Genomic DNA, 116,908 nt, shown 5'->3' with positions numbered 1-116,908 from the left:
CCCTCAGCCTGTACTGGTGTAAGAGAGACCCCCTCAGCCTGTACTGGTGGAAGACAGTCCCCCTCAGCCTCTACTGGTGTAAGAGAGACCCCCTCAGCCTGTACTGGTGGAAGACAGTCCCCCTCAGCCTGTACTGGTGTAAGATAGGCCCCCTCGGCCTGTACTGGTGTAAGAGAGACTTCTCTGCCTGTACTGGTGTAAGAGAGGCTCCCTCAGCCTGTACTGCTGTGAGAGAGGCTCCCTCAGCCTTTACTGCTGTGAGAGAGGCTCCCTCAGCCTGTACTGGTGTAAGAGAGGCCCCCTCAGCCTGCACTGGTGTAAGAGAGAGCCTTTACTGGTGTAAGAGAGGCCCCCTCGGCCTGTACTGGTGTAAGAGAGGCCCCCTCGGCCTGTACTGGTGTAAGAGAGACTTCTCTGCCTGTACTGGTGTAAGAGAGGCTCCCTCAGCCTGTACTGCTGTGAGAGAGGCTCCCTCAGCCTGTACTGCTGTGAGAGAGGCTCTCTCAGCCTGTACTGGTGTAAGAGAGGCCCCCTCAGCCTGCACTGGTGTAAGAGAGAGCCTTTACTGGTGGAAGAGAGGGCCCCTCGGCCTGTACTGGTGTAAGAGAGACTTCTCTGCCTGTATTGGTGTAAGAGAGGCTCCCTCAGCCTGTACTGGTGTAAGAGAGGCTCCCTCAGCCTGTACTGCTGTGAGAGAGGCCCACTCAGCCTGTACTGGTGTAAGAGAGAGCCTTTACTGGTGGAAGAGAGGCCCCCTCGGCCTGTACTGGTGTAAGAGAGACTTCTCTGCCTGTATTGGTGTAAGAGAGGCTCCCTCAGCCTGTACTGGTGTAAGAGAGGCTCCCTCAGCCTGCATTGGTGTAAGAGAGGCTCCCTCAGCCTGCATTGGTGTAAGAGAGGCTCCCTCAGCCTGTACTGGTGTGAGAGAGGCTCCCTCAGCCTGTACTGGTGTAAGAGAGGCCCCCTCGGCCTGTACTGGTGTAAGAGAGACTCCCTCAGCCCGTACTGTTGTAAGAGAGACTTCTCTGCCAGTACTGGTGTAAGACAGGCCCCCTCAGCCGGTATGGGTGTAAGAGAGACCTCCCTCAGTCTGTATTGATGTAAGACAGGCTCCCTCAGCCTGTACTGGTGTAAGACAGGCTTCCTCAGCCTGTACTGGTGTGAGAAAGACTCCCTCAGCCTGTACTGGTGTAAGAGAGGCTCCCTCAGCCTGTACTTGTGTAAGAGAGACTTCTCTGCCTGTACTGGTGTAAGACAGGCCCCTCAGCCTGTACTGGTGTAGGACCGGCTCCCTCAGCCTGTACGGGTGTAGGACTGGCCCCCTCAGCCTGTACTGGAGTAAGAGAGGCTTCTTCATTCTTTTCTGGGGGTCGGGGCTCATTCAGTCGGTAATGATTTCTTGTCCCGCATGCTCTGGTGAGCTGTGCTGTTGTAATTGGCTTTCTCTCTTTGTCTGCAGGGATATTGGGGTGTGTATTGGATTGTACTGATATAGGGTCTCCCTCTGTATGTTCTGGTGAGCTGTGCTGGTATGGGGGGGTTCGCACGGTCTATTCTGGTGTGCTGTGCTGGTATGGGGGCTCCCTCAGTCTGTTCTGGTGTAGTGTGCTGGTATGGGGGCTTCCTCAGTCTGTTCTGCTGTACTGTGCTGGAATGGGGGGCTTCCTCAGTCTGTTCTGCTGTACTGTGCTGGAATGGGGGGCTTCCTCAGTCTGTTCTACTGTACTGTCCTGGTTTGGGGGGCTACCTCAGTCTGTTCTGGTGTGCTGTGCTGGTATGGGGACTCCCTCAGTCTGTTCTACTGTACTAACAACTAATGTTGATGCACACGCAATAATTAAAACACAAAATGAAAAAATTCAAGAAAAGACAATATTCATTCGGGCTTCCGTTCTTCTTTCATCTTCAATAGAATCTTCCACTCCCAACGCGTTTCGTCGCAATAGGGATTAACCCAAATGACTTCCTCAGGGCTTAAGTTCTTTTGGTCCAATGTTTCCTCCTTATATTTCCAATCAGAGTCAAATTCCCTCACTCGGAGGGAATTTACGACGAAACGCGTTGGGAGTGGAAGATTCTATTGAAGATTAAAGAAGAACGGAAGCCCGAATGAATATTGTCTTTTCTTGAATTTTTTCATTTTGTGTTTTAATTATTGCGTGTGCATCAACATTAGTTATTAGTTTAATCAATCAATGATTGAACCTTTTAGGGAATGGGGTGGTATTCCCTAGTGTGATAGCACCGCAGGTACTCTTATAGAATTAGTTATTTACATTGTGGATTCTTGTTGGAGCGCTAGGTCTTTTCCCCTTACACCCAAACCTTATAATTGTTCTACTGTACTATCCTGGTTTGGGGGGGGCTCCATCAGTCTGTTCTGGTGTACTCTGCTGGAACGGGGGGGGGGACTCCCTCAGTCTGTTCTACTGCACTGTCCTGGTTTTGGGGGGCTCTCTGTCTGTTCTGGTGTGCTGGTATTGGGGGCTCCCTCAGTCTGTTCTGGTGTGCTGGTATGGGGGCTCCCTCAGTCTGTTCTGGTGTGCTGGTATGGGGGCCTCCCTCAGTCTGTTCTACTGTACTCTCCTGGTTTGGGGGGCTCCCTCAGTCTGTTCTGGTGTGCTGTGCTGGTATGGGGGATCCCTCAGTCTGTTCTACTATACTCTCCTGGTTTGGGGGTGCTGGCTCAGTCTGTTCTGGTGTGCTGTGCTGGTATGGGGGCTCCCTCAGTCTGTTCTGGTGTGCGGTGCTGGTATGGGGGCTCCCTTAGTCTGTTCTGGTATACTGTGCTGGAATTGGGGGGGCTCCCTTAGTCTGTTCTGTTGTATTGCTCTGGGTTGGGGGGCTCCCTCAGTCTGTTCTGGTGTGCTGTGCTGGTATGGGGGGGCTCCCACGGTCTATTCTGGTGTGCTGTGCTGGTATGGGGGCTCCCTCAGTCTGTTCTGGTGTGCTGTGCTGGTATGGGGGGCTCCCACGGTCTATTCTGGTGTGCTGTGCTGGTATGGGGGGCTCCCACGGTCTATTCTGGTGTGCTGTGCTGGTATGGGGGCTCCCTCAGTCTGTTCTGGTGTGCTGTGCTGGTATGGGGGGCTCCCACGGTCTATTCTGGTGTGCTGTGCTGGTATGGGGGCTCCCTCAGTCTGTTCTGGTGTGCTGTGCTGGTATGGGGGGCTCCCACGGTCTATTCTGGTGTGCTGTGCTGGTATGGGGGCTCCCTCAGTCTGTTCTGGTGTGCTGTGCTGGTATGGGGGGCTCCCACGGTCTATTCTGGTGTGCTGTGCTGGTATGGGGGCTCCCTCAGTCTGTTCTGGTGTGCTGTGCTGGTATGGGGGGCTCCCTCAGTCTGTTCTGGTGTGCTGTGCTGGTATGGGGGGCTCCCTCAGTCTGTTCTGGTGTGCTGGTATGGGGGCTCCATCAGTCTGTTCTGGTGTGCTGTGATGGGGGCTCCCTCAGTCTGTTCTACTGTACTCTCCTGGTTTGGGGGGCTTCCTCAGTCTGTTCTGGTGTGCTGTGCTGGTATGGGGGGCTCCCTCAGTCTGTTCTGGTGTGCTGGTATGGGGGGCTCACTCAGTCTGTTCTGGTGTGCTGTACTGGTATGGGGGCTCACTCAGTCTGTTCTGGTGTACTGTGCTGGAATTGGGGGGCTCCCTTAGTCTGTTCTGTTGTGCTGTGCTGGTATGGGGGGGCTCCCACTGTCTATTCTGGTGTGCTGTGCTGGTATGGGGGCTCCCTTAGTCTGTTCTGGTGTGCCTTGCTGGTATGGGGGGCTCCCTCAGTCTGTTCTGGTGTGCTGGTATGGGGGCTCACTCAGTCTGTTCTGGTGTGCTGTGGTGGTATGGGGGCTCCCTCAGTCTGTTCTGGTGTGCTGTCCTGGTTTGGGGGCTCCATCAGTCTGTTGCAGTTTGCTGTCCGGTGTAATAAGAACTCATTTGACCTGCACTAGTGTAAGGAGCGCTCATTATTCTCTACTGGTGTAATAAGAACTCATTCTGCCTCCACTGGTGTAAGGCATGCTTCTCGTTCTGTACTGGTGTAATAAGAACTAATTTAGCCTGCCCTGGTGTAAGGAGCGCTAATTGTTCTGTACTGGTGCAATAAGAACTCATTCTGCCTACACTGGTGTAAGGCGTGCTCTTCGTTCTGTACTGGTGTAATAGGAAATAATTTGGCCTGCACTGGTGTGAGAAGTGCTCCTCCGTCTGCACAGGTGTAATAAGACCTCATATTGTCTGCAGTGGTGGCAGGAATGCTCCTCTTTCTGTACTAGTGTAAAAAGACCTAATTTGGTCTGCACTGGTGTGAGCAGTGCTCCTGTTTCTGTACTGGTCTAATAAGACCTCATCTGGTTTGCACTGGTGTGAGGAGTGCTCCTCTGTCTGTACTGGTGTAATAAGACCTCATTTGGTCTGCACTGGTGAGAGGAATACTCCTCGGTCTGTACTGGTCTAATAAGACCTCATCTGGTTTGCACTGGTGTGAGGAGTGCTCCTGTTTCTGTACTGGTGTAATAAGACCTCATTTGGTCTGCACTGGTGTGAGGAGTGCTCCTCGGTCTGTACTGGTATGATAAGACCTCATCTGGTTTGCTCTGGTGTGAGGAATGCTCCTCGGTTGTACTGGTGTCATAAGTACTTATCTGGTTTGCAGTGGCGCGAAGAGTGCTCCTCAGTCTGTACTGGTGTGATAAGACCTCATCTGGTGTGCTCTGGTGTGAGGAGTGCTCCTCGGTCTGTACTGGTGTGATAAGACCTCATCTGGTATGCACTGGTGTGAGGAGTACTCTTCGGTCTGTACTGGTATGATAAGACCTCATCTTGTTTGCTCTGGTGTGAGGAATGCTCCTCGTTTGTACTGGTGTAATAAGTACTCATCTGGCTTGCACTGGTGTAAGGAGTGCGCCTCTGTTGTACTGGGGTAATAAGACCTCATTCGGTCTGCACTTGTTTGAGGAGTGCTCCTGTTTCTGTACTGGTGTAATAAGACCTCATCTGGTTTGCACTGGCTTGAGGAGTGATTCTCCGTCTATACTCGTGTAATAAGTACTCATCTGGTTTGAACTGGTGTAAGGAGTGCTCCTCTTTCTGTACTGGTGTAATAAGTACTCATCTGGTTGGCATTGGTGTGAGGAGTGCTCTTCGGTCTGTAATGGTGTAATAAGACCTCATTTGGTCTGCACAGGTGTGAGGATTGTTGCTCTTTCTATACTGGTGTAATTGGTGTAACAAGACCTCATTCGGTCTACATTGGTGTGACGAGTGCTCCTCCTTCTGTACTGGTGTAATAAGACCTCATCTGGTTTGCATTGGTGTGAGGAGTGCTCCTCGGTCTGTACTGGTGTGATAAGACCTCATCTGGTTTGCACTGGTGTGAGGAGTGCTCCTTGGTCTGTACAGGTGTGATAAGACCTTATCTGGTTTGCTCTGTTGTGAGGAGTGCTCCTCGGTTTGTTCTGATGTAATTAGACCTAATCTGGTTTGCACTGGTGTGAAGAGGGCTCTTCGGTCTGTTCTGGTATAATAAGTACTCATCTGGTTTGCACTGGTGTGAGGTGTGCACCTCGGGCTGTACTGGTGTAATAAGTACTCATCTGGTTTGCACTAGTGTGAGGAGTGCTCCTCTGTTGTACTGTTGTAATAAGACCTCATTCGGTCTGCACTTGTTTGAGGAGTGCTCCTGTTTCTGTACTGGTGTAATAAGTACTCATCTAGTTTGCACTGGTGTGAGGACTGTTCCTGTTGTACTGGTGTAATAAGACCTCATTTGGTCTGCACTGGTGTGAAGAGTGCTCCTCTTTCTGTACTGGTGTAGTAAGACTTCATTCGGTCTGCACTGGTGTGAGGAGTGCTCCTTGGTCGGTACTGGTGTAATAAGACCTCATCTGGTTTGCACTTTTGTGAGGAGTGCTCCTTGGTCTGTACTAATGTAATACGACCTCATCTGGTTTGCACTGGTGTGACAAGTGCTCCTCTGTCTGTACTGGTGTAATACGACCTCATCTGGTTTGCACTGGTGTGAGGAGTGTTCCCCTTCCTATACTGGTGTAATAAGACCTCATTCGGTCTGCAATGGTGTGAGGCGTGCTACTTGGTCTGTACTGGTGTAATAAGACCTCATCTGGTTTGCACTGGTGTGAGGAGTGCTCCTGTTGTTCTTGTGTAATATACCTTATTCGGTCTGCCCTGGTGTAAGGAGTGCTCCTCTTTCTGTACCGGTGTAATAAGACTTCATTCGGCTGCACTAGTGTGAGGAGCGCTCCTCTTTCTATACTAGTGTAACAAGTAATCATCTGGTTTGCACTGGTGTGAGGTGTGCTCCTAGGTTTTTACTGTTGTAATAAGACCTCATCTGGTTTGCACTGGTGCGAGGAGTTCTCCTCGGTCTGTACTGGTGTAGTAAGTACTCATCTGGTTTGCAGTGGCTCGAGGAGTGATTCTCCGTCTATACTCGTGTAATAAGTACTCATCTGGTTTGAACTGGTGTAAGGAGTGCTCCTCTTTCTGTACTGGTGTAATAAGTACTCATCTGGTTTGCACTGGTGTGAGGAGTGTTCCCCTTCCTATACTGGTGTAATAAGACCTCATTCGGTCTGCAATGGTGTGAGGAGTGCTACTTGGTCTGTACTGGTGTAATAAGACCTCATCTGGTTTGCACTGGTGTGAGGAGTGCTCCTGTTGTTCTTGTGTAATATACCTTATTCGGTCTGCCCTGGTGTAAGGAGTGCTCCTCTTTCTGTACCGGTGTAATAAGACTTCATTCGGCTGCACTAGTGTGAGGAGCGCTCCTCTTTCTATACTAGTGTAACAAGTAATCATCTGGTTTGCACTGGTGTGAGGTGTGCTCCTAGGTTTTTACTGTTGTAATAAGACCTCATCTGGTTTGCACTGGTGCGAGGAGTTCTCCTCGGTCTGTACTGGTGTAGTAAGTACTCATCTGGTTTGCAGTGGCTCGAGGAGTGCTCCTTGTTCTGTACTGGTGTAATAAGACCTCATTCGCCTGCCCTAGTGTGAGGAGTGCTCCTCAGTTTGTACTGGTGTTATAAGACCTCATCTGGTTTGCACTGGCTTGAGGAGTGAATCTGAAAGAAACACGTTAGTTAGATTCCTCACCTTAGAATATCCCCAGGCGTCAGACTGGATCCGGAAGATTTTTCGTCAGCAATACCCCTTGCGCGTCGCTAGGCGTCGTCTGCGGCTCCGCGTCCGTCGTCGGCGTCGTGCGCCGGGATGACGTCGTCGGAGTACTTAGACGCCGCCCTCGCGCGCTGACGTCAGTTCTTCTTTTTTCCGCGCCAGTAAGCGCAGATCCGGGAGAGCTACCCCTTTTAGTCTTTTTTGACAAAATCTTTTTTGATCATTTTTGATCCTTGTCTGTCGACATCTGGTGCCGGTAGGATGCCTGGGTTCAAGGCTTGCGAGGATTGTCATCGACTGATGTCGGTGACCGATCACCACCGCCGGTGCCTCTACTGCTTAGGCCCCGACCACGACGCGGAGTCGTGCAACGACTGTCAGGCCCTGACTTCGAAGGCTAGGCGGGAGCGGTCCCGCAAGCTTCTCGAGCTTCGCCACTCGGCTCCGCGTCGTGCGCGATCCCGGTCCAGGAGGAGGTCCAAGGATCGCTCGCGGAGCCCTAGCCGACGCCATCGATCGTCCGGCTCCAAGTCGTCGGGTAAGTCCAAACGCTCAAAGAAGTCCAAGAGGCGACATCGCTCTTCGGACTCCCCTCGCCGGTCGCGCGACTCGGCCGAGGGTCAGGGTGGTTCCACCCCCGCGGCTCCGGCGGAGCCGCAGGTGCCGCGTCCGCCCCCATACCTTCCGGTCCCTGGGGCTGACGCGGCGCCGGCGGAGATCAGTGCCTTCCTCTCGGCCATGAGGAGCCTGGCCCCGCCGTCGACGCCCGCTGGCGCGCCTTCGGGCCCCGCGGACTCGACTGGGCGACCTCGCGTGCCGGCGGCTCCGGCCCCGGCGCCGTCGACGACTCCGGTCTCGACGCCGCAGGTCCCCGCGGGGCCCATGCCTGGGCCCCAGTCGACGCCGGTTGACCTAGTCACTCCTCCACCGGCGCCGACGCCTGAACCACCGACGCCGTCACCGGCGCCGCCGACGCCTTTGACGCCGACACCCCAGTTTAGCCCTCATCCGGACCCGGCGCCGGCACGGCGTCGACCGACGCCGCATCCGACGCCGCTTGAGTCCTACCATCTCTACAGTCCGGTTCCGATCATTCCTCCTGTTTATCAGGAATCGGAAGAAGGGGGCTACTGGGAGGGGTTCGAGGACCCTCTGGCTGTTCAGTCACAGCTTTCTCAGGACTGGGCAGATGAACTGGGGGAGGCCAGTGGGCTGGACACCTCGCCAGACACTGGATTCACTTCTCCTCCGACCGTGGCTTCGGAGGAGGGTGCAGCATTTTCTGTGGTGCTGCGCAAGGCGGCCGAGGCCCTTGGGCTCGAGTTGCCTGCCGTGGCTGTGAGGACTAACATCCTCACTGAGGTGCTTCAAACCTCAGCAAGCTCCACTGAGCCTCTGCTGCCGTTCAACGAGGCCCTCACTGACGTTCTGCAGGGCACCTGGTCCAAGCCCTCCACAGTTCCTCCTGTGGATAGGAACGTTGCCAGGCGCCACCGCCCTGCTCCGGGCGACCCCAGTTTCCTGTCCCAACACCCCACCCCCGAGAGTCTGGTTATCCAGGCCTCTACCTCCCAATCCTCCTTCCCGACCGCTCCGCCGGACCGGGATTCCAAGAGACTCGAGCAGTTTGGCAAGAAACTGTTTTCGTCCCTTAGTTTGGGCCTGCGGTCCTTAAATACCGCCTGTCTCTTGGACCGTTATTCCCATTCCCTGTGGGATACGGTGGAGGACGTGCTGCCCCTGTGTCCGGAGGAGGTCCGGACGCGTCTTACCCAGGCTTTGGCCGATGGGAGGGATGCAGCACGGCACGCCATACGATGTGGGCTTGACACCACGGACTCGCTGGGTCGGGCGATTTCAACCACGGTGGCGCTCCGCCGCCACGCCTGGATGCGGTCCACGTAATTTTCCGGGGATGTCCAGACCACCCTCATGGACATGCCCTTTGATGGCACTCGCCTGTTTGGTGAGAAGGCGGACAGTGCGCTGAACCGCTTTAAGGACTCCCAGGCTACGGCCAAGTCCTTGGGCCTCTCGGCTCCGCGGGCGCACACCTCCGCTTTTCGCCCCTTTCGTGGCCAAGGAAGGGGCGCCTCCTCACGTCCGCAAAGCCACCAGCCGCAGAACCAACCTGCGCGCGGTCGCGGACGTGGCTTCCGCCGTGGCGGAAATGGAGGCCGACGTGGTCAGCCCACTTCCACCCCTGCAGCATCCGCCTCAAAGCCCTCCTAGTCCGAGCTTTCAGGCCCATACCACGCCAGTGGGCGGCAGAGTTCGCCATCACCTGCTCCACTGGCGGTCCATAACATCGGACAGGTGGGTGCTGCAAATCGTCCGAAGGGGCTACTCCCTCCCCTTCGAGACGACCCCTCCAGCCATGCCACCGCAGCACCACCGTATCTCGGGGGATCATTTGAATCTTCTCCGCGAGGAAGTTTCGGCTCTCTTGGCCAAGGGGGCCGTCGAGCGCGTTCCGAGTCCAGAAGTAGGTCGTGGTTGTTATTCCCACTACTTTCTGGTTCCCAAGAAGGGCAAGGGGGGCCTACGCCCTATCTTGGACCTCCGGAACGTCAATGCCTTCCTCCGAAAGGAAAGGTTCAAGATGCTAACGTTGGCTCAGGTTTTAGCTGCCCTAGACCCTGGAGACTGGATGGTAGCGTTGGACTTGCAGGACGCATATTTCCATATCCCCGTCCTGCCGGCCCACCGGCGTTACCTGCGGTTCACGGTGGGTCAAGAGCACTTTCAGTTTACCGTGCTCCCCTTCGGCCTCACCAGTGCCCCTCGGGTGTTCACGAAAGTGATGGCGGTGGTCGCAGCTCATCTGCGCAGATCAGGGGTTCCAGTCTTCCCCTATCTCGACGACTGGTTGTTGAAGGCGGGCTCGCCCCAGGCAGTCGTCTCCCACCTCCAGACTACGGCGGATCTCCTGCATTTGCTGGGGTTTTCCATCAACGTGCCGAAGTCACACCTGAGTCCCTCTCAGAAGCTCCTCTTCATCGGAGCGGTTCTCGATTCGGCGCAGTTCCGGGTCCATCCACCGGAACAGCGGGTCCGGGATATACGGGCCCTGATTCCCATCTTTCGGCCTCTATCCCGGGTTTCGGTCAGGCTAGTGTTGCGGCTTCTGGGGCTGATGGCCTCCTGCATCCTACTAGTGCATCACGCCAGGCGGCGCATGCGGGCTCTGCAGTGGGACCTGAAGTTTCAGTGGGCCCAGCATCACGGCAACCTGTCCGACCAGGTCTTGATCTCGGAGGGCACTGCACAACAGTTGCAGTGGTGGCTCACGGACCGCGAGTGGGTCAAGGGCAAGAGCCTCTCCCTTCCCCAACCAGAGCATGTCGTAGTGACGGATGCGTCCCTCCTGGGATGGGGTGGCCATATGGGGGAGGCGGAGATCAGAGGCCTCTGGTCTCCGGCGGAGTCTCGTCTCCACATCAACCTGTTGGAGTTGAGAGCGATCCGGCTTGCACTGAAAGCCTTCCTTCCCTCTGTCAGGGGAAGTGTCGTGCAGGTGTTCACGGACAACACCACCGCCATGTGGTATTGCAACAAACAGGGCGGGGTGGGGTCGTGGATCCTTTGTCAGGAGGCTCTGCGCCTCTGGACATGGCTGGAACACCAGGGCGTCACCCTGGTGGTTCAACATCTGGCGGGCTCTCTGAACGCCAGAGCAGACGAACTCAGCCGCCGGTGCATGATGGATCACGAATGGCGTCTGAACACCGAAGTGGCGCAAGGCCTCTTTCAGCAGTGGGGAGAGCCTTGGTTAGATCTATTCGCCACCGAAGAGAACGCGCAATGTCAGCAGTTCTGCGCGTTGGAATTTCCAAGGCGGCACTCGCTCGGCGACGCTTTTCGTCACGAGTGGAGTTGCGGTCTGTTGTACGCCTTTCCGCCTATACCACTTCTGCCCAGAGTGCTGAAGAAGATCAGGCACGACCGGGCCCAATTCATCTTGGTGGCTCCGGATTGGGCACGAAGATACTGGTATCCCGAGCTACTCAGTCTGTTGACCGATCCCCCGATACGTCTGCCCCTTCGGGAGGATCTTCTGTCGCAGCAGCAGGGGACGGTCCTCCACCCGAACCTGTCCAGCCTCCACCTCCATGCGTGGAGATTGAGCGGCGGCAGTTGATGCCATTTGACTTGCCTCCTGAAGTCTGTGATATCATTCTGGCAGCCAGGCGTCCCTCCACAAAGTCGGTATACGCCTGCCGGTGGAACAAATTTGTGGCATGGTGCACAGCAAAGGCTGTGGATCCCCTTTCCGCCCCTCTTTCTGAGGTTCTCCTCTTCCTTCTTTCTCTGGCCCGGCAGGGCTCTGCCCTGGGCACCCTGAAAGGTTATCTTGCTGCCATCTCCGCCTTCTTGCGGCTTCCTGATCAGCCTTCTCTTTTCAAGTCCCCTGTGGTTACACGCTTTCTGAAAGGCATTACTCACACGTTCCCTCCTGTCCCTTTTGTAATGCCTCAGTGGGACTTGAATCTGGTATTGACATTCCTGATGTGCGCTCCCTTCGAGCCTCTTCACAATTGCCCTCTTCGTCTTCTAACTCTAAAGACTGCTTTTCTGGTAGCCATCACCTCGGCTAGACGGGTGAGTGAGCTCCAGGCTTTATCTTCAAAGCCTCCTTTTCTATCTGTTCATCCGGACAAGGTTGTCCTTCGGCCTCGTCCCTCCTTTCTTCCTAAAGTGGTGACTCCATTTCACCTTGGGCAGTCTGTCACCTTGCCCACCTTCTTTCCGCCTCCGCATCCTTCCAAAGAGGAAGAGAGGCTCCACCGTCTGGACCCAAAACGTGCGCTCTCCTTTTATCTGGACCGCACAAAACAGTTCCGGGTGGACGACCAGCTTTTTGTTGGGTACGTGGGCGCTAAGAAGGGGAAAGCTGTGCACAAACGGACCATCTCTCGGTGGGTCGTTTTGTGTATAAAAATTTGCTATTCCTTGGCTAAAAAGGACCCTCCTGTTGGGCTGCGCGCCCATTCTACTCGGGCCACGGCGGCTACTACTGCCTTGGGACGGGGAGTCCCTTTGCAGGACATCTGTCAGGCGGCGACGTGGGCTTCGCTACACACGTTTGCCAGGCATTATTGCCTTGACAGCCAAGTCCGGAGGGATGGCTTCTTTGGCCGTTCTGTCCTCCAGGACTTTCTGGTGTGATCTTGGTTCGCAGACCCACCACCGGGGATGGTATTGCTTGGGTATCTATTCTAAGGTGAGGAATCTAACTAACGTGTTTCTTTCAGATGAACAAGTTACTTACCTTCGGTAACGATGTATCTGTAAGAAACATTAGTTAGTTAGATTCCTCACCGACCCTCCCATCCTCCCCGTTCTGCGAACTGACATCTAGGGTTAAGGTTGTCCTTTCAGGCCCCTAGATTTTATTTTTGGCACCAGTGTCGGTCTTTGCATGGCTCTGCGTTCCTGGCGCGGAAGGCTATGTACAAGAACTGACGTCAGCGCGCGAGGGCGGCGTCTAAGTACTCCGACGACGTCATCCCGGCGCACGACGCCGACAACGGACGCGGAGCCGCAGACGACGCCTAGCGACGCGCAAGGGGTATTGCTGACGAAAAATCTTCCGGATCCAGTCTGACGCCTGGGGATATTCTAAGGTGAGGAATCTAACTAACTAATGTTTCTTACAGATACATCGTTACCGAAGGTAAGTAACTTGTTCTTCTCCGTCTGTACTGGTGTAATAAGTACTCATCTGGTTTGAACTGGTGTAAGGCGTGCTCCTCTTTCTGTACTGGTGTAATAAGTACTCATCTGGTTGGCATTGGTGTGAGGAGTGCTCTTCGGTCTGTAATGGTGTAATAAGACCTCATTTGTTCTGCACAGGTGTGAGGAGTGTTGCTCTTTCTATACTGGTGTAATTGGTGTAGAAGACCTCATTCGGTCTACATTGGTGTGAAGAGTGCTCCTCCTTCTGTACTGGTGTAATAAGACCTCATCTGGTTTGCACTGGTGTGAAGAGTGCTCCTCCTTCTGTACTGGTGTAATAAGACCTCATCTGGTTTGCACTGGTGTGAGGAGTGCTCCTCCTTCTGTACTGGTGTAATAAGACCTCATCTGGTTTGCACTGGTGTGAGGAGTGCTCCTCTTTCTGTAGTGGTGTAATAAGACCTCATCTGGTTTGCACTGGTGTGAGGTGTGCTCCTAGGTTTTTACTGTTGTAATTAGACCTAATCTGGTTTGCACTGGTGTGAAGAGGGCTCTTCGGTCTGTTCTGGTGTAATAAGACCTCATATGGTCTGCACTGGTGTGAGGAGTGATCCTGTTTCTGTACTGGTGTAATAAGACCTCATCTGGTTTTCACTGGTGTGAGGGGGGCTCCTGTTTCTGTACTGGTTTAATAAGACCTCATCTGGTTTGCACTGTGTGAGGAGTGCTCCTCGGTTGTACTGGTGTAATAATTACTCATCTGGTTTTCACTGGTGTGAGGAGTGCTCCTAGGTTTGTTCTGATGCAATTAGACCTCATTTGGTCTGCACTGGTGTGAGGAGCGCTCCTGTTTCTATACTGGTGTAATAAGACCTCATCTGGTCTGCACTGGTATGAGGACTGCTCCTGTTTCTGTTCTGGTGTAATAAGACCTCATTTGGTCTGCACTGGTGTGAGCAGTGCTCCTGTTTCTGTACTGGTGTAATAAGACCTCATCTGGTTTGCACTGGTGTGAGCAGTGCTCCACTTTCTGTACTGGTGTAACAAGACCTAATTTGGTTTGCACTGGTGTGAGGACTGCTCCTCTTGCTGTACTGGTGTAATAAGACCTCATTCGGTCTGCACTGGTGCGAGTACTGCTCCTCTTTCTGTTCTGGTGTAATAAGACCTCATTTGGTCTGCAATGGTGTGAGGAGTGCTCCTGTTGTACTGGTGTAATAAGACCTCATCTGGTTTGCACTGGTGTGAGGAGTGCTCCTCGGTCTGCACTGGTGTAATACGACCTCATTCGGTCTGTACTGGTGTAAAGGGGACTCCTTCGGTCTGTAGTAGTGAAGTGGGAACCTCTATACATTGGTGTAATGAGGGTTCCTTGGCCCTGCACTGGTGTAAGAGGGTCCCTCGAGCTCCACTGAGTGGGGTCTTCCTTATTTTGTAATAGTGTAAGGGGGGGCTCCATCGGTCTGTAGTTTAAGGAGAGGGGCTCTCCACGTCGCAAGCGACCCCTCCCCAGTCACTGGAAGTGGCTCGCGACCCCTGAGGAACCCCCAGAGGGCACTGATGCAGTGCAGAGACCCCCACCTGTGAGCCCCCCCCCCCTTCTCCCAGACCTAAAAGTAATTTCCAGGGGGTACGTTTAGATCTCAGTGGCCGATAGGAGGTGGACCATTTCAGTACGTTTCGAGGCTGCCTCATTCTGCATTCTAGGACTTCTCAAAGTCTGCCTGAGTTGACCTTATTGAGCGCCGAGTAAAGGTCGAGGAGCAAGATAGGCGGGAGTTGTTCTAGTCCATAATGTATGATGTGTCTGGTGCTTGTCTCTATGCCGTGTCCTGTCTGAAACCAGTTTGGAAGTCATCTATCAAGCGGAAGTCTCTAATGTGCTGGCAACGTTGGCTGTGTGTACATTTCTCCAGTATGTTAGGGCTGGCACTAGGAAGAGAGTAATGGAAGTAAAGAATGGCCGGCAGTGGCTGGTAATGGTATATTCGACCTGAATTACACTATTTTAGAAGTTTAGCTGAATGGTGCCCATTGTTCATAGAGGGCTTCTTACTGCTCCTAATCTTGTCCACATGTTGACCCTTAAAACAATTCAGGATTGAGATGCCTTTGGCATAAAGGGCAATAGGTAATCTTTGTTTAAACTAGGCTTGTTGGTAGTACTTCATTCATTTTTGCATTCACTTTATGAACATTGCATTGCTTCTTACACCTATTTTATGTTCCCAATTGTAAATAAATGAAGTGAGGAGACAATGGTAGGTTTTATGAACAGAGGAATGGGATTTATGGTGGTTTTATGTGGCTTTGCTTACAATGCAATCTGAATTTCCACTCTTTCAACCTTAATTTCCCTCTATTGCCCAATAGAGGAAAGGAGCATTGGTCCATGACCAGTCCCAAGGAGGACCTGTTACTCCAGAGAGATATTCTATTTATTCCATAGCCCTTTAGAGTACATGGGTCTCTGTCTGTTCTTCAAGGGGTTAGCTTGTTGGCTAACTGTCACATTTAGACACTCCTAAGGTATGGTCCTAACTAGGAGTTACTCTCACCTGAAAGTAAGAAGGAGTGGGCTTGAGTGGATGGCCCTGGCCCACCACACATTCCCCCCCCCCCCCCCCCCAAGTAATCCCCTTGCCTTAAAGAAGCAGGAGGCTTCACTGGAAGGTCTCGGTGCTCTGGACATCTCCTCCTACCCCTCCCAGTAGCAGAAGGCTTCACTGGAAGGCACTGGTATCTAGGACATCTAGATATTTCCCCCTCCCCCCCAAGAGTGTCTGGCAGGGAGTTTTATGATATATAAGGCATTAATCTACTCCGAATATCCCTGGTCAGGGGGAGGCCTGCTTCCCATTTAGGGTAAGTAAACTAGTGGACCTGACTTCCATATGGGGTTGGCTTCCAATAAGCAAAGAGCCGTATTCTGTCTGTCGCGGTCCGTATGGGCTTTCTCATCGAGAATATCCGGGATCATGAGAGTGGAGCCATCGCCCCTTTTTGCCAACAGAGCTGGAATCCCCCAGATGTGGGCTTAGGTGACGGTCAGTTGTGAGGAGGGCAGTAAGGGTTGGCAGCTGCATCCCTAACCAAGAAAGATAGATGAATGAGCTCTTGTACAATGGGCATGGGTCACTCCACTGTCCTAGAAGGCCACCCTACTATGCACATTGCAAAGTGGAAGAGGTGACCCGTCAGGAGTCAACAGACTCCCAATGGAAGAAGCTGGGATGGGAAAGGGCGATGCTGGCTCACATGTGCATACAGTGGATGTTATGTATGTTGTTAATCTGTTAGTCTTCAAGCACCTGTGTTTGCGCAAAAATCCCCCAACAATGGATGCAACAAAAAAAAAACCAACAATGGATGCAAAAAAAAAAAACCAACAATGGATGCAAATACGTCAATTGATTCATTTATATTTTCACCTGGCATTGTCTTTTGTGAATGATTATGATATTTACTGTTTTGTTACAAGAGATGCAGATTGTTATTTTAAAAAAACAGTAATTCTGGCTGACAGCACTACCAGCCAAAGAGGAGGATACATCTGAGCCTCTAACAGCACTAACAAGAACAAAAATGGTGTGGGTTTTAGCAGAATGGCACACTAGGGCAAGAAGTGAAGAACATGTTGCTCCATAATACAACCCTCCGGTACTTTAACCTGCAACAAGCTGAGTGCACTGGTGGTCGATGCCAGTCTGTGTAGGGGGCCCCAATGGCGGGTCATGTTGGAGGAAAGTAGAAAGATAGCCGTCTACCCATTGGCCACTCACTGGCATGGAGGTACACTGCTCGCCAATCGAGCGGGAAGCGATGGGGATCAAATCTGGGTATAAGATACAAGGGTTTCCAGTGGGGAAGATCCCTTTACATTGTATATTGTTTGTTGTGCTTATACTGATGAGTGTTCATTCATATATCCCTCATGTTGAAACAATGCTTTGCTATTTAAATGCAGTCTTCATTTTCACATTCACACAAACAGATACATGCATCAAGTACTTCATATCAATAAATCCCATATCTGTACAAAACGTCATGTTGTTGCTCTCCCTTCACATCCGTTAGAGTGTCCGTTTCAAATACCTTCACTGCTTGTAGTTACATATGCAAGACACCGGAAGTCCAGTCTTGTCCATTCATGTCAGATGCCTCTTTTCAAAGATGCACGAGTTTCAACAGCCCTTGTAAAAGAGTCAGACATCAATCAATCAGAACATTTGTAAAGCGCACTAATTACCCGTGAGGGTCTCAAGGCGCTGCGCTGAGTACTGACGCTCTTGGTTTTCTTTTTAGTTGAAGTCTATCACACATACGTTGACATGTTTCTGCCCTTTCAAACACATGGCAGGCCTCTTCAGGACAGCAACTCAAGGGCCTGCAGCTTAAAAAGTGCAACATTTTAACTTGCGCTTTTTCAAATAACAATATCGCACACCTTATTACTTAATCTGTATCCTTGGATACTTTATACAAACATTGATAACTTATTGATTATTTATTGCTGGTCACTGATTATTAGAGGATTGTATCTGCCTATACATTTAGGGCATTTAACAGCACCTTCTTTATTGCACTCCTGGGGTTGCATGAATAGGCATCCGAAGTCATGGTACTTGAAACGGTGGCTGCCTTCGAGTGGCCACTGCTGGAATGGCCACACTCTGACGTCACTGCTAAACACTTTTGGACAAATATAACATTTGTTGTTTTTTAATTGTGATGAAATAAATGTATTGTCTAATAATTGTGAAATAGGCTATATGAAAATTGATATTGCAAAAGATGGAGTACGCATTATCAAACTAAGGCTGGGCCTTTATGTATTGGTGTAGGTCTTTGCTTGAGCGATTCAGTAGGGCTGGAGTCTTTAGTTTGACCCACTGTAAGCAATTAGGAATAGAACTGCCTTCTTATGTGCATTTGGGTTTCTGATACTGTGTATTGATTTTATGTATTAAACTGTGTACAGAAAACATTTTAACAATAATACAACTTAAAAACGTGTGAATAAAATAATTTTAAACAGAAAAAAAATGGGTTATGATATTTAGTATAGGTGATATCCTTTGGTTCAGTGTAAACTATTTGGTACTGTGAATCAATATAGACACAAAAGATAATTTTTTATTTGAATAGTTTCGACACCTAGTCCCTTTTTGGTCCTATGTGGGTAACTCTCTGATTTTTGGTTGTGTTTTTGCATGGAAGCCAACTTTCTGTGTACTTCACAGCTCAGTATCCAGTTGTGCGGTGTCTCCAAGTTGATCTGTGCTCAAGTTGTATGAAGTACACAGAGAAGGGGCAGCCCTCCCACTGCCACCACAATGACCAGTACACAACCAGGGTTTAAAAACAAACATTTTTATTTAAAAATATACCACACAACTAAGCAAAGAAATGCAAACTTTCTACAAATGAAACTAACTTTGCCTCCGCAGACTGAAGTGAACGGTGCGATTCCAGCTGGGAAGACCCTACGAAGGCAGTCACCAGAGACACCCACGCCAGTGTTCAGCCTGGTCTCAGAGAACAGCGCCTCCCTGTCCATGGTGCAAGGAAATAATACCTCCCCATCTACAGCGCACAAGAAAAGACCCCTCACCTGAAAACAACGAAAAGAACGGTTTGTGGGTTTTTCCTTCAAATTTTACTCCACTGCAGAGGCAAGTGCTTTAGGAATGCCCTAGAAGAAGGGGCAAGAGCCCAGTGTTGCTTGGAGCTGGCATGAACTGTGCACCAGGACTTCATATTGACGCTGGGGACAAGACAGCCGGATCAAGGGGCATGAACCCTTGCCGTGGCCTGGCTCCTCCATCCCATGGCTTTGGTGGTGGTGCACGGCCTTCCCATCCAACATGGGTAGAGCCTCACTCACACTCTGGCACCATCTCTAGATGAGCTTCGCTCTATCCCCACTCACCAGTGATATCACCACTCTCTCACACCAACCTGTAGCATAATGTAAAAGACCATCCATCGCCAGAGAGGGGAAACCCCTCTTGTCGCACCACAGCCATCGTCAGAGAAACAGCAACCTGACCCATCACAGTAGGCATGACCCATTGTTCCAGGCACGATCCTATGAGGTGAAGGGCATTGTCCCAGCACCATGGGAAAAACTTCCCTCCTGACGAATCTTGTGTTTTGCTGCACTGTGCCCTGCCAGCTTCTCGCTGGCTCATCTCAGCGTTTGTGTTTTCACTGGAGTCTCATGGCATCAACACAGTGATCCTTTAATATCAGTCGAATGATCATGTATCCTCTGCGGGCGGCACCGCAGCAGAAGAGGTCCCCACTAAACGTGCAAGTAGGGCATCCTCCCACACACTTTATCGTCACTGACCTTCCTAGGACTTGTAGATGAAGCATCTCCCCAACCCAACTCATTGCCTTGCAAGTGGGAAACAAAAAACAAATTGGACCTCCTCCATCATGGTCATGGAAGAAGCCCCATTCTCCAAAGGAATGGGGGCCACTATCAGACCATAGATGGGAAAGAATTCTCTGGGTAGAGAGGATGCCCACCACGTCCTCTCTTAGACGATGCTTCGAGTTCCATAGGTACATTGATTAGTCAGCAATGAACAGAAGAAGCTGGTTCCAGAGTAGCAAGGGTGTATCGTACCACTGGGAAGTCCTTTGGAATAAGTGGTTCGAGTCATACAGGGGATGTCGTACCCCCGGGCACAGCCCAGAAGAAGTCGGCTCTAGAGTTCCAAGGTTGGTACTGGTTAAAGAATGTGTTTATTTGGAGAAGTTTGGACTTGCTGCAGGCCTTTGTCATCATTCAGTTGGAGCAGCCAATCAAAATTCAGCGAGCAACTCTCCACAGTGATATCGTTGTGATATTTCAGTGCGAACATCATCCTGAAAGAGGACAAAAGTAAGACTTGGTTATCAAATAGAGCACAACACAGTAGGAAATTAGCACGCAGAACAAAGTCATTAAAAAATAAGAAAGAAAGAACAATACAAAGTCCTCATGTACAGATAGCTTGCTTAACAGGCTAAAGATTATGGTGATGTCCACTGTTAAGCGCTGCTGGTGGGCACCACTATTTGCTGCTGATGGGCACTTTTAATCATTGTTGTGAGCGCCGTTACTGCTGGAGAGTGTGGTCTTGTGCCATCTGGGCATAGTCACCGACTGAAGATGGGCACCATTCTATCCTTCTGGTAGCACCATTGGTGGGCTCCATAACGCGCTGCGTAGGACTGCACGCCTGGGAGCGCCAAGCTAAGGGTCTTTCCTCTCTCCTGACTACTCCCTTTGAAAAGGAAGCATTTATGAGCAGCAAATCTTGCAAACAGGAAGTTAAGTGATCATTTGTTTGAATTCCATGGCCTCGCGTGAACTTCACAACTGGGCTTGCGTTTTTGCTGTTTCTCAAGAATGTGTTTGAGTTACCACTAGTGTGGAAACTAAAAGCATTGGGGAGTTACCTCAAACATTCTCTGAAGTCGTAAAGCTGTGACTAAGCAAATATTATGCAAACAGATGGTCTAAAAAGATTAACTTTTCTGCGAAACTTAACAAGTGCCTGGTACCAAGGATTTGGTTTAAGCGCTCAAATTAATTGTGCATATGCCCTTTACTATTATCATAGGGTAAATTAACCAAAACACACAAAGTTGGATCAAGGTTGATCACCTTGGAACCACGTGGAATCTTATAGCCTGCACGTCCAAAAATGATTGTGACACTATACAGATGCCAAACACTTAGGGGCCGATTACGATGTCAGTCAGAAACTCTTCCGATCAAATCGGTTTTGTAATCGTTACTGACGGAATCGGGTTCTGCGAGTCTGACGGACCGATAACGATGCTTCCGAACATCTTTCGGTCGTACTCACATTGACTTTAATGGGAGCCTGTGTTCCGAACGAGAACACAGGCTCTCATTGAAAAAAGGGAGTGGTTGGGGAAAACCTTGCACCCTGGGGCGGGCACCTCATGGTGCCTGCCACACTGTGCATGGTTGGAAAGAGGGGTCCCTTGGGTACCCCCACGGGCCATAACGAGAGACCTACAGGTGAAGGAGGGCCTGCTACAGGCCCCCAAAGCCAGATTACGATAACAGTTTGTGTCGGGCAGACTGATTCGGAACGGCTGTCAGAATTGGACATCATAATAGCTAGGTCAGAAACCGTGTCCGTAGAGCTGTACGATTCGGCTCCGAACAACTCAGGCTATCGAATGCCGATCGGAACCAAATTGGACAGCTCAAACAGTTTCCTTCCATTGTAATCGGTCGGTCAGAAATGTATCCGATTCGGTCGGAAACATAGGTCTGAATCGGATTCAGAGAATGGCCCAGAGGGTATGTGCACAGGTGGAGCCTGGTGGAATAATACAGCTGACGCTGAAGCATATCAGGAAACAAAACATAGCTAAGTACACACCTGAGGCGTTGAAGGGTGCATGCATGTGTCAAGGCTGCCATTTGTGACAAATAGCCAGCCGGACATGTGCTGCAAAGTAACTTTTCCACATGCAACATGTAGACAGACTTCAGCATTAGATAAAGGATTTGAAAAGAAGTCAGATAGAAGTGAGAAAGTACAAATATTGGATAGAAAAGGGAAACTTGATGTTGGAGGACTATCTTGTAAACTGGTACACTGTCTGAACTCCAAGAGCTCCTAAGCCTGTGGAAATATTTCAATATCAAGATCCCTGACAGAACAGGGTCTACGCATTAAGGAAAATGGGGCAGATCATCAAAATCCCGGCCAACAACAGAATTCTGAAAGGAAAGCATGGCTGGTTTAAGTTACTAGAAAAAGGAAACCTATTTTTAACATTTATATTGTGCACCATACGGACGCGTCCTCTCCAGCGCATTGTTTGATCACATACAGATTGCTCCTGAAGTCCCAGATATACAGTGTGAGATAGCTTCATCCAAAGGTCATGGACTGGGAAGCACCCATCATCTTTTCCCACATATTTGAAGTGGGGAGCACGGGTGGCAGTTGGCATGTTGATTTAGCAGTCAAGTTCCTTGCAGAGCTAGTGTGCTCTCCAGGCATCCGTAAGATCAGCATCTTGAAGTTCATACTTCTTTTAAATGGAAGCTGGTTGGGAGTTTAGGACCGGCACAAGGTCGGTTCTTAAGACACAGAATGAACGCTGCTTGTGCTCGCCAGACTTTCTGGAGACCATCGACTTGGTGCCTATGCACACTGACTCTGCTCAAAGCACCAACAGCTGTAGTGTATATATCTGGGACAACGTATTGCTAGGTCTTCTTGAGAGGTGATATTGTAGAAATACACTTGTGTAAGTGCCACATACTCCAGTGTGTATGCTGAGGGCTCTTTGTAAATAAACCTATAGATTCCTAGTGGATGTGGTGGTGCATTGAGGCAGCGAGGCCAGAGTGTTTCGAGGATGTGGACAGATGTCACAGGTGGTGAATCTTGGTCGGAGTTTCAAGTTGTAGTTTTACATCCAGTAATTTATGTTTCTCCGTCTTCCGCCTGTGCATTAAAGAGTTCATAGGGACCCTCTGCTCAAATTCAAACATATGAGTGACTTAAGAGCAATATGGGAACATGAGGCCAAATGACAGGTGAGTAGTTGTTGGAGAGGGGCGCATGTGTTGGTCGGAGAGGACAGCAGGAGGCAGAAAGTTTCGGTGGAGAGGTGTGGATTTTGGCCTGCCTGAACTGGCTAATGGTGGTCTCTTCCTGGAGGTGCGAATTGGGTCCAACAAGCGTGTTTGATGGGCAACTGCTCAAAAGCTGAGGATGCATGATAAGGGCAGGTTATGTTGGGGTAGTCAGTTAAGAAGTTTTGAATACTGAGCATAACTAAGTTAAAGCTTTTTTTTATTTTTAGGATGAAGGTGGGGTGAATAAAAGTGTTTATCTGGAGGAAGAGCTGGATGGTGGCAAAAGTGTTGTTGAACATGTTTATGAATTGTGGGTGCTGGTGTCGTTTCTGGCCAGAGCTGGAGAATTAGCATTGAATACCACGTAGGATGGCGATAGGATGAGAAGGCGTGTGCCCATCTGCAGGGAGATGGTAGGGGTAAGATTGAAAGGAGAATGGCATTTGTTAGCGCAGAGAGGGGACGGGTGAGGAGAGCAGTTAGACAAGGATGCCCTGTTAGGTTCCTGCCACTGTGGTCAAATGTTAAGCAGAAGGCTTGAGATAGTGGGACAGGCAGCAGGTGTGGGACTTCAGAACATGGAGGCTCCAGAGATGCTGGAGTGGTCTTGACAGTTTCTTGGATCTCTTGAGACCAAATAGATTTGGTAAGAGATAGGAGGCTTGGGTAAGGCAGGCAGGGTATACATTACTCAGACAGGAACCCTAGTCAGGCCACATGCGAGTAACGATAACCGCTGGTGTAATGATCACAATGACTGGTTTATTCATTGCTTTAATGCCAACAACAAAACCTAAGCTCCTATGCTGGAGCCCAGTGGATGTTTTTCTAGCCCCTTAAGAAAATGCAACATTTCCTGAGAAAGAAGAGGACAATAGGTTAACAACTCCGGAGATGCAAGCCAATCTCTGATCAAAGCCAACAATGTGGAAATGAGCACTTCCCCTTGGCCTGAAAGTCCTACTAGAGGGGTAACGAGAATGGAGGACCCTTCGATAGAGGAAAGAGTTGTAAAAACAAGAACTGACTAGGCCAATGACTTTCACAATTTGTGTGTCTGTTTTGGGATCCGAGTTAAAGGGATTAACTTGTGCAGAAATAGAACTCTAACTTAGTAGGGGTGTGTTATAAACAGAGTGTGGCTCTTTCCATCTTGGTAGCAAAGGAATCCGTTTGCATAAATAATATCAGTCAGTCATAAGCTTTTATTCGATATGCAAGATATCTTGTAAGCACATAAAAAAATACAATTATTACAGTAGGCACATAAAAACCACAGCTACAAGAAGCCAGTATGAATTTCATAAGAAGATAAAAAGGACATAAATTGCCCATAATAAATTATCTAAAAAAAGTATTAAACAGCTACTGACAATCTCTTGCAACGAATAAGCCAGGACCACTTTAAAAATTTTGCAATTCCACACACTAAAAGGGGGGAAGTATCCGTAGTTAGGATACGCAGGGCTTCGAGGTGACTACGTGTGCCCAAATTGCGACAAAGGGGTTTCAACCAGACACTCCTAGGCCTTGCATAGTCCGGGCAAACAAATAAGACATGTACAATGGTCTCGGCCTTGCTTGGGCAACACGCACAGTTGGGAGAAATACGGGGCACAGGTGACCAACTCGATACCACTGCACCCAGGGGGAGGCATCCAACTCTAAATTTGAAATAAAGGGCTCGATCAAAAGGGAGAGTTATCAAGTCCAGGTAGGGTTCAAAAGCCACAGTGTCTTTAATTTGCAAAAAGGCGACAGTCGACTTGCAGTGATTAGAGTTTGTAGTTAACCGCTCCGCACACCAGTTCCAATAAAGCGCCTTGACGACTTCTTTTGGAGGGGCTGAACGTGATGACCAACAGCCTCCTAGACCGACATTCTCCAAAAGCTTTTTAGTATCTCTTAGCCACTTTATCTTAGCCCAACCCCCCAAGCTCATTATTTCCCCCAGGGCATCAGCATAAGATTTTAGTTCTTCACCCCTCCAGATTCTTGTCCATAACAAAAGCGGGCGAAGCTGGGCCTGGTCTTTAATATTTTTACAGCCCATGTCCAACCGGACAGGTACGGATGGAGTGCTCAGGGGCACGGAGATAAGGGATTTCAATAGCTTGCTCTCCGCTGTCTCTAGGTCGTTCAAACAACAGTGGCCCCACAATTCTGCCCCATACAAGGCTGATGACACTACTTTAGCCTTGTAAATCTCAACTACTGGGGTGAGTGAACTCCTTGGAGAGGCCCTGAACTCCCTCATAAGGGCACCTCCCACTCTCCTATGGCTGAGGACCATTTTGTCAATATGACTAGCCCAGGACATCCTATCCGTAATCCGAATACCGAGGTAATCGAATTCGGCTACTTTCTCTAGGGGGATCGAGTTTAGAGTCGGTGGGCGGCCCAGTTTCTTAGGAGGATTTAGGACTAGATATTTTGTTTTATCCACATTTATTGTTAATCCTCTTACACCACAAAACTCCTGAAATCGTGTTAATAATTTCTGGAGACCTTGAGGGGTCTTCGAAATCAGGAGCGTGTCGTCCGCAAAAAGCAGGGTGGGGATACGGACTCCTCCGAGACAGGGGGCGTCGGCTGGTTCTTGTTGGAGATGTTTTACCACCCCATTCACATAAAGTGAAAAAAGGGTGGGTGCCAATACACAGCCCTGCCTTACGCCCCTAGAGACTGAAATCTTCTCGGTAAGTTCACCGTTTTTACCCCAACGCATAAATAATGAAAATGAAGACGAAGAAAAAGAGAAAGGACAGAGTTCCCATCTGTGAGGGATGTGACAAGCTGGTCTGTCTGCTTTCAAGCCCTGTATTGTAGTGAAATGTGCGCCAGATAGATGGGTGTTCGGACTAGTGTCCACATACATAATTCCACCCGTTAACAAATGTTGAGATGGGTGAGCTCACCGTAATTGTAAAATACTGCAGCTATGAGGCTGGTGAATAAGAGCTCGAAGATCGTAGGAGGTAATTAGAATTTTAAAGATGACTTTTTGGGAACTGCTGTGAAGGGATCTGTCCTCTGCTCCACAAACCTTGAGTATTGAGGGGATCCATAGCTATAATCTATAGAACAAGTCCTTGTGAGAACTGCCAGTGTGGCACCAAGGGAAGAAGTTCCTATAAGCAGGTCTTTTTTCTGATAAAAGAATGTCACCGGCCTTTCTGGTTGAGGTAAGCAGCATGCAGCAAAAGCAGTGTTGCACAGGTGGTCTTCAGGGTTGCCACAGTCATCCTAGGATCATGGAGGAAGGGAGTCTGACCTCAGAAACAGTGGCGAAGCATTTCTGTAGGGGCATCTGATGAGCCTCTGGAAATGTGGGCTAGAGCGTATACTGTGGCGTAAAGCTAGCTGATATAGGGATCCCATGAGCATAGGAGAAGTAGACCTAGAACACGTTCTAAGGATGTTCAAGATTCTGCTGCTGAGAGAGAAGTGGGGGCTGCTGCTGAGGTTTGAGGTAGGTTAGAGGTTGTGACGCCATGAGCCAGGTTAATCCTGAAGGAGTGTACAGAAGAATACCGACCACAAAGCCATTATGTAAACAAAGTAATATTAGTCATTCTTACCACTTGTGTCATCTTCTCGAGGACCGGAATCAGCTGGAGGAGCTCCTCATCTTCAGGGTCCCCCAGCCAGCTCTTCACTGGGATTCGGTTAAAATTCTGCAATGAGAGGGAAAGAGATTGATGAAGAGGATGAGGGCAAGGGTCTAAGGTAATAGAACAAATGGTTCATTAAGAAAAGTGGAGAGAATCCACAAATAGATAGGGCTAGGGCTATGAACTAAGAGTGAAAAGGTCCATAAAGACATCCAGAGAGGACCTGTGAGCAGAGGTAAGAGTATGTGAAGTGATGCGGAGAGTGTAGGAGGCTGGATTGGTATATGGTGCACACTTAATTGAGTGTAGCACCCTGCAAGAACCCAGACAATCCTAGGTGTTTTTAGTGGTTTGGACAACCTTAGAAAGCTCTCTAAGTAGTAGCTGTGGAGAGCAGCCTTCAAGCTAGTCTTGGAGGAGTGTAAAGCAGCTTGTTTCACAAGTATCTAATCGTATAGTGCTCATCGTGCACAAAGACATCAGTCTCTTCAGTAAAGCACCTTATGTTTCTTAATTTGTTGTCAGACAAACAATATAGACGTTTCTCTCTTCTCCCATGACAAAGTAAGCTCTCGACACGAACAAAAAGAGAAATTAAACCCTTCAGCCAAATTCCTGTAGACATCATTTGATACGGGGAGGATGCTAAATTCACTTAGCAGCTGCTGCCCAGATGAAACTATCATAAAGGAGCTGCAACCCGCGCCAATGCAAAACCAGAAGTTGAAATATGGCCATCTTGTCTATCAGAGCATACAAACAACCACATAACCTATTAAACCTGCTTGCAACACTGTATCAGAAATCAAACTATGGACAAATGAAAATACAAATACAAAAATGCAGAACTTGCAGACGTGTCCAAAGACCCGTCAAAGTGACTGATAACCTCTCCAGATAACTTATCTTTCTCTTGGAAACCCGTGAACATTGTCTTTCATCGCTTCAGTGACCCTTTCCCATCTATTCAGAGACACTCTCATGGTCTCTTCAGACCCTTCCCCCTCTATTCATAGACACTCTCATTGTCTCTTCAGACCCTTCCCCGTCTAGTCATTGACCCTCCCAATGTCTCTTCAGAGCCTTCCCTGTCTATTCATAGACGCTCTCACGGTCTCTTCAGACCCTTCCCCCTCTATTCATAGACACTCTCATGGTCTCTTCAGACCCTTCCCTGTCTATTCATAGACTCTCTCATTGTCTCTTCAGACCCTTCCCCGTCTATTCCTAGACACTCTCAATGTCTCTTCAGACCCTTCCCCATCTATTTATAGACCCTCCCAATGTCTCTTCAGACCCTTCCCCATCAATTTATAGAACCTCCCAATGTCTCTTCAGACCCTTCCCAGTCTAGTCATAGACCCTCTCAATGTCTCTTCAGAACCTTCTCCATCTATTTATAGACCCTCTCACTGTCTCTTCAGACCCTTCCCCGTCTATTTATAGACCCTCTCAATGTCTCTTCAGAACCTTCCCCATCTATTTATAGACCCTCCCAATGTCTCTTCAGACCCTTCCCCATCAATTTATAGACCCTCCCAATGTCTCTTCAGACCCTTTCCCGTCTATTCATAGACGCTCTCACTGTCCCTTCAGACCCTTCCCCATCTATTCATAGACCCTCCCATTGCCTTTTCAGACCCTTCCCTGGTCTATTCATAGACCCTCTAAACGTGTCCACCTTTCAATATTATATCATAATAAATGTTTGGTCATACAGGTGTATACAAAATCTCAATAGGACAGCTTGAAAATACCCAATCCATTCCATGGTCTTCTTGTGAAAGGGAGTTCTAAGAATTTACTGGTTTCCAGAAGTTGACTGTATCAGTAAAATGTTTGGTGTTGAGTTTGTGGAGGTTAACATTTGCATGCAATTGCACTGGTGAGACTAATGCCATTTCAGATGCTGAATGCATCATCAACATGACCTAGATACACCTATGATTTCTGTTTGGTTCAGCAAAGTTACCCACGAAGAAGGTTTACATATTGTGGTGCCATGAATGGTCCCATGACCGTGATTCCTGCCCAGGAAGGATGCACTTCATCCAATTCACAAGGAAATGAAATGTTTGTGCACACAGATAAAGTCAGTGTTTTTTGTGGTTGCATTTCCATGCTTGCAGAGGCGGCTTTGGATAGAAGTATCCACTTTTAGTATGACACTTTTACTGTCTGAAACCAATATTTTCAGATTCGTTTCAGTGAGAACAGAGATGTTCTGAGAGGATTTTGATTCCTGAAATGATTGGTTAACAGAAAAATGTGAGCCCTCCAGTGTTTTCTGTGGTGAATGTTTATGTATAGAGGTGAACCAGAAGTAGATCAAAGCTGTTGCCATGTGATGTTTGGTTGTTGTGCAACTCCCTCATCCCGCCCCCCCTGTGCCCCCAACAAGTGGTGAGTCGTGAGGTTTGCTGCTGCATACCTATGGATATTGTTTTAAACCCATATTGATGGTTTACTGTAAGTAAGCAGATTTTCTGTTTCCTTGTCAAAGAAAGTGTTTCTTCATTTTTCAGATGTTCTGTTGCATTCAGTCAGCATTGCATTAGTAGCAGTTGTCAGTGGACTTCAGATCTGTGGTCATTTTTGGAGGAGATCCTCTCTCATCCATGAATTAACTTGCTCTCCAATCTTGCTTCACTTCTTCATGGCTACCAAGTAAGTAGTCTAACAATGCTCTAAAAAAACCAAATATTTATACTTTACTACTAAATGTGCTCTCTTAGATGTTTACCATGGTTTTGCATTTGCATAGCAGAGCATATTGGAAGAACATCACACACAAAATGTTAATTCTCATCTCACTGGATTTCCAGATGAAAGGTTTGGCTAGGAGTGTTCGTGACTCTGGTAGAATTATTTTCCACCTGTCAAGAGGCTATTATTACGGGCCTTGGACTCAAAGATTTTCCACCCTGCATGTTTAGTGAACATCCACTGGAGGTAGGAAACCAGAACAGAGCAGACGTTTTATCCTTTACTGGTGGAGTTAAATTCTGCATCTGATAGACATCTAGCCACAGATTTCCTTACCTTTGAATTTCCCAGGTGTTTGACTGGATCCAGAAGATCTTTCTTTGAGCAATACCCCTGCGTACCGCTAGGTGGCATTGGTCACCTCTACGCGATGTCGTTACCGCTGCTGTGACGTCTGCATCGCCCATATTGATAGAGCTCCTGCAGCCAGGTGTTGCCTCTTTGGAACCCTTGCTACCCTCCAACAAGACCTTAACTGATGTCCTACTGTGAACCGGGTCCAAGCCCAGCACAGGACCTCCTGTGACTAAGATAAATTGCCCGCTGCCATCACCCTGCACTGGCGACCCAAATTTCCTCACCAACCACCCTACCCCCGAGAGCTTGGTGGTCCAAGCCTCTACCAGCCATGGCACGTTCCCTTACACAACCCCGGACATGGAATCCAAGAGGTTGGACAGGTGAGGTAAGAAAATGTTATTCGTAGCATGTGTTGGCTGCAGATAGACATGCTATGCATACTCCTGCCATATAGTGTTGAGCCACAACTTTGCAAGTTGTTGTTCTCAAGGAAGCTTTACGATTGGCATTGTGTGTCGAGTCTCCTCCCCCTCAAGGCATGGTGCATGTCTAAATCTTTCAGCCGCACCAGCCACAAGACTGTGCAAGTTCAGCAACCTCTGAGTGGCCGTGGGCACAGCTTGTTCCGACCCAGTGGGTCAGACCACCAGAGGTCAGGTCAGACTCTCACCTTGCCTGCAGCCTCAGCCTCCAAACTTTCCTAGTATGACCCTTCCAGATCATGGGCGCCAAGTTGGTGGCAGGATCAGCCATCACCATAGGCAGAACATCACTTCGAACAGGTGGGTTCTCCAGAGAGTCCGAAGGGGCTACTCCCTCCCATTCAAGAGTGCCCCTCCCTCCATGCCCCCAACTTACGACCGGAGGATGGAGGATCAGCTGACTTTACTTCAGGAGGAAGTCATGACTCTCTTGGTCTAGGGAGCCATAGAGAGGGTAGGCTGTGGTTGTTATTTTTGCTACTTTCTGGACCCGAAAAAGGACAAGAGTCTTTGCCCTATCCTAGATCTGCGACCCCTCAACTACTTCCTCAAAAAGGAAAGGTTCAAGATGCTCACTGTAGCTCAGATCTTGTCAGCCCTGGAGACTGGATGGTAGTGTTGCACTTGCAGGACGCTGATTTTCACATTCCCTTCCTGCCTGCTCATCGGTGCTACCTGCAGTTTACAGAGGCCATGAGCACTTTTAGTTACCCATGCTCCCGTTTTGCCTTACCAGCACCCCTCAGGTGTTCACCAAGGTGATGGCCATGGCCGCAGCTCATCTGCACAGCTCAAGGGTGCCAGTCTTCCCCTATTTCGATGACAGGCTGTTGAAGGCGGGCTCGCCCCTTAACGTCGTCTCCCACCTCCAGACTATGGCTGACCTTCTGCATTTGCTGGGTTTCACTATCAACATGCCAAAGTTTTACCCGACTCCCTCTCAGACTCCCCCTTTCATCTGAGCTTTTCTGGTCACAGTGCAGTTTCGGGTCTATCCTCCCGAGCGGCCAGTCTAGGATATTCAGACTATGATACCGATGTTTCAGCCTCTATCCTGGATTTCGGTGAGAATGATAGAATGATGGAGGCTGCTGGGCATCATGGCCTCCTGCATCCTGGTAGGGACACATGCCAGATGACATATGCGGACTCTGCAGTGGGGTTTGAAGTTCCAGTGGGCACAGCATCAGGGGAATCTCTCCAACATGATCTAGAACTCAGAGGGAAATGCACAGGACCTGCCGATGAGCTGAACAACTGCGATTGGGTCAGAGGCAGACCCCACTCCCTTCCCCAACCAGACCACACAGTAGTGACAGATGTGTCAGTCCTGAGATGGGGGCGGCCGTCTGGGAAATGTCGAGATCAGAGGAATCTGGTCTCCGGTGGAATCCGGACTCCACATTAACTTGCTGGAGTTCTGAGCGATTTGTTTGGCATTGAAAGCCTTTCCTTTCTTCAGTCAAGGGAAAGCTGGTTCAAGTGTACACGGACAACACCACCGCCATGTGGTACTGCAACAAACATGGCAATGGGGTATTGGACCCTTTGTCAAGAGGCTCTGCGTCTCTGGACACAGCTGGAACATCAGGGCATATCCTTGATGGCTTAACATCCGACCAGTTCTCTGAAAGCCAGGGTGAACAAACTTAGCGTCGATGCCTAGTGGATCGCGAATTGGCATCTCCATGCGGAGGTGGTGCAAGGTCTTTTTCGATAGTGGGGAAAGCCTTATGAATATCTGTTTGCCTTCGCCAAGAACACACAATGTAAGCAGTTTGGCACTCTGGAGTTTCCAAGACGGCTCAGGCCTCTTGTACGCCTTTCCGCCCATACCACTGCTGTCCAGACTGCTCAAGAAGAGCAGGAGCGACCAGGCTCAAGTCATTCTTGTGGCCTCAGACGGGGCACGGAGAGACTGGTACCCCAAGCTTCTCCAATTGAGCATCAATCCTCCAATCAGGCTGCCCCCTTCGGGAGGATCTTCTGTTGCAGCAGCACGGGAGGGTCCTCCACCCGCATCTGTCAACTCTACGCCTCCTCCCGAAGTCTGTAGTGTTATTTTGGCAGCCAGGCGGCCCTCCACCAAGAATGTGTACGCCTTCCAGTGGAAGAAATTTGCAAACTATTGTACAGAAATGCCTATTGATCCTCTTCCTGCTTCCTTCTCTCAAGTTTTGCTGTTTTGATCCTTGCACAGCTGGACTCTACACTGGCCACTCTTCATGGGTACCTTTTGGCCCGGTCTGCCTTCCTGAGGCTGCCAGACCAACCCTCATTATTTAAATATCCCATTGTAAACAGATTTCTCAAAGGCCTTGTGCATATGTTCCCACCTTCCCCTTTCATTATGCCTCAATGGGACTTTACTTTTGTTCTCACCTTCCTGATATGTGCTTCATTCGAATCTATGCACAACTGCCCCCTCCGGCTGCTCACCATCAAAACAGCCTTTTTGGTGGCAATCACATCTGGCAGAAGGGTGAGCGCATAGCAGGTTTTGTCATCCAAGCCTCCTTACCTGACAATATTCCCTGATAAATTAGCGCTTTGATCTAGGGCCTCTTTCCTCCCAAAAGTGGTAACACTAGTCCATGTGGAGCAGTACGGCACGTTGCCCACTTTCTACACTCTCCGCACCCCTGTAAAGAAGAGGAGCGACTCTACCATCTGGATCCAAAAAAAGCTCTTGCGTTCGATCTTGACCGCACTAAAGAGTTTCGGGTAGACGACCAACTCTTATTGGAGTACGTTGGAATGAAGAAAGGTTATGCAGTGCAGAAGACTATCTTGCAATGGGTCATCCTCTGCTTCAGAATTTGCTATGCTCTGGCCAAAAAGCAGCCTCCTGAAGGCTTAGGAGCTCATTTCCCCAGAGCTAAGGCTGCTACCATGGCGCTGCAACGTGGAGTTCCAGTCCTTGACATCTGTCAGGCAGCAACATGGGCATCCATGCACGCGTTTACCATTCACTACTGCCTGGACATTCAAGTCTGCAGGGATGGCCATTTTGGCCTCTCTCTCCTGCAAGACTTCCTGGTCGAAACTTGTCCGCAGTACCTCCTCTGGGGATTATATTGCTTGGGTATCTACTCAAAGGTGAGAAATCTGCGGCTATAGATCTCCATCAGATGGACAAGTTACTTATCTTCGGTAACGCCTTGTCTGGTAGAGACATGTTCTAGCCGCAGAGTCCTTACTGATCCACCCATCCTCCCCGCAATGCGGACAGGTTTCTAGGGTCAGGACTGATCCCCTCCAGGGCCCTAGTTGTTTAGAAACACGCCAATGTCAGTGCACTTCATAGCTCAGTGCTTCTGGCATGGAAAGTCATGAAAAGTAACGGACGTCAGCATGCCGAGGTAATGCCTATATATGTTTCGCGGATGTCACAACAGCGCAGACGATGCCAACATCATGTGAAGACAACCGATGCCACCAACCACCACGTAGGGGTCCTACTCTAAGATAAATCTTCCGGATCCAGTCTGATGCCTGGGAAATTGAAAGTTAAGGAATCTGCTGTAACTTGTCCTTTTCTACCCAACACTTCTAAAGTTAGAAAGCAATTAAAGATATTGCCCATAGAGGGGAATCTAACATAGCTATGCATATTAAAAGAATATTCTGCTTGTTGTGATGCCCCAAACCCACCCGTTGCTGTGTTTGTGATGGCCCACCATAATGTTCTCCTCTGGCTAATTGGATGTGCCAACTCGGGTTTCAGGGCAGACTTGACCCTCTGAGAAAGTGAATAACTGCAAACTGGTGCATTGCCAGAAACCTTGCCTAAATTGGAGTGGGCCCAAGGGTATGCCCAGGGTTCACATTCGGCCAGGCTTCTCTTTGAAAGGAGTTCTAACTAATCCCTGCAGAGGGGCTGTATTGAGCGTTGAGCTGCATATTCACGGTTCCGTGGAGAATCCATAGCTCCTTGGCGATTTGCTCGCTGCTCAGAGGGGCTCCATTTCAGGCCTAGTTTTAAAACCTGGATTGCATCGAAGTTTGTACTCCCAACGATAATCTGGCTAATGGATTATGAAATGTCACCTTCTGTCATCCTTTATGTGGCCGAGTCTGCTCACAGGGTCTGCAAAGAGTGGCCAAAGTGTTGGTTGAGTGTCGGCCTTCTGCCTGTGAAGCAACCAAAAGAAGGAACAAAACGACTGTAAAACAATGAGGGTTTGTTGACGGCCATCTTTTCAGCACCGATATCAGCTCAGGAGTGTGCCTGGACTATGATGAAGTGCAGTCATTGGGTCATGGGTGGACCCTTGGTATTCCCTGTGGAATGAGTTGTGACAGGTCTTGCCATTCCCATTTCAAAGGTTTGAAGGCCTCTCAAAGGTTTGTCCCCAAGGACCTGCAATGAACCAAGGTTTCGACTGCATCCTTGGTGAAAGGAGTAATAAGCGATAACCGGCCGGAGACAATCTAGCTGGTGCTGCTCATGCGGGTGGCGCAAGATGCAGTACATCAGGCAGTTGCCGGTGCCTGGAGCTCTTGCGCACTTACCTGATATGGGCAGGTGTGTGGAGCATCATCCAAAATCACGGTTTTTGCCAAATCCCTCTGCAGCACCTTTAAGTTCTTGATATAGTGGCCCAAGAAGCAGACACAATCCTCCTGGAAGAGTCGGTGTCTGAAGAAAGGAAGAGAGAGTGACACAGATGAGATGGAGACAGAGAAAGAACGTTAGAAGACGCCAGCGCTAGGGTGGTGGTAGGATCACGGCATGTCGGCATTAGAGCGCAGGGTTCTTTTTTGCCAATGTTAAATATGTAGGTAATGTGGCTAGTAGGGGACGCAGCCACTGACATGGGACCATATGCATCACCTGGAGTTTACGCATGAAAAGAATCACCCCTACACTTGCAGTTTCTTTAAAGTAGCATATGGTGTTGATCCAGTCTGAGGTAGGTCTCCCCCCTATACACATTTAGACTTCTTTTTCAAGGTAAAGAGTGAGTATGCCGTTTTAATCCCTTCATGTTACCAAGTAATTGTTCACATCCCTCATTTTAAGCACTTTTACTCAACTCAGTTCATGAGACAGTTGATGGCTTCATCATTTCCAGAACTTTCCCAGTTACTTTCTGGGCCAAACAGTTCTTGGGGTGATCACATGCCTCAGTGGCCTTGTGGGGATTTCTACACAGTTTGTTGAAATGAGGACACTAGTAACCATGACCATCATCCCTTCACAAGTGGTAGGCACGAAGGGCACGCTTCGAATGACAATAGGAACTGGACTCCCAGGTGCTGACCTCTGATAAGCACATGGTCTTGTCCACTAGAGGTATCAGCATCTCTTTAGAGTCTGTTATTTTACAATGGGTAGCTCTTAATGGCTTCGTATACAACACAGCTATGAGCACTTCTCGGGTGCTAGGCTCCCATACACACAACAGGCTCGTACATTTAATAAATAAATGTCTCTTGGCTCATGTGATACTCTCGTCCTTGTGAGCCTACCTTCTGGGAGTGCTCAGCAGGGAAGTTGGTGTACTCCATTTCTTTTCTTTCAGGACCTTAAAGAGTAGTCTCATGACCACACAAATCCGTACTTCTCTTAGCTGCCTTGGTGATCATGATAGGAGATATCCAGTGACATAGGTCGGCTTCTTTACGGTGTCCTGTTTCAGCTTTCACATTTCCTTTCCTTTCCTTCTGCAGGTCTCGTATATTAGAGAGATAGCCATATCTTTCCTTGCCAGGTGCTACATCTGTTGTCCTACTGCACATCTTTGTAAACATTGCTCTTATTGAATTCACGTTGTAAATTTCTTCTTCTACCTTAACATGAAATTGTTTATTTGTAAATATTTTCAAACTTAATATGTAATTTATAACAAACTGAATCCTGTATTAAAACTCATTTAAATGTTTTTTTTCCCCTGTTTTCTTCACAAAGCAGTCCTGGCTTGCATTAAATACAAAGTGCATGAAAGATGTCATCTAACACCAATGCCCAGACACTGAACACACAGTGAATGCTTTGCAGAGCTGCGGTGTTTTTAGAGGTTAATCCTTAGGACAATAATTCGTCTGCTACATGTTGAATGTTGACCTTGAACATGTTGACTAAGTTTGTGCTATAGATATTCCACATACATTGACACATACCTATGTGAGGAACAGGTTGAATATCCCGGTAAGTAAGGATCTTAGACAGGGTTTACGTTACATGAGGCTGGGGAACAAGGAAGTGGAGCTTCTCTTAGAGAATTACTTGAAAGAGTCATATTTATGCATGGTTATTTGAAGCCCTTTGTGCCTTTACCTTGCGTTTGAGATAAGCCTGCCTTTTCTTAGTTCCCTTAGATCATTGATATGGTGGTGTCTGCCTAGAGTTCAGGTCTCCCAACTCCGCTGTGTTGTTTTCGCCTTTGTGCATGTTATGGGTGCTCTGCACACCACTGCTTATTGTTCCACACACTGGAGCTTTTTACTATCCTTTACCACGCCCTATCCTCATGCGGTAAAACTCCACTGCAGGGTCTGCAATTTATGGTATTGCCCAAGGAGTCACTTGGCCATTGAAGTTTCTGAGACAGTCATACATCTGGGAGGTATAGGAGTAGTGAGGAATGAGTGAGCCCACCAGTTGGAAAGAGAGCATAAGGACTGAGTGGTGGGTCAGCCTGACCAAGAGGAAGGGAAGGAAGGAGTAAGCCCATCTAAGGGGATGAGGGAGTGAGTAACGAGTCAGCTTGACCAAGCAGAGGACGGAGGGAGCCTGCAGGTGAAAAGGAGGGAGGAATGAGTGATCCCACTTTCTCCCAGAAGCGTTTTGTATTCAGCAGCACCTCATTGAGTTCCTTCCATTTCTTTTTGAAGAATTCCATCGGTTTTTTTTTGGGTCACAACATTCTCTTTTTTGATTGAGAGCAGAAGGGAGATTGGTGGAGAGGGGCATGTGAGCATTGCTGTGAGGCCAGAGAACCTCTTCCCACTGCTACTCAACCAGACAGAGCATTGTCACCAGTTCGGGAGCTCTCCTAACATCTGACAGTTCACATGAGCACTTGCTCTCTGGGACAGACCTCAGCAGCCATTCTTTGTGGATGCCCCTTAGCCACCCACCCTGTAGACACATGTATGCCATGGTCAAGTCATTGTAACATAAAACACCATCTGCTCACCATGTGTCCAGCAAAGATAATGCCTTTTTCAGAAAGCCCGAGGAACCTGCTCCTTTCATTAGAGAAGCAAAGCAGCTACAACACTCCTCAGTGCCCCATACTTAACATAACCTTCAACCCCCTACCCCACCACCCCAAGTTCTACATCCTTCTATAAAAGCTCAATCCAGTGTCCTAATAAGGCTGAATTCCTCACCTTATCAGCTTCCGCTGGGGGTCGAGGACATCCAGAACCTTTTCCGCATACTCCTTCTTTGCTGTGGTAAATACAAACATCTGCAATGGGAGTAGGAGAAGTAAAGCATGGAGGCCCAGCGGATCTGCTGCGTATCCCTAAGGTGCGCCTGGGGCGCTGGCCGGGGGTGGTTGAGGCAAAGCCTGTGCACATCTTGTAAGTAGGGTAGCCCTCTCCTGCTGTGGAGACCAAGGGATGCTGGACTGGTCAACCTACTACCGGCCAAGGAGCTGAGAAGCCCCCACCCCGCAATACAAATGTGTGGCAATTGGAGAAGGCTAATATTCTGTCAAAACTTGAGGGCCCCCCCCAATCACAACATGAAGGTGCAGCTTTGTTGAGCATGACAGTCAGTGTACCATCAAAACATCTGGAACCGCCAGCCCACCAGGACTGTGCCAGACCTGTGACCCTCAGATAGACCCCGGCATGAGGCGACCGGGAGGTCATTCCTGTATGGATACTGCTCTACCCAGTTTGATTGCTACTTGTAAAATTACCAAGATATTATATTTGTATTTCTCCAGAGGATTTGGTCATGCGTGTGTCAAGTCATTGCATGCAGCTGTAGGGGCTGGATGGGACCAGTGGTGGGGGAGCGTGGTCGTTGGTGCGGAGCCCAGCCTTCACAACAATTGTATAAAAACTCATGGTAGAAACGGTCCTGGTTAGATAAACGTTTGCTGGATCGCCAGGGAGCTGTGTACAGCGCGGTAAAAAGACCTACAGGAGGAGGAAAGGGGGTGGGAGGGTTTACATTATTCACCCTTTGATGCCCATACCCTACTTAGTAGAAGGGGAGGAGGAATCGACCAGTGAACCGTCTTGCGGAGAGGAGGGAGGAACACGTTACTAAGAACAAGTAGTGAGGAATGAGTGAGCCCACCAGTTGGAAAGAGAGCATAAGGACTGAGTGGTGGGTCAGCCTGACCAAGAGGAAGGGAAGGAAGGAGTAAGCCCATCTAAGGGGATGAGGGAGTGAGTAACGAGTCAGCTTGACCAAGCAGAGGACGGAGGGAGCCTGCAGGTGAAAAGGAGGGAGGAATGAGTGATCCCACATGTGGCAAGGAGGGTGGAATGATTAGGCCCACCTATGGGGAAGGAGGGGGGAAGTAGATCACTCATACAAACTCTGGTAAAATAAATGAGCGAGTTTTTCTAGAATGCAGGGGGCTTGCAGCATCTTCAAAAATAATATGAAGACTATCCCTTCCCACAAAACCTGGTGCGGCGACAAACGCCATACTCTTCTCTCCCACATCAATGAAGGTACATCTTGTGTGCCCATGCAACGCTGTGTCCACACATGCCATTGACCGTCCTCCAAAGCTGTCCACACGTATCTGGCCCTCCCCTTAGGATGTGCATCAGAGTTGCCCACGTCGTATTTGACCCAGGCTGCTGAATATCTGTCTTATCGCCCATGCATAACCGTATTCGGCTACTGAATGTTTGTCTAGTTGCCCATGCAATACGTACTCCACATGCGCATACGAATGTATGTCTAAAGCTGCTCAAACCTGTAAGGTGTGATACAACTTGGCTTCCATACTTGCACGCACACACACACACACACACACACACACACACACACACACACACTTACCTCATACATCTTGGAAAGCGTTTCCAGGAATTCTCTGACATGAGGCCTCAACTTCATGTAAACCTTCAGAAAGGAATGCAGGGGAAGCATCAGGGAAGAGGTTGAAGCAGGTGTGAAAGAAACATGACTTCAGTAGACTTGGCGGGGCATCATATACAAGATTCAGTTTTAACAAAATGTGGTTTGTCAAGTCTTTGTAAATTAGATCAACGTTTTGAAAAATAAACCCACTCCAAATGATGTAAAAATGGAGCTACTACTAACCTGCAATCAGAAGACCAACCTGCTTCTCCTGTGACAAACCGCCCACGCGGCAGGAGCATGGGGGCAGGAATCGTCGGTGTCCGCTTGAATGAGCATTGTCGACTCCTACTTAATGAGTTTATGGGGGAACAAACTAGAAAGAATATACTGGATCTTTCAGGGTTCAAATCAATGACCCAAATTACGTTATACGTCGACATGTGGTCATTTAGACCGCTGCCAGCAGAAAGGTTTGAGTGGCACTGGGCAAGAAAGAATGAACGGGACTGGATGGAGCCCCGCGCTCGGGAGCCCCGGATGTGGAGAAGCGGAAGGAGCAGCACATGGACCATACTGCGAAGAGGGACCCTCCACCTTGACATACAGGAGTGTTTCTTATGGTTCAGATCTTTCCATCTGTGGCCAAGCATGGTTCTGCTTTTTCATATTAAGGCCACTTTATCTGACTTTTCATTGTGGTTCAGCGCCTGGTGGATTGAGCGCAGGTCCCGGCTTTGCAGTGAGCGTTCAGTTGAGAGAGCTGGGCGAAGGTCAGTAAGGAACTGGTGGAGGAAGAGGGGGGGGAACAGACTTTTGCCAAATGTTTACTCCGGCCTTGGTGTTGCATGCATTCTTGAGAGGACTTCCTAGTGGCTTTTTCTGTGGCTGTCGACCGTTTTGATCTGTGCATTTTGTTTATTTTTTTACCCTCCGGAAGATCCTTTTAAAGGTGGTGTTCATCTTCGTTTTTGTTGTTGTTTCTATTTAGTTTTCCAAGGAAGGCTTCAACTTTCTGAGGAATTCTGGGTAGTGCTGTCCCCTGAAAACTGATCGAATCGCGTGGTGGGCTCCAGGCTGTGTTAGTCTTAATATTTTCTCCAGAAGGAACTTTCTGCTTCTAGAATACCATCCCCATTGTAGGAGGGCGTGCGCGTCCACATCCGAGGAGGGCGTGCGCGGTCACATCCGAGGAGGGCGTGCGCGGTCACATCCGAGGAGGGCGTGCGCGGTCACATCCGAGGAGGGCGTGCGCGGTCACATCTGAGGAGGACATGTGAGATGCTTTCAATTGATTTCCCATTGGAAAGGCATTCTGGCTGGGAGGTCTCGTCCAGTTCCTAGCTTCCACGATGCGAGTCCAACAAGTCTAATCTTGCCACATTGAAGTTTCTGCGATCATTTTGATTTCCTCCTGAGCCTCTCTTTTTGGAAAGTCTAGGCTTCAGTAATCGTATCAGTGTTCCTTTTGCTCAAAGGTTTAGACGCAGGTTTGTTTTGAAGACATCCTCAAAATACTGAACCCACGAGGCTTATGAGATTTTTGAACTCAGACCAGTGGCTCTTTTCTGAGGACCACCAAGCCACTTTCTCCCAGAAGCGTTTTGTATTCAGCAGCTCGTTGAGTTCCTTCCATTTCTTTTTGAAGAATTCCATCGTTCTTTTTTTGGGTCACAACATTCTTTCCCCAAGTCTTTGTATTTTTTTAATCGTTTAGAGTGTCTTTTGAACCTACCAGTTGCTGCAGCAGCTCCTTTTTCTTTAGAGCACTCTCTTCGTCATGCCAAGTATTTAACAGCTAGACGGACGTTCAACGTGTCTCTCTGGAGGTTCCTCCTTGGTGCTTTTGATGTACATTGGGCAAGCGTTTCTGTTATCTCCTCGAAGAAGAATACAACGTTCTTATCAATGATTGCTGCTGGTGGTGAGGAAAGATTATTTTTATATGGTTTAAGCATCTTTGAGCCAAGACACTGCCACATCTCCCAGCACCTGCGCACACTCCACTGGCTCGCCATCAAAGCTAGAGTCACCTTCAAGATGCTCACCCACAGGGCCCTCCACGACACCGGACCAGCATGCCTGAACAGCCGACTCAAATTCCCCACACCCAAGAGGACCCTACGATCAGCCCAGCTCTCCTACACCGTGGTCCCCCGCACCAGAAAGACCAGATCGGGAGGCCACGCCTTCTCCTTCTGCGCGGCCCGAGCCTGGAACACCCTTCCGCTCCACCTCAGACAACATCGCTCCCCATCTTCACAAGAAACCTCAAAACCTGGCTCCTCGACAGAACCAACCCCCCCCCGATTGGTTGATTGAGCAGTATGGTTTCTGGAAGGTTAATCCCCTCTAACCACAGGATAGAGAGAGAAGAAGTCAGCCACTGAGCTACATGTGTGTAGCCTGTTGACTCTTGTAAAACGGAGCTGGCGTACAGGCCATGTAGATACTGTGGTTCACCTGTAGCTGTGTCTGACAGCTAGTTACAGGGATCTCACAGAAGGAAAAAACCCAGAAATATAGTGGGTGGAATGCTTAAATTAATATCACCCATTGAGGATTACTCAACGTTGCATTCCTGTCCATCACTGCTTTGGCTGACTGTGCCATGTCAGATGGGGATAATCGATATGTAGATCAGCCTTGGTCCTGCTCCAGTAGGTACAGTCCGGCCTGTAATGCCAGGCCTAGACCCCTCTAAACAGAAGGACAAGCAACCCCAGGCATGCCTCTGCCTCATTCAGCGTCATCACTAAGGCACAGCTGGAGTCCTATGGGTCAGCAAACATAATGGACGGCACGTGGCCCAGAGTGATCACCGGTGGCCGAGATGAATTAACATTCCAGCCATGACGTGATGTTTCTCACCCTCATCCCGCAGGCAGGCCAGGTGACTAATTAACATTCCAGCCATGACGTCATGTTTCTCACCCTCATCCCGTAGGCAGGCCAGGTGACAGCCTGGGGGAGAGGGTGCAGGAGAAGCAAGTGTTGAGTCATCGCTAGGTCTGTATATCTGGCAAGAGGAACAAAGGGCGCGAAGTGTATGTTAAGACACATGTATGACGCAAACCCACCCTCCACTCTGATGAATGCAGGTCTGTGTGCACGGAGGTCACAGCACAGGTACTCCAGAGTGAGAAGCAGGCCCCTCGAGCAATGAACAGGAGATGTGCAATGAGTAGCTGCTTGCTAAGCTTCAGTTACATAAATAAAACTTCGACCCCACGTGGTTTCACTTCCCATGATGCTCTGAAGGTGACACTGTGGGTGTGACATCGCCCCCCCACCATGCCTCCTAACAACAGTCTGAGACTAGAACCCCACAATCATCTGCTTGGAAAGAGGTCAGCACAGAGAGACAGATGCTACAGGACCAGACCCCCCCTAAACAGAGGCCCTCCGGACCAATGTCACAGACACACACAGGCAAGTAAACAGCCCCCTTGGACATTGTTATGGACACCAGAGAGAGGTGCAGAGTTACAGATACCCAGAGACAGACCCCCTTAGGCAAAGTCCCAGAGGCTGTCACACCCAGAGGGACAGTGTTACAGACATGCTAAGACAGTGGCCAACAGACACCCTGAGTTAGACACCCAGAGGTATGTACCCTCAGACAGTGTTACAGACACCCAGAGGTATGGGCCATCAGTCAGTGTTACAGACACCCAGAGGTATGCACCCTCAGTCAGTGTTACAGACACCCAGAGGTATGGGCCATCAGACACAGTGTAACGGACACTCACCTTGTAATAAATATCCTGGAATAGGATGGGAAAGGTGAACTCTGTGTCTTCTGAAGGGGACAAGGAGCAGCGGACAAGGGTGTCATCCTGTAAATAAAGCACAGGTTATTATCGGATGTAGACCCAGGTCATGCACTCACATAGGCCTGCACATGTCACGCACAGGCAAACATGTTGTGTACATGTTCACACACATACAGGTACATGCAAGCACATGCTTACGCCGGAACACGTACACTGGCCTTCATACAGAAATGCAGCCAGATACTCACAGACACAAGTGCACACTTGAAGACTGGCTCATACTTCCGCAGAGGCATGCGTGTACCACTCAGACATGTACAGATATACAGCTTTGCGTACAGGTACACTCTGTGGTGTGTGTGTACACAGACGCAGAGAGCCCACTAAGATACACACACATGCATGCACACACATCCTCCCTCAAACGAGTACACAAAAAAAGGTGTGTACATTGGACTACAGTAGACATGGGGTGGTATGTTCACAGTAGTCCCTCCTCCATCAGAACCCCTTTTTCTATCATACGGTATTTCCATTTATAGTCATAAACACTGAATAGCCCCGCCCACGTGCGGGGACTCCAGAGCACTTCTTAAACATATATCTTATTTATTCATTTTATTTATTAATCAAGTCTTCTTAAGTATAGATTTTCGCCTTTCTTCGGGAACGCCTACAGAGAAACTTAAGACTATAGACATAGGCCATAATGGCCCACTTCTTCATAATGAGCTCAAAAAAGAGCCACAAGGAAGCATATGTATATCTTTATGATGCCATAGCAAATCTCTCTCAAAAACCCTTTTTAGGTCTCGCCTACGCAGCGCTCATGCGCTGCATAGGAGACCTTTAGCCGTCATACAGCTCTTTTTCCAAGCACATACTCGTGCTTGTGGCGGCATACAGCTTGCGGGAGTGTGCAGCAGCACACCACAAGCACGAGTGTGTGCTTTGAAAAAGAGCAAAGAGCTGCTGCATAGCACGTGCGAGCGTGCACCCTCCCCCCCACCCCCCTTCCCACTTGTTTATTATTACAGCCGCATGTAGTGTCTCCGTGGACTACTGCTTTCACGCCACGGTACTTTTGCCCTCCTGGCCATAGGTTCAATTCCAGGCGGGTTTGCTCAGCCTTTCATCATTAAGAGATCCATAAAATTAAATAAGTACACTTGAGTTGGGATACAATAAACACCTATCAGCGCCTAGATGATGCCCCAAGGGCCGAACGTGCGCTTTACAGATAGACATATTATGTTATTATCATAACGTATTTTAAACTTTTTGTGTGAACTGTTTTAAATTACTAGAATGCATTAACTACTTGCAACCTCATCATTTCCCTATAAACTCATAATTTATTCTCCTAATGCAACGGAAACGTTTTTTAACATATAGTAACAAAAATTGTGTAATTGTAATTGTGTAATGGAGGGATTAAGAAAACACGAGTTTTCTTGTAAGCGAATTAGAAATAAAAAGTCCATTACAACCCAGCAGTTTTGAGGGTGATATGTCCTTTTGAGACTTGGTGAACGCAGGGTACTTTTCACATTTGTAATGAACTGGTCCGTGTTTTTATATCACAGTAATGTGTGCTTCTGCTGGGTGTGTTCCGTATGTGTACTGTGTGCGTTCGTTTAGTGTGTGTTTTATGCATGTGTGTTTGCTTCTGGCACTAGCCATGTGCATTTGTATGTGTGCTTCAACGTAATCTAGTTTGACTAAGTTTGTATGTTTGTGTTTGTGTGCTTCTTTGTATACATAAGTGGAAATTGTGTGTTATTGATTGTGCTTCCCTGTAACTATGTGTGTGTGCCTAACTGTACCGGTGTGTGTTTTTGTCCTTCCTTTTATCAGTGTGTATTTGTTTGTGTGTGCACTTGTCTGTAAATTGTGCATGGGTACGCTTAACTGTATCACTGTGTGTGCGCGCGTGCTTCCGTGTACCATTGTGTGTCTGTGTATGTATGCTTCCTGTACCCGTGTGTGTGCATGGACTCGTCTCTATCAGTTTGCCAGTGTGTTGGTCTGTGTGTTTATGCTTCTCTACATCAGTGTGTGTCTGTGTGTGGGTGTGCGTGCTTCCCTATATAATTGTGCCAGTGTCTCTTCCGTGTGTGTGTCTGACCCTTGTGTGCTCGAGTGCATTTCAAAGCGCCCACCGCTGCTGGTCTCGCAGTGCTCTCAAGCCGCAGACACCAGCTACGTGCACGCATCTCGGCCTCTGGGAGCTGTCACAGGACGAAAGCTCACTTCCACCCCAGGCCAGCACATGACATGTCACGCTAATGCGTTTTATTTCACGGATTACTAACCATGGGCCCCACACACAGTCATATGACCTCACAGGAAATGTGTAATTTCACAGCGCTCCCCACCCCACAGAGAACACCACAAATGCAGAACCGTGAGGACAGCAAACATTTCAGGGACCTTAAAAGGGAAGCAATCTCTTCTCCAGTCCATCCATTCCAATAAAATAAGGGTTTGTTTATTTACCGAGCACCAACAGGACAAAACTATTCTTCTACTCCCTAGGCAATGCCAATAGGTCAAGCTTTTGGGACCTTATAAGTATTTAGTTATGGACCACAATATCCTTGGTGCAACAACATCAACCGTTGCATGGCTAAACACTCAAAAGGTCCCAAAGGCGAGACCTATTGGCTATGCCAATGCTTGTTATTATAGAGAAGAAGGAGACGAGGAGAGTGTAGCCTCAAAGGCTGTTATTATATGGTTAAAATTAAAGACTGTGCCTTTAAGAACCCAGAGACCACCAGTATCCCATCATGCTCAGCAGGTGGCAGTTGCTTCAGTTCTGTTTTCCGGCTCCTGCTGACAGGACCCTGCAGCATTGAGCTTGGCCTTTTTTAGGCTTTTTCTTTAAAGTTTCTCTTCAGAAATTGGTAACACCACCTTTATTCTACATCTTTCATCTCTCCCTTCCCTTTTCTGATATTTTCTGACAGAAAAGTGAGTTGTTTTGTCAAATAAAATGCCTTCTTTATGTGAAAAGTACCCAAAATGTGGAAGGCGGCGGCCAAAATAGACCTTTAACGAGGTCTTTATCCTCTGTCTACCTTCTTTTCATGTTCCTGATGCCTGTCATCACTGCAGGAACTTTTTACTACGCACCTTAAGAGACAGGGAGAAGATTCTCCTTCATGGGACTGAAGAGACGCAGCACCAACAAACACAGCCTGAGGTGGGACCTCAGACCGATTAGAAAGTCAGTCATCTACCGGGGCTCTGAGGACGTGGGAGGTCTGAACAGAGGTATTCTGGCCAAAAACGACATTGGCCCTGGTCAACATCGAAAAGATCGACATTGATGCAAGGTACTGCTCCGACTCGCTGCCGGTCAACAGCTGGATCGACATTGAATATACATTGGCCTACCGGAAAAGCTCACCAATAAATTGCAGGGCACTATGAACGATGCAGCCAGGCTGATCTTCAGGCTTCCCAGAAGGACTCACGCGACCCATCTGCTGTGCAAGCTTCACTGGCTCCCCATTAAGCATAGGGCAAAGTTCAACGGCCTCTGCATTGCCCACAAAGCCATCTACGGCCAGGCCCCGGTCTACATTAAGGAGCGCCTTGGAAATTATGTGCCGGGTCGTAAACTCCGGTCATCCGAGAGCTGCCTCCTGGCGGTCCCACAGTTTAAAACTCTATCCAAGGGAGGCAGAGCCCTCTCTGTCCTACTCCAGCAACTCTGGAATCAACTGCCGGATGGCCTATGCAAGGAATGCGCACTCCTCTCTTTCAGGAAACTTCTTAAAACGCTCCTGTTCATGGACGCTTTGGACCCAATCTAACCTTTTGCTACACGTGTTTCTGGGGACTGCAGATGGTTTGGGCCACTCTCCCCAAGCGCTAAGAGACCTGCTAGTAATTATGCGCTATAGAAATAGCAGTTAACATAACATAACATTGAGGAAACAACGTTTCTTGTCGAGGCAACCCTAGTCAACATCCTAATGCCATACATTGTCCACTCACAGGCTGCAGTTGACGTCTAGGAGTGCGTCGACGAGAAGTGGTTAAGCATCGATGGAGGTCAGCATCGAGGAGTAGAACATCGAAATGGCATAGTGAAATGCCGACGTCAAAGGGTTTCGACATCGAGGAGACAACAGGAGACCAGAAAGAAGAGGAGAAAAATATACTCTTCTCCATACTCTCAAAATTCGAGACTGTGTACACCTTCTCCCATTCTGGTGCCATCATCATCGTCTCCTCATCTCTATGTCACCTACTTCCAATTCTCCGTCTTCTTCTCCTCCTCCTCCACCACCACCGGCGCTACCTCAACCAGCCATGTCTCCTCCACCAATAGTGCCTCCTCCAGCAATGTCAGTTCCTTCTAGGGATCCTCTACCCATAAATAGGTCACGGTATTGGAGTGCGCCACTGCTCTCGCTATCATTCTCGTCACACTCCAAGGCGTTCACCATCATCTCTGCGCCATTCATCATGGCGACAGACACCACACAAGGTCAAAATATAGGTCTCATCGCAGACATACCATTACTCCTTCCTCATCTAGAAGAGGACACTCTCCAACGATATCATACTCTCCACCGCCCGTATCTCCTCTGTGGATGATATCACAACCTTCCAAGAGGTTCTAATACGTGGAGCACTAAAGCTAAATATACAGATTTCAGTACAAACACCTTCCACATCTGTAATTGAACCTCTACACCAGCGAGCAGCTTCAAGACCACTATTTCCACTGGTCCCTGGCCTTCCAGAACCTGCCATGGATCGGTTTTTAACATCGCCCACCCTTATAACTGCTCTTTGAGGTTGCAGAAGAAATACCGGCCTCAGATTCTGTAGTGATATTGGTGGCTAGGAAACACCACTCTCTCACTATCATCATCAGCTCCTCCGGATAAAGAGAGCAGGAAACTAGACTCGGCAGGCAGCAAAGTATGCAACATCCATGAAAGCAGCCTGTGCAACAGCTCTTTTGGGCGGAGATAATAGAGCCTTCTGGGAGTCCATACAGCATTTTGCTGAGTATCTCCCAAGAGATAAGAGGGAAGACTTTCTGGATATAGTAAATGAGGGGTTATGGTATATAATCAGTTCAATAGCGCTGCAGCGGATTCAACCATATTGGCCGCTCATGGTTATTGTCACAGAGTAACTTTAAGGAGACATGCTTGGGTCTGGTTGACATCCCTCAAGCCTGAAAGTCCGCATTGCATACAAAATCTTCCATTCTCCAGCGCCGCCTCTTTGAAAGCCACGCCGACGATAAAATGGAAAGAATGAAGAGCGAAATGGATACCCTAAAAGCAGTAGGTCTAGAGAGAACAAAGACGCAAAGATAATCTTCCAACCTACCAGTGTCCTTTTTATTCACAGAGGGCTCAAATCCCTCTTTGGTACACAGGCAGATCTCAGCAGCAACACCAGAGATATGTCCAGCAACAACAGAAAAAGACAAGAGGACACTCTACCCATCAGCCTGCCCAAGGAGGTAAACATGCAACAGCATCCAGACCATGAGTTCTTATTTCCCCCTCTGCCGCTACCTACTCCGGTAGGGCAAAGCATTACATTATCTGGCAGAGTGGCAAAACATCACAAAAAAAAAACAAGATTCTGAATATTGTGCAGAATGGATATTGTCTGAGGTTCACCAGTCTACCACCGTCCATCATTCCAAACCGTCTAATTTCCATCTCGCATTGCTACGGTCGGAGGTCAACATCCTATTACAGAAGAAAGCGGTGGAATCTGTATCCAACAGTCACCGGGGGGGGGGGGGGGGGGGGCGCAGGCGTCTATTCCAGGTACTTCCTGGTAAGAAGAAGGATAAAAAGTTATTCAGACCCATTCTTGATCTCAAAATAGCCAACAAGTGGATTTGGCGAGAAAAGTTCTGGATTTTGGCATTACGTCAAATCTATCCCCAATTACATCAGGAAGATTGGCTTTGCTCCATCGCGCTTCAGAATGCCTACTTCCATGTTCCAATCTCTAGAAAACATCGGACGTTTTTAAGATTAATTGTGTGGCACGACCATTATCAGTACACAGTACTTATATTTGGCCTAAAATCCGCACCCATAACACTCTCAAAGTGAATGGCAGTGGTGGCTGCCCACCTCAGGAGGCACCAAATCTTCCTCTAACCATACATAGACGACTGGCTGATAACGGCGGCAACTTTTCAGGAAGCCTTACTTCATTTCAGATGGATCTGTGATCTCCTTCAACGGCTGGGCCTTCATATCAACCACAACAAGTCCACACGAGCTCTGGTTGAGACGTTGCATTGCTTGGGAGCGTTCATCAACACCAACCAGGCAAAACTATGTCCTTCGGAAGAGAGACACATATCGATCCTTCAGAAATGTCACTGTCTCTTGAAGGTACCTCATTAAACAGTGCGGGCAGTATCTTACCTTCTTGGCTCAATGGCTTCCTGTATCTTCCTCACTTCCAATGCTCGCCTCCGCATGAGACCTCTCCAAAAATGTGTCGAGGATCAGTGGGACCAACTAAGGGGCAACTGGGACGACCAGATCACTCGGTTCCTTCATGCAAAACTGTTCTGAAATGGTTGCGCTCACCAACCAATCTGCTGCAGGGCATGCCTGTTCACCAACAGTTCCCCTCTCAGATCATAGTGACGGAGGCATCACTGCTAGGATGGGGAGTGCACATGGATCACCTACAGATTCATGGCACATGGTCTCGGAGAGAAATGACTTACCACATCAACCTCTTAGAGCTCCTTGCAGTTCACCTAGCGCTCAAAGCTTTTCACCCATCTTGTTCAGACGGACAATACCACCACAATGTCCTACCTAAACAAGCAGGAGGGCAAAAGGTCGAGAGCCCTGTCACTTGAGACCCTGGCGATCGAGAAGTGGCGCTTGGCCAGGAACCTATAGGCCACGGCAAATCACCTCCCAGGTGTTTAAAATGTGCAAGCAGACGCACTAAGCAGAGTGCTTGAAGAAAACGAGGTCTTGCACGAGAATATTGTACAAAGCATCTCCCAAATGTTTGAGCACTCCTACCATCAAATTATCCGCCACCACTGGAAACAAAAAATGCCACGGCTTCACCTAGAGTTACTACCAGCCAGAGACTCTGCGGATTGCCCTATGGATCGACTGATTTCTTTACGCCTTTCCACCGAATCCCTTGATCCCAGCCGTCCTAATCAAGCTATCCCACTCGAAAGCCAAGATGATCCTCATATCTCCAGAGTATATCTCCAGAGTGATCACGTCAGTGGTGGTTTAAGGACCTGCTTCACCGATCATTGGATCCACATCTGAAACTACCATTCAGGCCAGACCTCCTGACGAAATTCAGAGGCCAGATTCACCCCAATCTCTCCTCCTTGAATTTGGCTGCATGGCTACTCAGCTAGTGCAGTACGGACATTTGAAACTGCCACAAGACTATGGAGATCCTCAAAGAGGCAAAGCGGCCTTCCATTTGCTCCGCTTATGCATTCAAGCGGCAGAGATTTTGCATATGGTGTTTCTCCAAGAACTTGACCCCTATTACTTGCCAAGATGGTGTTATTCTTCCATACCTATTACACCTAGCTAAATTGGGCTCTCAATTCTATTCTGTAAAGGTTCCCCTAGCAGCTCTTCCTGCCTACAGGAAATGTCCTTCACAAAACTCTTTTTTCAAAATCCTTGTGATAAAGGATTTTTTAGAGGAAGGGTTGAAGAAGGCTTTCATTTTCCATTAGTTGCCCCTCTCCTCCTTGAGAACTTAATGTGGTACTTTCACATCTTATGCAGGATCCCTTTGAAACTATCCACAAAGCCTCCCTGTAGCGCCTTTCTTAGAATACTGCTTTCCTTGTAGCTATTATATTTGCTCGCAGGGTTAACGAGATCCAAGCACTATGTTCTCATGAACTATCCAAAGTATTCCACTCTAACAAAGTGGTCATGAGAACTCATCTGAAATTCCTCCCTAAGGTTATTTCAGACTTCCATGTCAACCAGACCATCTCTTTGCCTACATTCTTTCAGAATCCCACAACTCCAGCTGAAAGATCTCTTCACTCCCTTGATGCGAGGAGAGTTCTAAAGTGTTATCTCGATATTCCCAAATCGCACCGATTGTTCTTCAACTATGATCCGGTCCACCCTAGGTTATCCACTTCCAACAAATCTCGGTCCGCTAAACCCAAAGCACACTCCACTAGAGGTAAAGCGGCTACTGCTGCTTTATTAAGAAATATTCCTATTCCAGATATTTGCAAAGCAGCCCCGTGGAGATCTGTTCATTCATTCACCAAGCACTATTGCCTAGACTCCGACGCTAGACCAGATGCTGAAGTGGGATAGACTTCCTCAGAAATTCAATCACTTAGACTAACAGAGTGGATTCTCTGTCCTCTCGACTGCTCTTACTGGGGATGGACTTGCTACTCAATTCAGAGCTTACGATTATAAATTGAAATCCCCTACGAGAGGAGGGATAGTTTCTTACTTGTAACTCCAGTTCTCTCGTAGGGGAATTTCCATTTGTCTTACGCAACCCTCCCTCCTCCCTGGTGGAGTTGACAGAGGTAACCATAGGATCTACATATCATCATGCATCGCCTTCAAAAAGAACTGAAGGAACTACCACCTGCTGAGCATGATGGGATACTGGTGGTGTAGGAGGCTGGCTTAGTGGGGCACCTTCCACTAAATCCAGGCAAACCTTATGGTCATTTTAGTGGTCCTAGACAACCTTAGAAAGCTCTCTAAGTGGTAGCTGTGGAGATCAGCCTTTAGGCGTATCTTGAAAGGGTGATAAGCAGCTTGTTTTACCAAATCTAATCATGTAGTGTAGGATAAAAGAAAAAGAACCACACAGTGTATATTTAAAAATAGTTCTATTTATTACACAACATTCACTAACATATTAGTATGTCTCCTACCCGGAGATATAAACACAATTCACCATAATACTTCAATTGCAATAGGTAAGTAAGCACAAAATACAGTGGTCTCAAGGGGGAGACCAAACCATATACAAAAGAAGTGGAATGCGAACTGTGACCGAAGTCGGGACTTGGGCCAGGAGGGTCAGAGGAGCTGGGGGACACAACAAACCACCCAAGAAAGTATTCTGGAACCCTACTGAGGCTCTGTGCAGAGTTGACACACAGCTGCATACTCAATAGAAGGCAACAGTAAAGTCATGGTTGCATTTTTGAAGAAGGACCCTTCCCAGTGGACCCTGACGGAACCCAGTGCAATACAGAAGGTTGGAGAGTCACCCCACCCGTGGATACCCCCAAAACCAGGATACCTACATCAGGGAAGCCGGGTGCAACGTAAAGTCAGAAACCACCACAATAGAGGACTTCAGAAAAAGATGCCGCTGGCAATGACAGTGCAAGACTCCGGTGGAATTCAAGGGTGGATTCTTCCAGTGAAGAACCTGCAAGCAGAGGGGACAGAGTCTATGTCACTCGGTGGTGACACCAATTTTGGAAGATTCAGGAGTGATTAACAATGACGAAGAAAAAAGAGAAATATATTGTGCTTAAGCGTTGCTAGACCAGATTTTTCCATCTGAATCGGGGCGTATCGCTTTATACAAACAAGTGGATATTAATGTAGGTTTTAAGATTCACGCCCATTAATTATCTTTTATACGGAGGGCAGAGCGTCGAATGTTTGAGAATAGGCATACGCGAAGTAGCAAATTAAGAAATAGGTCGATAGATTGGATGTCCTTTGACACTTTGGAGTGCGGTTTGATCTTTAGTAATGATGCCATTCACATGTTTTAGGACAAATATTTTTGCCATTTGTTTTTCTTTCGTTTTTCTTTTGTTTAAATAGGCTTATACATTTTAAGACCATATACATATATTTGTAAATTGTGATCTTTGTTTCCGATACTACATTCTATCATGGCGCATCACTTTAGACATACGAGTGGTTTACAGTGCAGGCTTTAAGATTCACATACATTTGCTAGCTGTTCTATAAAGGGCGGAGCATCGTATGTTTTCAAAATGAGAGACGATGTAACAAACCAAGAAACACGTCAAAATTCTTTACACTTTATTATTCTAATATTCTTTAATGCCTTAGAGCGCGCTGTAATACTTACTAATGATACCATACTTGTGGCAATTAATAAAATTAAAATATATGTTCGGGATAAATATTACTGATGATTTTTTCTTCACGTTTCCATTTGGTTGTAATATATTTATACACTTCTAGGTCACGTCTATACATTTATTCGTGATCTATATTTCCGATACTATATTCGAATGAATGAAAATACAGTCTTCCCATATAAATAAACATGTTAAGAAATGGCGCCAGGTTGTGAGAAACAAGACTGATTAGTGATTTAATCTTGGCTCTATACTCATTGGCCAACAGCATACAAGGGGGAGGGGCGTCGTACATTCATAATCATGGCGGACCGGGCGATAAACATCGAGGACCACGCCGGATTACTGAGGACTATGTTCGGAACACTGCCGGTAAGGATAAGTTTTGTGGGGGAGGGTTATTGATAGATTGTGATTGTTGATCTTAGTTACGTGACCCCCTTCGAGAAAGTCGCCACAATCGGGGTTAGAAGTGTGCAGTCCTTATTGTGAAGGTGCCCCGTCGTTCTCTGAGCCGCGTCTCTATGTTGAGAAAACTAAGATGCACTGCGTTTTGCATACATTTCCTAAAATACCGAGCCCTGTGTGTGTTTATCTACATATAGATACAGGTTTTTAATATTCTGCTTACGGAGTCATGGTATTGGTATACAACGGTTATGTATATATACTCTTTTTGCCGGTTAGATTGTTTCGCTTTTCGTCTCTATTTACTGCTGCAAATGAATCATAGTAACGCACACTGCTGGGGTTGATGGCGCACTAATACACTAATATCAGTTGTGTATATACATATTTTTGGCCGGTTAGAATGTTTCGTTTTTGCCTCCCCCTTACTGCTGCAAATGATTTATAGTAACACACACCGCTGGGGTAGATGGCGCACTAATACACATATGAGGGGTGTATTAGGTTTGTTTTTTATAAGTAATTAGGCAATCTTATTTGAAATGCATTGAGATCATTGCGAATATATAAACATTTGTAGGGTGTGATACGCTGTATGCCATTTTGAAAACTCCTATGAGCCACTTATAGCTCTGACAGAGTTGCTGAGGTTCCTATGTCAGATACTCTGACTTCGATAATTATGTCCCTTTTTAGGAATTTGAGGCGCATGTTAAATAGACTGCATCTCGTGAACTCTTCGTGTTATTTTGGAAATGTTATTAAGAGTGGAAACATTAAGTAAAGGTATGCACGATCTTTTGTATTTGTATTTTTTGTTCTAAAAAATCTTATGTATTCACATTCACCTCTTTCCCTTACTGACCATCCTTTCTCATTCTCCTAATTCTGATTATCTTTTGGGAGATCAATTAATTTTAATGTATCATGGGGGCGGGAGGATTTCGATTTTTACCCCCCCATGTTTTTTTGACTACATGCTACTATCTATGATGTATCATAAGAATAATTATTTAGAGTGCATAGTCTGATCAGGAATTATGATGTGTTGGAATTGGAACATGGTTTATCTATCGAAAAGTGTGATTTGTTTGAAGATCATAAACAGATACATTCATCTTCTCCAGGCCACCAGTAGATTGGACAGGAAAACACTGTTGATTTGTGGATAGATCCAATAGATGGTAATACTGATAAAGAGATGCCCACTTGATTGATAGGGAATTTGTAATGCGCTACTTTACCCGAAGGCGTCAAGGCGCAAATGATGGAAAACAATCAGCCGAATCCAGGAAAAAGAAGGACTTTAGGGGTAAGCTTCAGAGAAAAGGATGGTTTTGAGGGCTCGGCGAAACAGGAAAAGAGATTCCTGATTCCTGAGATCAGGGGGAAGCTCATTCCAGAGTCTGGGGGCAAGGGCAAAGAAGGCCCTGCCTCCCCACCTTGCTTTCGCAAAGCGGGGGACAGTTAGCAACTTCAGACTGGCGGATCGCAGGGCCCTACCTGGGGTGTAATACGACACCAGAGACCTAATGCCCTCGGCCCCTGCGTCATGAAGAGCCCGATGGGTGATAATCAAGGTTTTGAATTTTATCCTGGCATGGACCGGGAGCCAGTGAAGATGTTTCCTGATAGCAGTTCCAGAGGAGCGTCTAGGGGCGTTAACGACAAACCTTGCTGCTGCGTTCTGAACAACTTGCAGCCGATGGACCAGATTGTTGCTCATCCCAAGATAGAGGGCATTACAATAGTCCAAGCGCGAAGATAGAAGGGCAACCGAGACTTGTTTCCGGGCATCAGGGGTAAGGTAGTGGGTGAGCTTTCTCAGCATCCTTAGAACCCCACAGCAGGTGGAGACGGTCCTATTCACTTGCTTGTCAAAGGCAAGTGAGGTGTCGAATAGGACTCCCAAATTACAGGCAACGGAGGAAGGCTGTGGGCATACTCCCAGAGCCGATGGCCACCAGTCGGCTGACCAGACCTCTTTGTTTCCCCCAAACACAAGGATCTCAGTCTTCTCCCCGTTCAACTTTAAGAAGTTTGACGTCATCCAACCTGCCACGGCCCCCATGCAGTTCCTAAAGTTAAGGGCCGTAGACCCAACAGATTGTGACAGGGAAACCATGATTTGGGTGTCGTCGGCATTCGAGAGTACCTCCAATCCAAAAGATCTGACAAGCCTAGCAAGTGGAGCCACATAAACGTTGAAAAGAGTGGGGCTCAAAGAAGAGCCCTGAGGGACCCCACACTGCAAAGGCTTGGCGGTGGAGAGGAAGTCACCCAGTTTAACCTCCCTATTATTGAGGAAGGAGGTGAGGAGACTGAGGGCCAGACCCTCCACCCCCATCTCGCTAAGTCGGGAGGCCAAGATGGTAGGGGACAGGGTGTCAAATGCGGCTGTAAGGTTGAGCAGGATCAGAAGCGTAGTCTCCCCCCTGTCGACCTTAGCGCGGATGTTATTGACCACCACTGTAAGGGCTGACTCGGTGCTATGCTCCTTTCTAAAACCGTGCTGAGAAGGGTCAAGCAGGCAGGTTTTATCAAGAAAGGAGCTGAGATGGAAATTCAAATGAGCCTCCAACATCTTGGCCGGGGCAGGAAGAAGGGAGATGGGACGAAAGTTCTTTAGAGTCCCAGGGTCCAAAGTGGCCTTTTTTAGGAGGAGCTTCACAATAGCAGTTTTCCAGGAGGCTGGGAAAGTCCCACTGGATATAGCCCTGTTCATAACCGCCAACATGGGGGGGAATTAGAGTAGCCTTACAGTTTTTTTTAGACTTTAAGCGGACAGGGGTCAAGAGGAGAACCTGACCTAAGGGAGTCCAAAAGTCTCTCAAGGTCAAAGGCCGTAAGAAGAGGAAAACTGGGGAAAGTTTCGATATAGGGAGTCATATTCACCGAGTCAGAAGAGAAAGGGCGAGTGAGATTATCCGCCTGGAGGGCTGGGTAAATATTTAAGATTTTAGTGTGGAAAAAGGAAGAGATCTGATCACAAAGATCTTGTGAGGGGACTATGGGGTCAGGGTGATGGATAAGGGATAGGGTATCCACAATTTTAAACAAGTCTCCAGAGGAAGTAAGGGAAGAAGTGAGATTGGAGAAATAAGTTTGTATTTCAGCCAGCACCTCCGCTTTGTAGTTCTTAAGGAGGGTTTTGTGCTTGGTCCGGCCTTCCACATCGGGCTGAGTTCTCCAGAGCCTTTCTTGCCTCCTACATACCTGCCTCTGAGTTCTCAGGGAGTCAGTACCAAGGTGCTGAGGGACGTTTCCTGGCACTGTATACAGATTTAAGAGGGGCCAGGGTGTCCACTGCCTTGGCGATAGTGCTCGCAAGCTCCCGTGCTGAGAAGTCAATATCCTGTGAGGGGAGAGGCTTGAAATTAGCGATTAAGGGGCCCAAAGATTGGTCAGTCAGGCCCCGGAAATTTCTCTTCTGCACCCAACAGTTTATATCTTCTCTGGGGACTGGAGAGGCACAGGGAGTAAATTCCATGGAAACCGCATGGTGATCAGACCAGGAAAGGGGAAAAAGTGGACCCAGCTCCAACCTGAGATCATTCGTAAAGACTCCATCTAGCGTGTGACCGGCAATATGGGTGGAAGATGAGACCTTTTGAAATAGATTGAAGGAGGCCAGTGAATCCACGAGGGATAGCGTATCGCTGGAGTTGCTATTTTCCAAGTGGAAATTAAAATCCCCAAGAATAGTGAGGGAGGGCCTATTTAAGAAAGGCTCTATGATGTCCAAAAGGTCAGGGCCAAACGAAGATCTGGGGCCTGGGGGTCTGTAAACTAGAACACCGGAAACATTTTCTGAGGGAGAGGAACTAAGAGAGAAAAACATGGACTGAAAAGAGTTATTGGGAGAGGGAAGAGACTCCATATGGCAGGTAAAGGCGATCTTATGTATTATGCCAATCCCGCCCCCTTTACGGCCCTCTCTATCCTGTCTTACCATAGTATAACCATCCGGGAGAGCGTTGAGCAAGTCAGGACCTGCTGAGTCAGAGCCCCACGTTTCTGTTACAAAGACCCAGGAGGGTTTCCTTTGAGACACAAAGTCTCTGAAGGCTAAATTGTTTTTAACCAGGGAGCGGGCGTTGATGAGGAAGCCTAATTCTTTCAAGGGGGTGGGGGCTCTTGAGTCCCTTTTTTCATACAGAAATTAGTGACAGGTCCCGGGAGGGCTGTCCTCGACCCCTTCAGACATCTACAGTCCAGACTACAGTGCAGCTGCCCGGGAGAGAATGTGTGATGACAATCTAACTGGGGGGGTCTGAGAGATTTAAGGGTACTCAGAGGATACAGCCGGGTGCAGGATGATAATAATGAGCACCGGGCAGCATCCCTGGTCCCTTGCACCTCCTTAGCGCAGACGGGCGCAGACGGGCATGACTCTGGCCTGAGAGTCCGGCCTGAGAGTCCGGCCTGAGAGTCCGGCCTGAGAGTCCGGCCCGTCCGCAAAGCGCGTCCGCTGCGCGGAGGAGACGTCATCCCCTTACATAGAAAACTAGAGCGCGTCCTCGCGCTACAATACCCCCAATATGGCCGCCAAAGCCAGATTCGCCTCTCCGGGAGCAAGCTCTCAGCGTGGATTCTCAGCTTAGAGCTGCCCGAGAGCGACTGGTCGAGGAAGCACCTAAGAAAGTAAGGCACACAAGTTGCAGTCTCTGGGGGAGATTTTACACACCAGGCACCAAAGCTACCACAAACGTGCAAATCAAACAGTGAAATAAAAAGCTTGTTAGATCAGGCAAGTCGAGAAGTACGAGTTAAAATACATGAGGCAAGGGTGCAAGGAAGAACCTCCCGGCTTATCGCCTCAGGAGGGGAAAGTGCGGCTGGCTCTTGGATAACAACTTGTAAATATGTACATTTTGTACATATTAGAGTATGTAATTTATTTGTTTAATAATATATAAAAAGATGGATATCTTGTAGGTATAGGTATGTAAACTTTTTTTCACAGCAATGTGACTGATAATGTTACAAGACTTGTGTGTCATATGTTGGGTATTTTTTGAAAAGTACGTTTTTAACTGTGATGTATTTGTCTGTGTTGTTAGTCCTGTGCCTCATGACTTGTATGTAATATACATGTTGTTTTGTCATGTTACAGCCCTGATGAAGTTCCCCTTGAGGGAATGAAACGCGTTGGCTGACCATTTCTTATCACTCCAAAAAAATCTTTTTGGAATAAAGAGGACATTTGAAAATTATATTTTGGTTCTTTGGACGGCTAGATGCGTGCACCCCCATTTCTCTTTTTTCTTCTGCTTTGATCTGGAACACAGTAACGTTCAACGGCTGGCGTACGGGGTTGACTGCACGACGATTACTTTTGTTTATAACTGATGTGAGGTGCGGCAAGAAGGGCCCGCCGTTGCAGCTATTAGAATAGTGATTAACAATGACCTTGTTGCTGCAGCTGTGAGGACCAGGTGACACGGAGGAAGACCAGGAGCCGTGCAGGAGCTGAACCAGGGGGTTGGTTTTCAGCGAGAGCACCAACAACCCTTGACAGCTACAACAGGCATGGAAAGCGAAGAAAGAGCTGGGTTGGGACCAGCAAGGTCCAAGGGACTCACCTCAAGCATGGGAGTCAGAGCAGGCCCCAAGCAAGCAGGAAGCCCACTGAAGCAGGAGAAGACCCTCAAGAGGACTCACAGGGACCTCGCGCAACTCTCCGAGAAGGAAGGCCCACGGTGCAGAGGATGCAGTGAAGACTCTGTACTTGGCAGGAAGAGAGGCTAGTGGCTGGAGGTTCTTGTAGCCCGAAGATCTTTTGAGTGCAAAGCCAACAAGCCTTGGCAACAGCAAATCGACACTGTGCACAGGGTTTGGTCCCAGCGGTTGGCGACGAGTAATACTGGCCTCAAAACTTGCTGATAAGACAGTGCAGGCCTCAAGAGAGTTGCAGAACCACCACCTGTGTTGCTGAACCTTTCATAGTCCGTGGGACCTCAGGAGCAGCAGACCGGTCAGCTTCATTGCAGTGCCTGCAGATGCAGGGGATTGATTCCTTCACTCCAAGGGAGATTCCTTCTGGTGTCTTTGATGCCGACAGGCCTGGAGGAGAACCTGGATGAGGCACAGATTAAGCAGAAGATTGGCAGGACGATGAGACCAGGAGCAGCAGGATTCTTCCTTGATGCACCCCGCCGCAGTCATACAGGCAGTCAGCGTCTAGGACCCCGTGGTCGACGTCGAGGACATCTCCACAGTCACACAGGCGGCAGGCCTCAAAGACGTCACTGCAGAAGCGGTCGGGTCGAGAGTGGCACAATCTGTGTCGCTGGCAGCAGGTCACCGTTCGATGTTGAGAAAGTGCTTGAGAGGCCGAGGGAAGTTTCTTCTTCTCCTGGCATCAATATAGTGCAGATCACATCAGAGGGCTCTCCGGTTGCGGAAAAACAGACGGCTCCTGTCAACCTTTCCCCAAGGTGGCTAGAGTGTACGGCATTGGAGGGTTCCACCCAGAAGTCCTGGCTCTGACTACTCTTGAACATACTCGCCCTCCAGAGTATCTGCTGGTCCTCCAACTACCGTATCCATGAGACCATCTCCACGCAGGTCCCCAAGGAGAGCTAGGTCTCCTCCAGCTCGCCGTGCACGATCCAGGACACCACATAGAAGGTCTAGATCTCGCCCTATCGTATACTCCAATGAAAAGTAGGTGAAGGTCTTCGTCATGGTCCACATCCTCAGGGTCATCTAAGAGAGACTATTCACCAACCCTGTCTGCTACACCTCCAGCCAGAATGTCTCCAGTTGATGACATAGGAACTTTTAATGAGGTTCTATGCAGGGGGACCATTGATAGGTCGGTACCAACTACCTCTTCGTCGGTTATATTCAAAACCCTACACCGCAGATCCTCTGCAAAGCCTTTACTTCCCTTGGTTCCGGGTCTGCTTGAACCAGCAATGCAGACTTTTTTTTGACTCCGGCTACAGTGAGTTCAGCTCCTCCATGTATTTCAAAGAAGTATAAGGCACCGGACCGGATCCACTGTTCCTTAGATTGGACCTCCCTCTGGGTTCGGTCATAGTGGCGGCAGCCAGGAAGGCATATCTTGCAGCATCATCTTCTGCAGTCCCTCCTGAGAAGGACAGTAAGCATATGGACTCACTAGGCAAGAAGATGTGCAACAAATCTGCACCTTTCATGAAAGTGGCTAGTGCTTCTGCTCTTCTGGGGAGGTAGTACAGGTGTCTGTGGGACTCTTTAGCTAGGTTCACAGAGAAGCTACCTAAAGAAGACCAACAGGATTTCCAGGAAGTCTTGCAGGAAGGTGGTCTGGTTGCAAACCAGGTAATTAGCGCAGCTGCGGATGCATCGGATTTGGCTACACATGGTTATTCTCACGGCATTTGCGACAGACGTTCGGCCTGGCTGTGTCTCACTGATCTGAAACCGAAAGCAGAAAGAAGAATCGTAAATTATCTGTTTAATGGCACTTCCTTTTTCGGCACTCATGCCGATGAAGAGATGTCCAAAATGAAGGCGGAGCTGAACACTCTAAAAACCGTCAGCTTTGAGAAAAGAAAGGATTTTTCGATGTAAGTACCTACCATACGACCATCCATATTACCAACAGAGGATTCACACCCCTCACTTGTTTGATGCAACAGCATCAACCCAGGTCACATTACCATCAACGTAGACCACGTCGAGGAAGGGGAGCTGCAAGCCAAACACCTTCCACAGGGAAACAACCTGCGAAGCAATGAGCCCTGGCTCCCCACGTTACCCGGTGGGGTGAGGGGAGGGGGGGGGAACGTTATGTTTCACCTGGATGAGTGGAGAAAGATAACAGAAGACAAGTGGATACTGAATATTGTGCAGAATGGTTATTTGCTCAGATTCAAATCCCCACCTCCATCAGTACCACCTTGAGAAACGTATTTCCAACACCACCACTTGTTACAGGCGGAGGTGAACATCCTACTACAGAAGGAAGCTGTAGAAGCAGTCCCTTCTCTGCAACAAAGGCAGAGAATTTATTCCTGCTACTTTCTGGTAAGGAAAAAAGGTCCTATCCAAGAATAAAGACCAATACTCAACCTGAGGCTGTTGAACAAATTCATCCGCAAAGAGAAATTTTGGATGTTGGCAATGCACCAAATCTTCCCTCAATTACACCGAGGGGACTGAAAGTGCTCCATAGACCTGCAGGATGCCTACTTTAATGTGCCAATTTCCAGAAAACATTGGAAATTTCTGAGCTTTCAAGTAGCTTGTCAACATTTCCAGTTCAAAGTCCTTCTGCTTGGGCTCAGATAAGCTCCCCATACATTCTCAAAATGCATGGCAGTAGGAGCGGCTTTTCTTCGCAAACAAAAGATCTTTGTCTACCCATTCCTGGATGACTGGTTGCTGAAAAGCTCGTCACCCACTCTGCGTCAGAATCATCTCTCGTACTTCATGCACGTGCTGAGCAATCTGGGTCTACAAATCAACTACAAGAAGTCGATCTTCAATCCGACCCAAAAGATTCACTACCAGGGGGCTTCTCTGTGTCCTGCAAGAGTGTGTCCTTCGGAGGAGAGGTTATCCTCAATCCACAAAAAGTGCTGCAATCTCCTCCGTTCTCATCATCCCACAGTCAGGCTAGTTTCCTCACTTTTGGGCTCGATTGCATCCTGCATCTTCATCATCCCAAACGTCAGACGGCAGATGCGCCCTCCGCAGCAATCTCTAGAGGACCAGTGGTCTCAAATATCAGGTAGCTGGGAGGACCTTGTGCTTCTCCCACAGTCAGACAAGGATTCCATCAATGGTGGATGAAGCAATTGCATCTGCTGAAGGGAGTTCCTTTTCACCAGGACCTTCTCAGTCAGACTATCGTCACCGATTATCGGTTGTGGGGCTCTTATGGGTCCTCTTCAAGTTCAAGGACTCTGGTCAGAAACAGAACAAGGGTACCACATCAACCTTTTAGAACTGAGAGCGGTACATCTGGCACTCAAATCGCTATTCCCGTCCTTCTGCTCACGTTCCCCGTTGATTCAGATAGACAAAACCACAACAATGTATTATCTGAACAAACAGGGGGGAACCAGGTCCAGACCTCTCTCTCAGGAGGCCATCTGGAAATGGCTTCTCGCAAGAAATCTGACCATTTCGGCAATTCATCTCCCAGGAACTCCCAACATCTAGGCAGACTCTCTAATTCAGGACTTCGTCGACAATGTCGCACAGGGCATCTTCCACCAATGGGGAGTTCCAGACATCGACCTGTTTGCAGACGCAGCAAACGCAAAATGCCCAGTGTTCGCATCCAGTTTCCACCAACCAGGGTCGAGAGGAAACGCGCTTTTGATAAAATGGTCTCAGACATTACTATACGCTCTTTCTCCAATTCCACTGATCCCCTTGGTGATCAACAAGTTCTACAGGGCCAAGACCAGGATGATACTAATCGCACCAGAGTGGCCTCGCAAGTGGTGATACCCGGATATTCTTCAACTATCAGATGTCCCGTACAGGAGGTTACCATGCTAACCAGACTTACTATCCAAGAACGGGGGAAGGTGTTCCACCCCACTCCAGCCTCTCATCTCTACGATTGACGGCATGGCTCCCGAGGTTCTCCAGTACGGCAACTTACATTTCTCAGCTGACTGTATGAACATATTTTAAAGGAGCCAGAAGACCTTCCACGAGAAAATCATACGCTTTTAAATGGAAGAGATTGTACTTATGGTGCATTAATAATGGTCATGATCCAGTTCGGGGTTGGGGCAGGTGATTCTACCATATTTGCTGTACCTGGCTAAATCAGGCCTTCAAATTTCCTCTATAAAAGGTCCATCTAGCAGCCATTACAGCTTACAGAAATACGGCTCTCCTTAGACATGTACCGATTGCAGAGATTTGTAAAGCTGCTACATGGCGATCAGTACACACTTTTACTCGCCATTACTGTTTAGACTCGGACACGCAGGCGGATGCTCAGTTTGGGCAAGCCTTGTTAAGAAATCTGTTTCGATAATTTATCCTTAGAGTGTTTTCTTTGATGGCTCTATACGGGTATTCTTCCTCGGGAAAGTGGGTATGGGTTTGCTATTCTATGCAGAGCTCATGACTATTGAGGAGTATCCCCTGGAAGAGAAGGATAAGTTACTTTCCTGTAATCCTAGTTCTCTTCAAGGGGTATCCTTATCAGTCATAAGCAACCCTCCCGCTTCCCCGGACGAATATTGACAGTATAGTGGCTTTTCACACCTAATTTCCCGATTCCTTCATGTCAGTACACCGTAAAAAGATCTGACCTGTCACCTGTGGTGCATGATGGGAGCAGGGGGCTCCTGGAGGTCTTAAAGGCACGGTTTCCAGGTTCTTGGAATTCTTAAAGGCAGGGTGCCAGTTTTTTGTTACTGTGATGTTTTTTATCTATGCAGCCTAAGGGCTAACTGCCTGCTATTACTTGTCTTTTTCTCTGAAAAGAAAGGGCCGAGTTGGAACATTAATGGAGTGCATGTTCTCTGTTACAGAAATGATAAATGGAATCATTTTCAGTTTAATGAAAAACCCAATTAATATTGACATATTAGCCTATTTCAGTTATGGTAGGCTGCATGTTTATATTTACATACATGTATATTTTTTTAGCTTAACATACACATATATATGTATTTTTCTATATGCTCCGGGGTCCCCGCATATGGACGGGGATTATTCAGTGCTTATGACTTTGACGAGTATACCCCTTGAAACGAACTAGGATTACAGGTAAGTAACTTATTCTTCTACCTTCCCCTGCTCGAGCTCAGGTCAGCAGAAGGAGGGCAGATTTGTGTCTGTGGTCGGCAGCAGCAGTAGCTTGCTTTTAGACCCTGCAAGGCTGGTACCAGGAATACAGAGGGGCTCCCTAGGGGAGCCCCCCCCAATACATGGGATCCTACGTCCAACACTGGAATTGGTTTGGGTGTATGATTCCAACATGTTTATAACCAAACATAACTTCTTTCAGTTCAGCCAATATATAGTAATTGACTTTATGTCCACTATATGTATTAAATGGCTGACTGCACTTGCAAAGCCTGGTGAATCGACTCCAGGGTTGTAGGGGGTGTCCTGCTCATGAAGGGCACCCTCACACTTATAACCTAGCACCCTGCCTTCAGGATTGAAAGGCCTGCCCTAGGGGTGACTTATAGGTTTAGGTTCACTCTCTCCCCGCAGCCCTGCTGTGCCGTTTCTTGCCTCCAGACCACGACCTTCTCCTTGGGAGGTTCGAGGCTGCTGTCCACTCCTGCGCCTGCTGCCCGCTCCAGCTGGGACCAGACTGCCTGCAACCACTGTAACCTTGCTCAGCCATTTATTTTACAAATATTTCCCTGTTGTGCTCTAATTCCACCAGTGTTTTTATTTTCTTGTGCCTGCCTCTTCCTTTCGCCACTGCTGCCCCTGTAGCCCTTCCCCTGAATTCCCCCCCCCCCCGAATTCCCCAGCTCCCACCTCCCAGCCTCTCTTCCCTCCCACCTCCCCTACTTAATGATGGCTGCTGCGTGGTCGTGCAGCGGACGAGCGCAGCAGGCGCACCACTGGTGCGCCACAGGCAAGTCAGTCTGCACCCGTCCGTGACCCGACTGCGACCAGCGCCAGGAACCCTGGACCTCCCACAACCCATTGCTGTGACACCCCCACCCTCCTCGCACTCAACCCTGGAAGACTTCGAGAATACCAATAGGCCTCGCCGAACACGACCCACGGACAGTTCTCTTGCCTCCACTGACGCCAGACCCTCACCGCCACCGCCACCACCATCACCGACTTCTTTGCACACCACGCCATTGCCTCAACAAACTACATACTCATTGGAGACCTGAACTTCCAACTCAAAAACCCCAGCGACCCAAACTCCACTATCCTTCGTGACAACCTCGACAGCATCGGACTTGCACAACTCGTCAACACACCGACCCACAGAGCAGGACACACCCTCAACACCATCTTCGCGGCAGGAAACAGCATCCAATTCAGCCACACAACGCAGCCGCCATGGACCGACTACCAGTGTGTACACTTTGTTATCAACAAACCCAACGCACCCAAACCAGCCCCACGCCCACCACGAAGGAACTGGAGCAAGGTTATCGACAAGCAACTTAACTCCACCCTCACCCGAGACAACCACACCTGGGTACCCGACGCAAACGACGCAGCCAGAGAACTCCACACCTGGAACTCCGACTGCGCAGACGAGCTCGCCCAGCTACGCAACCCCGACAGACAACGCCCCAGAAAAGCCGCCTGGTTCACCATCGCTCTCCAAGAAGCCAGACGCACCTGCAGATGCCTGGAGAAGAACTGGAGAAACACCAAGACAACCAAAAACCACACCGCCTACATGGACGCCATGACAGACTACCACAACCAGATCAGAACCACCAAGAGGAACTTCATACACAGAAAAATCCTGGCCAACTCCACCAACTTCAAGGAACTTTTCAGTGTCATTCAAGAATTCACCAACTCACGCAGCAAAGCCACAGACATCACCCCCTCCCAAGACCTCTGCGACAAGCTTGGAACCTATTTCCACCTCAAGATCAAAAACCTCTACGACAACTTCATTGACCATCCACCAGGCGCCAGAGATGGCCCACCCGCCCCCAGAAACACCAGCCAGCCCACAATCTCCAACTGGACACCGATCACGGCCGAAGACACCGCCTCAACCATGAAAATAATCCACTCGGGGGGGCCCTACCAACCCCTGCCCCTGCCCCCCTAACATCTACCACAGAGCCGCGGCTGCCATCGCACCCGAACTACAACGCACCATCAACACCACCTTCAGAACAGGCACCTTCCCAGATGACTGGAAGTGCGCAGAAGTCAGACCTCTGCTCAAGAAGCCCACAGCTGACCCCACCGACCTCAAGAACTATCCGCCCATCTCGCTCCTCTCCTTCGCAGCCAAAGTGGCAGAGAAAACCGTCAACAGGAAACTGACAATTCATTGAAGAGCACGCCGTCCTCGACCCGTCCCAATCCGGATTCCGAAGCAACCACAGCACAGAGACCGCCCTACCCGCCGCCACAGATGACATCCGCACCCTCCTAGACCAAAACCACTCTGCAGCCCTCATCCTACTCGACCCATCAGCGTCCTTTGACACCGTCTCCTACTGCACACTAGTCGCCAGACTACACGACTCAGGCATACAAGGAACAGCCCTGGACTGTATCCGATCATTCCTCACCGGAAAAAGCCAAAAGGATCAGATTCCCACCCTTCCTCTCTGACCCCACGAAAATCACCTGCGGAGTCCCACAGGGTTCATCCCTGAGTCCCATCCTCTTCGACATCTACAGGCCCTCCTCGCAGCCATCGTCCGACAACACGGCCTCAACATCGTATCCTACACCGACGACACCCAGCTCATCCTCTCCCTCACTGCCAAACTCAACTTTCAGAAAGGAATGCAAGACCTCACAGTCTGGATGACCAACAGCTGCCTGAAACTCCATGCAGAGAAGACAGAAGTCCATGTCCTTGGTACCACCCCGTCTGCATGGGACAGCACCTGGTGGCCGACCGCCCTCGGAAGCCCACCTACCCCCTCAGGCCACGCCAAGAACCTCGGCATCGTACTCGACTCATCACTCACTATGAACAGACATGTCAATGCAGTCACCTCCAGCTGCTTCAACACCCTCTGCATCCTCCGCAAGACCTTCAAGTGGATCCCCCCCCCCCCCCCCCCGAGTCAAGGAAGACAGTCACCCACGCACTCATCACCAGCAAACTGGACTATGGAAATGCACTCTACTCCGGCATCAACAAGTCCCTACACCGCAAACTCCAGACAATACAGAACACCGTTGGCTATTCCAACAGGTTTTAAAATTGCCAGGGTTGATTGTAAAACTGGGAGAGGGGGAGGGTTTGCAGTGGTCTTTAGGGAAAATTGGATTTTTTCACTGGGGCATTCCAATGACTTTACGGAGGGCGAAGCGATGGATTTCTCCCTTACTATCTCTCATTTTTTATTGGGAGCCACGCTTTTATATCGCCCTCCCGGACCTCCTAATTCTTTCCTCAAAGCGTTGGATGAAGCTATTGTGCCTAGAGCCTTAAATTATACTAATTATTTATTGCTCGGTGATTTTAATATTCATTTTGATTGTAGGGATACCTCTGATACACATACCCATACCCTTAATGAGACATTGGATCTTGCCCAATTGACACAGTGGATCAACTCCCCCACCCATAGGGGTCGCCATACTATTGATGGAGTCTGCTCTAATTTTCCACTAACTGTACTGGATCCCCTCCCGGTCACCTGGTCGGACCATTTTTTTAATCCAATTTTCTTGGTCCATTAAACCATCTGCTTTTCGGTCCCATCAGGCCATAAAAGAGCACGAAAAATCCCCGTCCCAACCTTGGTTCTCTAAGGAGCTAAAGGAACAAAAATCCTCATGTAAGAAGCTAGAGCGGCAATGGAGACAAGTGTATTCTCCTCTTGCCAAAATAGCTCTTAGGAAAGCCTAGAATGCCTATTAGTCCATGGTGAAGATGGCCAAAGGCCACTTTTTCGCAGAGCGTATTGCCCAATCAAAAAACAATGCAAAAGAAATATTCTCCATTGTTCAAAGCTTCCTGATTCCCTGTGCTGAACAGAGGACTTCTCCTGGTTCTAAGGTTTGGTGCGAACAGCTTTCGGACTTTATCGATACAATCAAAGATATACAGAACAGTTTTGGGTCTATCAATCAGCCTCAGGAGACCTATTTCAATCATAGAGCCGGTGCACCGGGCCCAGTGCACCCTTCTCTGGCTACATTCTTATCTGTTCCACTGTCTGATACCCTGACTATTCTTAAATCGTTAAAATCAGGCTCTCCTATTGACCCTTGTCGCGCAAGGCTATTGGTGGCAGTTGCGGATATAGTCAATTCAGAAGTTAACAAAATTGTTAATATGTCCCTCCTGACTGCGACGATTCCACCGGAATGGAAACAGGCAAAACTCCTTCCCTTGCTAAAAAAGCCCACACTTAATCCTACCACCCGACTAGCTACCGCCCAATCTCACTCCTCCCGGCTGTGGCGAAGGTGTGTGAGAAGGTCGCCTTTAAGCAGCTCTCGGAGTTTTTTGAGACATCTGGCGCCCTCCACCCCGCCCAATCGGGTTTCAGGGCCTCCAACAGCACTGAGACAGCCTTGGTTGAGATGGCGGAGGCTATTAGAGTGTGTCTGGATGCCGGCGACAGAGCAGCGTTAGTGCTTTTAGATCTCTCTGCCGCGTTGGACACCGTGCCTCATCAACAACATATGGCACGGTTGTCTCATATCGGCATCTCGGGGCAGGTATGGAAGTGGATTGAATCCTTTTTTAGCCAATAGATCACAGCAAGTATGGTTTCCTCCTTTCTCTTCTAGGCCTAGAAGTCTAAATACGGGAGTCCCTCAGGGCTCTACACTAAGCCCCCTTTTGTTTAATATTTACATGACACCCGTGGTCTACCTGGCAGAGGAGCTGGGTGCTAAAATCATAGATTATGCTGATGATACCCAGCTCCTCTTCACGTGGAACAAAATGGACTCCTCTCCGACAATTGCTAAAAACTGCCTTGCCGAAGTTTTTAAATGGCTAGCAAAGGCCCAATTGAAATGCAACGAGGAGAAATCGTAGGTGCTCATTTACGGTTCCTTTCCCCCGCATTTCAGGGAGGACTACCCTATGCCTAGTTCCTCTGGGTGTCCGGCGAAAAATCTGGTGGTTTGGTTCGGTGAGGAGTTGAAATGTCTCCCCCAGATTAATAAGTTTGCAGGTGTGTGTTCTGGCACCCTAAAATGTTTAAAGCTGTTTCTGCCCCTCTTGCCTAAAATGGCTAAGGAGATGGTGACCCGTGCACTCATTTTGTCAAGGCTAGATTACGCCAATGCCTCGTACATTGGTCTCCCGGCTTATCAGCTAAAAAAGCTGCAGATTGTTCAGAACGCGACGGCAAGAGCTTTGTTGGGTATGCCTGGTGGATCCAGTGCTAGTCAGAACCTTCGTGATCTACATTGGCTCCCGGTCGAGCAGCGGGTTCTGTTTAAGGATCTCACACTTGTTCATGGTGCCCTTTATAAGACAGAGCCTCAATATCTTAGGAGACGTTTTTCATTCTACGTACAGCCTTGACAGCTTCGATCTACAGGCCAATGCCTTGCTGTTGTCCCTAGGTACCACCGGATTAGATTAGGCGGCAGTTCTCTGTTGGTTAAAGCGGCCATGGCTTGGAATGCCCTGCCCTTTGGACTACGCAATATTGAGAGCCTTAGGCTGTTTAAAAAACAGTTAAAAACCCTGCTATTTAAGTAATCTTATGTCGGGCCAACCCTTTTTCATTTTCCACCATTTGGCATTTGCGCCGGCACACTTCCAAGTAGCTGTGCGCGCTATAAATGGAGGCTAACATAACATAACACCGCAGCCAGACTCGTACTCGGCATCCTCCGACACGAACACATCAGTCAACACCTACGAAGTCTCCACTGGCTCTCCGTGGAGAAAAGAGTCACTTTCAAAATCCTCACTCACGCCTACAAATGCCTACACAACAACGGACCCCAATACCTCAATGACAGAATCACCTTCCACGTACCCAAAAGAAACCTCCGATCTTCCAACCTCGCACTGGCCGAAACCCCACACATTCACAGAGCCAGAGCAGGTGGAAGATCCTTCTCTCACATTGCAGCCAAGACCTGGAACGAGCTACCGGCAGACATCAGACACGCCCCCTCCCTGAACACCTTCAGGAATGCTCTCAAGACCTGGCTCTTCGGCTAAACAGATCTGCTGACCTCCAGATATAAGGAAGCTTATATCTGTTGTGATTGGTGCTAGCACCAGCTTACACCGGCTGCAATGGCAAGCCTGTAGCCACAGTTTGAGTGGTCTGTCAAGGGTGGCATAATACATACTTCTGCCCATGGGAGACCTCTGCTGTACGTATGCACTGGATACCTTAGTACCATATACTAGGGACTTAGGAGGGTACACCAGTAGCCAATTGGGAAGGTACCAAAGTACTTACCATAGTCCGTTTTAGGGATAGAGCACAGAGACTGGGGTCCTGATTAGCAGGATCCAAGTCAGACTACTCAGAAAACAGCATAACACCAGCAAAAAGTAGGGGTAACCATGAAAGCAGCTCCTACTTATCTACACCCACCATATGTAAGAGTTCTGCTAGGTGGATCGAGTATATGCCAACATGTATTGGCCACAGTACTGATCCCTGAAGTACTCCACAGGATGCGGACTTAAGGTCAGTATTAAAGAGTGGAATGAAAATGGTTTGTGTTCAAGAGTTTCCACAGTCATTCTGTGTGTAATGCTCATGCCCACTCTCACACTACTCGCCTCTCATCCCTGCAATGCCCTTTATACCATTTGCGCTTCTTCTCACCCACTTGTGCCTCTGACACCTGCTGCCATGATAGTAGTACTCTCAGGATTCTCCAGTCCACTGGAAATAACCCTCTTTCCCACTCACTGCTCTACCCACCCTGGTATTGGCATACATATTTCCACAATCACCCCCTCCCCACCCCCACCAATTGGCTTATATGCCCTTTACTCTCTTCATTCCCTCTGTAATTAGATGTCATGTTTCCCAAGCTCCCCTTGCATGAACTTGTGTTCTTCACTGCCCCAGTATCCACTTCTTTCTCCAGCCCCTGGCTCTCACCCTCTCGGTTACGAAGTCCCCTCAGTAAGCTGGCACTAGGTTGCAGGCGCTCTCATATCCCAGTTTCAGTCACATTGCCCCAAATGGTGTTTATCAGTTACCAGATCCAGGACCAGGGTGCTCTCGGGTGCGCTGCGGGTCTTGAATGGGATGTCTTTCCTCTTCAGAGAGGGGCTGTCTGAAGGTGGGGGCAGGTTGTACACAAAGGAATGTCTGAAAAAAGAAGAGCTCTCTATTAGGCACACTGGCGTTCGGTCTGGTGCCATCAATTCATCCACTTTCATGCAGCACAATTACTACCTACTGGGTGTTTTTACATGCGACCCGAGGTGCTCAGATCAACATAAACCTGCTCAGCAGGATAGTGGGCTGGTAAGTTAAGGAAGGCGGCAGGCCGGGCACCAAGGAAGGCGACAGGCCTGGTACCAAAGAAGCGCATGGGCAGTGACTGACGTTCTGTTTAGAAGTACAAATCTGAGCCCCACAGAACAACTTTAGATAACGAAATGACTCCTTTTTATGTGGAGTACGACCATGAAAGACTTTCTTCGGTCCCTGTAGCACCCTCACTCAAGCGTACCTGGGTAAATCTCTTTAACAGAGGCTGATGGACCCTTCTGGTTTATCCCTGGAGGTGCACCAGCCTGTCCAATTCCTTTGTTTCTCCTTGTGATCTAGAAACAGCTTCTGTGTGCAGGTTTCTGTGTGGTGTCCTCGGTATAAAATATGAAGCTGAAGAACGCCTTCTGTTGCGCTTGAGCTGCCTCAGATCTTTCGCATGCTATCTGGATCCCTAGATTGCGATACTAGCTCCTCAGACTTCTCTCTTTCCTCATAGATGTGTGCTATACAGATGGTGTAATATAAAACACCACCTTATGTTCAGGCTTACTGTGGGCAGTTTACAGAAGTTTCATGAAAAGAACAAGTCCCCGTTTACCTATTTCCCTTTCTATTATGCCGGAGGGGTAACATCTTCAGAGATGGGAGTCACAGGCAGTGCTGGTCAAGGGGCGAAAGAACAAGTCACCCAGCTGATGTGTTGACGAGGTCAAAGAATGAGGCCACTGATATTTCACATGAGAAGGTTGTCCAGGGGAGGGCTTACCCGTGGACCGATGACTGCGGGGGGGTGGAGGTGGAAGAGGAAACTGTGCAGACTCTGAACCTTTGAGCTGTGGGGAACCCTATGGGCGAGGCGAACCCACACACTAGCGGCAGGGTGGACACCAATGGAGCGAGGTGACGCCCATGGCCTGAAGAGAAATATGTAGATTGAGTGGGATCTCATTGGCTGAATAGACACGCCTGGTCTTTGGAGCACCTGTGGGCTGAGCCATCAGAGGACTGATTCGACCTGTAGATTAAGAGTTGTCTGTGCGACTTTGGGGGCACCCATAAGCTGAGAAGGTACTCACCGGCTGAAGAGGTCCTCTGTATCATCAATCGGAAGCTCACTGAAGTATGGGGCATCTTCTGGCTTAGGACACTTTCTCTTCACTTTCTGCATGGGGTGGCTGCAGCAGTCTGGAACAGAAAGAGGGCACTGGAAGTAAGGCAGACAGACACCTCTAAACTCAGACTACCATCAGAACCCAGGAGAGCTACATAAAGAGACAAGTGGACCACTGAGAATATGGGTGGGAGAAGAGAAAGGGGATCACTCAGAAGGGCAAAGTTTACAGAGGGTTAGAAGCAAGAAGCAGGAGAGAGGGAAGTAGTACTCTCACCCCAATCGTCACAGAAGGGTCCCTGTAAGATTACATCCTGCACCCTATTTGTATCACACGTGTCCTGACTGCAGTCCATCGGCTGTCAAGACTTGGTAACAATAACCGTATCTCACAAAGGTGCATGTACCACAGCCCTTCTGGGGTCACCGTCTGCACTACTATAACTAAGACAAAGAGGTGCATGCACTAAAAGTGGGTGGAGTAGAGCTCTCCTGGATACAGCATCCCATGTCTCTCTCCTCAAAATCCACATAAAAATTAAATGAAAAATAACATTTATAAAGAGCAACTTATACAAGAGGGTATCTAGGCGGTGATCTCAGAGGGGTGGCCTGCAGCAAAGGAAAAAGAGAATTGAACGATTGGTTAAAAAGTCAGGATTTGGATGCTTTTCTAAAAGCTAGAAGATCAGTTTCCTTTTCAATTCCAGGGAGAGGGAGTTCCAGAATCTGGTTGTGTCCACAATAAAGCTTCTGCCGCCCAGTCACCTTTTGTGTATTTAGGCGCTATAAGGTTATGTGCTGAGGCAGACCAAAGTGGTCTGGGTGGGATATACCACCGGAAGCTGTACTTAAGGTACTCTAGGCCAATGCCATGGAGTTCCTGAAAGGCAATGCACAAGGCTTTGAAATCAATGCACTTCTTGACTGGAAGCCAGTGCAGGAGACTGAACGCATAAGAGTCAGAGGCCTATGAACATCCTCTTACTGTGCATTTGAACTATGGAGATTGAGCAGACTAAGCTAGACATGCAGAACACTAAGGTGTTCATGGGACTGGTAGGTGCTGAAGAACAGGGTAGACTACACTTGAGCGAGAAAAAAAGGTGCTGTGAGAGGAGGAGTGAAAGCTGGTACTGAGTGTAAAAAGCTTGTAAAGTGGAGGCAGCCAAAGTGGCCCCCGTTTCTGTGACCACTATCATTCAGATCCCCCCCAATGCTGCAGTTTCTCAACTGGAACACCAAATTGGATTGATGGTGAACATCACCACCGGAGTAAGAAGTTGAGTGACTGAATTAACCTTTTTCACCTCAAGATTAAGATGATCTATGACAATTTCCATAACCAAAACCTCCGCACCGCTCCAGCTCCCCCCCCCCCCCCCCTCCAATGACGCCACCCAAAAGACCCTGCTTCCTTGGACCCCACTCACGACAGAAGACACCTTAAAGACCATGAAGATCATCCACTCAGGAGCACCCACAGACCCCTGCTCACCCCACATCTTCAACAGAGCCGCCACGACCATCGCGCTCATACTACACTGGATGATCAACTGCTCCGTCGAAACCACCACATTCCACAACGACTGGAAACACGCCAAAGTCAACCCCCTCCTGAAGAGGCCCTCCACAGACCCAACGGACCTCAAAAACGTCAGGCCCATCTCCCTGCTTCTTTTCACAGTCAAGGTAATCGAAAAGGCCATCAACACCCAGCTAGCAAACTTCATTGATGCTAACAATGTCCTGGGTATCTCCCAATCCGGATTCCGCAGCAAACACAGCACCGAACACCACCATACTTACCACCACCGACGTCATCTGCTCCCTCCTAGACCAGGGCCAAACAGCAGCCCTCATCCTCCTGGAACTCTCCTCTGCCTTTGACACCGTCTCCCACCGCGCACTAGCCACCAGACTCTACGACACCGGCATCTGCAGAAAGGCCCTCGACTGGATATGCTAATTTCTCACCGGCAGAACTCAGCGAGTCAGGATCCTGCCCTACCTCTCGGAACCAACAGGGACCAATTGTGGAGTGCCCCAGGGATCCTGTCTCAGCCCCACCCTCTTCAACATCTACATGGCCAACTCGCAACCTTCATTAGAAACCACAGGCTCAACATCGTCTCCTACGCCGAAGACACCCAGCTTATCTTCTCCCTCACCAACAAACCCAACATCACCAGACACAACTTACAAGAAGGGATGAAATCCGTCGCCAGCTGGCTGAAGAAGAGCTAGCTGAAACTCAACTCTGAGAAAAGAGAAGTCCTTATCCTTGGCTTCACCCCCTCCGCATGGGACGGCTCTTGGTGGCCCTCCCACCCTCGGAAATCCCCCCCACCCCGATGGACCACACACAAAACCTCTGCATCATACTAGACTCATTGCTCAATGAACTGCCAGATCAATGCCGTATCTTCTGCCTGCTTCAACACCCTCCGTATACTCCAAAAAACGTTCAGATGGATCCCATCCGAATCCAGATAAACTGTGACGCACGCTGTCATCAGGAGCGGACTGAAGTACGGCAACGCTCTCTACACCGGAATCAACAAGATACTACTTCGTAAACACCAAACCGTCCAGAACACCGCAGCCAGACTGATCTTAGACTTCCCTCGTCGCAGCCACATCACCCAACATCTCTGCGATCTCCACTGGCACCCTATTGAAAAACGAATAGCCTTCGAACTTTTTACTCACGCATACAAGGCCCTCCACAACACCGGACCAACATACCTGAACAGCCACCTCTCCTTCCACGCCCCCAAAAGACACCTATCAGTGGACCTCTCACTAGCCACCATTCCACGCATCTACAAGACCAGAACGGGAGGAAAGTCCCATCTCCTACCTCGCAGCCAATGCCTGGAACGACCTCCCCCTCCACCAAGCCCTCACACTGCTCCATTTCAGGAAGAACCTCAAGACCTGGCTCTTCGAATGACCCCAGCACGCAACGGAGCTGCCCCCTTTCCCCCAGCGCCTTGAGACCCTCACGGTTGAGTAGTTGCGTTTTACCAAGCCTGATTGATTGATTGATTGATTGAAGAACAGAAGGCAGCACCTCGACCAAGTCACCTCCCCCTGATTGGGAACAAGGTTATTCTTCAGTTTAGGGACTGCATGAAGGACGCAATCAGCTTGGAATGACTCCCAGCTAAATACTACAGGACTTGAAGATGACCTGTAGGTTCAGGGAGACTCCTGGGGTTCTTGGATGCAGGGTGTGTATCAGATCCAGAGGGGTGAGATGGTGTGGTGAAAAGGACTGTTTACAAAGATGTTTGCCACCTCTGGTTAGTGTCTTTTGAACAGCTGTCCTGTGTTGCTCCAACAACATCTGGCTGATTCATAAACTGATATCCCCTAGTAGTTGGCCATAGCAACTTATCAATGGGCCTAAGACAGGCTAATTCAGAAAGGGCTAAAGCTAATGCAGACAAGAATTACCTATCCGTACCCTGAAATAAACACAAAAGGAACAGAATCTCATGGGCTTCTAGGAGGGTAACAAGCTGCAGAGGTGTGCGTTCTACCTAGGAAAAGAAGCAAAAACAGGGCAAGAGTACCTAAAGCAAAAGGACTACCAGGGCAACAGTACCTGAAACAAGGCACAGCATGGACCAGTCACTAGAGACATGGCCGATTCAACAGAATTGTCTTGGATAGATGTCAACTCCCCAGATTTACAGCCATCCATCACATCTCATAAGTGTAAACATACCATGACCCTCTGCTCACAACTTGCATCACAACTCGCATGAATGTGTAGACACACCAGGGCCCTCTCTTGTTGCACTATGCGCTCTCGTCTTTTCTCTCATGAGCATATGGCCACCATTGCCCCCTGTGCTCCCATGGTGCACATCCATCTGTTCGTATACAACAGACCATGGGTCCCGAGACATGTCTCAATAGGACGCTCACCAGGGTCCCCTCTGTGAGGTGAGAAGAAGTTGATGACTGGTGAATAAATGCTGCTCAGAAGCTCAGGCTTGCCAAGGAAGGGCTCGTCCAGTTGGAAATGGACACGCATCTCTCGTGACTTCAGAGGGGTCTCCTCCAGGCCTGCAAAACGCAATATAGACAGTGAGGTACTCCTTTGTGTTGCAGAAGACACCCCGATTCACCACTGGTTTAAAACAGACATTCCCTGCTAGTAGCAATTGTAGACCTGGTGTGTTATGCTGTGGTGCGAGGGATGGTCTCTCAGAGGAGCTCCCTGCCTCTCACTTGCACATACACTGCAGGAGTGTCTGGGTTGCTGGGGGTGCTTGGTTAGTGAGAGAAGCACCCTGCTTCTGAGAAATGCAGGGACACTGCATGGGACTCTAGTGCTGTGTCTGACTTGTTAGTAAGAGAAGCCCCCTGTCTCTTAGAGGAGCACACACTGCATTAGACCCTGGAGCTGGTGAAGGCTTGTTAGTGAGAGACGCCCCCTGCCTCTTGGGTATATGCACACTGTAGGAAAGTAGGATCTTTCTGGCATAGATACCCCCCATTTCTTGACTAATGTCAGTGTATTTTGACTGTAGTTCACTGGGATCCTGCTAACCAGGCCCCAGTGGTAGTGCTCTCTCCTCTAAATTACACGGTAAATGTTTGTACACCCCACAATTGGCATACTGGGGTACCATTATAAGTCCCTAGTATACGGTGCTGAGGCAACTAGGGCATTAGTCCACTAGGGGTCTCCCATGGGCTGCAGCATGCATTAGGATGGCTGCAGAGCTGCCATCGCGGTCACTGCACTTTTAACCTACAAGTTATCCCCAAGGTAGGCCCTTCAGTCCTAGGGCAGGGTGTATGGTTGTAAGTGTGTGGAACCCTGCATGAGCAGAGGTACCCCTACAAACCCCAGACTCCATTCTCTGGGCTTTGGAAGTGCAGGACAGCCATTATAAGGTATGTAGTGGACACTGGCAAGTCGAAATGTCCCAACTACATTATGGCTGCCCCGAACCTGGTTTTGTTTGGTATCAAACACGTTGGAATTAGGAAACTGCACCAAATTCAGTGTTAGTTTCATGATGTCATGTACTGGGGGGCTCCTTAGAGGACCCCCCAATACCACCTGCTTAGCTTTACAGGGTCTGCCTGCCAACCGGCGCTGCTGCTGACTCTAGACAGTGTTCTGCTCCCCTGCTGATGAGCTTAACTCGAGCAGGGGAAGCTGAACAAAGGATTTCCTGCAAAGGAGAGGTGTGACAACCTATTCTTTAGAATTAAGTTGTGTGGGGACGCTTCCGAGCACCACCAAACTGCATTGAAGGGCACTATGGTGCCCTCCTTGCATCAACCAGTTTTTCCCAGTTCAGGAGCCCTTGGCTCTCGCTCTGGTGCAAAGCTACACAAAGGACAGGGGAGTGTCCACACCCCAGTCCAGCTCCTCCCTAGGGAGGTGCCCAGAGCTCCTCCAGATGGCCACTTGATTCTGCCATGTTGAATCTTGGCCCCTGGGAGCATCTGACTGGCTAAGACAGCTGAGTAATGTCCCTGACCCCCTCTGATAGGCTGGTCACCACAGAAGAGGTGCTTTCCCTTTTTAGGGTTAAGGGCTCCCCTGAGGGTGGGACCTTAGATTCGTCCCCACAACGACTTCAAGATCCAACTGCGTGTTGTCTGAAGACTCCTTCAAAAGACTCTTTTGCTGGTGGACACTGGAACTCTGCTGATCTTCGAGCCAGGACCAAAGTCAAGATGAACTGCTCCGGTGGGAAGATTCCGGCTTGATCTTCGTCCCTGTGCTTCTTCAAGTTCTGCAACTTTGTGGCCATGCAGCCTCTGTTCCACTAAGGACCCAGCCTGCACCCACTCTAGAAGGAATCTCCCTTGAAGTGAAGGAGTCCCTTCTCTGCATCCTCAGGCACCTCTTCGGCGGTGCCCGGTTTGCTGATCCTATCGTCCCACAGACATCGCCCGGCTCTGCAACACAGGTTGTGGTTTGTTGGTTCTTCGGAGGCCTGCAACTGGGGTGACTGTAATTCCTCTCAAGCCGACGTTAGCTGCCTCCGTGTTCACTGTGCCTTTTTTTCGTTGTCTAGGCCTGTTGGCTCTCTTCGCGAAATATCTTTAAGCTCCAAGAAGCCCCAGCCTCCAGCAGTGCACAGCTCCAAGAACGATGTCCCGCCTCTATCCTCTGCATCGTGGGGCTTCATCTCATGTGTGCTGTTAAGGCTTCTCTGCGACACCCTGTGCCTCCAAGGGTCCTCAAGGGGGCTCGATCGTTTCCTGCTGGCTCTCATGCCTGTTGAGGGCCGGCCCTGACTTACCCCTTCTGGGTTAGTCCCACAGACCTTGTTGGCCTGCAATGCAGAATCTTCTTTCGTGATCCATTGTTTGCATTTGCCAAAGCTTGTTGGTGGTCCTGCTGGCCACTGATCTTTCTGCACACGTCGACCTGCGTGGGACAGCTCATGGGAGGCTACTGTGCTCCAGCATCGTCACCTGGTCTCCACAGCTGCCGCTTCAACCTCATTGTGCTACAGTAAGAACCTCCAGCAAGGGTTGGTTTCATGCTCCTGTGTCACCTGGAAATCTCTGTGTGGTTTGGACTTTGTCCCCTCTGCTTTCAGGTTCTTCTCGTCTGGATTCCATGTCTTGGTCCACCGGCCTGGCCCATGAGACTCTGTAGCTGCTGATCTTCCACGAACCTCCATTGGCATCTACGGGTGGTTCCGAAACCATTTCATCCCTATGCACCCGGGCTCCCTGGTATAGGTATCCTGGTTTCTGAGGTATCAACGGGTGGGGTGGCTCTCCAACCTTCCTTGATCCCTGTGGTTCTTTCAGGGTTTTTTGGGTAGGGTCTTAGAACTGTAAAAATGCAACAGCGACTTATCCTGTGGTGGCCTATGGACATTTGACCTGGTGTAACCACTCTGCAACAGGGCGCCTTGAGGTCCCTGGCTACTCACCTTGGGCGGTTGGGGAACAACCTTTACAACGCAACTTTTACAACGCACTACCTTTACAACGCATTTTTTACAACGCATAATCCATTACAACACATTCCATTACAACGCATACTACCATTACAACGCATACCATTACAACGCATAATATTACACTACACTATCCAACACTTACCCTACTGTTGCACCCCCTGGAGTTAGAATAGTAATTTTTACCCCTATACTATCCAACACTTACCCTACTGATGCACCCCCTGGAGTTAGAACAGTAATTTTTACCCCTATACTATCCAACACTTACCCTACTGTTGCACCCACTGGAGTTAGAATAGTATTTTTTACCCCTATACTATCCAACACTTACCCTACTGTTGCACCCCCTGGAGTTAGAATAGTAATTTTTACCCCTATACTATCCAACAATTACCCTACTGTTGCACCCCCTGGAGTTAGAATAGTAATTTTTACCCCTATACTATCCAACACTTACCCTACTGTTGGACCCCCTGGAGTTAGAATAGTATTTTTTACCCCTATACTATCCAACACTTACCCTACTGTTGCACCCCCTGGAGTTAGAATAGTAATTTTTACCCCTATACTATCCAACACTTACCCTACTGATGCACCCCCTGGAGTTAGAATAGTAATTTTTACCCCTATACTATCCAACACTTACCCTACTGATGCACCCCCTGGAGTTAGAATAGTAATTTTTACCCCTATACTATCCAACACTTACCCTACTGTTGCACCCACTGGAGTTAGAATAGTATTTTTTACCCCTATACTATCCAACACTTACCCTACTGTTGCACCCCCTGGAGTTAGAATAGTAATTTTTACCCCTATACTATCCAACAATTACCCTACTGTTGCACCCCCTGGAGTTAGAATAGTAATTTTTACCCCTATACTATCCAACACTTACCCTACTGTTGCACCCCCTGGAGTTAGAAAAGTAACTTTTGCCCCTATACTATCTAATACTTACCTTAAATGTAATTTAATATTATGCGTTGTAATGGTATGCGTTGTAAAGGTAGTATGCGTTGTAATGGAAATGCGTTGTAAAGGTATTTTTTAAAAATGCGTTGTAGTGTCATGCGTTGTAATGTCATGCGTTGTAATGGATTATGCGTTGTAAAAAATGCGTTGTAAGTGCATGCGTTGTAAAAGTGTGCGTTGTAACGTCATACATCCGGGCGGTTACGTGTTTCCCCCGGGTTCATCCAGCCTTGGTTACTAGTCCAGTTTTGGTACTTACCTCACATCCCACTATTTTAATATATGGTTTGGCCCCTTCAGTCGTGCCCAATGTGGTTTTCTATGCTACTTATCTATTTCTGAAGTATTGTTGGTGATAGCTCTCCATTGCTACCGCTCAAGAGCTCTGGTTTTCAGGGACCTAAACACCATCACTAAGGGGTGCCTGGAATCAGTGCAGAGTGCCTCCCCATAGGTGGACACTGTATACTGAACCAGCCTCTTACACACACTGCATTAGATCCTGGTGCTTGGGTTGGCCTGTTCGTGAGAGAAGCCACCTGCCTCTTGGGTGTGTGCACACTGCATTACACCCTAATGTGTGGATGCCTTATCTGATAGAGACTTCCAGATGCAGATTCCTCACCTTTGAATTTTTTCTGGCGTCAGACTGGATCCGTAAGATTTTTCATGAGCAGTACCCCTTTGCGCCGTTAGGTGGCGTCGTTCAGCTCAATGTGTGTGTCACTGGAAAGTACGTCCACGGCACAGATATCGGCCCCCCCCTAGGCGCACTGACATCAGTTCATTTCTTTCCGTGCAAGCTAGCGCGGATCTGAGACTAGCCACACTTCAGTCACTGTTTAACTGGATTCTTTCAATGTTTTGTCGAGTGTTTTTGAGGATTTTCCTCCTAGTGTGTTTGGAAGATGTCATATAGGAAGACATGATTCAAGCCTCGCGGAGCCTGTTATTGGCCGATGTCAGTGACGGGCTCACACCATGTCTGCCTGTCTTGTTTATAGCGCGACCAGGACCAAAAGTAGGGCTCCCATTTCCACACCATGAACCAAAAGACTTTAAAGGAGCAGTCCCAAAAGCTCTTGGCAGCCCAGCATGCAACTCCATGTAAATCGAGGTCCCAGTCGAGAGGAAGGTCCCGGGTGCGCTCACGGAGTCCAAAGTTGTCGTCCCATTCCAAGTCCTCAGTCGTCCTTCGGCAGACTATGGAAAAGCATCAACATTCAAGGTCTGGTTCCACAGTAGAGCCTGCGCTGGGCCGACTCCACGCCTCAACGACTTTCGGGAGCAGGAGCATCACCCGCCCAACTAGAAAAGTTCTGTGAGGCCATGCTCCTCATATTTGGGCGGCCGGACCCCTCTGGCACGCCTTTGGGTCCCATAGGGTCAGAGGGGACAACATCTCATTCTGCACCGGCTGCTTCAGCCCAGGCTTCATTAGTCTCCCGTGGATCAATTCCTGGATACGGATTGACACTGGTGGCACCAACTCGATCTTCGTTGACGTTGGTCCCGATTGCCAACGCTTCTGGCGCCGCCATCCCCATTGGGATACCGGATACGGAGCCGGATGGGAGTTGCAGGACGCCGACTGCGGTGCCGACATGAGCCTTGCCACCTAGATCAGACTCGGATCTCTATTCCCTTGGGTTAGGACTCAAGAAAGAATGGGAGGGGTCGCTGGACCCTGGAGAAAAGCAGTCATATGAGAAGGACCCTGGCATGGAGTGGTGTAAGGAACTGGGTAAAGCCAGTGGACTGGATACCGCTCCAGATACTGGTCTGCTTTCTCTCCCTACTGCGGCTACGGATGTAGGACCCTCGTACGCAATTCTTGGTCCGGTTCGGCTGAGGTCCGTGACCTTCTGTTGCCTTTGGTGACAGTCAAGAGTAACAGCTTGACAGAGGTGCTGCAACCGGGAGCCTCCAATCCAAACCGCTACTCCAGTTCAATGACTCCCTCACTGATGTTCTTTTGGGGACTTGGTCCAAACCCAACACAGAGGCTCCTGTGAATACGATGACACCCACATTTCCTCACCCAACATCCTACCCAGGAGAGATTAGTGGTCCAAGCCTCAGTATCCCATGGCGCATTCCCTACCGCTTCCCAGGTTAGGGAATCCAAGAGGCGGGACTGCTTTGGGAAGAAGCCTGGCATTGCAGTCTAAACACTGCATGCTATTTGGGCCGTCACTCCCACACTCGGGCACAGTTGTGCAAGTGCTGCTGTCCTGGAGGAAGAGACACACAATTAATGGACGGAATGTTTTTTGGTTTTGCCCCTCTTCAGCCAGGATAGCTTGAATCCAGTGGCACAGTGAGCCCGGGACCTACGTCTAGGCATACCCTTCCTGGAGGAGGCCCTGGCTGTACACTCTCAGGGTGTTGCCAATGGGAGAGACACACCAAAGTTTACCATCCACTGGACAGGCTCGCTGAGCAGAGCGGTTTCATCAACAGTGGCGCTCAGGTGCCACACCTGGATGAGTGCAAAAACAACAGTTGATGGACAGAATGCAGAACAATGTCATACATTCACCCAAGTACAGAGATCTGGGCCTAAATCCATCGTTTTTTTGCTCACCATGCCTTTCCAGTTTGGACCCAGCCATATGCAGGGAGGACCTGGCTTGGCAGTTCGGGCTGGACTGTTCCCATGAGGCACAGGGTCAAGACTGATTTGCACATGGCTGGGTTCAAACTGGAATGGCATGGTGAGCAAAAAAAAACGATGGATTTAGGCCCAGATCTCTGTACTGGGGTGAATGTATGACATTGTTCTACATTCTGTCCATCAACTTTGATTTTGCATTTGTCACCCTGAGTGGGAAGGGTATGCCCAGACGTGGGTCCCGTGCTCTCCATGCCACTGGAATCAAGCTACCCTGGCTGAAGAGGGGAGAAACCCCAAAACCGGTCCTAGGATGCTTGTTTACAGTCCAGGGAGGACCTGGCTTGGCAGTTCAGGCTGGACTGTTCCCATGAGGCACAGGGTCAAGACTGATTTGCATACGGCTGGGTTCAAACTGGAACGGCATGGTGAGCAAAAAAAACTATGGATTTAGGCCCAGATCTCTGTACTGGGGTGAATGTATGACATTGTTCTGCATTCTGTCCATCAACTTTGATTTTGCATTTGTCACACCTGGATGAGGACACCTGGCTTTTCAGAAGATGTCCAGGCTTCCCATATGGACATGCCCCTTGATAGCACCAGTCTCTTCGGAGACAAAGCATATTCGGCGCTTGAGCGCTTCAATGACAGTCAGGCTACGGTCAAGTTCTTGGACATTTCTATGGCCCCTTATCACCCACATTCTGCCCTTTGTTCCTTTCGTGGCCAAGGAAGGGACTTCCAACCGCACCAATTCCCTCCCAGCCACCAAGCCGCACATGGTCCTCAGCCTCTGCTTGGCCGACGGCATGGTAACCAGTTGCGTGGTCGGGTAAGTCAGTGGTCTGGCCAGTCTTTCTATCCTGCATCAAGTAAAGGCTAGTACAGGTGTTCACGGACAACACGACCGCCATGTGGTGCTGCAAGAAATAGGGCGGGGTGGGATCGTGGACCCTCTATCAAGAGGACCTGCATCTCTGGACATGACTTGAACAGGAGGGCATATCCCTAGTGGTTCAACACCTGGCAGGTTCCCTGAACACCAGAAGGAGAAACCCAGCCATCGATGCTTGGCGGATCACAAATTATGTCTCCATCCGGAGGTGGCGCAAGGTCTTTTTCAACAGTGGGGAGCGCCTTGGTCAGATCAGTCTGCTTCTATTGAGAACGCGAAATGGCAGCAGTTTTGCTTGCTGGAGTTTCCAAAGTGACACTCGCTCGGAGATGCTTTTCATCTCGAGTTGAGCTCAGGCCTCCTGTATGCCTTTCCGCCCATACCGCTCCTGCCCAGAGTTCAAGAAGGTCAGGAGCAACCGGGCCAAAGTCACCCTTGTGGCTCTGGACTGGGCACGGAGACTTTGGTATCCCAAGCTACTGAGCATGGCAATCGCTCGACCAGTCAGACTGTCAAAAAGCAAACTTCTGAAGGCTTTCTAGCTCATTCCACCTTACCTTAAGCTGCAACCACTGCATTAGCATGTGGAGTAAGGGTCCTGGACAGCCGTGGCCCGTGCAGTTAAGAGCGGGGTGGGATTATTTAATTTTCCCTCATCATCGTCTGTCGAAATCCCCCACCGCACTTATTTGCACGGGCAGTGCCTGGTTCTAGACATCTACCAGGCAGCAACTTGTGCTTCCCTGAACACGTTCTCCAAACACTACCGTCTGGAAATTCAGGTCCATAGAGATGGTCACGTCACCGGTTTGGTCCTGCAGGACCTCCTTGTGTGAAATTTGTCAGCAGACCCACCTCCGGGGAGGTATTTCTTGGGTATCTTTACAAAGGTATGGATCTGCAGCTAGAGGTCTCTTATCTGATGAACAAGTTACTTACCTTTGGTAATGCCTTATCAGGGAGAGACTCCATCTAGCCGCAGATTCCTTACCGACTCACTCATCCGTTGCACTCTGCGAATGGATTTCTAGGGACAGGGCTGATCCTTTTCAGGGCTCTAGTTTGCCTATCAACGGTCAGTGCTCTGCATGGCTCCACGCTTCTGGTGTGAAAAGAAACTGATGTCAGCACGCCTAGGTGGCACCTATAAAGGTGCAGTTGAAGTCACTTCCATCTCGGACAACGCCGGTGACGTCACTTCCATCTTGGACTATGCATTTTGAGCCAATCAATGCTACCTACGAGCGCCTAGGGGTATTGTTCACGGAAAATCTTCTGGATCCAGTCCTAAAGCCTGGGGAAATACAAAGGTAGGGAATCTGCAGCTAGATATAGTCTGTACCAGAGCGTTACCGAAATTAAGTAAGATGTTCGTTAAGGAGAGAAAATCCCTGGCTCTTCAGTGTGCACACTGCGTTAAACCCAGGCGTGGTGATGGCTTGTTCATGGGAGAAGCTCCCTGTCTCTTAGATGGGCACGCTCTCCATTAGATTCTTCTGCTGGGGATGGTTTGTAATTGAGAGAAGCTCCCTGCTTTATAGATGTGGAGATGTTTTTTTAATTGAAATAATCTGGAATCTGTATTGGCTTTACCTTGAATCTCTTCTGACCGTTTTCGCTTCATCTTCACCAGCCTTGAAGCTCTCTTTATGGGCTTTGTTAACAGTTCCTCCTCTTCCAGGCCACATAAGGATGAGCTGCATCTTTTCTGAGTAAAACAGAATAATCCACTTTTATTATCTAATTTCAGGCTGATGGGCGCAAATTCCAATAGAAGCCAGCAAGCAGGACAGATAGTGGCCAAATCAGAACCCACTTTATCTCCCACCCTCCCCTGAGACATGCAGGACAAACACAGCTATGTCTTAACACCGACCACCAGACAGGCAGAACATACTGACCATATGCCAACACCGTTTCACTCCCCCACCAGACAGGCAGAACATACTGACCATATGCCAACACTGCTTCACTCCCCCACCAGACAGGCAGAACATACTGACCATATGCCAACACCGCCTCATCCCCCCAAGACATGGAGAACAGACAAACCATGTATCAAAACCCCTTCACCTACCTCCTAAACGACATTCAAGACAGACGGATCATGTATCAACACCCATTCACTCCCCCCACAGACATGTAACACATACTGACCATATGCAAACACCCTTTCAACAAGCCCCCCCCCCCAAAAAAAAAGACAAGCAGGACAGACAGACCATGTATCAGCACCCCTTCACGCCCCATGACACGCAGGACAGAGACTTTGTATCAACACCCCTTCACCCCCCCTAAAAGACATGCAGGACAGACAAACCATTTATCAACACCCTTTTACTTCCCCATCACACATGCAAGATAGACAGACCATATATCAACATCCCTTCACCCCTCTTCCCCACCAAAGGCATGCAGGAGTGACGGACTATGTATCATCAACCCTTCACCCCCTGCCCCCCGAATCAAAGACATGCAGGACAGACAGACCATATATCAATACCCCTTTACCCCCTCTCCATGCCCCCCACCAAAAATATGTAGGACAGACATACCATGTATCAACACCACTTCACTTACCCATCAGACATGCAGCACAGACTGGCCATTTCACAGCCCTCCTTTACTTCCCCCTATCAGGCATGAAGAACAAGTAGCGGACATGGTTCTGAGTGTGCTGTTGCAGCTGAGGCCCTGTATAGACTTCTCTGCCCTGTGTCTAGGTGTGCTTAGATGTCAGGGGACTTGTGTCTGGTTGGCCTCTCATGGCTTGGGACCCTCTCGCTGGCTGGGCTCACACGGCTGGGGCCCTCTGGCTGGCTGGGCTCATGGCTGGGGCCCCCTGGCTGGTTGGGCTCACGGCTGGGGCCCTCTGGCTGGTTGGGCTCACGGCTGGCTGGGCTCATGGCTGGGGCCCTATGGCTGGCTGGGCTCATGGCTAGGGCCCTCTGGCTGGCTGACTCAATCCTAGGGCACTGGGTCTGGCTGGGCTCAGTAGCTTTGCTCAATCTTTGTACTCCCATGACAAGAGGGGAGGTAGGAGGACATGGAGGGGTTGAAGACTAAATTCCTAGGTCTCTGTATATGTACACCATGGCAACTACAGCCCTCGCTCCCTTCGCTTTGGGTTTTTTCTCCATAGTGCATGTGCCTATAATCCCACCCCCACCAGTGTAACCCAGATTACTCACCTCGGTACTCACACCAAAGGTGTCAGCCTCAATGCACCACACTCTGTGCAAGTGTCTGCTCCATGATTTCTGGAGTGAAGAACATTCCCATCGTCTCTCCCCTCTGCCCCCACAAGTCATGCATGCTTTGGTTGCCACTCACCACTCTCTGGGCCCTTAATTCTAACCGAGGTGTTCGGGGGGTTTTGGGGGTTCGTGGGCTTGCATCAAAGTTCCGGGGTCGTGGGGTGCGGGGTGTTGTTGGTTCTGGAAGTTCTCTCACCGGGATCTTACGTGACCGGAGGATCATTTCTGTAGGAAAAAAACAAGCATAAGAGGAGGTTTGGTGAAACGGTTGGCATGAAAGAAGAGCCATGTTAGTCCAAGACCAGTGATAAGAAGACCAAAATATTACAAACGCAACAAGACAGTAGTCCAGCTGAAAGCGAGGAACAAGGGCAGTCTTGCCAATACAATCACAGAACTTCAAATGTAAAGCTCAAAGTCACTGCTTCAGACTAACTCCCTACACTAGGAACCACAAACGTTATTCTCCAACTCACCCTCCACAAACTAGTCCCTTAAAATCAAACGGTCAGCGTGAGAAGTTGGCCTGGCATATGCTGGTCACTAGTTATAGTAGCCAACTTGCACCAGTCCAATTCGACTCATGGTAGATAGGTTTAAGACAACCTTTTAAAAAAAGCTATCCTAGTGGTAGCCGTGGAGAGCAGCCTGTTTTACCGTATAATCCCTTGAATTACCAAATGAAAGGACACAACACAGGTATATATATCAAATATATATGTATTTATTTCTAGACACACTCTACTAATCACTTTATGAGATTAGAAGTCAGGAACACATTCAAATATCAACGTTTCACAATAAGTTAAGCACAAATATGGCTGGGGCCCTAGGGGCGTACCAGACCATATACTAAAAAAAGAGGTTTAGGAAAGTCGACTTGCAAGGAGACAAGGCCTAGGGCCTGTAGAATCGCTGGGGCCTCACTAATCCACCCAAGGCAGGTAGGTAAAAGACCCACGGGAGATACGTGCAGTGTGAGAACACAGCCGCGGGTTCCCTATTGATTTCAATGGAGCAAATCGCGTTGGATTTTTAAAGTTTTAGGGTACTTCGAAAAGTCTACAAGCAAGCCACTTACAAGGTAAGTAATTCGAGGGCCTACACACACTAGGGCACCGGAGTGCACGAGTTACCTCACCCAGGGAAGCCGGGTGCATACGTGTCTTTTGGTGTCGGGTCGCGCCGCTGTTTTCTATGGAAGCCAAAGAAGATTTGCTGCTTGCGAAGACTGGAGAAGTGTCCGGAGGAATTCAAGGCTGGATTCAAGATGAAGATGACCTGAAAGCAGAAGGGACAGTGTTCACAGTCACTTGCCAGTGACCCGGGGCCAGGAAGATGGATGCCCACGGATGTCGGGTGATTTCAGGTAATCAAGGGTGTTTTGACTCTTCGCCCAAGAGGTCCAGGAGGGATCGACGATGACCAGCAGCTGGATTCGGAGTGTCCCACGACGTCTGCAGCTGACTGAGGTGTCGGCAACCGGATGGGAGCCAATAAGCCTTGGCAACAGCAAGTCTCGTGAAAAGTGAATAAAGTCAATGGTGCAGACCAGCAAGGTCTGAGGGACTTACCCAGCGAGGGTGAGTGAGGGCAGGCCTGGAGCAACCAGGGGAGCCCTTTGGTTCAATAATAAAGTCTTCAGGGGACCCACAAGCCAACGGGCAAGGGATCACGAAGACGCCTCGTGAGGAAATGCTTTACAGGAGCCCACGGTCACTCGGGACGGGGTAGGCCTCTGATTTCCGGTGCACAACCTGCTGGAGGATTGGGCCACAAATGGTCCAATGCACAAGTTCGTAGAACGTCGTGAAGGGGTTGCACTCGACAATAGTGCACGGTACCCATGTATTGCTATTCCTTGTCACTCGTGGGGTCCACTCGCCTCAGCTCTGCTGGAGACTCACAACGGCCGTTGAGAAGTCAAGAAATCCACTTCCGGGGCTTCCGGGATCTTCGGACTCCGGCGGGAGCGGGAAAGTTTGCGACCGTTGATTCAAGTTTTTGGTGCCTGCCAAGCAGGGGAGTCACTCCTTGACTCCAAGGGAGATTCTTCAGTCTTCCAAAGGTAGTGGAACATCGAAGGGTCAGGATTCTTCTTGTAAAGCGTCGTCCAGGGATATATAACTTGCAATGGCAAGGGTTCCCTAACTTATACTAAAAGAAAGGGAGGGACTAGCTCTATGACCACTCTTCTGGGAGGGTCAGGGGAGTGGGTGGTTACACCCACTTCCCTTTGCCCAGTTTCAATCCAGAGCAGGGACAGGTAGCCCCTGAACCGGTTTGACCTGGCGTATGCACAGAGGAGGCTACTGCTCCCCCAGTGCAGGACTTCAAAGTACTCTAGGAGTGCACACACCCAGCCCCAATACACTAAATCCTGTCTGGAAGGTGGTGACACCTCCCTGTGACAGGATGCCTATTGTTGGGCCTCCTCCACTGCGAGTTTGTCAGCAGCAGGAGAGCAGCCCAGTGTCTGTGCTGATGACTCCATTTTGTGATGCCAGGGCTCTTTCAGATTTCTACCGTGTTTCCACAGTGGGTACATGTCGTCCCCTCTAGAAGGGTGGGATCATACTCCCACACCAGTTACTGGTGTGGGGGTATGATTCCAAGTTGTTTGACACCAAACACGACATGTTTTGATGCAGTCATTCCAAAGTTAGCATTAACCGGGAGGTTATAATGCACTTAAGAGTATGTGGTTTAACCGCATCCACAAACAGCCACAGGGAATAGACCCTGCCAGCTGCAGAGGGGCCCTGCTCAGGCAGAGGCACCCCCTCACATAGTAAACCAAGCACCCTGCCCTCAGGATTGATAGGGCCTGCCATAGTGGTGGCTGATAGGTTTATATGTGTGTGTATGGTGAGATATAGGAACCTATACCTCAGTGAGGAGTGCTAACACTACCTCACCAAGGCTGCAGTAGCAGGCCTGTGGTGTCAGATTTAGTCTGCTTCCCAGGGGTGGCATAATACATGCTTCAGCCCCTGGTGGGCCTGTGAAGTACCTATGCCCTTGGTACCCAAGGTACCATATACAAGGGGCTCATAAGGTACCACATTATCCAATCACTAGTGCATCTAATATGCACTCCAAGTTGTTTAGAGAGAACAGAGAGACTGGCGCTCTGATTAGCAGGGACCCAGCCAGACTATAGCCAGAAACCACTGTTAACATCAGAAAAATAAGTGGGGGCAACATAAGTGCAGATCCTACTCTCCTACAGTCAGAATCACCACTGGCACAGTTAGACACCATAGGTCACTTCAGACTTCGCTTCCGAAAGGGAAATCAGTTGTTGATGTATAAGGTTAGTCGTCGGGGTTCTGCAGTTACTGCTCCAGTCATGACCCTCCATTGTGGTGTCAACAAGATTCATGTTTAGCCTTACAGCTAACCTTTACCAGGGCCATCAGAATACGTCGCCTCCGGACATGGACTTCCTGCATTTACGTGGTGTGCTCAGTCTGTAGACAGATCTCTGAATACAAAATCTGCAGGCAGCCGACCGCCGCTGGATAGTGAGGCGGTCTGCAGGCAGGCGACTGCCGCTGGATAGTGAGGCGGTCTGCAGGCAGCCGGCTGCCGCTGGATAGTGAGGCGGTCTGCAGGCAGCCGGCTGCCGCTGGATAGGCAGACGGTCTGCAGGCAGCCGGCTGCCGCTGGATAGGCAGACGGTCTGCAGGCAGCCGGCTGCCGCTGGATAGGCAGACGGTCTGCAGGCAGCCGGCTGCCGCTGGATAGGCAGACGGTCTGCAGGCAGCCGGCTGCCGCTGGATAGGCAGACGGTCTGCAGGCAGCCGGCTGCCGCTGGATAGGCAGACGGTCTGCATGTAGCCGACCGCCGCTGGATAGGCAGGCGGTCTGCAGCAAGGCGACTGCCGCAGGATAGGCAGGCGGTCTGCAGGCAACCTGCCGCTGGATGGGCAGACGGTCTGCAGGCAGCCAACCGCCGCTGGATAGGCAGATGGAATGCAGGCAGCGACCGCCGCTGGATAGGCTGAAGGAATGCAGGCAGCCGACCGCTGCTGGATAGGCTGAAGGAATGCAGGCAGCCGACCGCCGCTGGATAGGCTGAAGGAATGCAGGCAGCGACCGCCGCTGGATGGGCAGACGGTCTGCAGGCAGCCAACCGCCGCTGGATAGGCAGAAGGAATGCAGGCAGCCAACCGCCGCTGGATAGGCAGAAGGAATGCAGGCAGCGACCGCCGCTAGATAGGCAGAAGGAATGCAGGCAGCCGACCGCTGCTGGATAGGCTGAAGGAATGCAGGCAGCCGACCGCCGCTGGATAGGCTGAAGGAATGCAGGCAGCCGGCTGCCGCTGGATCGGCAGACGGCCTGCAGGCAGCCGGCTGCCGCTGGATCGGCAGACGGCCTGCAGGCAGCCGGCTGCCGCTGGATCGGCAGACGGCCTGCAGGCAGCCGGCTGCCGCTGGATCGGCAGACGGCCTGCAGGCAGCCGGCTGCCGCTGGATCGGCAGACGGCCTGCAGGCAGCCGGCTGCCGCTGGATCGGCAGACGGCCTGCAGGCAGCCGGCTGCCGCTGGATCGGCAGACGGCCTGCAGGCAGCCGACTGCTGCATAGGCAGACGGAATGCAGGCAGGCGACTGCCGCTGGATAGGCAGGCTGTCTGCAGGCGGAATGCAGGCAGCGACCGCCGCTGGATAGGCAGAAAGAATGCAGGCAGCGACCGCCGCTGGATAGGCAGAAGGAATGCAGGCAGCGACCGCCGCTGGATAGGCAGAAGGAATGCAGGCAGCCGGCTGCCGCTGGATCGGCAGGCGGCCTGCAGGCAGCCGGCTGCCGCTGGATCGGCAGGCGGCCTGCAGGCAGCCGGCTGCCGCTGGATCGGCAGGCGGCCTGCAGGCAGCCGGCTGCCGCTGGATCGGCAGGCGGCCTGCAGGCAGCCGGCTGCCGCTGGATCGGCAGGCGGCCTGCAGGCAGCCGGCTGCCGCTGGATCGGCAGGCGGCCTGCAGGCAGCCGGCTGCCGCTGGATCGGCAGGCGGCCTGCAGGCAGCCGGCTGCCGCTGGATCGGCAGGCGGCCTGCAGGCAGCCGGCTGCCGCTGGATCGGCAGACGGCCTGCAGGCAGCCGGCTGCCGCTGGATAGGCAGACGGCCTGCAGGCAGCCGGCTGCCGCTGGATAGGCAGACGGCCTGCAGGCAGCCGGCTGCCGCTGGATAGGCAGACGGCCTGCAGGCAGCCGGCTGCCGCTGGATAGGCAGGCGGCCTGCAGCCAGGCGACTGCCGCAGGATAGGCAGGCGGTCTGCAGGCAACCTGCCGCTGGATAGGCAGACTGTCTGCAGGCAGCCAACCGCCGCTGGATACGCAGATGGAATGCAGGCAGCCGACCGCCGCTGGATAGGCAGAAGGAATGCAGGCAGCCGACCGCCGCTGGATAGGCAGAAGGAATGCAGGCAGCTGACCGCCGCTGGATAGGCAGATGCAATGCAGGCAGCCGACTGCTGGATAGGCAGACAGAATGCAGGCAGGCGACTGCCACTGGATAGGCAGGCAGTCTGCAGGCAGGCAACTGCCGCTGGATAGGCAGACGGCTGCCGCTGGATAGGCAAACAGAATGCAGGCAGCGACCGCCGCTGGATAGGCAGACGGAATGCAGGCAGCAACCACCGCTGGATAGGCAAACGCAATGCAGGCAGCCGGCTGCTGGATAGGCAGAAGGAATGCAGGCAGCCCGCCGCTGGATAGGCAGATGGAATGCAGGCAGCCAGCTGCTGGATAGGCAGATGGAATGCAGGCAGCCAGCTGCTGGATAGGCAGATGGAATGCAGGCAGCCAGCTGCTGGATAGGCAGATGGAATGCAGGCAGCCAGCTGCTGGATAGGCACATGGAATGCAGGCAGCCGGCTGCTGGATAGGCACATGGAATGCAGGCAGCCGGCTGCTGGATAGGCACATGGAATGCAGGCAGCCGGCTGCTGGATAGGCACATGGAATGCAGGCAGCCGGCTGCTGGATAGGCACATGGAATGCAGGCAGCCGGCTGCTGGATAGGCAGACGGAATGCAGGTAGGTGACTGCCGCTGGATTGGCAGGCGGTCTGCAGGCAACCCACCGCTGGATAGGCAGACGGTCTGCAGGCAGCCGACCGCCGCTGAATAGGCAGATGGAATGCAGGCAGCGACCGCCGCTGGATAGGCAGAAGTAATGCAGGCAGCGACCGCCACTGAATAGGCAGATGGTCTGCATGCAGCCGACCGCCGCTGGATAGGCAGATGGTCTACATGCAGCCAACCACAGCTGGATAGGCAGACGGAATGCAGGCAGCCGACCGCCGCTGGATAGGAAGATGGTCTACATGCAGCCGACCACAGCTGGATACGCAGACTGAATGCAGGCAGCCGACCGCCGCTGGATAGGCAGATGGTCTACATGCAGCCGACCACAGCTGGCTAGGCAGACGGAATGCAGGCAGCCGACTGCTGCATAGGCAGACGGAATGCAGGCAGGCGACTGCCGCTGGATAGGTAGGCGCTCTGCAGGCAGCCGGCTTCTGCTGGATAGGCAGACGGAATGCAGGCAGCGACCGCCGCTGGATAGGCAGAAGGAATGCAGGCATCGACCGCCGCTGGATAGGCAGAAGGAATGCAGGCATCGACCGCCGCTGGATAGGCAGAAGGAATGCAGGCAGCGACCGCCGCTGGATAGGCAGAAGGAATGCAGGCAGCCGGACGCTGGATTTGCAGTCTGCAGGCAGCTAGCTGCTATGGATACAAAGTCTGCTGAAAGCCAATCACTAGATACAAAGTCTGCAGGAAGTGGTTTGCTGCATACAATGCCCAAAGTCAGTTGAGGGCTGCATACAAAGTCTGCAGGCAGCTGTTCGCTGGAAACAAAGTCAGCAACCAGTCAATCCACACATACAAAGTGCCATCCAATCACTGGATACAAAGTCTGTTGGCAGTCGATTGCTGGATGCAAAGTCAACAGGCAAACGCAATGCAGGCAGCTGGCTGCTGGATAGGCCGAAGGAATGCAGGTAGGTGACTGCCGCTGGCTTGGCAGGCGGTCTGCAGGCAACCCACCGCTGGATAGGCAGACGGTCTGCAGGCAGCCGACCGCCGCTGGATAGGCAGATGGAATGCAGGCAGCGACCGTCGCTGGATAGGCAGAAGTAATGCAGGCAGCGACCGCCACTGAATAGGCAGATGGTCTACATGCAGCGGTCCACCCCTGGATAGGCAGACTGAATGCAGGCAGCCGACCGCCGCTGGATAGGCAGATGGTCTACATGCAGCCGACCACAGCTGGATAGGCAGACGGAATGCAGGCAGCCGACTGCTGCATAGGCAGACGGAATGCAGGCAGGCGACTGCCGCTGGAAAGGCAGGCTGTCTGCAGGCATCGACTGCCGCTGGATAGGCAGAAGGAATGCAGGCAGCCGGACGCTGGATATCCAGTCTGCAGGCAGCTAGCCGCTATGGATACAAAGTCTGCTGAAAGCCAATCACTGGATACAAAGTCTGCAGGAAGTTGTTTGCTGCATACAATGCCCGAAGTCAGTTGAGGGCTGCATACAAAGTCTGCAGGCAGCTGTTCGCTGGAAACAAAGTCAGCAACCAGTCAATCCACACATACAAAGTGCCATCCAATCACTGGATACAAAGTCTGTTGGCAGTCGATTGCTGGATGCAAAGTCTACAGGCAGTCAGTCTACAGGTACAAACCTTTCAGGAGTCTTGTCACTGGATGTACAATTTACAGATGACGTCCCTGAACGCAGACCATCTGCACACACCGGTTATCAGCAGATATTCACGGATGCGGCAGTGGATTAATAAACAATTCAATCTGCCAGCAGCACACCACTGGATGTGCACTGCGTTCAGGCAGCACACCACTGGATGTTGACTGCGTGCATTGAGGATGTGCACTGCGTTCAGGCAGCACACCACTGGATGTTGACTGCGTGCATTGAGGATGTGCACTGCGTGCAGGCAGCACACCACTGGACGTGCACTGCGTGCAGGCAGCACGCCACTGGACGTGCTCTGCGTGCAGGTAGCACACCACTGGACGTGCACTGCGTGCAGGTAGCACACCACTGGACGTGCACTGCGTGCAGGCAGCACACCACTGGATGTAGACTGCGTGCATTGTGGATGTGTCCAATGCGTGCAGGTAACCCACCACCGGATGTGCAATGCATGCAGGCAGCACACCACTGGATGTGCACTACGTGCAGTCAGCACACCACTGGATGTTGCACTGCGTGCATTGTGGATGTGCACTGTGTGCAAACAGCACACTGCTGGATGTGCACTGCGTGCAGTGTGGATGTGCACTACATGCAGGTAACCAACTACTGCAGTGTGGATGTGCACTGTGTGCAGGCAGCACATCACGTGCTGGCTGCACTGCGTGCACATCCAACCACTGGATGTGCACTGTCGCGGTGTACTGCGTGCAGGCAGCACACCACTAGACGTGCACTGCGTGTAGGCAACGATACTACTGGATACGAAAGGTCTGCACCCATACCCGGTCAGACAGCACCACCCAGCGGTAGTAGAACACAGTGCTAGTTCACTGACATCTGCGATGCACAATGCTTTTCCCATACCCGATCCCACAGCGCCACCTGGTGGCAAACAACTATAATAGAGACTAGAGATTCTAAAATGCACGCCATTAATCAAGCGAGAATGGCAGCAAGTCGCACAGTGTGTGTGTGTGCCCCAACAACAGGGGGTGGGGGGTGGGGGGGGGGGGGGGTGCTGGTACATCAGAAAAGACAGTTATTTATATGCCAACAATTCACCAGACACTCTCAATGTAGTGCCTCCCTGTAGAGCTACTCTGCCCCCTGCCACGGATTCTCTGTTCACTGGCAGACTGTCATCTTCTCTCCTGCGCTCTACCAGGCTCCCAGCTCCCCTCCTGCCCGCGGGGAGACTCCCAGCTCCCCTCCTGCCCGCGGGCAGACTCCCAGCTCCTCTCCTGCTTGCAGGCATACTCCCAGCTCCCCTCCTGGCCGCGGGCAGAATCCCAGCTCCTCTCCTGCCCGCGGGCAGACTCCCAGCTCCCCTCCTGCCCGCGGGCAGACTCCCAGCTCCCCTCCTGCCCGCGGGCAGACTCCCAGCTCCCCTCCATCCCGCGGGCAGACTCCCAGCTCCCCTCCTGACCCGGGCAGACTCCCAGCTCCTCTCCTGCCCACGGGCAGACTCCCAGCTCCCCTCCTGCCCGCGGGCAGACTCCCAGCTCCCCTCCTGCCCGCGGGCAGACTCCCAGCTCCCCTCCTGCCCGCGGGCAGACTCCCAGCTCCCCTCCTTACCGCGGGCAGACTCCCAGCTCCCCTCCTGCCCCGGGCTCCTCTCTTTCCCATGGGCAGGCTCTCTCCTCCCCTCCCCCGATGACCAGCCTTCTGTGCCCAGTGATAACAGTCCACGAGGGGAGTGGCAGGGAGGGGCAGAGCATGGGGTGCGGGGTTGGAGCGGGGAGCACGCGGGTCTCACTGAGACGCTCGGAAGAGTCACCCGAGTGGGACTCTTCATTTGCACATTTCTAAGGAGTCATTTAGTCAAAGAAAGTTTCACAGCGCTGAATATTTTACTTACACTTTGAGCTATGCACTTACAGCCCAGTGCGGTGAAATGTGGCCCGGGTCATTTAAACTCTGCTGTGTTAAAACATGGATCAGCTCAGCAGACTCCCGATAGGTTAAAAGGAGGGTCAGCTCAGCACACTCCAGATATGTTAAAATGTGGATCAGCTGAACACACTTCTTTTATGTTAAAATACGGATCAACTCGGCACACTCCAGATATGTTAAAATGTAGCACCTCCGAGATGTGGCTCCTGTCAGAGCGGTTGAGATTTCACAGGTGTCCTTACCTGTGGGTGTCGGGGGTCCGATGACCACTGTGAGGTGCAACACTTCCATAGTGTTCACAGATATCCGTATACGACCAAATATACAGATGGCCTGAATGAGGTCTATTCGTGAAAAGTTTACAAACGGCAAGCCCATAAGGAGAGCCAAGCCAAACCAGGGTTGAGACTTGGCCCCAATGGCCCGTGTACGAGCCGAGCCTAACCAGGGTTGAGACTTGGCCCCAATGGCCCGTGTACGAGCCGAGCCTAACCAGGGTTGAGACTTGGTCCCAAGAGCCCGTGTACGAGCCGAGCCTAACCAGGGTTGAGACTTGGTCCCAAGAGCCCGAGTACGAGCCGAGCCTAACCAGGGTTGAGACTTGGCCCCAAGAGCCCGTGTACGAGCCGAGCCTAACCAGGGTTGAGACTTGGTCCCAAGAGCCCGTGTACGAGCCGAGCCTAACCAGGGTTGAGACTTGGTCCCAAGAGCCCGTGTACGAGCCGAGCCTAACCAGGGTTGAGACTTGGTCCCAAGAGCCCGTGTACGAGCCGAGCCTAACCAGGGTTGAGACTTGGCCCCAAGAGCCCGTGTACGAGTCGAGCCTAACCAGGGTTGAGACTTGGCCCCAAGAGCCCGTGTACGAGTCGAGCCTAACCAGGGTTGAGACTTGGTCCCAAGAGCCCGTGTACGAGCCGAGCCTAACCAGGGTTGAGACTTGGCCCCAAGAGCCCGTGTACGAGCCGAGCCTAACCCCGGGTTGAGACTTGGCCCCAAGAGCCCGTGTACGAGCCGAGCCTAACCAGGGTTGAGACTTGGTCCCAAGAGCCTGTGTACGAGCCGAGCCTAACCAGGGTTGAGACTTGGTCCCAAGAGCCCGAGTACGAGCCGAGCCTAACCAGGGTTGAGACTTGGCCCCAAGAGCCCGTGTACGAGCCGAGCCTAACCATGGTTGAGACTTGGTCCCAAGAGCCCGTGTACGAGCCGAGCCTAACCAGGGTTGAGACCTGGTCCCAAGAGCCCGTGTACGAGCCGAGCCTAACCAGGGTTGTGACTTGGCCCCAAGAGCCCGTGTACCAGCCGAGCGAAGCCGAACCAGGGTTGTGACTTGGCCCCAAGAGCCCATGTATGGGCCGAGCCAAACCAGGGTTGTTACTTAGCCCCAAGGGCCCGTGTACGAGCCGAGCGAAACCAGGGTTGAGACTTGGCCCCAATGGCCCGTGTACGAGCCGAGCCTAACCAGGGTTGAGACTTGGTCCCAAGAGCCCGGGGGCCTGTCTTTGCTGGGTATGCGGACAGGAGGGCTGGGCCCCGGGGGCCTGTCTTTGCTGGGTAGGAGGACAGGAGGGCTGGGCCCCGGGGGCCTGTCTTCCCTGGGTATGCGGACAGGAGGGCTGGGCCCCGGGGGCCTGTCTTTGCTGGGTAGGAGGACAGGAGGGCTGGGCCCTGGGGGCCTGTCTTTGCTCGGTATGAGGACAGGAGGGCTGGGCCCCGGGGGCCTGTCTTTGCTGGGTAGGAGGACAGGAGGGCTGGGCCCCGGGGGCCTGTCTTCCCTGGGTAGGAGGAAAGGAGGGCTGGGCCCCGGGGGCCTGTCTTCCCTGGGTATGAGGACAGGAGGGCTGGGCCCCGGGGGCCTGTCTTCCCTGGGTATGAGGACAGGAGGGCTGGGCCCCGGGGGCCTGTCTTCACTCGGTATGAGGACAGGAGGGCTGGGCCCCGGGGGCCTGTCTTCACTCGGTATGAGGACAGGAGGGCTGGGCCCCGGGGGCCTGTCTTCACTCGGTATGAGGACAGGAGGGCTGGGCCCCAGGGGCCGGTCTTCGCTGGTTATATGGGACAGGAGGGCTTGGCCCCAGGGGCCTGTCTTCGCTGATTATATGGGACAGGAGGGCTGGGCCCCAGGGGCCTGTCTTCACTGGTTATATGGGACAGGAGGGCATGGACCCAGGGGCCTGTCTTCCCTGGGTATGAGGACAGGAGGGCTTAGCCCCGGGGGCCTGTCTTCGCTGGTTATATGGGACAGGAGGGCATGGACCCAGGGGCCTGTCTTTGCTCGGTATGAGGACAGGAGGGCTGGGCCCCGGGGGCCTGTCTTTGCTCGGTATGAGGACAGGAGGGCTGGGCCCCGGGGGCCTGTCTTTGCTGGGTATGCGTACAACAACATCAACTGTTGCATGGCTTAACACTTATAAGGTCCCAAAGGCAAGACCTATTTGATATGCCAATGCTTATTTTTTTAGGCATGTGTGCTGTAGATACACATGTTTTGCATACTCCTGCCATCTAGTGTTGGGTCCGGGTGTTTGCAAGTTGTTTACCTTTGAAGAAGTCTTTTCCAGTCACGAGGTAAGGTGACTCCTCCATTCGGTGATACTGTGCATGGGCATCGACTCCATTGTTAGATTGTTTTCTTTCCGCCATCAGGTTCAGACTTGGTTTGTGGTACTCCAGTTCAAGACCATTCTTAGGGATCCCTTCAGTGCGCAGTCCACTGTACCCACATCAGTATTGTTTTGAACGAGTTTCCCATACTACGCGAGTCGAAAATCTGAAAATGTTCCTAGTTAGATTGGGAAAATCCCAACCACGGCTTTCAGGCCTAGCCTGTTTCCATTAACTTTTACTCAAGGAAAACATTGATTAACCCGCCGATGGAATGGACTCCATTCCAGTTCTGCCCTTGGTGCCACTCTAAATACCCGTGCACCGACTATCACAAGGTCTGTAATCTGTGCCTCTCTCCTCAGCACAAGGAAAAAGACTGACACCTATTTATTTAGATCTAAAAAGACCCTGTGTGACCGTCAGGCTTGACAAAAAGAAATGCAGCGGCAGACACCCCCGATATCTTTGGACAAGATATTGAACAAGAAGAAATGGAAGCGTCCGCAGCAGAAGAGGCCTTCTCCATCCAGGACTCCTATTCCAAACTGGAGATCGAGCTGGAGTCCCAGGATGTTCCAGCCGGTCAAGGTGCCGTGATTACCAAAATCCCCTTGCCCACAAAACCCTCTTCCACCAAGCAAAAGGCTTCCGGACCACCACTGCCATGGAACGGTACAAGGGTAATTATTTCCCATTTGGTTTTGTTGCTAGATTTATGGAGCATCTTGATTAAATGCTGCCTAATCTCCAAAATAAATGAAATGAGTTTACCTAATAAGTAAGTGCATTTTCACTGTCACTGGGGACGTTATCAATGACAAGTTGTTTTCCATACACGCCCAAAACTTCTCTTGGGCTGATACTTGGATATTAGTTTTTTCAGCAATTTACATGAATTCGTCCCTCTCTAGAATTTCCTACACACAACCCCTGGGTCGGCTTTATTTTGTTTGCCATATATTGATGACAGCGATAGATTCACCGCTTCTTTTAAAATATTATGGTTTTCTGAATAGGTTAGCCCTGGATAAGGCTGGTTAGGCCATTTATGAATTTGATGTACATATTGTTCACTGTCCTCCCTCTCTCACTAACCTTCACTTTCGCACGCTGCTGCACTTCTCCCTTCCTCCCTCCCCTTTGGGGCACCTCTTCAGAATTTTATTGGCAAATGTGCTGCTTTTGAACATGAAAATACATGTTCAACATGAAATATGTATAACATGAAATAATATAGATTGCAATTGATTTAAAGGTGATGTTCATGTTATAATTATATTAAATATATATTATACAGTTATAACTCCCTTCTCGTACCGTACTTTACCCAGGTCCTAGTGACGTGTCTGGGTTACCCCCATTGTTTTGTAACATCCGGCCCTGGTAGGCACCAAGGCTCTGTTTTGAAAGCTCCCCCCCCACCCCACTCTGGCTCAGCACCAAAATCGTAAGTCAATCCTTCCCGCTCAATTTGAGACACCACACCTTTGGCCTCTAAAACTTTGCTTCTGAAGTACAAAAAGGACAAATCCGGCTTGGTATCGAAAATTTCGGCACCGAAAAAAAAGAAGATGGTCCTCAAAAGCCTCTGGAGACCATTCTGGAAACTGTGCAAGAAAAGCTGGATCCAGAACAAAAGAAAATGTATATTAATCTAGACACTGGAAATATTTCAACAAAACCTGTGATACCATCATCCTCCAAAAGGAAGATTCCCATCTCACAAGACACAGGATATAAAATTCCTTTAAAAAGGAGAAAGGACATGGCTACTAGCCCCTTCCACCCCAGTCCTCATTCCCCTCCACCATCTTCACCAGTACCGTTAGTACCAGGTTCGGACCCTCTAGATATGACTCCCACAGGGCTCTCCTCATACAGATCCTGACGTAGAGGCTATGGATGACACTTGTGGCCAATCACCACCAGACCCATGGGGTGATTATAATATCGATCCTCCCACGGACACAGATCCCGATCTATACCCTGCAAACCTTCACATCCCGATGACAACACCTCATACCAGGAGTTAATTTCCAGGGCAGCTACATACCACCGGCTCACTCCACACCAAGAATCTTTAGAAGAAGCTTTTTATTTGAAACTTTGGTGACCACACATAAAACAACACAGTCTTTACCAATCTTAGAAGGCATGATGCGCTATACAGAAGAAATTTTTAAAGACCATGTGCGTGCACGTATCTGATCACCCAGGGTTGATAAAAAATACAAACCCCGCCATCTGACCCAATTTCCATTAGGGGCCAGCTTCAATTAGACTCTTTAATGGAGTCCAATGTTCATAAAAGAGCAAATTCCTAAACCTTAGGCGATGTCCCGCCTCCAGACAAAGAGTCTGAATTAATAGATGCATCAGGCAAAAGAGTGACTGCACAATCAGCCAGTCATTGATGCTTTGCCAATACACAGGGTCTTTTTGCTAGGTATGACCGGGCCCATTCTGACAACATAGAGTAGTTACTCCAATACCTCTCAGAAGAGCATAGGAGAAAAGGGCAGGAGCTAATGCAGGAGGAAAAATAAATTTCCAACTCCTCCATCAGGTGTGTGCTAGACGCAGCCGATACTGCACCAAAGGAGTCAACACCAGTATTCTCCTGAAAAGATGGCTGCGGATCTTTGGGTTCAAACCAGAGATACAACAAACAATACTCATTGTTCCCCCGACAAGGAATATCTTTTTGGCCCTCAAGTGAATAAAACACTAGTAAAGATGGAAAAAAAGACACTGAAGTGGCAAAAATCATGGGAGCACTTCAGTCACCCTCTAACAGAGGCTCAAAGAGTATCTCCACGGATGCCACTGCAGCTTCCTACAAACCTCAAACTCAATCCTCCCCCACTAGAGGCATCTACGAGGCTGGTTAAAGAGGAATATTAAATCAAGAGGTAGAGGTACCCCACACGTACTTCTCCATCTCCTAACAAGCAGTGACTTAATAACAACTCCCCTGGACCATCATACGCCTGTCGGGGGAAGACAGCACCAGTTTCTTCCCATTCGTCAATCAATAACATCAGACAAATGGGTGTTGGACATTATCCAACACTGTTATTGCCTGGAGCCCACCAGCAATCCTCCCAGAATTCCACCTGACATTCACAAACTCTCCGTAGAGCACTAACAAATGCTCAAACAAGAAGTACAAGCTCTTCTAACAAAAGGAGCCATAAAACCAGTTCCAAACAGCACCAAGGGTTCGGGGGTTACTCACTTTACTTCCTAATCCCAAAAAAGGACAGTTCTCTATGGCCAATGCTAGATCTCAGGCCTTTAAATCTATTCATACTATCAGAACACTTCCATCTGGTCATACTTCAACGGGTGCTTCCGCTCTTACAGCAAGGCTCTTTATGTCAACACTGGACTTAAAAGGATGGATACTGTCACAGTCCTATTTACCCAGCACATCGCAAATATCTCAGATTTGTGATAGCAGGAAAGCACTAACAATTCAAAGTACTCCCATTTGGAGTCACTACTCCACCCAGAGTATTCACCAAATTACTAGCCGTGGTAGCAGCTCATCTACGAAGACAACAAATTCATCTCTTGCCATATCTAGACGATTGGCTCATCAAAGCCAAGATACACCATAAGTGTTTACAACACACTCAGAATAACATAAGTCTTCATCAGTTGGGATTCACAGTCAACGCACCAAAATCCCATCTTCAACCCTCACTGCTGCAGCCCCATCTCGGAGCTCTGCTAAACACTCAAACAGATTTAGCCTTTCCCAATGCAGTCAGGAGTCACAATTTTCAAACACGGATACTAGAATTCCACAGCAACCAGTATCTAACAGTAAGAACTTTCATGCAGCTCCTAGGGATGATGGCGTCATGCATTGCCATAGTACCTCATGCAAGACTGAACATGCGTCCTCTATAGTAGTGCTTAACACATCAATGGAATCAATCACAGGGTCAGCTAACAGATCTAGTGTTGGTGGACAGCCACACCCATGGCTCTCTGCAGTGGTGGAACTCACAAAACCTGTCAAAAGGGCGGCCCTTCATCGACCCTGTTCCACAGATCGTGCTCACAGCAGACGCATGCCTCACAGGGTGTGGTGCCCATCTACAACATTGAACAGTTAAGTGTCTGAGACACCAGACACCAAACACTCCACATCAACTACCTAGAGCTTCTAGCTGTTTAGCTAGCACTAAAAGTATTTCTACCTCACCTGAGTGGGAAAGTTATTCTAGTCCGGACAGACAAAATGACCGGTATAGATCATGTACAAAAACAGGGGTTGGGGGGGGAGAGACACACACACTGTGCAGTTATCACACCTCTCTCAGACCATTTGGTGTTGGGCAATACATCACAAAATTAAACTGCTAGTGGAACACCTTCCAGCCGCTAGACAAAGATTTTGCCGACCCCCTCAGCAGGATGTGGCAACAAGTCCACGAGTGGGAACTTTACCCTCCCCCCCAGTTTTCCTCCCTTACTTCCACAAATGGGTTTCCACAAATAGATCTCTTTGCAACAGCAGAGAACTAAAAATGCCAAACCTTCGCCACCAGGTTCCCACACCCTCTATCCAAAGGCAATGCCCTATGGATCAATTGGTTAGGGATACTTGCTTACACTTTTCCGCCTCTCCATCTTCTTCTATTCCTGGTTCGGAAGCTCAGACAGACATCACTCACACTCCCACATGGGCTCGTCAACCTTGGTTCACCACACTCCTAGAACCCTCAGTAGTTCCACACCAGAAGCTTCACCTCAAACCTTCTCACTCAAAACTATGTAGAAATCAGTCTGTAGTGTAGTTCCTATTTCCCTTATAGGCTCTGAGCATTGGAATAATATACACTATAGTTTTCGCATAGGACCAAGGTCAGTATGCTCCGATCGAGTACATTACACTTAATTACTTGTATGTGCCAGCTAACTCAGAGGTCACTAGAAACTTCTCAAATGAACAAGAAGGGATTAGTTTCTGACAACCGCATAAACATGACAACTTTGTTTCCCTTAGAATCGGAACGCGTCTCAGAATCATGGAAACAATAGATAATAGTTTCACTCAGTCAATCGTGCATGCTCAGTTTCTCCAGAGTTACACAGAAATAGATAGATGGGCGTGTCAATAAAAGGGTTTATTGAACAGTCTTGTTTCTCGTGTAAGAGATATGAGCTGTTACAATCGTTAGACAGACAGCAAGATAGAATCCGCACAGCGTAAGCAGTAAGAAAGAATACTGCAATAGCATTGTATTTTGGCTAGGACACATATTTATATATACACACATAAATAACAGTCTAAAAAGTGAATAATCATCTGATGCTTCTAAATAGTCCTACCCCGGTGTACCTAACCTACGTGTAGTGCGAGGTCAAAGTAGGTGCTGTTTTCTATAGTATGGCATATACTAAGTTTAGTATGCCAAGAGTCCCTCTAGGTCGGCTCCATACCTTTAGAATGAGCGAGGTTGGAATCTCTATCCGGGGCTCAAACTCTAACACCTCGCGAAGGGAGTAAGAACACTGGAAGCTGGATTCTCTGCGAGCAGGGATGACAGCGTCTGGTCAGTGCGTCAGGCCGGGATATGGTCTCCTCCGAACTTGCCGTGGCAAACCGTGCAGTCAAGCCGTGCTGAGCTGTGCCGTGGTTTGCCATGGTAAGGGAAGGCATATTTATACCTGGAAGGTGCACAGGAAGGCTAGCATTGACGTAAAGTCGGGCAGAGGAAGACATCATGGATGAACCCCTAAGGAATAGTAGTTCATGCATAATAGAGGAGTTCTTGGAGAAATCAATAATCCTAGCTAGGGAAAGTATCGTTCGGTTTAAGGGTCTGGTTTCTAAGAACTCGTTGTGACGTGGGATGGACGGATGTAGGTGACCATGCCTGTATTTGGTTAGCATGGCTAATGCCTAAATAAGGGCTGGGATTCAATGCCTAAATAAGGGCAAAGCGATTTGTGCCTATATAAGGACATGATTCAGGGAAACCTATATACGGGTATCTAAATCGAAACACAACAAGACATCCAAACCCCAAGGAGCTCAGCCTAGGGATTTGGTTGCTGAAGTCAGAGTTTGGATACCTAAATCTTCCATCAGATTGCATGACAATTCTTAAAAAAGCAAGGAAACCTACCTCTAGAGCATGCTATGCAGCAAATTGGAAAAGGTTTGTTATATATTGTGATAATCTAACACTTGGACCACTAGATGCTTCTGTACAACAAATCATTTGATATCTAATGCGTCTGCAATGCGCTGGCCTTGCATACACATCCATAAGACTACACCTTGCAGCCGCGGCTGCAGATCTACAGAACAGACGGCACTCATCCCTATTCAGAGCACCAGCGAGCAAAGCCTTCATGGAAGGCCTCAAAAGAGGGATTCTTCAAAACTTCCACCTGCATGGAACCTTAATATTGTTCTAACAAGACTTATACGTCCACCTTTTGAACCACTGAACAATTTCCCACCGCAATTCCTTTCTTGGAAGGTGGCTTTCTTGATTGCGATCACTTCACTAAGACGTGTCAGTGAGATTCAGGCATTAACTTTAGAAGAACCTTTCTTCCAACTCCATAAAGACAAAGTGGTTCTTCGCACTAACCCAAAGTTCCTTCCAAAAGTAGTCGCGGCTTTTAATACTAACCAATCGGTTGAGTTACCTGTGTTCTTCCCTCAACCTGATTCTGTAGCAGAAAGAGCTTAACTTACATTAAATGTCAAAGGAGCATTATTGTATTACATTGATAAAACAAAAGATTTTTGCAAAACAACTTTTTGTTGCCTTTGCTCCACCTCATAAAGGGAAACCTATCAATAAATCTGGTATTTCTAGATGGATTGTTAAATGTATCTAAACATGCTATATCAAAGCCAAAAGAACGTTGTCTATACCTCCTAGAGCACATTCTACTCATAAAATAGAACATCTGTGGCTTTTTAGGTAACATTCCCATAGCCGAAATATGTAAGGCAGCTACATTGTCCACACCACACACATTACCAAACACTTGTCTGGATGTATTAGCACGCCAACAAGCTAATGTAGGACAGACAGTGCTATGAACACTTTTTCAGACAACTGCAACGCCCACCGGCTAGCCACCGCTTTGAGAGAGTATTGTAATACGGACTATCTAAAGCATGTGTATCTACAGCGCACACATGCCTCGAACTGAGCATTTTACTTATCCTGGAAGCATCTGTTCTTCGCATGTAGGGCTGTATATTCAAATTGCAGTTATTATTAACATTGTACAGGCATGCACATGTCTGTACTACACTTACTCCATTCTCACCCTCTTGCCGGAATACAATTTAACAATGGAGTCGATTCCCATGCACACTATCACCGAAAGGAGGAGTCACCTTACCGCGTGACTGGAAAATACTTTTTTGAAGAAAAACAACATGCAAACATCCGGACCCAATGCTAGTTGGCAGGAGTATGCAAAGCATGTGAACAGATGCTCAAAGTTAAGTATGGTAATCCTTAATATTTATTTTAAGTTTAATTTTTAAAATAGACATGTTTTGTATTCAGTCCATGCCAAAACTAGAACCTGGTTCCCCAGACGCGATATCGGCAGCTCGGTTTGTTATGCTGCAGGCGCAGTTAAGGCACTTCCCCCAAACCCCGACCCATTAGAGGGTTCCGAGGGTGCCAGTTCTGCACTTCCTCCTCCGGCTTTGGCACACAGCATTTCAGCAGATGTGCGTGAGGTGCACTTCCGCCTCCGGCTTGTTTACTGGAGCGCTCGTCATCGTCGTATTTGGGCGTGAGCTCCACGGTTTGCCTCCGCTGGCGCAGGAGTGGTTTGGCACATTAAATATATTCACTCCAGTGCAAATAGTAACATAGAACATTCAAAAAAAAGAAAAAAAGAAATTGTCATTTTAAATGCTAAGAGCTCGAACTTTCACAAATGCGAGACCGATTGCAAACATTCCAGCAGTTTTAGACCCTAGCTTTTTTTTTTTTATATATATTATTATTAGTCAGCTGGCATGCGCAATGGATGCGCTTTAAATAACAGACTCCCCCCAATTGTCTGCAAGTAATATGCCAGGGAGCTCGGTTGCTCCTCTCTGCAGCTTGCCTGCCTCCGGTAATTGTGAGACTGCGGCGGGAGCCGGTGCCGGCGGCTGGAGACGAGTCGAATCTCCCAGTGTCGCGGGCAAGTAGTCCATAGACCGTATAGATTGCCAGATGGATTTAATAAATTAATATTTATCTACGTTCTGCTTTAATGCACAGTTGTTGAATAATTTATTACAAATCCCCAACATGCATGCTGTTTCTCATATTTTCCTCATCTACACTTAATACATTTAAAGTTCTTCATCCGGTTCGCTTTACATGTAAACCTCCTCACCCATAGCTTACAACGCCAATAGCATCAACTCACAAAAATGTGAGGCCTCTTGCATTGCAGATTTTTGTTAGACTTGTTAACAGTGCTTGGGCATTGGTTACACCCCATTAGTATGAGTTTCCGCAGACCAGAAACCAGCGCACCTCACGCAGACAGGAAACCAGCGCACCTTACAGTGTGCCTTACGCAGACAAGAAACCAGCGTGTCTTATACAGACAGTGTGCCTATGCAGGCAAGAAACAGAGACGGACCAGTCTTCCAGGGCACCTTGGCCAAGGTCCAGCACTCTACTCAGCATGCAGATCCAGAACCACAGCGAATGCCACCTTGTACAGCGCAACCATTCAGAAGTGGCTAGAAGTTACAAAGCACTCTTGGAGGCAGTCACAGCTGCACCAATCCGAACACAGCCCTTCCAGTCCCTCATTGGACACTTCCAAGGCCATCAATCACTTCTTCCCCGAGAAGATCAACAATATCAGACCACAGATACCCATGCTACCTCCCACCCCTCTTCCCCTAGGTGCAGCCCTTCAACCCCTCCTGTCGGATGAACTCGCCAATATCCTGAACTCGAGCAGGGCCACCTCATAAGAAGACCTTTGGTTGGTTCTGTGGTACTTCATGCATGCATGGACTCATTGTATGGATTCTCCTGCTTGAAGAACCTAGGTTCTGTGTGCGCGGACTTCCAATCAACCGCATCATGCATGTGAACCATGCTTCTATGCTTGCAGACCAGTAAAGCCACCTCACGCAGGTGAGCAAAGCTTCTATCCCTCCTGACTGCATCATGCTGGTGAAACAAGCTTCAAAGCTTGCATACTAGTTATAAGCCACCTCCTGTTTGCAGAACCCCAGACTAGCAGATCCCCAGACTAGTTATAAACCACCTCCTGTGTGCAGAATCCAAGACTAGTTATAAGCCACCTCCTGTGTGCAGAACCGCAGACTAGTTATAAAGCACCTCCTGTGGGCAGAACCCAAGACTAGTTATAAGCCACCTCCTGTGTGCAGAACCCTAGACTAGTTACAAAGCACCTCCTGTTTGCAGAACCACAGACTAGCAGATCCCCAGACTAGTTATAAAGCACCTCCTGTGTGCAGAACCCACGACTACTTATAAACCACCTCCTATGTGCAGAACCCTAGACTAGTTACAAAGCACCTCCTGTTTGCAGAACCCCAGACTAGTTATAAAGCACCTCCTATATGCAGAATCCCAGACTAGTTATAAAGCACCCCCTGTGTACAGAGCCCCAGACTAGTTATAAGCCACCTCCTGTGTGCAGAACCGCAGACTAGTTATAAGCCACCTCCTGTGTGCAGGACCCAAGACTAGTTATAAGCCACCTCCTGTGTGCAGAACCCTAGACTAGTTACAAAGCACCTCCTGTTTGCAGAACCACAGACTAGCAGATCCCCAGACTAGTTATAAAGCACCTCCTGTGTGCAGAACCCACAACTACTTATAAACCACCTCCTATGTGCAGAACCCTAGACTAGTTACAAAGCACCTCCTGTTTGCAGAACCCCAGACTAGTTATAAAGCACCCCCTGTGTACAGAGCCCCCGACTAGTTATAAAGCACCTCCTGGGTGCAGAACCCAAGACTAGTTATAAAGCACCTCCTATATGCAGAACCCCAAACTAGTTATGAAGCACCTCCTGTGTGCAGAACCCAAGCCTAGTTATAAAGCACCTCCTGTGTGCAGAACCGCAGACTAGTTATAGTTATAAAGCACCACCTGTGTACAGAGCCCCAGACTAGTTATAAAGCACCTCCTATATGCAGAACCCCAGACTCGTTATAAAGCACCTCCTGTTTGCAGAACCCCAGACTAGTTATAAAGCACCTCCTGTGTGCAGAACCCAAGACTAGTTATAAAGCACCTCCTGTGTGCAGAACCCAAGACTAGTTATAAGCCACCTCCTGTGTGCAGAACCTGAGACTAGTTCTAAAGCACCTCCTGTGTACAGAGCCCCAGACTAGTTATAAAGCACCTATATGCAGAACCCCAGACTAGTTATAAGGCACCTCCTGTGTACAGAGCCCCAGACTAGTTATTAAGCACCTATATGCAGAACCCCAGACTAGTTATAAAGCACCTCCTGTGTATAGAGCCCCCGACTAGTCATAAAGCACCTCCTCTGTACAGAGCCCTAGACTAGTTATAAAGCACCTCTTGTCTGCAGAACCCAAGACTAGTTATAAACCACCTCTTGTGTGCAGAACCCCAGACTAGTTATAAACCACCTCCTATATGCAGAACCCAAGACTAGTTATAAAGCACCCCTTGTATGCAGAATCCTGCTTCTATGCACGCACTAGTTTTAGCACCTCATGCAGGTAAATGGAGCTTATAAGTATAGAAACAAGTTTAAAAACTATTTGTGTAAGTAAAAAAAAATGCTTCTATGCATGTGGACTAGTTATAAGCACTTCTAGGAGGTAAACCCCTGCTTCTATGCATGCAAAGCAGTTATAAGCACTTCGTGTAGGTAGAACCCTTCTTCTATGCATGCAGACTAGTTATAAGGAACTTCCTGTAGGTACAGCTGTGCTTCCATGCTTATAGAGTAGTTATAAGGCATTTCCCATGAGTAAACCGTGAGCTCAGACCGGCTTGCTATGCGGTATTCACCATTCATCAGTAATAAAGCGCCTCAGGCAGGTGGCCCTTCTATGCACCATGATCAGCTATAAAGTGCCACAAGCAGGTCTCCCTTCTTCTATGCACCAATCCCCAATATAGCGCCTAAGGCAGCCCTTCTGTGCACGAAGATCATTTATATAGCGCCTCAAGCAGGCAGCCCTTCTTCTATGCAACAATCACTTATATAGCGCATCAAGCAGGTATCCGTTCTTCTATGCACCAATCACTTATAAAGCGCCTCAAGCAGGTATCCCTTCTTCTATGCGCCAATCACTTATATAGCGCCTCGAGCAGGTATCCCTTCTTCTATGCACCAATCACTTATATAGCGACTGAAGCAGGCAACCCTTCTTCTGTCCACCAAGATCATTTATATAGCGCCTCAAGCAGGAATCCCTTCTATGCACCAATCACGTATATAGCAACTCAAGCAGGCAGCCCTTCTTCTGTCCACCAAGATCACTTGTATAGCGCCTCAAGCCGGTATTCCTTCTATGTACCAATCACGTAAATAGCAACTCAAGCAGGTATCCCTTCTTCTATGCTCCAATCACTTGTATAGCGCCTCAAGCGGGCAGCCCTTCTTCTAGCGCCTCGTACGGTTCGGCTCCTCGAAGCAGATGTTGTCTTTTGAACTTGGCCTCTGCCGGACGCCAGCGCCCCCTCTGGTCACTCCGGTGAACGGAGGCGGATTGGGGAAGTGGCGCTTCGAAGAGGGAAGGAGGCGCCGTTATCTCTTTGTAAACAAACAACCCCCCCTACGGCCGTTGGGGCTCGAGAAATGAGACTGCTCGACGGATGCGACAACTAATGGGGTGACTATTGGGAAATCACAAGTGATCCTACATAAATACAATAGAAATGCACCTTTAATCGTCGCCCCTCCCCCAGCCCGGGGTGCCCCATTAAGCCCTCCGGCGCCCCAGAGGGGTAGAGCTCTCACAGCCGCGGGGCCCTTCACCGGCCTCATGGGGCCGCCACCTGCCCCCTCCCGGGGCAACTACACCCCGCACAAGGGCTGTGCCCTGGGCTGGAAGACTTCACGCCCCTTCCCTGGGCGAGGGGGGGGGGGGGGGGGGGGGGAGCATGCCTCCCACTCACCCCCTGGGATGGACTCTCTTTCACTCACTCACCTCCGTCCGTCTGTCTCTCACTCACACTCTCGGGCTCTGGCAGGAATCACCTGAAGGGGGCGGGGCAGAGATTTAAAGAGCCCGGGGCCGCGGGAGGCAAGGCTCGGTGTCCCGGGTCAGCCTCCCTCGCATCGGGGTCTGTCACTGTCCCCTATCACACCTGCCCCTCTCCCTCACACACCCCTCACACTTACTTCTGTCCCGAGTCTTTTAAGCCTGCTCTTGTTCCTTATTAAAGCCCCTAAACCTGATCCTGTCCCGGGTCAGACCCCTCGTCCCGGCTCCTGCCCCTTAAAAGACTCCCGCACTTCCACTCCTGTCCCAGGTCAGACCCTTCACCCCGGCCCCTTAAAAGACTCCCTCACTTCCACTCCTGTCCCGGGTCAGACCCCTCACCCCGGCCCCTTAAAAGACTCCCTCACTTCCACTCCTGTCCTGGGTCAGACCCCTCACCCCGGCTCCTGTTCCTGCCCCTTAAAAGACTTCCGCACTTCCACTCCTGTCCCGGTCAGACCCCTCACCCCGGTTCCTCCACCTTAAAAGACTCCCTCACTTCCACTCCTGTCCCGGGTCAGACCCCTCACCCCGGCTCCTGCCCCTTAAAAGACTCCCGCACTTCCACTCCTCTCCCAGGTAAGACCCCCCTCACCCCGGCTCCTGCCCCTTAAAAGACTCCCTCACTTCCACTCCTCTCCCAGGTCAGACCCCTCAACCCGGCCCCTTAAAAGACTCCCTCACTTCCACTCCTGTCCCGGGTCAGACCCCTCACCCCGGCTCCTGTCCCTGCCCCTTAAAAGACTTCCGGACTTCCACTCCTGTCCCGGTCAGACCCCTCACCCCGGCTCCTCCCCCTTAAAAGACTCCCTCACTTCCACTCCTGTCCCGGGTCAGAAGCCTCACCCCGGCTCCTCCCCTGCCCCTTAAAATACTCCCTCACTTCCACTCCTGTCCCGGATCAGACCCCTCCTGTTCCGGGTCAGATCAATTTACCCCTCCTCCGGTCCCTTGTCAGACTCCCTCACACCGACTTCTATACCGTGCCAGACCCCCTCACCCCCGCTCCTGTTCCCTCTTAGACTCTACCAACACACACCTACTTCTATCGCAGTTAAGACCACCTCACACCTGCTCTTGTTCCAGGTCAGAGACTCACACCCGATCCTAATCCCGGGTCAGACCCTCCCACCTGCTCCTGTCCCGGGTCAGACCCTCCCACCTGCTCCTGTCCGGGGTCAGACCCCCTCCTGCTCCTGTCCCGGGTCAGACCCTCTCACACCTGCTCCTGTCCCGGGTCAGACCCTCCCACCTGCTCCTGTCCGGGGTCAGACCCCCTCCTGCTCCTGTCCCGGTCAGACCCTCTCACACCTGCTCCTGTCCCGGTCAGACCCTCTCACACCTGCTCCTGTCCCGGGTCAGACCCTCACACCTGCTCCTGTCCCGGGTTAGACCCTCACACCTGCTCCTGTCCCGGGTCAGAGAGACTCACCCGCTCCTGTCCCAGTCAGACCCGCTCACACCTGCTCCTGTCCCGGTCAGACCCGCTCACACCTGCTCCTGTTAAGGGTCAGACCCTCTCACACTCGTTCCTGTCCCGGGTCAGACCCCCGCTCCTGTCCCGGGTCAGACCCCCGCTCTCGTCCCGGGTCAGACCCCCTCCCCCCCCTTCCCAGTCAGACCCTCCCCCCCGGTCAGACCCTCCCCCCCCCCTCTCCCGGTCAGACCCTCCCCCCCCCCCCTCCCGGTCAGACCCTCCCCCCCCCCCCCCCCTCTCCCGGTCAGACCCCCCCCCCGTCAGACCCTCTCAGACCTACTCCTGTCTCCCCCCCCCCCCCCTCTCCCGGTCAGACCCCCCCCCCCCGTCAGACCCTCTCAGACCTACTCCTGTCCAGGGCCAGTGAGACCCTCCGTGCTGTTCTGGTTCCCGACCCACAGAACTGCTCCTGTCCCTGGTCTGGGTGCAGAGGTGCTCTTTGGGGCCCCTCTGCGTCCCGCCCCATGACTCGTCTGGGCTGTCTATGACGTCACCAAAGGGCGATCAGCCCCTCCCCTCGCGGGTGGGGGCCGGGCCCCACCCAGCCCTTGTGAACTGTTCCTGACACCGTGACGTCATGAACGGGAGGGGGGCCCCGGGGGACAGACCATACTCTTCCTCTGTGGGTCAGAGCGCAGACGGGAGGGGCGGGGCTTCCCTGTATAATAAACTCTTCACAGCCCCCCTCCCCCACCCCCCAATAGAGACTGGAGACCCCTGCAGAGAATGTCCCGGGCTAACAGTCCATGCAGAGTGGCATCGTATGTTCTAGATTCTGGTTCCATGCACTGAGGCCTTCTTCTAGAGTGTTATTCAGTGTGTGGTTAGACCATGTGTTCTGTACTGTTGCTCCATGCCCCCTGATATGCCCTTCTAGGCCCTGCCAGCGCCTAGAGACCCTCACAGGTGACAAGGCGCGCTCGACATATCTACTGATTGATTGACTATTGTTCCACGCAGATTGATACTGCGAGAGCTAGACGTGAGTCCCTACCCTGTACTTTATGAGAACATTGGAATGTTGCGAGCTCCATTGAAGACCTGGGGTACCCGGGCTCCTATTGTCCGGTAGAGGCCCGGAGGCCAACATCCAGTGTTGTCCTTCACAGCTGTTGCTGTGAACAAAGGCCTCAGGGAGCCGGAGGGGTCCCTCCTTGAGGCCTTTGTTTTATATCTTAGAACATTCTGCCCTCTAGTGGCAGAATGTTCTATTAGCTTTATAGCCCTCCATAGCTGAGCTATACCGGCATTAAAGCCCCACTCCCTTGTTAAAGGCCCTCTCCTTCCGCTTGGGACTTTAACGCTGGAGCGGTCCTTTAATGGCAGGTGCAGCCCGCTATGGCAGGCTGCGGGCGATGGTAAACCTCTAGCATTGCCGACCTCTAGTCTGTTCCTGTCTGTCCTGTTTGATATTTCTAGCTCTATCCCATGGAATGTTCAACAGAAGCGATGGGATGCGCACCAATATCAGCCCATTCATCCGCACTCGCCCAAGAAATGATCCAAGAGGGCCTGCTCACAGGGCGAGCCTCGCCCGATGCACACGGGTAGCGCTACATACTGTGAGCAGCATCATTTTCACTCCAAGCCCAGTCGCACAGCCAGAATAGCGCATTTGCAAGTTTTCTCCCATTTTATCATTACTTTTGCTTTATGTACTCAATGCTTTGTTCCAGTTTATGTATATGCTTAACCGTCTTAAATCTTCATGCAAGGTATCGTGCAATTTCACCAGCTTCTAATGGCTTGGAGTGAAAATGTCGCTCCTCACAGTATGTAGTTCTATCCCATGCCATGTGACATTGTGTGTTTTACGGTTTTCCAAGCACAAAGGTATTCAGAGCTATACTTATAATTTAAATCTCTTTATTGGTGTTATCAGTAACAACAGAAAAGTAAGAAAATCATAATGCTATATCAGCATTTCAGGGTCCGTTGTCTCCGGGGCACTATGCATTGCGTCAATCCTCAACTCCCCCCTGACCCCCACCTCTCCCATCCCTTTCTGGACCTGGTGACCACAAAAAGAGGGGAAAGGAAAAAGAAACAAGCATTGGCATAGCCAATAGGTCTCGCCTTTGGGACCTTATAAGTGTTTAGCCATGCAACAGTTGCATAACTAAACACTTATAAGGTCCCAAAAGCGAGACCTATTGGCTATGCCAATGCTTGTTTTAACTGCTGCAATCTATTGAAGCCACACGGAGAACATCAAAGCGACAGTGCGGCCGCAAAAGTGATCGTGATCGCGATCAAACATCAAAGCGGCCGTGGGACCGCTAAAGTGAACGTAATCGTGGTAAAGCGCGACGCGCGCGCCTGCGCACATGCACTGTAGCTCTAGGCTGGCCTGGTAGCACTTTTTGGAGCCCTCACAAAATGTCTCGCCAGATCAGCGCATGTGCTGGGTCAGGCGAGACCTAAAAAGAATCTTTGGGCTACCCCTTAGAGGAGCTATCTTAAATTGCGGCCCCTAAGCAGGGGCGGCATGGCCTCGGGCAGTCGCAAGAGGCGTACTTATTAGGGACATGTGAGCTCCTGGAATTCTAATCTCAGTAGGGTCAAAAAGGGGCCCCACAGTTTGGGAAATGATGCACCTTGGTTGGATAAGGAGAGAGTAATGCTTTCCAACCCTATTATGCGCCACAGACAGTGCAACCAGCTTAAGTGTGTGGGAATCTGCCCTGTGCCCCAGTAAGATAAGATGATCTGCAGGGCCACGCCTATCTGTCTGCCCCGCCGTGACCGAAGAGGAAAGGTAAGAGCGTTAGGGAGGCCCAGAAATATATAGGCTGGAAATCTGGGAAGTTCCGTGTCAAAGTGGGTGTCAATGTCCGTAAGTGCCTGGGACCAGTTAGCCTTAAGTTTCGGGCAGTTCCACAAGATATGTAGTAGCGTACCAGGGAGCCCGCATTGGTGCCAGCACTCTGGAGATTTGAACAGGTTATATTTACTCAGTCGGTGGGGTGTATAGTACCAATAGGTGGTGATTTTCATGGCGGTTTCGATACTGGCAATGTTGTGGGCAGTGTGCCGTACCCGATAGAAGATGCCTCTCCACTCCTTTACCGTAAGTTGCCTGCCTATTTCAGTCCCCCAACATATCTGGCTCTTGGATTTGGGGCTCTCTGTAGTTGGACCTATCAGTCAATACAGTTCTGAGACAAGGCATTTGTCAGATGTCTCAGATAGGAGCCAGCGTTCAAAGGGGGTAAGTTGTCACTCAGCTCCGGTGCGGACAGAGGGGTGCATTACCCAGTGGCGGCTCTGTATGTAATGCCATTGCTCTAATTCTTGAAGTGCAAAGTCTTAGCGGAGGGCCTCAAAAGGGAAGGAACCTTCCAGATCGAACAGGTGGCCCACGGACCTGCAGCCCACTTGATTCCAGATTTGGAATGCAGGATCCTATAAGCCCAGATTAAAGTCCAGATTCTTGACTATTGAAGTTAGAGGTGAGGGGAAGGACGTTAAGCCCCTCTGTGTCGCTAGCCACTCCCAAACGGCTAGTGACGCCTTAGTGATAGGGGAGAGGTACATGTAAGATAAGAAGAATCCAAGTAGTAAGTAAAATTCCAAGTTTAATCAAGGAAAGGCACCGTACAACCTAACTATACAATGCAAAGGCAGTAACTGAATCATAGCGAACTCCGGAACATGGAACAGCAGCTGTATAACGCAGGTACAGAGTTCCATGTTCTAAGCAAGGGAGGGCAAAGGGACAGGGGGCAAAGAGAAAAAGAATGAGAAAAGGAGAATGCAACACATCTCACCCGTAACACAAAAAATAAGAGAAGAACAAAATCAAGACAGGTACCTTACAGGTAAAAATCTGGGTCGATCATTACTCTTGACTCTGGATGCCACAGATTGGGTAGAATGAAAAGAGTTACGACTGGAATTAGGGAAATCATGTAACAGCGAAGCTTCATCACTATGTGAAGTCTTGCATTTAGCAACCCTCCTTACATTCCACACTCTACCATCCTGATTAATGACACTGTTCTTACAAACTTTAACAATCTTAATTGGATGGGAGAACTTGGAAGTACCTTTCGCCAAGAAACCAGTTTTTTTTTTAATCCTAACCCAGTCTCCTACAGCAAAGTCGGGAACTTTGACATTCATTTTGGAGTCAAATAACACTCCAAAATGACACGGGGGATTTGTTAAACAAACTGGAAGA

General features: G+C 49.8%; 1 protein-coding gene across 10 annotated transcripts; it reads right to left on the bottom strand.

Moving 5' to 3' along the window:
- Positions 1-18,166: 18,166 nt before the first annotated feature.
- LOC146772124 (CTD small phosphatase-like protein 3) lies at positions 18,167-113,183 on the bottom strand. 10 transcript variants are annotated; one of them, XM_085637529.1, is made up of 12 exons: positions 113,074-113,183; positions 86,863-87,011; positions 85,123-85,237; positions 76,023-76,163; positions 72,049-72,157; positions 70,732-70,843; positions 42,362-42,448; positions 38,589-38,651; positions 36,944-37,023; positions 34,118-34,244; positions 26,022-26,117; positions 18,167-19,688 (listed from the first exon to the last, which is right to left on the bottom strand). In XM_085637529.1, exons 2-12 carry the CDS (start codon positions 87,007-87,009, stop codon positions 19,626-19,628), a joined length of 1,140 nt encoding a protein of 379 aa, XP_085493655.1. In that variant the 5' UTR covers positions 87,010-87,011; positions 113,074-113,183; the 3' UTR covers positions 18,167-19,625. The 10 variants fall into 10 exon arrangements, with proteins under 10 accessions (XP_085493655.1, XP_085493658.1, XP_085493659.1 ...); XM_085637532.1 differs by having other exon boundaries at positions 113,070-113,090; XM_085637533.1 differs by lacking the exon at positions 113,074-113,183 and adding an exon at positions 112,292-112,312.
- Positions 113,184-116,908: the final 3,725 nt, after the last annotated feature.

This window comes from Triturus cristatus, chromosome 12 (genome assembly GCF_964204655.1).
Source record: "Triturus cristatus chromosome 12, aTriCri1.1, whole genome shotgun sequence".
In the NCBI taxonomy this organism is placed as follows: Eukaryota; Metazoa; Chordata; class Amphibia; order Caudata; family Salamandridae; genus Triturus; species Triturus cristatus.
The sequence above is the reverse complement of the archived record's forward strand: the minus strand, read 5'-3'. Positions and strand labels throughout refer to the sequence as shown.

Excerpts from the sequence above, each read along its gene's own strand:
- LOC146772124 (XM_085637529.1), bottom strand. The coding sequence starts at position 87,009 with ATGATCCTCCGGTCACGTAAGATCCCGGTGAGAGAACTTCCAGAACCA. Across the intron at positions 85,238-86,862 it reads AATTAAGGGCCCAGAGAGTG|AAAAGATGCAGCTCATCCTT; the intron begins GTGAGTGGCAAC and ends TGTTTTACTCAG. Across the intron at positions 34,245-36,943 it reads CCCCAGCGGAAGCTGATAAG|ACACCGACTCTTCCAGGAGG; the intron begins GTGAGGAATTCA and ends TCCTTTCTTCAG.